At 43.8% G+C, this 139,256-nt stretch overlaps 1 protein-coding gene across 5 annotated transcripts; it reads left to right on the top strand.

Annotated features, from left to right (window-relative positions):
• Window positions 1-41,128: 41,128 nt before the first annotated feature.
• GJA5 (gap junction protein alpha 5) lies at window positions 41,129-121,501 on the top strand. 5 transcript variants are annotated; one of them, XM_073668494.1, is made up of 3 exons: window positions 41,129-41,491; window positions 111,737-111,900; window positions 120,223-121,500. In XM_073668494.1, exon 3 carries the CDS (start codon window positions 120,247-120,249, stop codon window positions 121,339-121,341), a length of 1,095 nt encoding a protein of 364 aa, XP_073524595.1. In that variant the 5' UTR covers window positions 41,129-41,491; window positions 111,737-111,900; window positions 120,223-120,246; the 3' UTR covers window positions 121,342-121,500. The 5 variants fall into 5 exon arrangements, with proteins under 5 accessions (XP_073524595.1, XP_073524594.1, XP_073524597.1 ...); XM_073668493.1 differs by lacking the exon at window positions 41,129-41,491 and adding an exon at window positions 45,987-46,106; XM_073668496.1 differs by lacking the exon at window positions 41,129-41,491 and adding an exon at window positions 59,107-59,210.
• Window positions 121,502-139,256: the final 17,755 nt, after the last annotated feature.

Here is a 139,256-nt window from a genome sequence, read left to right on the forward strand (position 1 = left end):
TGTCATGCCCCGCAGCCAGCGTTCTGTCTGAACGTGTGTTCAGCGCTGCTGGTGGTGTGCTGACAGATAAGCGCACGCGGCTCTCCACTGATAATGTAGACAGACTCACGTTCATAAAGATGAACAAATCATGGATCCGAAACGACTTTTCTACCCCTGTGTCATCCTGGGGAGAGTAAAAGCTTGATTATTGGTTAAAATCACCCTACCAACCGTTTTAAGCTTTCAAATTACTAATCATGTTTATCTGTATCTTGGCTGGAAAATAATTTGGGCTTTGTAGCAGTGTGCAGCACTGATCCTATTAGGCCATCTATACTAAGCTCCACCAGATTTAAAATTAAAAATAATTTTTAGCTGCATCTAGCCCGGAAAATAATTTTGGGGCTCCGAGATGCGCAAGACACATAAGTGCCTTCTTGCTGCACTACCTGCAGCATGACCCTCATATTGTCAGAATTCGAAGTAATCATGACTACTGGGTTGCCACACTCTTAGATCCCCCAAACTTTTCGATCAACCTTTTCATTTTAATAAAGACCAAAAAAATGGTCATTTTTGAAATTATAAGCATTAGCAGGTTGTTAGAAACTGAAATCAAACAGTTTTCAACTCAAAACTTTATTCTAGGTGATGTTACATTTTCACATAGGACCCCTTGTTCGAAAGGAGCTTCTGAACTCTCTCGTCCATTGAATTTGTCAGGTTTTGGATGGTTTCTGCTTCAATTGTTTTGCATGAGGACAGAATACCCTCCCAGAGCTGTTGCTTAGATGTGAACTGCCTCCCGCCATCATAGACACTCCTTTTAATGATGCTCCAAAGGTTCTGAATGGGGTAGAGGTCAGGGGAGCATGGGGGTCACACCATAAGTTTGTCCCCTTTTATGCCCATATCAGCCAGAGATGCAGATGTTTTATGTGCAGCATGAGATGGTGCATTATCATGCAGAAAAATGATCTTGCTGTGAAATACACGGTTCTTCTTCTTGAACCATGGCAGGAAGTGCTGTTTGAGAAAATCCACATACATTATGGAGTTCATCTTTAGCGCCTTCAGGGATCCTAAAGGGGCCGACAATCTCTCTCCCCATGATTCCAGCCCAAAACATTACTCCACCTCCTCCTTGTTGGCGCTGTAGCCGTGTTTGCGTGGGGTGTCCATCAACCAGCCATCCTCCACTCCATCCATCTGGACCATCGAGCGCTGCATGGCACTCATCCGTGAACAAAACAGTTTTGAAATCAGTCTTCATGTAATGTTTGGCCCACTGGAGCCGTTTCTGCTTGTGTGAAGTGGATAGAGGAGGTCGACAGGATGGCGTATGCACAGCTGCAAACCTCTGAAGGACCCTGCATCTTGTTGTTCGGGGGACGTTGGAGGCACAAGCAGCTTCAAAAACTTGTCTGCTGCTATGACAAGGCTTTTTTGCCGCTGCTCTTTCAACCTGACGTAATTGCCTGTAGGAAAGAGTCCTCAATTTGCCCTTATCAGCACGCACACGTGTGTACTGTGGATCAGCTACATACTTCTTGATTGCCAAGACACTTCATCCTGATCATCGCACAATGTTGATTGTAGTCATGCCTTGACCTAAACACTCCACAATTTGTTGCTTCTCAGCAGCCGACACATCCTTTTTCTTTCCCATTTTGGCAGAAAATGTAGGCTGCTTAATAATGTGAGACAGCCTTCTTAAGTAGTCTTGCCTTTCATTGGACACACCTGCCAAACTAATTAGCACAGGTGTCTGCAATTGCTTACAGTGATATAAAGAGCCCTGACACACATCACCATCAATGAGTTTAACTGACAAACAAACAAATTCTTCCCTTATCACTCCTAAACACTTTTTGCATAATAATTTGGAACACAGTGTACATGTGCTTTTCCACAAAACACCAGCGGTTCACGTAGTGAATCTTACAGTTCTAACTTGCCAACCGTGGTCTGTATGGAATTGTTCAATAAAGGGCCCAAAATTAAGATAACATAGATGGGAGAGGTCTCTATGAATAGGAATTCCTAAGTATTTGATACCCTGTGAGGGCCAGGCAAAGGGAAAGTTGGACTGGATGGAATCCTATATGGATTTGGGGAGGGAGACATCGAGGGCCTCAGACTTCGCTGCATTGATTTTAAAATTTTACCATGTAACAAAGTGATCTATTTCAGCCATAACAGCATGGATGGATATATGTGATTGAGTGATATATACTAGGACATCATCAGCAAATAGAGAGCACTTGTACTCGGTGCCTCCCACCTCAATCCACCTAATATTGGGGTTATGGCGAATTGATGAGAGCAGGTGCTCCGTCACTAGGATGTATAAGAGAGGGGACAGAGGACATCCCTGCCTTGTCCCATTGGTGATTGTGAAAGGTGATGAAAATGTTCTGATGCACCCCCTGGGCCTTGGGACACCCGGAGCCGGACCCTTTTTGGTGGATGCTGGTGGTTGTAGTCTTCGTGGCGGCGACCCGGTTCCGTGGCTCAGGGCGGTCAAACCAGTGGCGGAACTATTTATGTGGTTTTGATGTTTAAATGTCCGACTACGCCACCCGTGGATTGCGGTCAGAGTGAACCGCCGCTGCAGGGCAGACCGCTGAGGCTGGTGTTGTGGGTGCAGCAGAGCGTAGCATAACTCCCCACGGGAGGAGTATAGCCTCAGGGCAGTGTATGCGGAGGATGGGGGTGATGGTGCAGGGCAGCAGCAGTAACAACACGGAGTCAGTGATGCAGTTCAGGGCCTTTACTCACAGTTCTTATTATCCAGACCACGTCTGCAGGTAACGGCTGCCCACGTCGTACTGTGCTCACCAGGTGAGGGGCTCAGACAACTCCCAGATAACTTTGGAGCACTTCACAGGACCCCCTTTGTGTGTCCTTTGTCTGGCCTTTCTTACCAACACTTCTATCCGGCTGCCTCGGGCCTCCTCTTGGTAAACTTGGCGCCAGTTTCCCTGACCCTATGTGGTGCCTTCCTAGCGGGTGTAGCGAGGGGCTGCGCCACATAAAATGTCAGAGCCTCCGGTTTCTAGCTGAGGGTCGTTTCCTGCCTCCACTAGTTCGGGGACCGGTCTCCCCCTTTGGCCTGACCCCTCCACGCAGGTGGATTCGGGCGTGCGGTGGCAACTCGCCCGTCCGCACCCCTGGGATCCCTTCATTCCTCGTTCCTGGAGCCTTCTCCGCTCCTCTTCCTTCCTTCTCCCTCTTCCAGGCCTGGGCCTCTGTTACTAGGCCCGCCTCCGGAGCAGAGCTCATGCAGAGCCCCTGCTCCCTGCCACTTCTGCTCAGACTTCTCTGCACTGAACTAAGATGGTGCCCACCTTTTATACTCCCTTCTCAATGCACCCAGGAACTGCTTCCTCCCTGCTCCTGCACTACAGGGTTCCCCTTCCTCAGTGTTCCCTCCCCCCACTCCAGCCAGGGACAGGGACTGTCGTGCCCATCTCAGGGGCATATTGGTCGCCCTGCCCCACGGCAATGTGGTGTAATGCATGCAGGTGTCGGGTCCTGATCCACACTCCATCCTTACCTGAGAGTGAGATATCACACCTCTGGGTGAGGTGCAATACGTCTGTAGCAACCGAGCCCTCAGGGTGCTACAGTTCCATTTATCTTCAGCCTAGGTGACGTATTGCGATACAGGGCCGTGATTTTGGCTATAAAAGGGTCCCCTAGACCCCTACCCCAAGCTTTTTAAGAGAATCATATATGGCGTGCCAGGAGACTCTATGGAATGCTTTCTCAGCATCAAACGAGAGTATCTAATTACAAATTTTTAACTGCATCTAGCCCAGGAAATACTTTGTGCCTAGTAGCAGTGTCTGCTAGTCAGCGGATTATCCCGGCTGTTAAGCAAGCTACACCACCTGTAGTTTAGACACTTAATTTTTTCAAAGGAAATGCTTCGGGACCATGGGATACTCAGTGAAGAGCATCAGGAGGCACCCCAAGGCATAGGGGCTGGGACTGGCAGTAGGATGCCTTGCGGTGGACAGCCGAGCTCGATCCTTATAAAAGCTTTTTAACTGCAGCAGCTTTAGTGGACGCTACTGGAGCTGGAATTACGCGGCTGCTGGCATGAGACTTGCCCTCCAATAGATCCTTGTAAATGGATTTAAAGTATATTCATTCAAATTAGAGAGACAATTTAAATTAAAAAGCTTAGAGCTGCCTCCACCACAGGGGGGCTCGCTCGACCCACCAGCGGACAGGCACCAGTATTGGGAGAGGGGGGCTGGCCGTCAGGGTTCACCGCGGCTCTGGCACAAACCCGGCGACACGGAGGTGGCACGGGCAGGAGCGGACTGAACGTGTCGGCTTCTCACTTTTTGGATTTTAGAAGGGTGTTCGACGAACCGAACCGAACTCGAACACTACGGGGGTGGCTCAACACTAGTCCCCATCACTGTATACATAGACAACTTGGCTTGTCCTGTGGATAAAGCTAAAATATAAAGTTTTGTCTGCCGGCAGCTTGAAGTCTTTCCTTGAGTCAACACTTTATTATTCGTCACATGTCCCCTACAGGGTGATCCCAGGTGTGTTTTATCAGCTTATGACTCTCTGACCCCTTTAATCCTGGGATCGGACATATTACTGCATTAATCAGTCGGTATCATGTATTTATAACTTTTTAAGTTACCTCCAAAAACACTGAGTCGCTCCATGACACTCAGGGTTGACGTAGTTTACGGCTGTGGATAAATAAATGAATTGAAGATGATAGTGAGAGAAAAGAACCCGCAGTCCTCCCTGAGTATTACAGAACATAAAGGGGACCCCTCACTGGGACCCTGCTCTTATAACACATAATACTAGTGGCTAATGCACAACAGGGGTGTGTTCTCAATCACTCAGCACTGCCCGGCACTGATTATGGGAGAAGTCCCCAACACTGTTTATGAGAGCACTCTCTGGCACTGATTATGGGAGCACTCTCTGGTACTGTTTATGGGAGCACTCTCTGGTACTGTTTATGGGAGCACTCTCTGGTACTGTTTATGGGAGCACTCTCTGGTACTGTTTATGGTAGCACTCTCTGGCACTGTTTATGGGAGCACTCTCTGGCACTGATTATGGGAGCACTCTCTGGTACTGTTTATGGGAGCACTCTCTGGTACTGTTTATGGGAGCACTCACTGGCACTCATTATGGGAGCACTCTCTGGTACTGTTTATGGGAGCACTCTCTGGCACTCATTATGGGAGCACTCTCTGGCACTGTTTATGGGAGCACTCTCTCGCACTCATTATGGGAGCACTCTCTGGCACTCACTATGGGAGCACTTTCTGGTACTGTTTATGGGAGCACTCTCTGGCACTCTTTATGGGAGCACTCTCTGGCACTCTTTATAGGAGCACTTTCTGGAACTGTTTATGGGGGCACTCCCTCGCACTCTTTGTGGGAGCACTCCCTAGGACTGTTTATGGGAGCACTGCCTGGCATTGCTTATGTGGGCACTCCCTGGTACTGTTTATAAGAGCACTCCCTGGCACTGTTTATAGGAACACTTTCTGGCACTGTTTATGGGAGCATTTCCTGGTTATGTTTATGGGACCACTCTCTGGTACTATTTATAAGAGCACTCCCTGGTTATGTTTATAAGAGCACTCTGTGGCACTGTCTATAGGGGCATCCTGTAGCACCCTAGTATGGGTGACACTATAGGAGCACTCTCTGGCACTGTTTATGGGAACAGTATGGGAACACTCTCTGGCACTCATTATGAGAGCACTCTCTGGCACTCATTATGGGAGCACTCTCTGGCACTCACTATGGGAGCACTTTCTGGTACTGTTTATGGGAGAACTCTCTTGCACTCTTTATAGGAGCACTTTCTGGAACTGTTTATGGGAGCACTCCCTGGCACTCTTTGTGGGAGCACACCCTGGCACTGTTTATGGGAGCACTGCCTGGCATTGTTTATGGGGGCACTCCCTGGTACTATTTATAAGAGCACTTCCTGGCACTGGTAGAGGAGCACTCTGTGGCACTGCCGATAGGGGCATCCTGTAGCACCCTAGTATGGGAGCATTCTCTGACACTATAGGAACACTCCCTGGCACTGCTCATGGGGCTCTTTGGCATTGTTTTGGAGCTACATTCCGGGAGCACTCTGAGCTTTTCTGGCCCTGTTGATGGGGAAACCATTGAACTATATGGGCTAGCCCTCTGTGACACGTTTCTCAGGCACCTCTGTGGCACTGTTTATAGGAACACTTTCTGGCACTGTTTATGGGAGCATTTCCTGGTTATGCTTATGTGGCACCCCAGGGGTCTGGTTACCACAGTAATAGCAATATTACGTCTGAGAGCAGGTGGGAGGTCTCCTGGTCAGGAACCCTAAGCATGCAACACTTCCTGCCCAGTCCTGGGAGGGGAAGAACTTCCCCTATATAAACTGGGGCTGAGGCGGGGTTAGAGGAGAAGAAGAGGAGTCCCAGACAGAGACACAGTCTGGTCTGGAGTGGAGCAGATACAGAGAGAGCAAGATCAGGAGCTATGTGGGAGCAGTGATAAAAGGGGTCAGAGACTGGAAGCTGTAGAGCTCGTCCTGACTGAAGAGATCTCACCGGACACGGAGTCCGAGGCAGTGGGGACTGATCCATACCCAGCAGCAGAAACCGACCGGCAGGGGATTTCAGGTCCTCTGGCCAAGAAACCCGAAGGCACGGTCACACGCAAGGGACCAGCACCGCCGTTGTGGAGCGGAGGCTACCAGAAGGCCCCGAGTCACCGGCCATATGGGTGAGCACCACACGGTACACTCAGGGACGTGGGCTACTTTTACCCGCTTCTAGCAAGGTAGCCAGGGAGAGTACAATAAGTCGGGGAGGCCTACAACTCCGCCTGGCCGGGGGAGATCCTATCTGCTCACAGACTGACCAGGCCCCGATCGCTAGCCAGTACTCCCGGGAGGGTCTACCTTTGCCACCAGTAAAGACCCTGAACTACACCGCACCGTCTCTGAGTGGTTCCTAGTGCCTGCGTGCAATTCTGCTATCCCCATCATCCACGTCCGCTGCCCTGAGGCCATACCCCTCCCGTTGGGGGTTATACTATCCACGCTGCACACCCGTACCACCGGCCTCAGCGGTCTGCCCTGCAGCGGCGGCTTCATAGCCGCAATCAACGGGTGGCGTAGTCGAACAATATAACATCTTATTCTAAGTTCTGCCACTTGGTTTGACACCCTGGGCACAGACCGGGTCACCGCCACGAGGACTACTACCCCTATCAGATCCGGCTCCGGGTATTCCCCGCATGCGCAACGCTGCACAACAGAGGCCCAGGGGGCGCGTCAACTTTGGCGTAGTCGGCAGGATCCTGTTCCCGCAACCACCGGGTACTGCGTGCCTGGAAAAAAAAAGAAAAGAAAAAGAAAGAGACTGTTAAACTTACCTGTGGTGAGGATTCCCACCATCCGACGCCATCTTCTGCCTTCTTCCCGCCATCCGTGGAGTTTTCCCGCCATTGGACGCCATCTTGAGGACGCCGCGCGGGAAGAAGAGGGGCGTGGACTCCGAAAGCGCGCGAGAACTGAAGCTCCGCCTCACGTCCGGACGTTGCGTAAGGTCCTGGAAGGAGCCCAGCAGACGCCGACGTCACAGGAGCGCGACGGAAGGTCCTCAACCCTGACGATCCACTGCGGAGCCGCGGCCTACGGAAGAGGATCATCGCAAGGTAGGCAACGGTCCACTAGGAGGGGAGGAGGATGTCGGATACAGAGGAGAGCTTCACTGCCACAGCCACCGCCAGCGCCACCGCTGCTGCGGTCATGCCTTTCACTATGCCCTATATCCCGGGGGCAGCCTGGCTACCCCAGTACTCAGGGGAGTCACATACCCTAAATGACTTCAGAGAAAGGCTGGATAGCCTCTTCCAGGTGTACCCCCTCACAGAGGAGCAAAAATTGAGCATCCTGGTGGCTCAATTAACAGGGGCGGCCCAAAGGGAGGTAAAGTCCTGGCCACTCGGGAGGAGGAGGACTGTCGCAGAGATACTAGCCCGGCTGAAGGACACCTTTGATACCCATACCTCAGCCGAGATCAAGCTTAGATTCTACGGGTGCAAGCAGCGAGCACATGAGAATATAAGGGACTATGCACTAAACCTACAAGAGGCCCTGAGAGCCATTAAGCAGGCCGACCCTGACGGCGTGGGAAACGAAGACAAGCTGTTGACTGAACAATTTATAGAGGGTCTACATTGCAATGCCCACCGAACCCAGTTGCGGGCAATGGCCTTACAGGACCCTCATCTGGACTTTGCACAGTTCAAGGACAGAGCCATCCGGGTGCTCCGAGAACCGGCACCAGGTGGCGCTGTGACCCACAGACGCCCTACTACCACTTACCACCAGGAGACGGCGCCCTTGTCGGCAGGGCCTGTGGGAGCTGATGCGCAGGCTTTAAACAATGACCCGGCTACAGACCTGCACCATCAGGTCCAAGAGCTAACTAAAAGCGTTGCTGCGCTAACCCGAACTGTGCAGTCTTTACAGGTTTCTACTCCAGGGAAGATCCAGCTGGCATCCGGACCGGAGGACATCCCGTGGCGCCGACCAAGGAGGACCCCACCGGCCAGAGGAAAACCCAGCGACCGATACAACGAGGACGGACAACCCATCTGCCGCCGCTGCAATCAACCCGGACATATGGCAAGGTACTGTCCTTTAAACTGGCACAACCTGGGGTAGAGGGCCAACCCCTAGGAATAAGATCACCAGGCCCATCGAACTGGCGTGACAAATACGTGGGAGGACGTCCAGTCTTGCCTGTGGTACTGGATGGCATTCCTATGAGTGCCCTACTGGACACCGGGTCACAGATCACCACCATCCCGTACGTGCTCTTCAAGCAGTACTGGAATGACTCGGATATAACCCGCTACCCTGACGACGACTTGAGTATCATCGCCAGCAATGGTCAGCCCGTGCCACAGATCGGATTTAAAGAGATGACCATTAAAATCGGTAAAGTCGAACTGGCAGCACAGGGACTGATCATTGTGGACATTGACAAGCGCGAGAGTCACCCAAAGATAACTCTAGGAACTAATGTGATTGAAAATTGTCTTGCAGAGGTGATTCTCATTTTACAGCAGGTTGCCAAGAACGCCAGTTCCGGCCAGCAGCGAGTGCTCCAAAAAGAGATCCGGGCACTGATGCGACGGCAACAGGTGGAACTCTCCGGTGGTGAGATTGGTAGCGTGAGAATGTGTGACCCTTTCCCTATTGCCATGCCCCCGAAAAGTGAAATGATGATTTGGTGCCGGGCAGCTATTGGTCTGAGAGGTAGAGATTACCAGGCAATGGTGGAACCAGTCTACTCAGACAGTAGGCCCACCATTTTGACAGCACGGGGGGTGGTCGATGTACGCCATGGGAGGGTGCCCGTTCGCATCATAAATATCGGGGAGAAAGAAGTACACCTGCCCCGGTATGCCACGCTAGCCAAATTGTTCACCATAAACCAGAATTCTGTACAGGCCGTGGAACCCTTGCCTCCATCTCAACCAGAGGAAGGTAACGGCTCTAAGCAACAAATGGAGGACTGGTGTCAGCAACTACATTTGGGTACTGACTCCACTCCCTCACACCAGAAACAGGGAGTCTATCGGGTGGTTCAAGAGTACGAGAGAGTGTTTAGTAAACACCCGTTAGACTTCGGGCGAGTAAAGGGGGTAGAACACCACATCCCCACGGGAGACCATCCTCCCATAAAGGAGAGATACCGACCCGTACCCCCTGCACACTACCAACACGCCAAGGGGATGCTTAGAGACATGAAGGAGGCTGGGGTAATCAGGGATAGCTGTAGTCCCTGGGCAGCTCCACTAGTCTTGGTTAAAAAAAAAGACAACACCATGAGAATGTGTGTAGACTACCGGAAAATCAACCGTTTCACACACAAAGTTGCGTACCCCTTACCAAGGATAGAGGAGTCTTTGGCTGCTTTAAAATCTGCTAACTTCTTCTCCACTTTGGATCTCACTAGCGGGTACTGGCAGGTTCCTGTAGCAGAGGCGGACCGGGAGAAGACCGCATTCACCACCCCGATGGGACTTAGCGAGTTTACCTGCATGCCGTTCGGACTCTGTAACGCACCAGGAACCTTCCAACGATTGATGGAATGCTGTCTGGGACACCGGAACTTTGAGACGGTCCTGCTGTACCTGGACGATGTTATAGTTTATTCCAAAACCTACGAGGACCACCTGAAACACCTGGCGGAAGTGTTTGAAGCCCTGGCAAACTACGGTCTGAAGGTGAAACCGTCGAAGTGTCACCTGCTAAAACCAAAAGTGCAGTACCTGGGACACGTGGTGAGTGCTGACGGAGTGGCTCCCGACCCTGATAAGATCACCGCGATTAAGGAATGGCCAACACCCTCCAGCGTAAGGGAAGTACGGCAGTTCCTCGGGTTGGTAGGCTACTACCGAAGATTCATTCCCGGTTTCACCAAAAAGGCAGCTCCTATGCAGGACCTCCTGATAGGCCAGTCCAGGAAGGCCAAGAACCAGAAGCCGCCCTTCAGATGGGAGAAGCTGGAAGAAGAGTCCTTCCGCCAGCTGAAGATGGCCCTCACGGGGGATGAAATCCTGGCATACCCTGATTACAGCCAGCCCTTTATCCTCTACACCGACGCAAGTAACATCGGGCTAGGAGCCGTACTGTCCCAGATCCAGCAGGGGAGAGAACGGGTAATTGCTTACGCCAGCCGAAAACTGCGACCCACCGAAAGAAACCCTGAGAATTACAGCTCATTCAAGCTAGAGTTCCTGACAGTGGTGTGGGCAGTCACCGAACGCTTTAAGCACTACCTCGCCTCTTCCCGGTTCACCGTGTACACGGATAACAACCCGTTGACACACCTGGACACTGCAAGACTCGGTGCCCTGGAGCAGAGATGGATGGCCAGCCTGTCCAACTATGAATTCACGATCAAATACCGGGCAGGACGCTCCAATACCAACGCGGATGCCTTGTCCAGAATGCCAAACCTACCGGACGTAGGGGAAGATCCAGAGGAACTGGAAGAAGTTGAACTCCCCGCGTTCCACCGTCATGGGACTACCCAGTATTCCCACCGTGTAAGGGGTAAGCAATCCGCTACGTTCAACCCCTTACCTCATTACAACTGGGCGGAAACGCAAGACAGTGACCCCGCCGTCCGACTGGTGAAGGAGATGCTGACTCAGCCAGATGCTCGCCTTGACCCAGACGCTCCGGAGGAAACCAAGCAACTGTGGGCTGAGAAGAGTCGACTGTTCCTTTACAAGGGGAAGATGTGCCGTAGAATGGTTAACTCCCGGACGCATGAACTGATCTGGCAAGTAGTGGTGCCAAGAAGAGACGCGGCTATGGTACTGGAGGCATACCACGACGGAGCTGGGCACTTCGGATGGAAGAAGCTGGAGTTCCTGCTGCGCGGGCGGTTCCACTGGGTAGGCATGAGAGGAACCATCGAGAGGTGGTGCAGAGACTGTGGCCCATGCAACCTAAGAAGGAAGGACCGTGCCAGTCAGAAGACTCCCCTGCAGTCCATCGTCACCAGGCAGCCGTTGGAACTGGTAGCCTTGGATCATGTAAAACTGACCCCCAGCAGAAGTGGCTACGTCTATGCGTTAACCATCGTGGATCACTACTCCCGGTTCTTGGTTGTAGTCCCCGTCAAGGACTTAACGGCTCAAACAGCAGCTAGAGCCTTTCAGCAGCACTTCTGCCGTCCACACGGATACCCAGAGCAGGTGCTGACGGACCAGGGACCTGCCTTTGAAGCGGAAGTCTTCCAGGAGTTCTGCACTCTGTATGGCTGCCGGAAGATAAGAACAACACCCTATCATCCGCAAACCAATGGACTCTGCGAGAAGATGAACCAGGTGGTGATAGACCTTCTGAAAACGTTGCCCCTGGAAGAACGCAGTCTGTGGCCTGAGAAACTGCCTGATCTGGTGGACCTATACAACCACATCCCTGTAGGTTCTACCAACTGTACCCCGGCTTACCTAATGAGAGCAAGACCTGGTAAGCTGCCTGTTGATCTGGATATGGGAGTCCTGACACCCGAGGACACTTCACCAGAAGCAGACTGGGACACAGAGAGGCAGCAGCAGTACCGGAAAGTACAGGAGAGCGTTGAGCGAAGTCTGTCAAGCAAGAGAAAGACAGGAGAAGACTTACAACCAGTATGCTCCCGCTGTTCCCCTGGTACCTGGAGAGCAGGTCTTGAAAAGGAAGAGACGGCTCCACAAGTTGGACGACCAGTGGGAGAAGGACCCGTACACCGTACTGCCATCAAGCCATGAAAACCCAAAAATCTGCACAATCAGTAAGGATGGAGGAGAAACCACAGCCATTGTCTCCCGAGATCACCTGAAGAAGTGTCCCGAGCAGCTACGAAACCCTGAAGAAGATCAAGAAAACCCTCGACCCGCAGAGGAAAGGGAAGAAATGGCCAGTACTGTACTCGGAGACTTCCCTCGGTCTTGGACACAAGTAAATGGCGCTGTTGTGGTACCCGTCCTCACCTTCCTCCAGCCAGCATCCCAAGTGCCTACGGAAAAACAGGTAGAGCTGGAAGAGCAGCCGGTCCAGGAGGCAGCAGACCCCACACAAGCAGACCAGGAGAATCGACCCTCTGCTTATAGTGAGCCTGCCATGCCCCTAGTGAGCCAAAGAACCCGTAGACAGCTGCCCAGCTTACCTTTGACAGCTCCTACACCCTGTAGCTTAGGACCGGTCAGTAAGCTCCGTAGGTCTACTAGGGCCACTAGAGGCCAGTTGCCAGTACGTTGGAGGATCTAAAGTGTTCAGACTGTTTTATTGGTATTTACCTGTTTACTGTTGCTTGTAAATAATTATGTTTTTCCAGTTATTTTATAGGTGTCTTTTGTGGATTAACCGGAATTCTTTGTATATATGTTTGGAGCGTAACCCAGGAATGGACTAAGACTGCTAAAGACTCGGGGTAGGACAGACCCCCACCTGGTTACGGCTCCCTGTTCTTTGGTGAAATGGACACCCTTATTGCTTCAAAAACTGCACCCGGTTGCGGACACGCTGTGACCGCACTAACGTGTTTTCCCTTATTGTATTGTTCCTGTTTATACCCTGTTATGTTTTCAAAAATATGTTTAGTCCCGGAGTACTAAATTTTACTAGGGGGGAATGTGGCACCCCAGGGGTCTGGTTACCACAGTAATAGCAATATTACGTCTGAGAGCAGGTGGGAGGTCTCCTGGTCAGGAACCCTAAGCATGCAACACTTCCTGCCCAGTCCTGGGAGGGGAAGAACTTCCCCTATATAAACTGGGGCTGAGGCGGGGTTAGAGGAGAAGAAGAGGAGTCCCAGACAGAGACACAGTCTGGTCTGGAGTGGAGCAGATACAGAGAGAGCAAGATCAGGAGCTATGTGGGAGCAGTGATAAAAGGGGTCAGAGACTGGAAGCTGTAGAGCTCGTCCTGACTGAAGAGATCTCACCGGACACGGAGTCCGAGGCAGTGGGGACTGATCCATACCCAGCAGCAGAAACCGACCGGCAGGGGATTTCAGGTCCTCTGGCCAAGAAACCCGAAGGCACGGTCACACGCAAGGGACCAGCACCGCCGTTGTGGAGCGGAGGCTACCAGAAGGCCCCGAGTCACCGGCCATACGGGTGAGCACCACACGGTACACTCAGGGACGTGGGCTACTTTTACCCGCTTCTAGCAAGGTAGCCAGGGAGAGTACAATAAGTCGGGGAGGCCTACAACTCCGCCTGGCCGGGGGAGATCCTATCTGCTCACAGACTGACCAGGCCCCGATCGCTAGCCAGTACTCCCGGGAGGGTCTACCTTTGCCACCAGTAAAGACCCTGAACTACACCGCACCGTCTCTGAGTGGTTCCTAGTGCCTGCGTGCAATTCTGCTATCCCCATCATCCACGTCCGCTGCCCTGAGGCCATACCCCTCCCGTTGGGGGTTATACTATCCACGCTGCACACCCGTACCACCGGCCTCAGCGGTCTGCCCTGCAGCGGCGGCTTCATAGCCGCAATCAACGGGTGGCGTAGTCGAACAATATAACATCTTATTCTAAGTTCTGCCACTTGGTTTGACACCCTGGGCACGGACCGGGTCACCGCCACGAGGACTACTACCCCTATCAGATCCGGCTCCGGGTATTCCCCGCATGCGCAACGCTGCACAACAGAGGCCCAGGGGGCGCGTCACTTATGGGACCACTCTCTGGTACTATTTATAAGAGCACTCCCTGGTTAAGTTTATAAGAGCACTCTGTGGCACTGTCTATAGGGGCATCCTGTAGCACCCTAGTATGGGAGCATTCTCTGACACTATAGGAGCACTCTCTGGCACTGTTTATGGGAACACTCTCTGGCACTCATTATGAGAGCACTCTCTGGCACTGTTTATGGGAGCACTCTCTGGCACTCACTATGGGAGCACTTTCTGGTACTGTTTATGGGAGAACTCTCTGGCACTCTTTATAGGAGCACTTTCTGGAACTGTTTATGGGGGCACTCTCTGTCACTCTTTATAGGAGCACTTTCTGGAACTGTTTATGGGGGCACTCCCTGGCACTCTTTGTGGGAGCACACCCTGGCACTGTTTATGGGAGCACTGCCTGGCATTGTTTATGGGGGCACTCCCTGGTACTGTTTATAAGAGTGTAGCACCCTGAGGATTCGGCTGCTACAGGGGTATTGCACCTCAACCCAGAGGTGTGATATTCCACTCCCGGGTAAGGAAGGAGTGTGGAACTGAGCTCAGATAGACTGCATGCACTACATACATCCCATTCCAGAGGAGCAGGCCGACGGTACTCCCACTTAGAAATGTGCAGGTACAACCGAGCCTGTTCCTGGCTGGAGTGGGAGGGGGGTGGTACATCCCATGTAGTGTAGGGGCAGATAGGGGGAGCAGTCTGGGTAGTGATAGGAGCTCATTGGGTGCTGGTCACCTGAGCTCACACATAGAGGGATATATAAGGAGGGCACCAACTTAGATCAGGGTCAGACGCTGAGAACAAGTCAGTTGGAGAGGAGAGAGAAGGAAACAGCAGCCCTGGAGAGAGAGAGAGTGGAGCAGAGAAAGACCCAGAGGGGGAAGACTGAAGGGACCCAAGAACCCAAATTAGAGCACCGGGTGAGGAGTCAGCAAGAGGGTACCGGAACCCAAGCTGGTGGGGGCAAAGACATTCCCCAGCCAGAGACCGGAGACCGTGGGCAGTGTCTGTCACGGTCACCCACCACATTCACCCCGAAGGCACACCACGTGGAGGGTCAGGGAACCCAAGGCCAAGGGTGTCCCAAAAGAAGGCCCGAGGGAGCTGGACCTAGGTGAATCCCTGGTGGGGACGGCTGAAGAAAGGACAGAGGGAGAGCTCAGGGCCACGCTCCGGACTTGTTTGGGGGTTGGCTGGATCCAGGACCTGGTGGACGCAGCACGGCTCGGGTGGTCACTAACAGCTGGAGTGACCGAAACATCAGCAGTAAGTAAACTCCCTTAACTGCACAACCCGAGTCTGTCTTCATTGCCGGCTGCACCGCACCACCACAACCCCCATCCTCTGCGCCTGTCCCCTCTGAGGCTATACCCCTCCCGTTGGGGGTTATCTCACCAAGCTGCGCATCCACCATCAGCCTCAGCGGACCCTGCAGCAGCGGCGGCCACAGTGACCGCATCACAACGGGTGGCGTAGTCGACACAAAAGAACTTTAATAACATCTGTAGGACTGCCACATAACACTGAGCTTGACGCCCTGGGCACGGGACCGGGTCACAGCCGCTCGGAGACTACAACCCCCCATCTGATCCGGTGCCGGGTATTCCCCTCAAAAAGGAATATGTCCCAGGGGGCGCGTCAACTTTGGCGTAGTCGGCAGGATTACGTGCCCGCAACACCCGGGTACTGCGTGCCTGAAGAAAAGTGCAAGTTTACCTCAGAAAGAAGACTCCTGCCGGTTCCGGAGGGTCCACGCCATCGGACTCCATCACCAGTCGTTTCCCGCCGATTGTCCGCCATTTCCAGCTTGTTCCCGCCATCTGCAGAGTTTCCCGCCACTGGGCGACGCTTCCCGCCAAAACCGCAGATTTCCCGCCTTGGAAGAGCAGCGGACGCCATTATGGGCGTGCCAAAGGAGGGCAAGAGGCCACCTCCCATCGTGGGCCAGGACAGAAAATGGCGCCAAAAGTGGAAACCGCCCCCACCAACAGAGACTGTGATGCTGGAGGTGTCTGTCAGCGTGAAAGAACTCCCCCTGGAGCTGACAGTCACCGAGTTGCCCCGGGACCGCCCTCGAAGTGGGAGGAGACGAAAGAGAAGAGAAAAGATGGGTGTCGCTTGGAGCAGTCTGGAGCGAGCGCACCCGGAGGCAAGAGGTCTAACAAGGAGTAGCGGAGGAGCTCACCCGGAGATGGAAAGAAAGCAGAACAGCACCGGCCCGCTGGCCAGGAGTCTGCTAGAGACCGAGGAAGGAGGGCAGAGCAGCACCGGCCCGCTGGCCAGGAGCCTGCCGGAAGCCGAGCAGAGCAGCACCGACCCGATGGTCAGGAGCCTGCTAGAGTCCACAACCCCGCTAGGTCTAGCGGAGATCCTAGCGCAGCTCCCCCGAGACCGGGAGTGTGCACAAACTGCCCTGGAGGGCCTCGCACGGAGGATGGCCCGGGTACAGCGCGAGATACTGGCGGAGTGGAGCCGGGAGATGGCCCAGCAAGCAGAGACCAGTCAACGGAGCACGCTACCCTGGAAGAGGAAGCAGACCGCCTCTGAGGATGGCGCGGGAGGACCCAAGGCCGGAGACGGCGCCGAGGAGGGAGCCGAACGCATGGAGGCAGGTAAAGGGGACGCCTATACCCCAAGCCGTGACACCGCTTACCTGCCCCAGCTCCCCGTCGCAGAGCCCGAAAGTCCCCCTGCTGTGCCCGTAGCCGCCAGGTCACCGCCATGGACTAGGCCCCGACCGGAAGCCGCTGCAGCGACCCCTGTGACGTCACGCGCCCCGACCCGGAGCGTGACAAAGCAGGAATTACCACCAGCCTGGTCGCAAGGCCTAGTACCCCCGGGCGCCGCATCACCAACAGCGCCCCCTACCTCCGCGGAGCCTCCGGCCTGGCCGCAAGGCCAGGTAGCCCAGGGCGCCGCCGTCCTAACGGTGCCCTTCACCTTCCAGGTGCCCCAGGCCTGGCCGCAAGGCCTGGGCAACACGGGCGCCACCACCACCGCGCCCGCGCCCGCAATACCTAGGGTGCCACACCTGGGGGAGGACCTCTTCGGCCAGCTCACATGGCCGGACGGGCGGCCCTTCATCTGGCCCGAAGGGTACCCTGAGCTGGAGCGGCAGCAAAGACTAGGGCCCTTGTGTGAGCCCCTAATCCCGGCTCCGAAGCCCGTGGCTCGGGTCTCGCCTCCTCTAGCAGAAGCCCAATTCGTGTGGGACCCCACGGGAGAAGATTTGATGGGGTTCACCGGAGAAACTCGGGCAGCCGCAGCTGAACGTACAGAGTGTTGCCGTCAACAGCTGGCAGAGTTTAAGAGAGAACGGGAGGAGAGGCGGGTCAGAGAACAACAGGCCCAAATCCAGAGCGCGGAGCAGAAGAGCCGGACTAGGAGGAACCCCCGTGCAGCGCATTGTCCCCGCACCATCGGGACAGTGATAAAGTTCAACCCGCAGCATGGGTGGGGCTTTATTCGGGACCGTAACAACCGCGGTGACGTTTTTGTGACCCGCAGAGACGTCGAGTCCCACCTGCCGGAAGGTCACAAAGGCCGTGACCTCTACGTCGGAGACGAGGTCACTTTCACCCGGCACAAGTGTGCCAAAGGACCTTACGCCCTCCACGTACACCGCTTGACGGAGGAGGAGTTGCGGTACAGAGAGGAGGAGCCAGAGGACCCGGACGGGTCTGAAGAAACATCATATCAAGAAAGAGCAGGAGGAAGACGCCGTTGAGTGCGGCAGAGAAGTGATGTAAATAGTTACCCAATCGGGGTATAAAGGAACTGAAACTGGAACTGTTGCTGCTGCTAAAATAGTCCCCGTTGGGACCAGTGAACTGTTTACCCGTTAACCCCTTCATCCTACAGGCTGAGGACTGTGAGCAGCCATTCCCTACCCTCTACCTGGCCGAGGACTGAGAGCGGCCAACTTCCAACTTCCCTGTATATAGTTGCGCGTCCTAAAGCGCCCCCTACCGGTTTTATAAGAAAACCAGATTTTTCTAAGAGACTGTCGCACTTTTCCCGGACACACGTTGCACAGTGTCCGGAGGAGGAACCAGAGACAAGAGAAGTCTACGAGAATGTTTATATAAAAAGTTTTATATATATATAATGTTTATATGTTTTATATGTTCATATAAAAATTTTGTATGTTTTGGTGTTTTATGTCTTACAGCCCGAGGACGTGCTGTGATTTACCAGGGGGGAATGTAGCACCCTGAGGATTCGGCTGCTACAGGGGTATTGCACCTCAACCCAGAGGTGTGATATTCCACTCCCGGGTAAGGAAGGAGTGTGGAACTGAGCTCAGATAGACTGCATGCACTACATACATCCCATTCCAGAGGAGCAGGCCGACGGTACTCCCACTTAGAAATGTGCAGGTACAACCGAGCCTGTTCCTGGCTGGAGTGGGAGGGGGGTGGTACATCCCATGTAGTGTAGGGGCAGATAGGGGGAGCAGTCTGGGTAGTGATAGGAGCTCATTGGGTGCTGGTCACCTGAGCTCACACATAGAGGGATATATAAGGAGGGCACCAACTTAGATCAGGGTCAGACGCTGAGAACAAGTCAGTTGGAGAGGAGAGAGAAGGAAACAGCAGCCCTGGAGAGAGAGAGAGTGGAGCAGAGAAAGACCCAGAGGGGGAAGACTGAAGGGACCCAAGAACCCAAATTAGAGCACCGGGTGAGGAGTCAGCAAGAGGGTACCGGAACCCAAGCTGGTGGGGGCAAAGACATTCCCCAGCCAGAGACCGGAGACCGTGGGCAGTGTCTGTCACGGTCACCCACCACATTCACCCCGAAGGCACACCACGTGGAGGGTCAGGGAACCCAAGGCCAAGGGTGTCCCAAAAGAAGGCCCGAGGGAGCTGGACCTAGGTGAATCCCTGGTGGGGACGGCTGAAGAAAGGACAGAGGGAGAGCTCAGGGCCACGCTCCGGACTTGTTTGGGGGTTGGCTGGATCCAGGACCTGGTGGACGCAGCACGGCTCGGGTGGTCACTAACAGCTGGAGTGACCGAAACATCAGCAGTAAGTAAACTCCCTTAACTGCACAACCCGAGTCTGTCTTCATTGCCGGCTGCACCGCACCACCACAACCCCCATCCTCTGCGCCTGTCCCCTCTGAGGCTATACCCCTCCCGTTGGGGGTTATCTCACCAAGCTGCGCATCCACCATCAGCCTCAGCGGACCCTGCAGCAGCGGCGGCCACAGTGACCGCATCACAACGGGTGGCGTAGTCGACACAAAAGAACTTTAATAACATCTGTAGGACTGCCACATAACACTGAGCTTGACGCCCTGGGCACGGGACCGGGTCACAGCCGCTCGGAGACTACAACCCCCCATCTGATCCGGTGCCGGGTATTCCCCTCAAAAAGGAATATGTCCCAGGGGGCGCGTCAAGAGCACTTCCTGGCACTGGTTAGAGGAGCACTCTGTGGCACTGTCTATAGGGGCATCCTGTAGCACCCTAGTATGGGAGCATTCTCTGACACTATAGGAGAACTCCCTGGCACTGCTCATGGGGCTCTTTGGCATTGTTTTGGAGCTACATTCCGGGAGCACTCTGAGCTTTTCTGGCCCTGTTGATGGGGAAACCATTGAACTATTTGGGCTAGCCCTCTGTGACACGTTTATCAGGCACCTCTGTGGCACTGATTATAGGAGCTCCCACTGACTTTAAACTGAACCTTTTTTTGGTTCATGCTGCCAAAATAAGGACAGTACAAGATGGGCCAGGATCCCATCCGCTCTACTCTAAAGTGCTACAGAGAAAAAAATATAATGTAAAGATGAGCCAGGAATGGGACGAAGAGTCCGAGGGGTGACTTCCCGCAGGCTTCTCCCTGCCCAATTCTGCTTGACTGACGAGCCTTTCTCTATACCTGAAGCCAATGGGAAAAAGCCCCATTGTCTCTTCTCCATGTTTTTTTTAGATAGGCCAACAAGGTTCAGGCTAAGACATGGCTGTGAAGTCTCATAAAGTTTTTGTTGGTAATTATTATTGAGCAGTGCGTCTCTGTATTTGTTGTTGATACCTGCTCAGTGTTTTTTGGGGTATTAAGACATGGCTGTGGCTGACATTTTCACATTACCATTTTCCTACTTGAATGCAATTTACATTGAATGCCGAGTACTGAGGTTTTTGCTTGTGTGACCCAGAAAATTGCAGCAGAATCCTAACCTGGATGAAATCTATGGCATGAACTGGTCATAGGTTGGGGGCAGAAGAGCTGGACGCCGGATCATTTTAAGTGTGGCTGTTGTACCTCGGCAGACACTGCTCCGATTGTTCCCGGTTACCCGGCTCGACTTTAATGTCTCTGCGGAGCAACAATTTGCTGTTGGGGATAAGATATATTTGTCAGAAGTCCATTTGAAAATTCACATGAAGATCACATGTCCTGAGGAGGAAACCACCCTGGTCCACTTATTAATCATCCGTTTTCTTTAATGCTTGTCATAGACACCATCCCATTGTTTCCCAGACAGTAGAGCTGTGTTCTAAGTATCATAGAGACATGAAGAAGCGCGATCCCCGGAGATAAGAACAGCTTTATGCAACATTAATGAACCCAAGCACTGTGACTAGACTTTATCTCACTCCACACAAGAGAAAACTGTGCAATGCTAGGTCATGCCCATGCCTATGTGCCAAGTTCATTGCAATAGTAGGACATGCCCAAGCCTATGTGCCAAGTTCATTGCGATACTAGGTCATGCCCATGTGTATGTGCCAAGTTCATTGCAATACTAGGTCATGCCCATGTCTACGTGCCAACTTTATTACAATACTAGGTCATGCCCAAGCCTATGTGCCAAGTTCATTGCAATACTAGGTCATGCCCATGTGTATGTGCCAAGTTCATTGCAATACCAGGTCATGCCCATGTCTACGTGCCAAGTTTATTACAATACTAGGTCATGCCCAACTCTACATGCCAAGTTCATTCCAATGCTGGGTTATGCCCATGTCTACATGCCAAGTTCATTGCAAAGCAGGGTCATGCCCATGTCAACGTGCCATGTTCCCGGCAATGCTGGGTCATGCCCATGTCTACGTGCCATGTTCCCTGCAATGCTGGGTCATGCCCATGTCTACGTGCCTTGTTCCATGCAATACTAGGTCATGCTCATGTCTGCGTGCCAAGTTCATTGCAATACTAGGTCATCCTCGTGTCTACGTGCCAAGTTCATTGCAATACTAGGTCATCCTCATGTCTACGTGCCAAGTTCATTGCAATACTAGGTCATGCCCATGTCTACATACCTTGTTCCCTTCAATACTAGGTCATGCCCATGTCTACATACCTTGTTCCCTTCAAAACTAGGTCATGCCTATGTCTAGATGCCTTGTTCAATGCAATACTAGGTCATGCCTATGTCTATGTGCCATGAACCTGCAATACTAGGTCATGCCCATGTTGACGGGCAAGGTTCCCTCCAATGCTAGGTCATGCTTATCTCTGTTTGCCATGTTCCCTACAATACCAGGTCAGTTACATGTCTACGTGCCAAGCTCATTGTAATACTAGGTCATGCTCATGTCTATGTGCCAATTTTATTGCAATACTAGGTCATGCCCATGTCTACATGCCTTGTTCCCTTCAATACTAGGTCATGCCGATGTCTAAGTGCCAAGTTCCCTGTAATACTAGGTCATGCTCGTGTTTACGTGCCATGTTTCATGCAATACTACGTCATTCCCATGTCTACGTGCCATGTTCCCTGCAATACTAGGTCATGCCCATGTCTACATGCCTTGTTCCCTTCAATACTAGGTCATGCCGATGGCTAAGTGCCAAGTTCCCTGTAATACTAGGTCATGCTCGTGTTTACGTGCCATGTTTCATGCAATACTACGTCATTCCCATGTCTACGTGCTTTGTTCCCTGCAATATTAGGTCATGTCCATGACTACGTGCCACGTTACCTGCAATACTAGGTCATGCTCATGTCTACGTGCCTTGTTCCCTGAAATATTAGGTCATGCCCATGTCTACGTGCCTTGTTCCCTGAAATATGAGGTCATGCCCATGTCTACGTGCCATGTTCCCTGCAATACTAGGTCATGTCCATGTCTACGTGCCATGTTCCTTGCAATACTAGGTGTTGTCCATGTTTATGTCCCATGTTTCCCACAATACTAGGTCCTGCTCATGTCTATTTGCCATGTTCCCTGCAATATTAGATCATGCCCATGTCTACCTGCCATGTTCCCTGCAATACCAGGTCGTGACTGTCACGTAGTAAACTAGGGACTGTGGGCACCTACCGATCGCTCGAACTAAGGGGTGCCCTACCCTATCCCTGTCCCCTGGATTACCCGGAAGGTGGAGATGCCGGGTTCACGTACCTTGCTATGCTCCTATCCTAACCCTTAACAGTTCCTTCTCCCACCCAGGGAAGTGTGAGGCTGAAGTGTATAGGAATACACTAACCAGACAGACAGGGATAAATGTAAACTACAATCATACAAATACACTCAAAAATAACAGAGTGCGAAACAGAGAAGAATTAGGAAGGAGAAACCTAATAGGAGAGGATGAGTATAAACTTGCAAACCAACTCCAAGCAGAAATCTCCTGAACAACTCTCCAACTGCCTACTCCAAACACTGAACTTCTCCTTCAACACCAAACCAGAAGTGTGAGCTATCACTGGCAATTCCCAAGTGCCAGTGGCGAGCATATATACCAGAGGGGAGAGGCCAACACAGAACAGCTGAGACAATTCAGGAGATCAACTAAACTGATTAACCATTGCAATGAAAGAGCAAGGAAAAACCTGTACTGTTTGACAGGATTGTGAAGCAGTTCTAATCAGTGCAGGAGTGTGCGTAACCAGACAGCGCAATATTCTGACCCCTCTTTGTCGTGGTATCGCTGTGACAGTACCCCCCTCCTAAGAGGGACATCTGGAACCAGGTTTATCTGGATGTGAAGCATGAAAAGACCGGACCCTTCTGGTCCCTCTCTGTTGCGGTATCTTCGTGACAATGCCCATGTCTACGTGCCATGTTCCCTGCAATACCAGGTCATTTCCATGTCTACATGCCATGTTACCTCCAATACTAGATCATGCCCAGTATCAGTCAATAAATGAGCCCATATAAAGTTGCAAGTAGAGAAGGCTAGGAGTGAGAGTTGCTGAGAGAGAGAACAAGTGACTGTATGATGTGTCCGGATGCAGATGAGAGCCGTCTGGAGGTTGGAGTAGTCAAAAGTCCTGGAGCAGAGTGTGATGAAAAGGAGGTCTACGAGAGAGAGTGTTTTAAACTTCCTTTCAAGGAATGCCCCAGCTGGCACTTGTTGAAGACTGTCTTGTGTGCATGTCCATGCCTCCATGAGGGGTGTCCCCAGCTAAGGTCATCCTGCAGTTCTGTTAAAGAGCCACCATACAGCACCTTACACCTTAAATAGGCAGCAGTCTGGATTACTACTATTGCATAAAGGGCAACAACAACACAATAGAGCCAAATGATGAGGCTATACCCTTCCCCATCCCTGGGTATGACCACTAACCCAAACATTTGCAACTATTTAAGTTTGTCTCCCTGGACCAGCCAGGAACACCTCTCTAAAAAGTCCAAAAAGCATTTTCGTCTAATCCCTTACTCTTTGCAGCCTAGTTTCTCAGGACTTTCCCAGCAAAATCAGGACAGTTGGCAAGCATGGCATGCAGAAGTAAAACGTGTCAGGTCTCTGGTCACATTGGCCCACTAAACTACCAATGGACCCTCTATAACGGACCCCCAAAGTCCAGCAGAAGAAAGCTCTATATAGCGGTGAGTATTTGGAGGAGGCCATCACCTGCCATTTATCTAGTCAACACCAGAGGTTATGTGACGCCTCATGCTCGAAAAAGCCCTTTAGTTTACCCTGGGAGATGGGGGACTCGGAGTCGGGTCCTGTGATGGAGAGATGGGGTGCAGCCGTGGCCCGGACCCGCTCCGTGCTCAGGGCCGTCACATTAAAAAGGATGGTGTGGGCTTATCCGGGTTGAGTGGCTGATTTAATGACTACGCCACCTGTGGCACCTGGTGAAGGCCACCAGCGCCGCCGCAGTCTGCTGAGGCATGGTGTTATGGCGGCCAAAGTTATTACTACTCCCCACAGGCGGAGTGAGGCCTCAGGGCAGAGGGACAGGATGGAGGGGGTAGTAGTAGAGGAAGACGGGCGCCGCATCGTGCGGTGTAGTACAGAATAAACAGTTCGGAGGCCATAGGGGTGAACTTCCAAGGCTTTACTCACTTTAGAGATGGCAGAAGGAAGGCGACTCCCTGCTCCCCGCGGAGTCCTGCGGTCACCAGGGACGGGGGTCCGACAACCTCCGAGTAAGTCCAGCGTTCAATCGGGACCCTACACCAGACTGTTCCTGAACTACAGACCGAATCTTTTCCTGTCCGTGTGTGTGCGAATAGGCCGGGGCTCCCTCTGAGCTCCTCTCAGAACTAGGGCACGGGGGCAGCTCCACTCCGTCCGATACCCGGTGGGATCCTCAGGGCCTACCGGGCTTTCCCGACCAGGACATAGAGTAGCAAGGTCAGGTTTTGGGGGCCGGTACCCCTTTTGCAGCCGGAGTCCCTCTGAATATATCAGCATGGCGAGGACAGGTGGCGTACACCGCTCCGTCTGCATCCTGCCTGGGATCCATTTGCTGTGGAGCCACACTCTTGAGCTCCGGGCCTTCTTGGTCCTGGTCATTGGCCGGGTTGAGACATTCCTGGTCTGCAACCTGCCCCTCGTCCCAAGGCCGGGGTACGAGGGCTGTGTCCCTTGCCGGTTCAGGCCCACACAGGATCTGCGCTCCGGGAGGGAGGTCACATTTTCACACAGTATATGACAGCACAGAGAACAGCCGAAAGCCAGACAGACAGACCAAGACCAAAGATGGATTTTTATTAAATATGAAATCTAAAGTGTAACTAACTTGTAAGTCCTCCACCCTCACCCACTAACTGGTTCCCCTCACTCTTGGTTCCCAGTCTCCCTGTAACCAGTGGAGCAGCACTTAGTGCCTTCTAACTCCCTCTGGTGGAGAAATGTGGTGTTGGATGCAAAGGTTGGGTCACGACTATCACACTGTTCTTACCTCCATTAGAGAAGTGCAGCATCCCTGTGGCGGTCGGACCCTCAGGGGCATCACAGTTACATCTATGGGGGTTCAGGCTGAAAAGTGTCCTCAACCTCAAAATGTTCTGAGTTGTGAATTCCTCGGCTGGTAAAGGATGGGGGACAGATTAACGACTTCAGCACCACAGACATCACAGCCAGTGCCAGCCGACTTAGTAATATGAAATGTATGTGTGGTGTAAACAGGCTCCTCACACCTGCTTCTCGGCCTCGGTACTCGGCCTCCCGGCTTCGTGTGGTTTCTATTTTGTCACGTCCTTCTAGGAATATTGTGATGGAGCAATTACATATCTACTGTCATCTGTAAGAACCATCGGTAAGTAAGATCTCACAGTGGATGCTGAGGCTGAAGACCACCGGTGACTCACAGCAGGGTCATTAGTAGGCACTCGTCTACACTGGGTGTTACAGACAAAAAGATTAGACAGACATGAAATAGTAAAAAAATACTTTCCATCTGTCTGCTTTCTTATATATCAGCCTATCTAATATCCATCTCATATACTATATGGAGGAAAGTATCCGGCCCTAGTGTCCCCAGTGTATAATATCCGGCCCCCCGCCCCCGGATCCACCAGTGTAACAAGTCAGTCCATGACATTTCTTCCCTTCCAAGGAATCGCAACAACTCAGCCATGAAGTGGAGACCCCGTAATGTTACAGAGCGGGGTGATGAATACTGAGAACCAGAGGGCCGAAAAGTCACCATCGTTCTGCTGACTCCATAACGGCAGAGTCCAGACCTCCTCTAGTATTAATATCAGCACAAACACTGCACCCCCGCCGGAAGCTTCATGGCCGAGAAGCTGCATGCAGCCGTACATCACCAAGCACAATGCCGAGTGTCGGGTGGAGTGGTGTAAAGCCGCCACCACTGGACTCTGGAGGAGATGTGTTCTGTACAGTGATGGATCGCACTTCTCTGATGGAGGAGTCTGGTGTTTGGTGATTCCATGTGGACGTTACCCCCTGACTGCATTGTGCCGCTGTACAGATGGAGGAGGAGGATAATGCTATGGGCTGTTATCAGGGGGCGGCCTCAGACCCTTAATTCCAGTGAATGGAAATCTTAAGACATTGTGGACAATTGTAGCTTCAGCTTTGTGGGAACAGTTTGAGCAAGACCTTTTTCAGTTCCCCATGACTGTGCCCAGTGCACGAGCTCCATACAGATATGGAGGGAGAACATGAGCGACCGCAGAGAGCCCGGACCTCAGCCTCATCCAATAATGGAGATTGTGAGTCCGGACCCCCCAACATCAGGGTCTGACCTCATAAATGATCTTCTGTATGAATAATAATAATAATGATAATAGATAGATGATAGATAATAGATAGATAGATAATAGATAGATAATAGATAGATAGATAATAGATAGATAATAGATAGATGATAGATAGATGATAGATAATAGATAGATAATAGATGATAGATAGATAATAGATAGATTATAGATAGATAATAGATGATAGATAATAAATAGATGATAGATAATAGATAGATAATAGATAATAAAAAGATGATAGATAATAGATAGATGATAGATAGATAATAGATAGATGATAGATAATAGATAGATGATAGATAGATAATAGATAGATAATAGATGGATAATAGATAATAGATGATAGATAGATAATAGATAGATGATAGATAGATGATAGATATTAGATAGACAATAGATGATAGATAATAGATAGATAACAGATAGATAATAGATAGATAATAGATAGATAATAGATAGATGATAGATACTAGATAGATAATAGATGATAGATAGATAATAGATGATAGATAGATAATAGATAGATTATAGATAGATAATAGATGATAGATAATAAATAGATGATATATAATAGATAGATGATAGATAATAGATAGATAATAGATAGATAATAGATAATAAATAGATGATAGATAATAGATAGATAATAGATAGATGATGGATAGATAATAGATAGATGATAGATAATAGATAGATGATAGATAGCTAGATAATAGATAATAAATAGATGATAGATAGATAATAGATGGATAATAGATAATAGATGATAGATAGATAATAGATAGATGATAGATAGATAATAGATAATAAATAGATGATAGATAGATAATAGATGATAGATAGATAATAGATAGATAAGAGAATAGATAGATAATAGACAGATGATAGATAATAGATAGATAATAGATAGATGATAGATAATAGATAGATGATAGATAGATGATAGATAATAGATAGAGAGATGATAGATAATAGATAGATGATAGATAATAGATAGATAGATGATAGATAGATGATAGATAATAGATAGATGATAGATAGATAATAGATAGATAATAGATAGATGATAGATAATAGATAGATAATAGATAGATATATAATAGATAGATAATAGATAGATAATAGACAGATGATAGATAATAGATAGATAATAGATAGATAATAGACAGATGATAGATAATAGATAGATAATAGATGATAGATAATAGATAGATGATAGATAGATAATAGATAGATAATAGATAGATGATAGATAGATAATAGATAGATGATAGATAATAGATAGATAATAGATGATAGATAGATAATAGATAGATGACAGATAGATAATAGATAGATAATAGATACATGATAGATAGATGGATAATAGATGATAGATAGCTAGATGATAGATAGATGATAGATAATAGATAGAGAGATGATAGATAATAGATAGATGATAGATAATAGATAGATAGATGATAGATAGATGATAGATAATAGATAGATGATAGATAGATAATAGATAGATAATAGATAGATGATAGATAATAGATAGATAATAGATAGATATATAATAGATAGATAATAGATAGATAATAGACAGATGATAGATAATAGATAGATAATAGATAGATAATAGACAGATGATAGATAATAGATAGATAATAGATGATAGATAATAGATAGATGATAGATAGATAATAGACAGATGATAGATAATAGAGAATAGATAGATATATAATAGATAGATGATAGATAGATAATAGATAGACAGATGATAGATAGATAATAGATAGATAATAGATAGATGATAGATAGATAATAGATAGATGATAGATAATAGATAGATAATAAATAGATGATACATAGATAATAGATAGATGATAGATAGATAATAGATAGATAATAGATAGATGATAGATAGATAATAGATAGATAGATAATAGATGATAGATAGATAGATGATAGATAATAGATAGATAGATGATAGATAATAGATAGATAATAGATAGATGATAGATAGATGGATAATAGATGATAGATAGATAATCGATAGATTATAGATAGATAATAGATGATAGACATATAATAGATAGATAGATAATAGATGATAGATAGATAGATGATAGATAATAGATAGATAGATGATAGATAATAGATAGATAGATAGATAGATAGATAGATGACAGATAGATAATAGATAGATTATAGATAGATAATAGATAGATGATTGATAATAGATAGATAGATAGATAGATAGATAGATAGATAGATAGATAGATAGATAATGTGGCGGCTCCTGTTATATACAAATACTGGGGGTGCAGGATCAGTGAGGACACTCGTCATTTACATGTCAGAGATAATTTTTACAGGGAAAAAATAAACAAAAGCGAAAAGGAAAATAGGAAGTAATGACAGCTGCTCCCTCACCTCCACCAGAGAGAAGGGGCTCCACATCCCGCACACATGATGGATGCATTTCGTTGAAGGCCAGAGTTCAACGAAGAAGGACAACAACCAAGAAAGATAAGAATGTCAGAGCCATTCTGATTATAGATCAGGTATCAACTGTGCATGCTGACCATTGCTCCAATAGATTTAAAAAGTATTATAGTAGTTCTATTCTTGTACATAGGGGGCAGTATTATAGTAGTTATATTCTTGTACATAAGAGCAGTATTATAGTAGGTATATTCTTGTACATAGGAGCAGTATTATAGTAGTTATATTCTTGTACATAGGGGGCAGTATTATAGTAGTTATATTCTTGTACATAGGGGGCAGTATTATAGTAGTTATATTCTTGTACATAGGAGCAGTATTATAGTAGTTATATTCTTGTACATAGGAGCAGTATTATAGTAGTTATATTCTTGTACATAGGGGGCAGTATTATAGTAGTTATATTCTTGTACATAGGGGCAGTATTATAGTAGTTATATTCTTGTACATAGGGGGGAGTATTATAGTAGTTATATTCCTGTACATAGGAGCAGTATTATAGTAGTTATATTCTTGTACATAGGGGGCAGTATTATAGTAGTTATATTCTTGTACATAAGAGCAGTATTATAGTAGTTATATTCTTGTACATAGGGGGCAGTATTATACTAGTTATATTCTTGTACATAGGGAGCAGTATTATAGTAGTTATATTCTTGTACATAGGGGGCAGTATTATACTAGTTATATTCTTGTACATAGGGAGCAGTACTATAGTAGTTATATTCTTGTACATAAGAGCAGTATTATACTAGTTATATTCTTGTACATAGGGGGCAGTATTATACTAGTTATATTCTTGTACATAGGGAGCAGTATTATAGTAGTTATATTCTTGTACATAGGGGGCAGTATTATACTAGTTATATTCTTGTACATAGGGGGCAGTACTATAGTAGTTATATTCTTGTACATAAGAGCAGTATTATACTAGTTATATTCTTGTACATAGGGGGCAGTATTATACTAGTTATATTCTTGTACATAGGGAGCAGTACTATAGTAGTTATATTCTTGCACATAGGGGCAGTATTATACTAGTTATATTCCTGTACATAGGGGGCAGTATTATAGTAGTTATAGTCTTGTACATAGGAGCAGTATTATAGTAGTTATATTCTTGTACATAGGGGGCAGTATTATAGTAGTTATATTCTTGTACATAAGAGCAGTATTATAGTAGTTATATTCTTGTACATAGGAGCAGTATTATAGTAGTTATATTCTAGTACAAGGGGGGCAGTATTATAGTAGTTATATTCTTGTACATGGGGGCAGTATTATAGTAGTTATATTTTTGTACATAGGGGCAGTATTATAATAGTTATATTCTTGTACATAGGAGCAATATTATAGTAGTTATATTCTTGTACATAGGGGGCAGTATTATAGTAGTTATATTCTTGTACAAGGGGGGCAGTATTATAGTAGTTATATTCTTGTACATGGGGGCAGTATTATAGTAGTTATATTTTTGTACATAGGGGCAGTATTATAGTAGTTATATTCTTGTACATAGGAGCAATATTATAGTAGTTATATTCTTGTACATAGGGGCAGTATTATAGTAGTTATATTCTTGTACATAGGGGCAGTATTATAGTAGTTATATTCCTGTACATAGGGGGCAGTATTATACTAGTTATATTCCTGTACATAGGGGGCAGTATTATAGTAGTTATATTCTTGTACATAGGGGGCAGTATTATAGTAGTTATATTCTTGTACATAGGGGCAGTATTATAGTAGTTATATTCTTGTACATAGGGGGCAGTATTATAGTAGTTATATTCTTGTACATAGGAGCAGTATTATAGTAGTTATATTCTTGTACATAGGGGCAGTATTATAGTAGTTATATTCCTGTACATAGGGGGCAGTATTATACTAGTTATATTCCTGTAAATAGGGGGCAGTATTATAGTAGTTATATTCTTGTACATAGGGGGCAGTATTATAGTAGTTATATTCTTGTACATAGGGGCAGTATTATAGTAGTTATATTCTTGTACATAGGGGGCAGTATTATAGTAGTTATATTCTTGTCTATAGGGGCAGTATTATAGAAGTTATATTCTTGTACATAGGGAGCAGTGTTATAGTAGTTATATTCTTGTACATAGGGAGCAGTATTATAGTAGTTATATTCTTGTACATAGGGGCAGTATTATAGTAGTTATATTCTTATACATAGGAGCAGTATAATAGTAGTTATATTCTAGTACATAAGAGCAGTATTATAGTAGTTATATTCTTGTACATAGGAGCAGTATTATAGTAATTATATTCTTGTACATAGGAGCAGTATTATAGTAGTTATATTCTTATACATAGGAGCAGTATTATAGTAGTTATATTCTAGAGCATAAGAGCAGTATTATAGTAGTTATATTCTTGTACATAGGAGCAGTATTATAGTAATTATATTCTTGTACACAGGGGCAGTATTATAGAAGTTATATTCTTGTACATAGGGAGCAGTGTTATAGTAGTTATATTCTTATACATAGGAGCAGTATTATAGTTGTTATATTCTTGTACATATGAGCAGTATTATAGTAGTTATATTCTTGTACATAGGGTTCAGTATTATAGTAGTTATATTCTTGTACATAGGAGCAGTATTATAGAAGTTATATTCTTGTACATAGGGAGCAGTATTATAGTAGTTATATTCTTGTACATAGGAGCAGTATTATAGTAGTTATATTCTTGTACATAGGAGCAGTATTATAGTAGTTATATTCTTGTACATAGGGAGCAGTATTGTAGTAGTTATATTCTTGTACATAGGAGCAGTATTATAGTTGTTATATTCTTGTACATAGGAGCAGTATTATAGTAGTTATATTCTTGTACATAGGGTTCAGTATTATAGTAGTTATATTCTTGTACATAGGAGGCAGTATTATAGTAGTTATATTCTTGTGTATAGGGGCAGTATTATAGAAGTTGTATTCTTGTACATAGGTAGCAGTGTTATAGTAGTTATATTCTTGTACATAGGGGGCAGTATTATAGTAGTTATATTCTTTTACATAGGAGCAGTATTATAGTAGTTATATTCTTGTACATAGGGGGCAGTATTATAGTAGTTATATTCTTATACATAGGAGCAGTATTATAGTAGTTATATTCTTATACATAGGAGCAGTATTATAGTACTTATATTCTTGTACATAAGAGCAGTATTATAGTAGTTATATTCTTGTACATAGGAGCAGTATTATAGTAGTTATATTCTTGTACACAGGGGCAGTATTATAGTAGTTATATTCTTATACATAGGAGCAGTATTATAGTAGTTATATTCTTGTACATAGGGGGCAGTATTATAGTAGTTATACTCTTGTACATAGGGGGCAGTATTATAGTAGTTATATTCTTGTACATAGGGGCAGTATTATAGCAGTTATATTCTTGTATATAGGGGCAGTATTATAGTAGTTATATTCTTGTACATAGGGGGTAGTATTATAGCAGTTATATTCTTGTATATAGGGGCAGTATTATAGTAGTTATATTCTTGTATATAGGGGCAGTATTATATTAGTTATATTCTTGTACACACGGGGCAGTATTATAGTAGTTATATTCTTGTACATAGGGGGCAGTATTATAGTAGTTATATTCTTGTACATAACAGCAGTATTATAGTAGTTATATTCTTGTATATAGGGGCAGTATTATATTAGTTATATTCTTGTACATAGGAGCAGTATTATAGTAGTTATATTCTTGTACATAGGGGCAGTATTATAGTAGTTATATTCCTGTACATAGGGGGCAGTATTATACTAGTTATATTCCTGTACATAGGGGGCAGTATTATAGTAGTTATATTCTTATACATAGGGGGCAGTATTATAGTAGTTATATTCTTGTACATAGGGGCAGTATTATAGTAGTTATATTCTTGTACATAGGGGGCAGTATTATAGTAGTTATATTCTTGTGTATAGGGGCAGTATTATAGTAGTTATATTCTTGTACATAGGGAGCAGTATTATAGTAGTTATATTCTTGTACATAGGGGCAGTATTATAGTAGTTATATTCCTGTACATAGTGGCAGTATTATAGTAGTTATATTCTTGTACATGGGGGGCAGTATTATAGTAGTTATATTCTTATACATAGGAGCAGCATTATAGTAGTTATATTCTTGTACATAGGGGGCAGTATTATAGTAGTTATATTCTTATACATAGTGGCAGTATTATAATAGTTATATTCTTGTACATAGGAGCAGTATTATAGTAGTTATATTCTTATACATAGGAGCAGTATTATAGTAGTTATATTCTTGTACATAAGAGCAGTATTATAGTAGTTATATTCCTGTACATAGGAGCAGTATTATAGTAGTTATATTCTTCTACACAGGGGCAGTATTATAGTAGTTATATTCTTATACATAGGAGCAGTATTATAGTAGTTATATTCTTGTACATAGGGGGCAGTATTATAGTAGTTATATTCTTGTACATAGGGGGCAGTATTATAGTAGTTATATTCTTGTACATAGGGGCAGTATTATAGCAGTTATATTCCTGTACATAGTTGCAGTATTATAGTAGTTATATTCCTGTACATAGGTGCAGTATTATAGTAGTTATATTCCTGTACATAGAGGCAGTATTATAGTAGTTATATTCATGTACATAGGAGCAGTATTATAGTAGTTATATTCCTGTACATAGGGGCAGTATTATAGTAGTTATATTCTTGTACATGGGAGCAGTATTATAGTAGTTATATTCTTGTACACAGGGGCAGTATTATAGTAGTTATATTCCTGTACATAGGAGCAGTATTATAGTAGTTATATTCTTGTACATAGGTGCAGTATTATAGTAGTTATATTCCTGTACATAGGGGCAGTATTATAGTAGTTATATTCTTGTACATAGGAGCAGTATTATAGTAGTTATATTCTTGTACATAGGAGCAGTATTAAAGTAGTTATATTCTTGTACATAGGAGCAGTATTATAGTAGTTATATTCTTGTACATAGGGGGCAGTATTATAGTAGTTATATTCCTGTACATAGTGGCAGTATTATAGTAGTTATATTCCTGTACATAGTGGCAGTATTATAGTAGTTATATTCCTGTACATAGGGGCAGTATTATAGTAGTTATATTCCTGTACATAGGAGCAGTATTATAGTAGTTATATTCCTGTACATAGGGGCAGTATTATAGTAGTTATATTCTTGCACATAGGGGCAGTATTATAGTAGTTATAGTCTTGTACATAGGAGCAGTATTATAGTAGTTATATTCTTGTACATAGGGGCAGTTTTATAGTAGTTATATTCTTGTACATAGGGGGCAGTATTATAGTAGTTATATTCTTGAACATAGGGGCAGTATTATAGTAGTTATTTTCCTGTACATAGTGGCAGTATTATAGTAGTTATATTCCTGTACATAGGTGCAGTATTATAGTAGTTATATTCCTGTACATAGGGGCAGTAATATTGTAGTTATATTCCTGTACATAGGGGCAGTATTATAGTAGTTATATTTCTGTACATAGGGGGCAATATTATACTAGTTATATTCCTGTACATAGGGGGCAGTATTATAGTAGTTATATTCTTGTACATAGGGGGCAGTATTATAGTAGTTATATTCTTGTACATAGGGGCAGTTTTATAGTTGTTATATTCTTGTACATAGGGGGCAGTATTATAGTAGTTATATTCTTGTGTATAGGAGCAGTGTTATAGTAGTTATATTCTTGTACATAGGGGCAGTATTATAGAAGTTATATTCTTGTACATAGGGAGCAGTGTTATAGTAGTTATATTCTTGTATATAGGGAGCAGTATTATAGTAGTTATATTCTTGTACATAAGGGCAGTATTATAGTAGTTATATTCCTGTACATAGGGGGCAGTATTATAGTAGTTATATTCTTATACATAGGAGCAGTATTATAGTAGTTATATTCTTGTACATAGGGGGCAGTATTATTGTAGTTATATTCTTATCCATAGTGGCAGTATTATAGTAGTTATATTCTTGTACATATGAGCAGTATTATAGTAGTTATATTCTTATACATACGAGCAGTATTATAGTAGTTATATTCTTGTACATAGGAGCAGTATTATAGTAGTTATATTCTTGTACACAGGGGCACTATTATAGTAGTTATATTCTTATACATAGGAGCAGTATTATAGTAGTTATATTCTTGTACATAGGGGGCAGTATTATAGTAGTTATATTCTTGTACATAGGGGGCAGTATTATAGTAGTTATATTCTTGTACATAGGGGGCAGTATTATAGTAGTTATATTCTTGTACATAAGGGGCAGTATTATAGTAGTTATATTCTTATACATAGGAGCAGTATTATAGTAGTTATATTCTTGTACATAGGGGGCATTATTATTGTAGTTATATTCTTATCCATAGTGGCAGTATTATAGTAGTTATATTCTTGTACATATGAGCAGTATTATAGTAGTTATATTCTTATACATACGAGCAGTATTATAGTAGTTATATTCTTGTACAAAGGAGCAGTATTATAGTAGTTATATTCTTGTACACAGGGGCACTATTATAGTAGTTATATTCTTATACATAGGAGCAGTATTATAGTAGTTATATTCTTGTACATAGGGGGCAGTATTATAGTAGTTATATTCTTGTACATAGGGGGCAGTATTATAGTAGTTATATTCTTGTACATAGGGGCAGTATTATAGTATTTATATTCCTGTACATAGTGGCAGTATTATAGTAGTTATATGCCTGTACATAGGTGCAGTATTATAGTAGTTATATTCCTGTACATAGGGGCAGTATTATAGTAGTTATATTCATGTACAGAGGAGCAGTATTATAGTAGTTATATTCCTGTACATAGGGGCAGTATTATAGTAGTTATATTCTTGTACATAGGAGCAGTATTATAGTAGTTATATTCTTGTACATAGGGGCAGTATTATAGTAGTTATATTCATGTACATAGGAGCAGTATTATAGTAGTTATATTCCTGTACATAGGGGCAGTATTATAGTAGTTATATTCTTGTACATAGGAGCAGTATTATAGTAGTTATATTCTTGTACACAGGGGCAGTATTATAGTAGTTATATTCTTGTACATAGGAGCAGTATTATAGTAGTTATATTCTTGTACATAGGGGGCAGTATTATAGTAGTTATATTCCTGTACATAGTGGCAGTATTATAGTAGTTATATTCCTGTACTTAAGTGCAGTATTATAGTAGTTATATTCCTGTACATAGGGGCAGTATTATAGTAGTTATATTCCTGTACATAGGAGCAGTATTATAGTAGTTATATTCATGTACATAGGGGCAGTATTATAGTAGTTATATTCTTGTACATAGGGGCAGTATTATAGTAGTTATATTCTTGTACATAGGAGCAGTATTATAGTAGTTATATTCTTGTACATAGGGGGCAGTATTATAGTAGTTATATTCTTGTACATAGGGGGCAGTATTATAGTAGTTATATTCTTGTACATAGGGGCAGTATTATAGTAGTTATATTCCTGTACGTAGTGGCAGTATTATAGTAGATATATTCCTGTACATAGGTGCAGTATTATAGTAGTTATAGTCCTGTACATAGGGGCAGTATTATAGTAGTTATATTCCTGTACATAGGAGCAGTATTATAGTAGTTATATTCCTGTACATAGGGGCAGTATTATAGTAGTTATATTCGTGTACATAGGAGCAGTATTATAGTAATTATATTCTTGTGCACAGGGGCAGTATTATAGTAGTTATATTCTTATACGTAGGAACAGTATTATAGTAGTTATATTCTTGTACATAGGGGGCAGTATAATAGTAGTTATATTCTTGTACATAGGGGGCAGTATTATAGTAGTTACATTCTTGAACATAGGGTTAGTATTATAGTAGTTATATTCCTGTACATAGTGGCAGTATTATAGTAGTTATATTCCTGTACATAGGTGCAGTATTATAGTAGTTATATTCCTGTACATAGGGGCAGTATTATTGTAGTTATATTCCTGTACATAGGAGCAGTATTATAGTAGTTATATTCCTGTACATAGGGGCAGTATTATAGTAGTTATATTCTTGTACATAGGGGTAGTATTATAGTAGTTATATTCTTGTACATAGGGGGCAGTATTATAGTAGTTATATTTTTGTACATAGGAGCAGTATTATAGTAGTTATATTCTTGTACACAGGGGCAGTATTATAGTAGTTATATTCTTGTAAATAGGGGGCAGTATTTTAGTAGTTATATTCTTATACATAGGGAGCAGTATTATAGTAGTTATATTCTTGTACATAGGGGCAGTATTATAGTAGTTGTATTCTTATACATAGGGAGCAGTATTATAGTAGTTATATTCTTGTACATAGAGGGCAGTATTATAGTAGTTATATTCTTGTAAATAGGGGGCAGTATTATAGTAGTTATATTTTTGTACATAGGAACAGTATTATAGTAGTTATATTCCTGTACATAGGGAGCAGTATTATAGTAGTTATATTCTTGTACATAGAGGGCAGTATTATAGTAGTTATATTCTTGTAAATAGGGGGCAGTATTATAGTAGTTATATTCTTGTACATAGGAACAGTATTATAGTAGTTATATTCTTGTACTTAGGGAGCAGTATTATAGTAGTTATATTCTTGTACATAGGGGCAGTATTATAGTAGTTATATTCTTGTACATAGGGGCAGTATTATAGTAGTTATATTCTTGTACATAGGAGCAGTATTATAGTAGTTATATTCTTGTACATAGGGGCAGTATTATAGTAGTTATATTCTTGTACATAGGGGGCAGTATTATAGTAGTTATATTCTTGTACATAGGGGGCAGTATTATAGTAGTTATATTCTTGTACATAGGAGCAGTATTATAGTAGTTATATTCTTGTACATAGGAGCAGTATTATAGTAGTTATATTCTTGTACATAGGGGGCTGTATTATAGTAGTTATATTCTTGTACATAGGGGGCTGTATTATAGTAGTTATATTCTTGTACATAGGAGCAGTATTATAGTAGTTATATTCTTGTACATAGAGGCAGGATTATAGTAGTTACATTCTTGTACATAGGGGCAGTATTATAGTAGTTATATTCTTATACATAGGGGGCAGTATTATAGTAGTTATATTCTTGTACATAGGGGGCAGTATTATAGTAGTTATATTCTTGTACATAGGAGCAGTATTATAGTAGTTATATTCTTGTACATAGGAGCAGTATTATAGTAGTTATATTCTTGTACATAGGGGGCAGTATTATAGTAGTTATATTCTTGTACATAGGAGCAGTATTATAGTAGTTATATTCTTGTACATAGGGGCAGTATTATAGTAGTTATATTCTTGTACATAGGAGCAGTATTATAGTAGTTATATTCTTGTACATAGGGGGCTGTATTATAGTAGTTATATTCTTGTACATAGGAGCAGTATTATAGTAGTTATATTCTTGTACATAGAGGCAGTATTATAGTAGTTATATTCTTGTACATAGGGGCAGTATTATAGTAGTTATATTCTTGTACATAGGGGGCAGTATTATAGTAGTTACATTCTTGTACATAGGGGCAGTATTATAGTAGTTATATTCTTGTACATAGGGGGCAGTATTATAGTAGTTATATTCTTGTACATAGGGGGCAGTATTATAGTAGTTATATTCTTGTACATAGGAGCAGTATTATAGTACTTATATTCTTGTACATAGGAGCAGTATTATAGTAGTTATATTCTTGTACATAGGGGGCAGTATTATAGTAGTTATATTCTTGTACATAGGAGCAGTATTATAGTAGTTATATTCTTGTACATAGGGGCAGTATTATAGTAGTTATATTCTTGTACATAGGAGCAGTATTATAGTAGTTATATTCTTGTACATAGGGGGCAGTATTATAGTAGTTATATTCTTGTACATAGGAGCAGTATTATAGTAGTTATATTTTCTATGGCTTTGCACCTCTTTCTTCATGTGTTCAATACTTGTTCCCTGTGTCATTTCTCATTATTACACAGAACTCAATTTATGGAAATCTATACTTTGATTTCTTTGCCTGTGTGGATTGAATGGGTGGTTACCGACATTTGGCGAGAATTTCATCTCTAGAAATATATTTACTTAGAAAATTGGTAACATTTTCAATACATATTTCATCTGTTGTTCATCAGTTATCCTGTACTGATCCTGAGTTACATCCTGTATTATACTCCAGAGCTGCACTCACTATTCTGCTGGTGCAGTCACTGTGTACATACATTACATTACTGATCCTGAGTTACATCTGTATTATACTCCAGAGCTGCACTCACTATTCTGCTGGTGCAGTCACTGTGTACATACATTACTGATTCTGAGTTACCTCCTGTATTATACTCCAGAGCTGCACTCACTATTCTGCTGGTGCAGTCACTGTGTACATACATTACTGATCCTGAGTTACATCCTGTATTATACTCCAGAGCTGCACTCACTATTCTGCTGGTGCAGTCACTGTGTACAGACATTATATTACTGATCCTGTACTGATCCTGAGTTACATCCTGTATTATACTCCAGAGCTGCACTCACTATTCTGCTGGTGCAGTCACTGTGTACAGACATTACATTACTGATCCTGTACTGATCCTGAGTTACATCCTGTATTATACTCCAGAGCTGCACTCACTATTCTGCTGGTGGAGTCACTGTGTACATACATTACATTACTGATCCTGAGTTACATCCTGTATTATACTCCAGAGCTGCACTCACTATTCTGCTGGTGCAGTCACTCTGTACATACATTACTGATCCTGAGTTACATCCTGTATTATACTCCAGAGCTGCACTCACTATTCTGCTGGTGCAGTCACTGTGTACATACATTACATTACTGATCCTGAGTTACCTCCTGTATTATACTCCAGAGCTGTACTCACTATTCTGCTGGTGCAGTCACTGTGTACATACATTACATTACTGATCCTGAGTTACATCCTGTATTATACTCCAGAGCTGCTCTCACTATTCTGCTGGTGCAGTCACTGTGTACATACATTACATTACTGATCCTGAGTTACATCCTGTATTATACTCCAGAGCTGCAGTCACTATTCTGCTGGTGCAGTCACTGTGTACATACATTACATTACTGATCCTGAGTTACATCCTGTATTATACTCCAGAGCTGCACTCACTGTTCTGCTGGTGGAGTCACTGTGTACATACATTACATTACTGATCCTGAGTTACATCCTGTATTATACTCCAGAGCTGCACTCACTGTTCTGCTGGTGCAGTCACTGTGTACATACATTACATTACTGATCCTGTACTGATCCTGAGTTACATCCTGTATTATACCCCAGAGCTGCACTCACTATTCTGCTGGTGCAGTCACTGTGTACATACATTACATTACTGATCCTGAGTTACATCCTGTATTATACCCCAGAGCTGCACTCACTATTCTGCTGGTGCAGTCACTGTGTACATACATTACATTACTGATCCTGAGTTACATCCTGTATTATACCCCAGAGCTGCACTCACTATTCTGCTGGTGCAGTCACCGTGTACATACTTTACATTACTGATCCTGTACTGATCCTGAGTTACATCCTGTATTATACTCCAGAGCTGCACTCACTATTCTGCTGGTGCAGTCACTGTGTACATACATTACATTACTTATCCTGTACTGATCCTGAGTTACATCCTGTATTATACCCCAGAGCTGCACTCACTATTCTGCTGGTGCAGTCACTGTGTACATACATTACATTACTGATCCTGAGTTACATCCTGTATTATACTCCAGAGCTGCACTCACTGTTCTGCTGGTGGAGTCACTGTACATACATTACATTACACAGTCGGGGATGGTCGCCGTTTGTCATCATTGATTCAATTGTCTTCCTGATTTCCTTTTAGAGAAACTTTTCTATGAAATATCCAGTGGCCACAAGTGAGAGGCAGCGCTGGTCCGGGGCCAGGAGCCGGCGCTCCCCTCTGTCAGTGCAGCATCATATTTATAGTCCAGTGTTCGGAGGTCTTTGGAGGGGGGGCAGGCGGTGATCTGCAGCTCAGTGTCAGGAGGGTCTGCGCCAGCAACACATAAGGAGCGATTAGGACCAGGCTGGAGGGCTGCACCCCCGGGCACTCACTGTACTCGGACCTGAGCACTGCACTGATTATGGAGGAGTGGGGAACACGCGGAGGACTCCGGCCATGACATCGGCGGATGGTGGGATCTAACTCCAAACTGTCACCAAGGAAATCTGCTTCATCTCATGATCCTTCAAGACACAAAACCAGCAGGTAACAGACGTCTTACGGCCATTGAGGGGTGTTCTAACTTCTGCTACAAATACTGGTTGACATATGGATGTAGCAGAGCTGAGCTTGTTAGGAGCTGTAGAGTCGCATTTGTAATTTACCCTCATGGTGGTGATCTGTTATTTAGAGATTTACATAGGACTGCAGCTGGATCCAGTGCACATCGTCTCTTAGTCATCACCATGAATAGCAAGCGACATAATAAACTCAGCTCTGCTAGATCTGTGCAGAACTCTGTGGACCCCAATGCAAAATCTACAACTGGACCCCTAAATATCACCAATAGCATCGGACCTCTGGGCCCCTGATGGACCAGAGCCGGGGCCACGGCAATCCCTGCACCCTCTGTGTCATCAGACACTATGTACATGGCAGTATAATGAGTTACATAGGACTGCAGGTAAAACCACTAAGGTATCCTGAAGAGATGAAAGACAGACTGAGCTCTGCTGCATCTCTGTATGTGGGGGGAATCAGCGTGTGACGGAGAGCAAATCACATGGTCTGAATAAAGGTCTATAGTGTACAAGAATCTAGAGGAGGATGAAGAGCCGGAGACTGCTGCCTTCATATCTATCCATACATCCATTACCTATCTATTATCTATAATCTATCTATCTATTATCTATCTATTATCTATCTATTATCTGTTATCTATCTATTATCTATCTATTATCTATCTATTATCCATCTATCATCTATATATTATCCATCTATTTTCTATCTATTATCTATCTATCTATCTATCTATCATCTATCTATTATCTATCTATCATCTATCTATTATCTATCTATTATCTATCTATCATCTATCTATTATCTATCTATCATCTATCTATTATCTATCATCTATCTATTATCTATCTATTATTTATCTATCATCTATCTATCATCTATCTATTATCTATCTATCTATCATCTATCTATTATCTATCTATTATCTATCTATTATCTATCTATCATCTATCTATCATCTATCTATTATCTATCTATTATCCATCTATCTATTATCTATCTATCTATCTATCATATATCTATTATCTATCGATCTATTATCTATCTATTATCTATCTATCTATTATCTATCTATTATCTATCTATTATCTATCTATTATCTATCTATTATCTATCATCTATCTATTATCTATCTATCTATTATCTATCATCTATCTATTATCTATCGATCTATTATCTATCTATTATCTATCTATCTATTATCTATCATCTATCTATCTATCATCTATCTATTATCTATTATCTATCATCTATCTATCTATCATCTATCTATTATCTATTATCTATCATCTATCTATTATCTATCATCTATCTATCATCTATCTATTATCTATTATCTATCTATCTATCTATTATCTATCTATTATCTATCTATCTATCTATTATCTATCTATTATCTATCATCTATCTATTATCTATCTATTATCTATCATCTGTCTATTATTTATCTATTATCTATTATCTATCTATTATCTATCTGTCATCTATCTATTATCTATCATCTATCTATCATCTATCTATTATCTATCATCTATCTATTATTTATCTATTATCTATTATCTATCTATTATCTATCTGTCATCTATCTATTATCTATCTATTATCCATCTATTATCTATATATTATCTATTATCTATCTATCTATTATCTATAATCTATCTATATTGTCAGCTCTTCTACACCTGTATGTAATCCTATGAGATCACTATAATGGAACACACATAATATAGAATATCACACTTTGTAATACAGATGTAGCAGAGCCGAGTTCTATATTATATTCTTTTTCCCTGTGATCTTCTATCTGTAGGGTCTTATGTGATCTGTACACAGCCCGGCCCCTCAGTTATCGCGTTATATAATATACAGTAACATTATACTAGATAATAATAAACATGGAGAAATCTAAACTTCTGCCGGTGTCATGAACAGATTTGTAGCCGTTCACCTGACACTTTTCCGGCTTTTTAGTTCTTTACCTTTATTCTGAAACGTAAAATATTAAAAAATACATAAAATAAAATACAAAAACATAAGAAAATACAAAATGAAATAAAAAATAAGAATATAAGAAAATACATTTATTACTAAATAGAAGTGATTTGCAGCAGAGCTGAATGTGTCCTTGATCACACATGTCGTATAGTGATATTACAATCGCCTTAAGCACATGACAAACTCAGCTCTGCTACATCTAAAAATGGATTAATTAGTCCAAAATAATAATTGTTTGCCCATATATAAAGCAATACAACTCCATCCTGCAGCTGCCAACCCCCAGCTATATGGGTATATTACAAACATTAACACATTGATTGCCCTATTTAATACAATTCTCTTATTTGTTAGAAAAAAGAGAGATTTTTTTTTTAAGAAATATATTTCTGACTATATCAAAATATAAAAATAATATATTTGATTATATCAAAATGAAATTGTTCCATTCCTGTACAAAAAAAATAACTGCTAAATAAAATGAATTAAAAAAAAAAGAAGAAATAATAAAATATACATTTTGCTAAAATAAAGAGTAAAATAATAAAATAAGTAAAATCAAAAGTGCTAAAAAAAAAATATATATATAAATTTTAATTGATTTATTACTATATTAAAATTAAGTCCAGATGGAAAGAATAAAAAAAAATAATGGAATAATAATACATTTATTAATAATAATATTATGACTAAAATACATAAAAAATGTCATTTCTCTGGCTTCTGACTTGATCGAGATAAAATAGTTTAATGTTTGTACATAAAATGTCAGAATAACAGGTTTACAATGTAATAGATAAAATAAATCAATTAAAAAGTTAGTGCGAGCTATTTTTACCATGATTTTGCAACACTTCCTGTGACATGCTTTACTGCACATGGTCCAAATTAATTTGTGTGATGTCAAGCAGAGCAATGTCAGCACCTATGTGTACGCTTATTGAACATAATGTTATTTTCGGCCTTGTTTTCGGCCCCGGACGGCGGCAGGGTGCATGATTCCACTTTGTGATCAGTCAGGAATGTTTACAGCAGATTCACAGGCGCGAGATTGTCCAAACATTGTAGGTGCGTTCTTCAATCCCACTTCTGTACACAGCAGTCAGGGGAATGTACACACAGGGCAGCAGGCAATATGTCAGCGCATCGGCCCGGGTGGCATGCAGTCCTGCACACCATGAACCTCCAGAGACCTGCAGGCGCCCATCACCCAGCGACCAGCACCCAGAGCCCGTCGCCCAGCGCCCAGCACCCAGTGCCCATCACCCAGTGCCCATCGCCCAGCACTCATCACCCAGCACCCAGTGCCCATCGCCCATCATCAAGCACCCAGCTCCCATCGCCCAGCACCCATCGCCCAGCACCCATCGCCCAGTGCCCAGCACCCATCGCTCAGCACCCATCGGCCAGCACCCATTGCTCAGCGCACAGCACCCAGCGCCCATCGGCCAACGCCCAGCACCCAGTGCCCATCACCCTGGCCCAGAGTCCGGACGCCACCTGCCGCTCTGCTATGTATTCAGCATAAAGCTACATCTTAATCCAGAATAAACCTTACTTTTCTGGATTATTGGAATTCTTACAATGGCCGGTACCAGGAAGTAATTCCATAAATCCAGCAATTGATAATCCAAGAAGTCTGATGAACCTACAAAAATCTGACATTCTGATAATCCAGAGCGGCCAGGACTCATCAGTGCTGGACTGAGGCAATCCCTAATCTATGAATCTATCTATCCTATATCTAGTGACAAAAATACTACAATACAGGGGGCAAAGGATATTGTCCAATATAAAAAGAAAAGTAAGCCGTAGTCCTAATAAAGTGAGAAAAATGGAAGACTTTTTATTAGCTAATGTGGCAATGTTAAAGTTCCATAACAAAACCTATCCCATATCTATCATCTATTATCTATCATCTATTATCTATCATCTATTATCTATCTATTATCTATCATCTATTATCTATCTATTATCTATCTATCATCTATTATCTATCATCTATTATCTATCTATTATCTATCATCTATTATCTATCATCTATTATCTATCATCTATTATCTATTATTTATCATCTATTATCTATCTATTATCTATCTATTATCTATCATCTATTATCTATCATCAATTATCTATCTATTATCTATCTATTATCTATCATCTATTATCCATCATCTATTATCTATCTATTATCTATCATCAATTATCTACCTATCATCTATCTATTATCTATCTATTATCTATCTATCTATCTATCATCTATTTATCTATCTAATATCTATCTATCTACCTATCATCTATCTATTATCTATCTATCATCTATCTATCTATCTATTATCTATCTATTATCTATCTATCTATCATCTATCTATTATCTATCTAATATCTATCTCATCTCTATCAGAAACCTTTTTGCATATCCCCACCCATCATAGAGATTTCGGCCGCACGTTCCTGCCCCCTCCTCCTCCAGGAAACAATATTTGCTTTATTTAGATTGGTCATTCTTGCATCCACCACCATAGTCATTACTTTCTCATTACTTGTGGATCTTGTGATTCCGCCTCTTTATCTGTTGGCTGTGAAGGTAAGTGTGTGTGTGTGTATGTATATGTCTGTGTATATGTGTGTGTCTGTGTATGTATAAGTGTATCTATATGTGTATGTATATGTCTGTGTATGTGTGTGTATATATGTGTATGTATGTGTGTGTATGTATATGTCTGTATATGTGTGTATGTGTATGTAGATGTGTGTGTGTATGTAGATGTGTGTGTATGTAGATGTGTGTATGTATATGTGTGTATGTAGATGTGTGTGTGTGTATATGTATATGTCTGTGTATATGTGTGTGTGTGTATGTAGATGTGTGTGTGTATGTATATATGTGTGTGTGATGGTTTTATAGTGATTCTCTTTGTTCTCGTTTACTTTACATTTGAATTGTTTTAAGAATTCTTACGTTATTTTACCTCTCTGCTCTTAGTTTTATCATTTACTTTTCATATTACAGGTTTTTTTTTTACCTTTTATGTATTTATTACTGGATTCGCCTGTTTCATTTACAATTTATTTTTTTATTATTTTCGATGGTTTAATAATTATATGTTTTATTTCGTGTTTTTATGCTTTTTATATTATGTCTACATACCTTCCTTTTGTTGTCATTTATGTATTTCTTGTATTAGTTTCTAGTTTTCGAAAATAATCGATATTCGCTTTTATATCCAGCATTGGGATGATTTCAGCTCTAGATGTGGTTGAATTTGGTTAATTCAGTCTTTTATTTCATGTGTATTCATTTGTTTTTGATGGCTGTAGACTTTACTCAATGAAACTTTTATTTCTTTTTTTTTTCCTGGAGAATTCCACTTTAAATTCCAAAGGAACATATCAGAAAATAACATTGGCGGGGGTCCACCAGCTGGGATCCCCACTAATACCCAAAAATGTCGGGGCTCCTGCACTCCTGGGCACATTTTGGTAAAAATTATATGTGGGTGAATTTCTGACCAGCCCTGAAAGGGTTCAAGTTGGAGAAGCAAAACCCTTTACACTGGAAATTGGGAAAATCTACATACTTGAATCCCCCCATCAATGGTAGTTTCTTTGACTCGTCAGAAGATAAATTAAAGGGGAAGTGCACTATAAAATCATGTGCTGTCAAGATGTTATTGGTGTGGATTAATGAGCAAAGCAACGTTTTTAAAGGAAGTTCCGAGAATGTTGACCACCAAGACATTGCAAAATTCACCTTCTGTTCCTTCTCTGATTATAGTCACTTGTTAACTTTCTCCACGATACATTTTTACATTGGGTGATATAGGAGTAAGCAATAAAATTTCCTATAATATCCCTGGGGGTCTAGAGGCGCTTATCAGTTATAATATAGTTTCTATAGTAGTTTAAGAAGACGAAGGGATTCCTATCTATAATCCAGGATGGAATAAGAAGATAAAGGGGTTATTATTCAATATTTACAATTCAGAATGGTTATTGGTTAAGAAGATCCAATAAGATCCCTGGAGATCTAGAGTGGTTAAGAGGAGAACACTTAATAGTATATAATATGTGGTTTATTATTTTAGGATTTAGGATGGTGGAGTTGGTCTCCGGCAGGAAACTGAGCAGAGTGGATATTGATTTATTGACGTAAAATAAATAAGTCCAGAATTTGTAAAAGAATCAGAACTCTGATAAAGAGCTCAAAAACTTCTTCAACTCTTTCCAAAGCCATCAAGTGACATGATAGTATTCTACCTGCCCGAAGACACGGAATACAGAGATACTCAGTAAGATTTTGTCTACAGCCACCATTAGGGGGAGCTCCCTGTATACAGAGATAAATGATCATATTCGGTCTGCAGCCACCACTAGGGGGAGCTCCCCGTGTACAGAAATAGATGATAATATTCTGTCTATCTGCAGTCACTAGATACATGATGAGATTGTGTTTGCAGCCAACACCACGGGAACTTACTAAATACAGATTTATGCAGCCTCCACTAGGGGGAGCTCATTGCATACAGATTTATATAGTTATCACACGGAGGAATTTACTACATACAGATTTATACAGCCACCAGTATGGGGAGCTCACTACATACAGATTTATACAGCCACCACTAGGGGGAGCTCATTACATACAGATTTATACAGCCACCACTAGGGGGAGCTCATTACATACAGATTTATACACCCATCACTAGAGGGAGCACACTACATACAGATTTATACTGCCACCACTAGGGGGAGCTCATTACATACAGATGTATACAGCCACCACTAGAGGGAGCTCACTACATACAGATTTATACAGCCACCACTAGAGGGATCTCACTACATACAGATTTATACAGCCACCACTAGAGGGAGCTCACTGCATACAGACTATACAGCCACCACTAGAGGGAGCTCACTACATACAGATTTATACAGACACCACTAGGGGGAGCTCACTACATACAGATTTATACAGTAACCACTAGGGGGAGTTCACTGCATACAGAGTTATACAGCCACCACTAGGGGGAGCTCACTACATACAGATTTATACAGACACCACTAGGGGGAGCTCACTACATACAGAGTTATACAGCCACCACTAGGGAGAGCTCACTACATACAGATTTATACAGTCACCACCGGGGGGAGCTCACTACACACAGATTTATACAGCCACCACTAGGGGCAGCTCACTACATACAGAGTTATACAGCCACCACTAGAGGGAGCACACTGCATACAGATTGATACAGTCACCACTAGAGGGAGTTCACTACATACAGATGTATACAGTGACCACTAGGGGGAGCTCACTACATACCGATTTATACAGACACCACTAGGGGGAGCTCACTACATACAGAGTTATACAGCCACCACTAGAGGGAGCACACTGCATACAGATTGATACAGTCACCACTAGAGGGAGCTCACTACATATAGATTTATACAGACACCACTAGGGGGAGCTCACTACATACAGAGTTATACAGCCACCACTAGGGGGAGCTCACTACATACAGATTTATACAGTCACCACCGGGGGGAGCTCACTACACACAGATTTATACAGCCACCACTAGAGGGGGCTCACTACATACAGATTTATACCGCCACCACTAGGGGGAGCTCACTACATACAGATTTATACAGCCACCACTAGGGGGAGCTCACTACATACAGAGTTATACAGCCACCACTAGGGGGAGCACACTGCATACAGATTGATACAGTCACCACTAGAGGGAGCTCACTGCATACAGATTCATACAGCTTCCACTAGGGGGAGCTCAGTACATACAGATTTATACTTTGAATGTAATTGTATCTATATACATCCATATGCCGTGCTCTCCCTCTAGAGGATGCTGTATTCACCAATACTTTACTCCTCTCTAGACATATTATGAAATAAATCAGCACAATTCAAATAATGACCTCAGAAATAAAAACTGACAATAAATCTTCTGTGTTATCCCATCGGATAAACGGTTTTATTGACTTCATTACATTGCATTGACGTCTGTGAACTGTTGAACTTAACGCTTCATCTAACCACATTATATAGTTATACTGTATGTCTACATTCTTTCTGCAGTTATATTAAACTGAACCTCCAGTTTTGTAAAACTTTTGGCGTGTCCTACCCACACTTCAGAAGTTTTCATCTATGATGGTCCATGATGTTGACCTGGCTGCTTCATTTGAGCAGATGTATTTGCATCTTTGGAGGTCTATTTGGGGTCCATTATACTCTTTAGAGGGCTAGTTGGGTCCATTTTACTGTATGCAGGCTATTAAACAGTCTGGGGGTTGTGTGGATTCCATCATACTGTGTGGAGGGTTATCTTGGGTCTATTATACAGTGTGGAGAGCAATTCAACTATACGGAGGGTCATTATACTGTATGGGGGGCTATGTGGGATCCATTATACTGTTTGGAGAGGTATGGGAGGGCATTATACTTTTGGAGGGCTATGTGGAAGGCCATTATACTGTTTGGAGGGATATCAGAGATCCATTATACTGTTTGGAGGGCTATGTGGGAGCCATTATACTGTTTGGAGGTTTATTTGGGGTCCATTATATTGTTTGGAGGGCTGTATGGGAGGCCATTATACAGTTTAGAGAGATAGTGGGGGCTATTATACTGTATGCGGGCCAATAAACAGTCTAAAGGGCTGTGTGGAGTCCATCATACTGTGTGGAGGGTTATTATACTGTGTGGAGTGTGGGGGCCATTATACTGTATGGAACTCTATTAAACTATATGGAGAGCCATTATACTGTTTGGAGGGCTATGTGGGGCCCATTATGCTGTTTCAAGGGCGATTTTGGGGCCATTATACTGTTTGTAGGGTCGTTATAATGTTTAAAGCGCTGTGTGGGGAGCTATTATATTTTTTAGAGGGCTAGTGGGACCATTATACTGTATGCAAGCCATTATACAGTGTGGAGGGTTGTGTGGAGTTCATCATATTGTGTGAAGGAGTGTGGGGGCCATTATACTGTGTGGAGGGCTGTGTGGGAGCCATCATATTGTGTGGAGGAGTGTGGGGGCCATTATACTGTATGGAGGGCTGTGTCAGGGTCATCATATTATGTGGAGGAGTGTGGGGGCCATGGAGGGCTGTGTCAGGGTCATCATATTATGTGGAGGAGTGTGGGGGCCATTATACTGTATGGAGGGCTGTGTGGGAGCCATCATATTGTGTGGAGGAGTGTGGGGGCCATTATATTGTATGGAGGGCTGTGTCAGGGTCATCATATTATGTGGAGGAGTGTGGGGGCCATTATACTGTATGGAGGGCTGTGTCAGGGTCATCATATTATGTGGAGGAGTGTGGGGGCCATTATACTGTATGGAGGGCTGTGTGGGAGCCATCATATTGTGTGGAGGAGTGTGGGGGCCATTATATTGTATGGAGGGATGTGTCAGAGTCATCATACTCTGTGGAGGGCTGTGGAGGCCATTATATTGTGTGTGGGGGACTGTGGGGGACATCATACTGTGTGTTGGGGACTATAGTATCATCATACTTTGCATGTGGAGGGTATTGTGGATGAATTCACTGTGGGTGTATTGAACTGTGTTTTGTGGGTCACTTTTGTTGGCATCATACTTTATGGGGGCCATGAATGGGTTATCTTTGTGTCTGGGAACATTAGGAGGCTTCAACAGGAGCAAAATTACTTTGTAATGTTGAAATACAGTAATTTTTCATGATATTATAGCTTATAGTTGCATGGACAGTGGACACCTAATAAAGTGAGCGTTTTTCATTTTTTATGTCTTGTTTGTGTACATTTTAACACTTTTTTTGTATTTTTTTTTAAAGTGGGGATGTTTTCGTTTTAACCCTTTTTTGCTGTGGACAATTTTTGTCTTTGGAATTTAGTTTTTTTTTCCTTTGGGCTCTCAAGAAAAAAATACCCTTATTAAATATAACTTTTATTAAAATTATAAAAATGTATATAGTAAAACCAAATGGACAACCTCAATGAAGAGGTAAAGTGTTATCCACAAGGAATAGTTTGATATCAAAAACACAACAACAGACACTTAAATGTATGATGTTATACAGTGGGGAAAAAAGTATTTAGTCAGCCACCAATTGTGCAAGTTCTCCCACTTAAAAAGATGAGAGAGGTCTGTAATTGATATCATAGGTAGACCTCAACTATGAGAGACAAAATGAGAAAACAAATACTGAAAATCACATTGTCTGATTTGGAAAGAAATTTTTTTTCAAATTTTGGTGGAAAATAAGTATTTGGTCAATTACGAAAGTTCATCTCAATACTTTGTTATATATCCTTTGTTGGCAATGACAGAGGTCAAACGTTTTCTGTAAGTCTTCATAAGGTTGGCACACACTGTTGCTGGTATGTTGGCCCATTCCTCCATGCAGATCTCCTCTAGAGCAGTGATATTTTGGGGCTGTCGCTGGGCAACACGGACTTTCAACTCCCTCCAAAGGTTTTCTATAGGGTTTAGATCTGGAGACTGGCTAAGCTACTCCAGGACCTTGAAATGCTTCTTACGAAGCCACTCCTACGTTGCCCTGGTGGTGTGCTTGGGATCATTGCCATGCTAAAAGACCCAGCCACGTTTCATCTTCAATGCCCTTGCTGATGGAAGGAGGTTTGCACTCAAAATCTCACAATACATGGCCCCATTCATTCTTTCATGTACACGGATCAATCGTCCTGGTCCCTTGGGAGAGAAACAGCCCCAAAGCATGATGTTGCCACCCCCATGCTTCACAGTAGGTATGGTGTTTTTTGGATGCAACTCAGCATTCTTTCTCCTCCAAACACGACGAGTTGTGTTTCTACCAAACAGTTCTACTTTGGTTTCATCTGACATTTGACATTCTCTCAATACTCTTTTGGATCATCCAAATGCTCTCTAGCAAACTTCAGACGGGCCGGACATGTAATGGCTTAAGCAGGAGGACACGTCTGGCACTGCAGGATCTGAGTCCCTGGCGGCATAGTGTGTTACTGATGGTAGCCTGTGTAATGTTGGTCCTAGCTCTCTGCAGGTTATTCACTGCCCCCCCCCCCCCCCCGTGTGGTTTTGGTTTCTTGCTCACCGTTCTTGAGATCATTTTGACCCCACAGGGGATCTTGTGTGGTGCCCCAGATCGAGGGAGATTATCAGTGGTCTTGTATGTCTTCCATTTTCTAATTATTGCTCCCACAGTTGATTTCTTCACACCAAGCTGCTTGTCTATTGCAGATTCAGTCTTCCCAGCCTGGTGCAAGGCTACAATTTTGTTTCTGGTGTCCTTCAACAGCTCTTTGGTCTTCACCATAGTGGAGTTTGGAGTGTGACTGTTTGAGGTTGCGGACAGGTGTCTTTTATACTGATAACAAGTTCAAACAGGTGCGAGTACTACAGGTAATGAGCGGAGGACAGAGGAGCCAGTACTACAGGTAATGAGTGGAGGACAGAGGAGCCTCTTAAAGAAGAAGTTACAGGTCTGTGAGAGACAGAAATCTTACTTGTTTGTAATTGACCAAATACTTATTTTCCACCAAAATTTGAATAAAAATTTCTTTCCAGATCAGACAATGTGATTTTCAGGATTTGTTTTCTCATTTTGTCTCCCATAGTTGAGGACGACCTATGATGTCAATTGCAGGTCTCTCACATCGTGGGAGAACTTGCACAATTAGTGGCTGACTACTTTTTTTCCCCACTGTATAACTGACTTTCCCTGTAAATCCCTAATATGCTGACCCTGTCTGATAGCGGAGGATGGCACCCTATAGGTAAGCGCAAATGGTGCCCCCGCTCCACGACGGCTCGCCCTGTCTGAACCTGTCTGAACCTTTTTTAGTGGTCGTGCAGTGACAGAAACGGCAATTCTGGCCTTTGTTGTTTTTTTTTTCACTGAAGATGCTTTTGTTTTTTTTTATTTAATTTAATTGAATTAATTTTGCATTCGGATTTGAGTCAATATATTTTTGGCAGGGGAATTTTTTCAATGTTTTGATTTTTATTTGAGTATTACATTTGACTTTATTTTTTACCATAGGGGACTTGAACCTGTGATCGTTTGAACACTTGTGCTACTGTATATACTGCAATATTCAGTATTACAGAATATAGGGAAACTAACGAGTACAACAATGGCGACAGTGGGGGAGTTTAGCATTGGTACTTTAAATGCTTTGGTCAGAGATTAACAGCGTCATTTGGTTGAAGTGGTTAAACAGCAGTGACCATAGCAAGGGTTAATAATCTTTCTTTATATACATATTTATATATATATAGACTCATATACATATAGTGGTAATAGACTGTTTCTATCTTCTTTGTCAAGGACCACTGTCTTTCAGAGACTGATTGATTGCATGGGCGGAAGAGTTAAGGCAGCGACATCAAAAGATAAGTGATCGGTCACTAAAGGGTTAAAATAACCGCAAAGCAGAGATCCAGAATGCGGTGAAGAATTTCGTACAGAAAGTTAATCAAAACTTTCTAAAACTTTTTTTTTTTTTTTTTTTTCATTTAGCTGCTAAAATTGTCATGAACATAAAAAAAATACTCAAAAAGAAAAATTGAGGAATCACCACGATCTACCCGTTCCCCCAAAATTGAGGAATCACCACGATCTACCCGTTCCCCCAAAATTGAGGAATCACCACGATCTACTCGTTCCCCCAAAATTGAGGAATCACCACGATCTACCCGTTCCCCCAAAATTTAGGAATCACCACGATCTACCCGTTCCCCCAAAATTGAGGAATCACCACGATCTACCCGTTCCCCCGGCGGCGCCCGTATTCCCTTCTGTACGGGGATCTCTCAGTCTTTATGGTGCAGCTTGTAGAGGAGGAAGAGAAAGGAGAAAGATGGAAACTATTTCTGCCGCAGATACTTTACAGGAAACACACATTGGCGTCTAATTTATATATTCACACTTCTCTCCCAGAAACAAATTTGCCTCCCGTCCGGCCCCGTGTGAGGTTCCTGGTAATGTACATCGTCTGTGTGCTCACCGCGAGCAGTGACAGGCGGAACGCCGGAGGGATTTAGCCCTGAAGTCACCACCATGTTTCACTGTAACAAATGTCACTGACTTAATAAATTAAACAATATCATTGGCGCTGCGCCCCCCTCCAGAGCTCTGCTCAAAAGACCCTTGGTTAAAGCTTCTTAAAGGGGAAGGCATTTTCTAGACCTCTAAGGTTCAGTTATTTTCTATTTTTAGAAGGGGGCCTAAGTGTTGTCTACTTTAATTCTTTTTTTTGTTAGAAGAATTCCTCGAAAATAAGAAGATTGCAGAATCAGATGGACTCTGCGAAGTGTTTAATTTCCCTACAGCGCCACCACTGGGGAAATGAAGCATTACATGGTGCCCAGTGAAATTATGTGTCGGAAAAAGAGAGGCTAATGGATGCAGGTCAAGAATGAGGGACCCTCTGTGTTAAAGGAGAACCCCAACATTGAGGCAAGATATGGCGGCCCTAAATCTGACCATATACATTAGATGCATTTTGGACAAAATCCTATTATCATTAGGGAGGGGAGAAGAAGCTGCTGCCAATCACTTCTCGTTGTGGCTAATGACTCTTGAGATCACAGGATCGGGCATATTGAAAAACAACATGTCCCATCCTTTTTTTTTTCTCTGCATCTGATGAGAGGCATATGTATGCAGGTGTGACCTGCAAGATTTACCAACATGTCTGGGGGTCCAGGAGGACTCTCCAATTTCTGGGAACCTCTCAGATATTCCTGGAGATAATTAGGGGGCAAGAAAATAGTTTCTTCTGTCCGAGTCCCATCAACCAATGATAAAAATCCGGAAGAGATCCCATGACAAACCTCCCTGTATCTGTGACTCCTTATAGTACTTTTTTCTCTCTCTCTATTTTACTCACTTTACTTTATTTTCTGACCTTACGCACAATATTTTTTGGGAGAGAACTGGATCGAGTTGCGATATAAAAATATTAGCCATTTTTATTTTTACTTAAAACTTGTATTTTTGGTAAAAAAAATAAAATAAAATTGGTGTCACATTTTATCTTTATATCTATTTTTATAGTATATTTTTTTTAATAGGAATGTTGTTTCTAGAAATGTCTGTTAACTGTGGAACAACGGAGTATGGTGATCAGAAGTGGCAGGCGGCTGACACGCCGAACCCGATTCATCACTTGCAGTTTTTCTTAAAGGTCTGGGCTGCAGGCGGCCGGTTCATCACCCAAACTCTTCTTCTGTGAGGCCATGCTGTTGTGATGGAGGCAGTGTATCTTGCTGAAATATGCAAAGTCTTCCTTTAAATAGACGTTGTCTGGATGGAGCAGATCTTGTTCTAAAAAACTCTTTATGACGCTGAGCATTGATGGCGTCCTTCATGTGTAAGCAGCCCCTGCGTTAGGTACTAATGCAGCCCCAACCAGCAGAGATGCAGAACTGTGTGCTGATAGTAAGCTGGATGGTCCCTCTCCTCAATAACAAGCTGGATGGTTGCTCTCCTAGATAAAAAGCTGGATGCTCCCTCTCATCTAGAACAGGCTGGATGTTCCCTCTCTTCTATACCAGGCTGGATCATCCCTCTCATCCATAACAAGCTGGATGGTCCCTCTCCTCGATAACAAGCTGGATGGTTCCTCTCCGAGATAAAAAGCTGGATGCTCCCTCTCCTCTAGAACAGGCTGGATGATCCCTCTCCTTTATAACAGTCTGGTTGATCCCTCTCATCCATAACAAGCTGGATGGTCCCTCTCCTCGATAACAAGCTTGATGGTTCCTCTCCTAGATAAAAAGCTGGATGCTCCCTCTCCTCTAGAACAGGTTGGATTTTCCCTCTCCTCGATAACAAGCTGGATGGTTCCTCTCCTCGATAACAAGCTGGATGGTTCCTCTCCTAGATAAAAAGCTGGATGCTCCCTCTCCTCTTGAACAGGCTGGATGATCCCTCTCCTTTATAACAGTCTGGATGATCCCTGTCATCCATAACAAGCTGGATGGTCCCTCTCCTCAATAACAAGATGGCTGGTCCCTCTCCTTAATAACAAGTTGAATGGTCCCTCTCCTCAATAACAGGCTAGATATTCCCTCTCCTCAATAACAAGCTGGATGGTCCCTCTCATCTAGAACAGGCTGGATGTTCCCTCTCTTCTATACCAGGCTGGATCATCCCTCTCATCCATAACAAGCTGGATGGTCCCTCTCCTCGATAACAAGCTGGATGGTTCCTCTCCGAGATAAAAAGCTGGATGCTCCCTCTCCTCTAGAACAGGCTGGATGATCCCTCTCCTTTATAACAGTCTGGTTGATCCCTCTCATCCATAACAAGCTGGATGGTCCCTCTCCTCGATAACAAGCTTGATGGTTCCTCTCCTAGATAAAAAGCTGGATGCTCCCTCTCCTCTATAACAGGTTGGATTTTCCCTCTCCTCGATAACAAGCTGGATGGTTCCTCTCCTCGATAACAAGCTGGATGGTTCCTCTCCTAGAAAAAAAGCTGGATGCTCCCTCTCCTCTTGAACAGGCTGGATGATCCCTCTCCTTTATAACAGTCTGGATGATCCCTGTCATCCATAACAAGCTGGATGGTCCCTCTCCTCAATAACAAGATGGCTGGTCCCTCTCCTTAATAACAAGTTGAATGGTCCCTCTCCTCAATAACAGGCTAGATATTCCCTCTCCTCAATAACAAGCTGGATGGTCCCTCTCATCGATAACAGGCTGGATGGTCCGTCTCCTCGATAACATGATGGCTCTGGTCCCTCTCCTACATAATAAGTTGGATGGTCCCTCTCCTCGATAACAGGCTAAATGGTCGTTTTGCGCGATAACAAACTGGATAGTGCCTCTCCCCTATAAAAAGCAGGATGATCTCTCTCCTTGATAACAAGTGTTACGGGTTCGGGTGGTGGAACCTATGTGCTTCGATGCAAGGAGGGACCAGAGAGGCGTGACTAAGTGCCTACTTGGACCAACCCAGATCACACGGCGGCTTAGTTGACTCTGTGAACCAGGGAGGGACCGGGCCGGTGAACCAGGTGCCACTCTGGGACCGACCTTGTGTGAGAGCAGGTGACTCCCAAGGGTCAGATGACAGGGACTGACCGGTACAGCGGATGAGCATAGCAGGAAGGCTGGCGGGTGGTCCGGGTAGATAAGCAGGCAGGTACGGCTGATAGCCTGACAGGTGATCTGGGTAGGCAAGTAGGCGGGTACGGCGGATAGCCAGACAGGTGCTCCGGGTAGGCAAGCTGGCGGGCACGGCAGGTTACTTTTCCAGGTCCTCCAGGTAGGCCGGCTGGCAGGCACGGCAAGTAACTGGCAGGTGCTCCAGGTAGGCAGACTGGCGGACACGGCAGGTTACTTGGCAGGTGCTCCGGGTAGGCTGACTGGCGGACACGGCAGGTTACTTGGCAGGTGCTCCGGGTAGGCTGACTGGCGGACACGGCTATTCCCAAGTCCATGCAGTGATTTGCATGACTGAATCATACCTGTGTTTATTGCAGCGTCACCTGAGAGTCTATAATTCACGAGCATCAAGTATTGACCATCGGCCTGGTCCCATGTGTACAGGGATTTCTCCAGAATCTCTGAAGCTCCTGGAGATATCATGTGCTTTAGTTGATGAGATATTCAAAGTCTTTACAATTTTACATTGAGAAACATTTTTCTGAACTTGTTCCACAATGTTTAGCCACAGTCATTCACAGATCGGTGACCTCACTATCTTTACTTCTGAGAGACTCCCGCCACTCTAACGTGATCTTTCTATACACAGTCATATGACTTAGTTGAAAATTGACTCTCCGGCTGATATTCATTAGTAACAAAGGGAGGTAATATGAACTTTTATATTTTTTTAATACTTTTTTTTTTTTATTGGTTCCCTTTGGGGACTTGAACTTGTGCTCACTTGTAGTACACTGCAATACTGGAATATTGCAGTATATTATAAAATTATCATTCTCCTATGAAGCCCAAATACTTCCAATAAGTATCTTCTGATATCAGGTGATAGCTGGGGAAAGGTTGGAGTTTGGAAGCCATTTCTGTGCAATTTTAAGCGGAATAAAGACAATTTCTTTAATAAAGTGATTTGCAAAGTTTCATAACTTTCCATTCCGGACAAAATTATTAAAATAATAATAATTTTCTTATTCTATTATATTGTCATTTTGTGCATTTTGATATTTTTATATTGTTATATCGTCTATATTATCTATAAATGTTGTTTAAAAGTGAAAATGCACTTTAAGGGGTTGCCTTAGACTGTTATGAGTGGGTTATATTGGGGTGTCCTGGAAAAACAATTCTGATCCGTGCCGGCCGCACCAAGCAACATGGACACCTTCAGAGGTCTTGTGGAGTCCATCCCATGATGGTCACAGAGGGGAGAACTATACAATATTAGCGGGAGGTAATAATGTTATGGCTGATTGGTGCACATACACTGAAGGTCTCTTAACCACTGAGCCGCCCACTACTTCAAAGAACGAAAGTGTAAGTGTAGAAACACTTGTGACATCTCAGCTAGTCGGCAGCGCAAGAACCGGGCGCAGTTCTCTCCTGTGGTTTGTAATATGGAAATATATTTCCGTACTGGAGCGTCGCCAGCCCCAAGTGGAAGGACAGGGCGAGGTATCGGAGAGCGATAGCAGGGCAAGAGGCAAGCGGTGACAAGAGCTGACAATTGTAAGTGGATCAGCTGTGGAATGTGTGCGGAGGACAGGTCAGGACGGAGATCGGCTCCACGTGAGCGAAAGTGTTAAAAAAAGACCTGGAAATACTGCAGAGCTACTCACTGCCTAAACCCCGCCAGTACATGGAGCAGTCACTGTGTACATACTTACATTACTGATCCTGAGTGACATCCTGTATTATACTCCAGAGCTGCACTCACTATTCTGCTGGCGCAGTCACTGTGTACATACATTACATTACTGATCCTGAGTGACATCCTGTATTATACTCCGGAGCTGCACTCACTATTCTGCTGGTGCAGTCACTGTGTACATACATTACATTACTGATCCTGAGTGACATCCTGTATTATCCTCCAGAGCTGCACTCACTATTCTGCTGGCGCAGTCACTGTGTACATACATTACATAAACTGATCCTGAGTGACATCCTGTATTATACTCCGGAGCTGCACTCACTATTCTGCTGGTGCAGTCACTGTGTACATACATTACATCACTGATCCTGAGTGACATCCTGTATTATACTCCAGAGCTGCACTCACTATTCTGCTGGTGCAGTCACTGTGTACATACATTACATTACTGATCCTGAGTGACATCCTGTATTATACTCCAGAGCTGCACTCACTATTCTGCTGGTGCAGTCACTGTGTACATACATTACATTACTGATCCCGAGTGACATCCTGTATTATACTCCAGAGCTGCACTCACTATTCTGCTGGTGCAGTCACTGTGTACATACATTACATTACTGACCCTGTACTGATCCTGAGTTACATCCTGTATTATATTCCAGAGCTGCACTCACTATTCTGCTGGTGCAGTCACTGTGTACATACATTACATTACTGATCCTGTACTGATCCTGAGTTACATCCTGTATTATATTCCAGAGCTGCACTCACTATTCTGCTGGTGCAGTCACTGTGTACATACATTACATCACTGATCCTGAGTGACATCCTGTATTATACTCCAGAGCTGCACTCACTATTCTGCTGGTGCAGTCACTGTGTACATACATTACATTACTGATCCTGAGTTACATCCTGTATTATACTCCAGAGCTGCACTCACTATTCTGCTGGTGCCGTCACTGTGTACACACATTACATTACTGATCTTGAGTTACATCCTGTATTATACCCCAGAGCTGCACTCACTATTCTGCTGGTGCAGTCACTGTGTACATACATTACTGATCCTGAGTTACATCCTGTATTATACTCCAGAGCTGCACTCACTATTCTGCTGGTGCAGTCACTGTGTACATACATTACATTACTGATCCTGAGTTACATCCTGTATTATACTCCAGAGCTGCACTCAGTATTCTGCTGGTGCAGTCACTGATTACATTACTGATCCAGAGTTACATCCTGTATTATACTCCAGAGCTGCACTCACTATTCTGCTGGTGCAGTCACTGTGTACATACATTACATTACTGATCCTGTACTGATCCTGAGTTACATCCTGTATTATACTCCAGAGCCGCACTCACTATACTGCTGGTGAAGTCACTATGTACATACATTACATTACTGATCCTGAGTTACATCCTGTATTATACTCCAGAGCTGCACTCACTATTCTGCTGGTGCAGTCGCTGTACATACATTACATTATTGATCCTGAGTTACATCCTGTATTATACTCTAGAGCTGCACTCACTATTCTGCTGGTGCAATCACTGTGTACATACATTACATTACTGATCCTGAGTTACATTCTGTATTATACTCCAGAGCTGCACTCACTATTCTGATGGTGCAGTCACTGTGTACATACATTACATTACTGATCCTGAGTGACATCCTGTATTATACTCCAGAGCTGCACTCACTATTCAGCTGGTGCAGTCACTGTGTACATACATTACATTACTGATCCTGAGTTATATCCTGTAGTATACTCCAGAGCTGCACTCTGTATTCTGCTGGTGCAGTCACTGTGTACATACATTACATTACTGATCCTGAGTTACATCCTGTAGTATACTCCAGAGCTGCACTCAGTATTCTGCTGGTGCAGTCACTGATTACATTACTGATCCTGAGTTACATCCTGTATTATACTCCAGAGCTGCACTCACTATTCTGCTGGTGCAGTCACTGTGTACATACATTACATTACTGATCCTGTACTGATCCTGAGTTACATCCTGTATTATACTCCAGAGCTGCACTCACTATACTGCTGTTGAAGTCACTATGTACATACATTACATTACTGATCCTGAGTTACATCCTGTATTATACTCCAGAGCTGCACTCACTATTCTGATGGTGCAGTCGCTGTACATACATTACATTATTGATCCTGAGTTACATCCTGTATTATACTCTAGAGCTGCACTCACTATTCTGATGGTGCAGTCGCTGTACATACATTACATTACTGATCCTGAGTTACATCCTGTATTATACTCCAGAGCTGCACTCACTATTCTGATGGTGCAGTCGCTGTACATACATTACACTATTGATCCTGAGTTACATCCTGTATTATACTCCAGAGCTGCACTCACTATTCTGATGGTGCAGTCGCTGTACATACATTACATTATTGATCCTGAGTTACATCCTGTATTATACTCCAGAGCTGCACTCACTATTCTGCTGGTGCAGTCACTGTGTACATACATTACATTACTGATCCTGAGTTACATTCTGTATTATACTCCAGAGCTGCACTCACTATTCTGATGGTGCAGTCACTGTGTACATACATTACATTACTGATCCTGAGTTACATCCTGTATTATACTCCAGAGCTGCACTCACTATTCTCATGGTGCAGTCACTGTGTATATACATTACATTACTGATCCTGTACTGATCCTGAGTGACATCCTGTATTATACTCCAGAGCTGCACTCACTATTCTGCTGGTGCAGTCACTGTGTACATACATTACATTACTGATCCTGAGTTACATCCTGTAGTATACTCCAGAGCTGCACTCAGTATTCTGCTGGTGCAGTCACTGTGTACATACATTACATTACTGATCCTGAGTTACATCCTGTAGTATACTCCAGAGCTGCACTCAGTATTCTGCTGGTGCAGTCACTGTGTACATACATTACATTATTGATCCTGAGTTACATCCTGTAGTATACTCCAGAGCTGCACTCAGTATTTTGCTGGTGCAGTCACTGATTACATTACTGATCCTGAGTTACATCCTGTATTATACTCCAGAGCTGCACTCACTATTCTGCTGGTGCAGTCACTGTGTACATACATTACATTACTGATCCTGAGTTACATCCTGTATTATACTCCAGAGCTGCACTCACTATACTGCTGGTGAAGTCACTATGTACATACATTACATTACTGATCCTGAGTTACATCCTGTATTATACTCCAGAGCTGCACTCACTATTCTGCTGGTGCAGTCGCTGTACATACATTACATTATTGATCCTGAGTTACATCCTGTATTATACTCTAGAGCTGCACTCACTATTCTGCTGGTGCAGTCACTGTGTACATACATTACATTACTGATCCTGAGTTACATTCTGTATTATACTCCAGAGCTGCACTCACTATTCTGATGGTACAGTCACTGTGTACATACATTACATTACTGATCCTGAGTGACATCGTGTATTATACTCCAGAGCTGCACTCACTATTCTGCTGGTGCAGTCACTGTGTACATACATTACATTACTGATCCTGTATTGATCCTGAGTTACATCCTGTATTATACCCCAGAGCTGCAATCACTATTCTGCTGGTGCAGTCACTGTGTACATACATTACATTACTGATCCTGAGTTACATTCTGTATTATACTCCAGAGCTGCACTCACTTTTCTGCTGGTGCAGTCACTGTGTACATACATTACATTACTGATCCTGTACTGATCCTGAGTTACATCCTGTATTATACCCCAGAGCTGCAATCACTACTCTGCTGGTGCAGTCACTGTGTACATACATTAGATTACTGATCCTGAGTTACATTCTGTATTATCTTCCAGAGCTGCACTCACTATTCTGCTGGCTGAGTTACTATGTAGTTACATTACAAATATAAGCACAGTATTAATCCTTTGCTACAATGTATCAGTCTGAAGTCCCAGCTGTGCATTTAGCCATTGTAGTAAACTCTGAACTTTTAGGTCTTTTTTTCACCTTCTAGGTTTAAACAAAACTGTTCGCATTCAGCAGAGAACTTAAAAATATTCAAAATTGAGAAACAAAGTATATTAGAAAGTTGCAGAACTTTTCGGTATGTTTTATTTACGCTTTATAGTATATATAAATCTGGAAACTCTGTGTGAGCGGTTAATAGGCTGCAGATGCTTTTGTTTCTGGTGGGATTTATAGCTCATGTAATGATTAGGACTCTGCTATCCCCATCTTAAAGAGAACCCGTCACTTGCCATAAATATGTAATATTTGTATCTGGTGTAAATGTCGATGTTCTCCTGAATCCAGCGATGTTCTTCTTTCATTTCTGTGCCTCCACGTTCCTGAGATATGGCCTCCTCCTCCCTGTATATAACCCTACTTTTTCTAGCCAAGTGGGTGTGCTTCGCTCCTCTTCTCTGTGATCTTGAGGATCCCGTCCCGTTGGCTAACAAGTCTAGATTTATATACAGGCGAGACAGGGCCGTATCTCAGCAATGGAAAGGCACAGAAACAATAGAACAACAATGCTGGATTCAGGAGAACAGCAGCATTTACACCAGGTAAAATAATTAATTACATATTTATGGCAAGTGACAGGTCCTCCTTAAAGGGGATGTCTATGTTCAGCAAAGTGAGCCCCAACCTGTGTGAAATACATAAAATAACAAACTCAAGGTGAGTACTTGCTAAGTTTATAGTTTGGAGCCCACATTCCTGAAAGTGGACAACCCCTTTAAGTCAGAGATAAGCAGTGCCAGAGATACTGTATCTCACAGACAGACACTGACCCTCCCTCTTTACATATGACCAGCAGATTGGGGTCATCCAAGATGATAGTTCTTTGCCTACTCGTCACTTTGCTGTTTACAGCCATCTCTATGTACTGTCAGCAATGAAGACGTCTCTTATTCTTCCCATACGTTCTCCATCGTGCTGTCGAGGAATTTTTTTATTTGAAAATGGAAAGTCTGCATAGGATTATGCTGAGAAGGCGCCTGCTGGATAAATACTGCAGACACAAAGTGCCTGCTGCTTTCCCTGCATTGTCTCCCCTGCATTGTTTTCCCTACATTGTTTTCCCTACATAGTCTCCTCTGCAGTTTCTTTCCTGTGGTCTTTCCTGCATTGTCTTCCCTGCATTGTCTCCCCTGCATTGTTTCCCCTGCATTGTCTACTTTGCATTGTCTTCCCTGCATTATCTCCCCCTGGATTGTCTCCCCCTGGGTTGTCTGCCCTGTATTGTCTTTCCTGAATTGTCTCTGTAGCACCCTGAGGATTCGGCTGCTACAGGGGTATTGCACCTCAACCCAGAGGTGTGATATTCCACTCCCGGGTAAGGATGGAGTGTGGAACTGAGCTCGGTAGGCTGCATGCACTACACACATCCCATTTCCGAGGAACAGGCCGACGGTACTCCCACTTAGAAATGTGCAGGTACGACCGAGTCTGTTCCTGGCTGGAGTGGGAGGGGGGTGGTACATCCCAAGTAGTGTAGGGGCAGATAGGGGGAGCAGCCTGGGTAAAGATAGGAGCTCATTGGGTGCTGGTCACCTGAGCTCACACATAGAGGGTGTATATAAGGTGGGCACCATCAGAGATCAGGGTCAGTCAGTCTGTCAGCCTTTTTGCAGAGAGAAGTCAGAGGAGGAAGAGGAGCAGAGAAGCCCTAGAGAGAGAGAGAGAGGAGAAAGAAGGAAAGACCCAGAGAGGGGACAAAGAGAGGACTCTGAGAACCCAAATTCAAGCTACGGGTGAAGAGTCGGCATTAGGGTACCGGAACCCAAGCTGGTGGGGGCAAAAACACACCCCAGCCAGAGACCGGAGGCCGTGGGCAGCGTCTGCCACGGCCACCCACCACATCCACCACGAAGGCATACCACGTGGAGGGTCAGGGAACCCAAGGCCAAGGGTCTCCCAACAGAAGGCCCGAGGGAGCTGGACCTGGGTGGATCAATAGTGGGGACGGCCAGAGAAAGGACAGAAAGAGAGCTCAGGGTCACGCTCCGGACTCGCTTGGGGGTTGGCTGGATCCAGGACCTGGTGGACGCAGCACGGCTCGGGAGGTCACTTGAAGCTGGAGTGACCGGAACATCAGCAGTGAGTAAATACCCTAAACTGCACAACCCGACTCTGTCTTCATTTTACATCTACGCTGCACCACCACAACCCCCATCCTCTGCACCTGACCCCCTGAGGCTATACCCCACCCGTTGGGGGTTATACCACCAAAAGCTGCACCTACACCATCAGCCTCAGCGGACCCTGCTGCAGCGGCGGCCATAGTGACCGCAATACAACGGGTGGCGTAGTCGACAATAAAGAACTTAATAACATCTGTAGGACTGCCACATACAACTGAGTTTGACACCCTGGGCACGGACCGGGTCACAGCCACTCGGAAGACTACAACTCCCATCTGATCCGGCTCCGGATATTCCCCCTAAAGAATATGGCCCAGGGGGCGCGTCATCTCCCCTTTATTGTCTCCCCTGCATTGTCTTTCCTGCATTGTCTCCCCTGCATTGTGTCTCCTGCATTGTCTCCCCCTGGATTGTCTCCCCCTGGATTGTCTGCCCTGTATTGTCTTTCCTGAATTGTCTCCCCTTTATTGTCTCTCCTGCACTGTTTTTCCTACATTGTCTCCTCTGCATTGTCTTCACTGCATTGTCTCACCTGCATTGTCTCCCTTGCATTATTTTCCCTGCATTGTCTCCCCTGCATTGTCTCCTTTGCATTGTCTTCGCTGCATTGTCTCCTCCTGGATTGTCTCCTCCTGGATTGTCTTCCCTGGATTGTCTTCCCTGGATTGTCTCCTTTGCATTGTCTCTCCTGGATTGTCTTCCCTGCATTGTCTCCCCTTGCATTGTCTCCCCCTGGATTGTCTTGCCTGGATTGTCTCCTCTGGATTGTCTCCTCTGGATTGTCTCCTCTGGATTGTCTTCCCTGGATTGTCTCCCCTGCATTGTCTCCTTTGCATTGTCTTCACTGCATTGTCTCCCCCTGGATTGTCTTGCCTGGATTGTCTCCTCTGGATTGTATCCTCTGGATTGTCTCCTTTGCATGGTCTGCCCTGCATTGTCTCCCCTGGATGGTCTCCCCTACCTGTATCTAGAGTGGCACCATAACCCGTCCAGTCTCCAGGAGTGCTGCTCCCCGGGTCCGTTTATTTCCTGAGGGGCACTGCTGCACATATATTTTGTGTAATCTGTCCGGCCGCCTTCTATGCACTTCACCCCCTTCCCGCTTCTGGCTGCATCATCTCCAGACGTGTTAACGACTTGTATATTTACATCCCGACAGCGCCAGCAGCTAAACAGCTCTTTACACCAATGTGATAATGATAACAGTGTAAGAGGGCGCAGATAAAAAAGGCAATAAAGCAAAATATTCACTATAAATCTTCTTACACTTTTTTTTTACGTTTAATTAAATTGCCCAAATTTAAAAAAAAAAATGTGGTTGTAGAGTAGATAAAAAAAGTGAAAAGCTGTGATTGGTGGATATGGACTGAAGATTTATTAGCTCACCCATCCCCCTCCTAAGAATCTGACCAGAGGAGCAGAGCAGTCTACACAATACCATCATATAATGCTCAAATAAAATGCAATATCCAAATGCTAAAAAATGTGAATCTGTACAGTGGTGGCCAAAAGTATTGGCACCCCTGCAATTCTGTCAGATAATACTCAGTTTCTTCCTGAAAATGATTGCAATCACAAATTCTTTGGTCTTATTATCTTCATTTAATTTGCTTGCAAGGAAAAAACACAAAAGAGAATGAAGCAAAAATCAAATCATTGATCATTTCACACAAAACTCCAAAAATGGGCCAGACAAAAGTATTGGCACCCTCAGCCTAATACTTGGTTGCACAACCTTTAGCCAAAATAACTGCGAACAACCGCTTCCGGTAACCATCAATGAGTTTCTTACAATGCTCTGCTGGAATTGTAGACCATTCTTCTTTGGCAAACTGCTCCAGGTCCCTGATATTTGAAGGGTGCCTTCTCCAAACTGCCATTTTGAGATCTCTCCACAGGTGTCCTATGGGATTCAGGTCTCGACTCATTGCTGGCCACCTTAGAAGTCTCCAGTGCTTTCTCTCAAACCATTTTATAGTGCTTTTGGAAGTGTGTTTTGCGTCATTGTCCTGCTGGAAGACCCATGACCTCTGAGGGAGACCCAGCTTTCTCACACTGGGCCCTACATTATGCTGAAAAATTTGTTGGTAGTCTTCAGACTTCATAATGCCATGCACACGGTCAAGCAGTCCAGTGCCAGAGGCAGCAAAGCAACCCCAAAACATCAGGGAACCTCCGCCATGTTTGACTGTAGGGACCGTGTTCTTTTCTTTGAATGCCTCTTTTTTTTTCCTGTACACTCTATGTTGATGCTTTTTCCCAAAAAGCTCTACTTTTGTCTCATCTGACCAGAGAACATTCTTCCAAAACGTTTTAGCCTTTCTCAGGTAAGTTTTGGCAAACTCCAGCCTGGCTTTTTTATGTCTCGGGGTAAGAAGTGGGGTCTTCCTGGGTATCCTACCATACAGTCCCTTTTCATTCAGACGCCAACGGATAGTACGGGTTGACACTGTTGTATCCTCGGACTGCAGGGCAGCTTGAACTTGTTTGGATGTTAGTCGAGGTTCTTTATCCACCATACGCACAATCTTGCGTTGAAATCTCTCGTCAATTTTTCTTTTCCGTCCACATCTAGGGAGGTTAGCCACAGTGCCATGGGCTTTACACTTCTTGATGACACTGCGCACGGAAGACACAGGAACATTCAGGTCTTTGGAGATGGACTTGTAGCCTTGAGATTGCTCATGCTTCCTCACAATTTGGTTTCTCAAGTCCTCAGACAGTTCTTTGGTCTTCTTTCTTTTCTCCATGCTCAATGTGGTACACACAAGGACACAGGACAGAGGTTGAGTCAACTTTAATCCATGTTAACTGGCTGCAAGTGTGATTTATTTATTGCCAACACCTGTTAGGTGCTACAGGTAAGTTACAGGTGCTGTTAATTACACGAATTAGAGAAGCATCACATGATTTTTCAAACAGTGCCAATACTTTTGTCCACCCCCTTTTTTAGGTTTGGTGTGGAATTATATCCAATTTGGCTTTAGGACAATTCTTTTTGTGTTTTTTCATTGAAGACAAATTAAATAAAGAGAATAATACCAAAGAATTTGTGATTGCAATCATTTTCAGGAAGAAACTGAATTGCAGGGGGTGCCAATACTTTTGGCCACCACTTGTAACTTTTATTATACATCTTTTCTGAGCTTGTCTCAGCTGATTTATTATCACAGACCACATTAAAGTTGAATGTGCAAGAAACAAAGAACCTGTAAAACCCAAATGATGCAAAAATTATTTTTTCTTCACCCAAAATACATGCATTTAAGGAAAGACAAAACAAAATTGTCTCCAAAGGCGGTCACCCCTTTAAGTAAATATACAGGTAACAGTTCACATTTTTTATAATTTGGTTATTGCTTTACTGGTATTATGTGGACATTATATGGTAGTATTATTTGGATATTACATTATTGGTATTATATGGACACTATATGGCAGTATTATTTGGATATTGCACTATTGGTATTATGTGGGCACTATATGGCAGTATTATTTGGATATTGCATTATTGGTATTATATGGACACTATATGGCAGTATTATTTGGATTTTGCATCATTGGTATTATGTAGACACTATATGGTAGTATTATTTGGATATTGCACTATTGGTGTTATGTAGACACTATATGGCAGTATTATTTGCATATTGAAGGATTGGTTTATGTAGGCACTATATGGCAGTATTATTTTGATATTGCATTATTGGTTTTATGTGGACACTATATGGCAGTATCATTTGAATTTTGCATTATTGGTGTTACGTGGACACTATATGGCAGTATTATTTGGATTTTGCACTATTGGTATTATGTGGACACTATATGGCAGTATTATTTGGATATTGCAGTATTGGTATTATGTGGACACTATATGGCAGTATTATTTGGATATTGCAGTATTGATATGTGGACACTATATGGCAGTATTATTTGGATATTGCAGTATTGATATGTGGACATTATATGGCAGTATTGTTTGGATATTGCAGTATTGGTATATGGACTCTATATAGCAGCATTATTTGGATTTTGCACTATTGCTATTATGTGGACACTATATGGCAGTATTATTTGGATTTTGCACTATTGGTATTATGTAGACACTATATGGAAGTATTTGGATATTACAATATTAGTATTATGTAGACACTATATGGCAGTATTATTTGGATTCTGCAGTATTGGTATATGGACACTATATGGCAGTATTATTTGGATTTTGCGTTATTGGTATTTTGTGGACACTATATAGCAGCATTATTTGGATATTGCAGTATTGGTTTTATGTGGACACTATATGGCAGTATTATTTGGATATTACAATATTAGTATTATGTAGACACTATATGGCAGTATTATTTGGATTCTGCAGTATTGGTATTATGTGGACACTATATGGCAGTATTATTTGGATATTACATTATTGGTATCATGTAGACACTATATGGCAGTATTATTTGGATATTGAAGGATTGGTTTATGTTGACACTATATGGCAGTATTATTTGGATATTGCATTATTGGTATTATGTGGACACTATATGGCAGTATTATTTGGATATTACATTATAGGTATTAAGTGGACAGTAAATTGCAGTATTATTTGGATATTACATTATTGGTGTTATGTGGATACTATATGACAGTATTATTTGGATATTGCATTATTGGTATTATGTGGACACTATATGGCAGTATTATTTGGATTTTGCGCTACTGGTATTATGTAGACACTACATGGCAGTATTATTTGGATTTTGCATTATTGGTATTATGTAGACACTATATGGCAGTATTATTTGGATATTGCATTATTGGTATGTGGACACTATATGGCAGTATTATTTGGATTTTGCACTATTGGTATTATGTGGACACTATATGGCAGTATTATTTGGATATTGCATTATTGGTATTATGTGGACACTATATGGCAGTATTATTTGGATATTACATTACGGGTATTATGTGGACACTATATGGCAGTATTATTTGGATATTACATTACGGGTATTATGTAGACACTATATGGTAGTATTATTTGGATATTACATTACGGGTATTATGTGGACACTATATGGCAGTATTATTTGGATATTACATTACGGGTATTATGTGGACACTATATGGCAGTATTATTTGGATATTACATTACGGGTATTATGTGGACACTATATGGCAGTATTATTTGGATATTACATTACGGGTATTATGTAGACACTATATGGTAGTATTATTTGGATATTACATTACGGGTATTATGTGGACACTATATGGCAGTATTATTTGGATATTACATTACGGGTATTATGTGGACACTATATGGCAGTATTATTTGGATATTACTTTACGGGTATTATGTGGACACTATATGGTAGTATTATTTGGATATTACATTACGGGTATTATGTGGACACTATATGGCAGTATTATTTGGATATTACCTTACGGGTATTATGTGGACACTATATGGCAGTATTATTTGGATATTACAGTATTGGTATTATGTGGACACTGTATGGTAGCTTTATTTGATTATTGCATATTATCCTTATCCATTTCAAACACCATTACTGTGTATTTTTTTGTTTTAAATAAAAAAAAATGTTTACGCTCAATAAATATATATGATATTGCGTTGAAAATTCATACCACATGGGAATTGGGTACTTAATTTCATTATCCATAATGCCTCTCTTTTTAAAAGGAGTTTTCTCCAATCACCTATACGTTTAGGCTCGTGAACCCATTCTGTTGATGCCGGCGTGTTTCTCATCCCTTTATTGATATCGGCAATATTTTCAGCTATTCTGCTTTTTCATTTTCTAATTGTGCATCCAACATAGGTTAAAATGCGTACACACATACAGTATGTATATATATATATTTTCATTATTATTATTTTTTGCATTTCCTTTTTAACAGTCCAGTTTCTATCATTTCCATTATATCAGGTGTTTTGTATATAATTTATTCTGTGATGTCATTAATGGAGGAGTGACAAAGAGTTTTTATTCACTTGCTGGCCAGGAATCTGTATGCTTAGACTAACACCGTGTAGGTCGACACTCGTCGGCGCATTACCTGCTTCCTGTCATGTCCATGTTTTTATGAAATTATCAATAAAATGAATATGCAAATTGCCTCTTCAGAGAGGAAGAGGACTAGAACTCTAACGCCACCTATTGGAATCAGCGATCCTAAAAGTCAATATCGCGTCTTTAAGGAGCCTTGCCACATGGCTTACGATAAAAGCTAAACCAAAATCTCAGTTTTCAGACACAGTGTTTCAGGCTGTTGCCCCTCATCAGTGCAAAGTATGAAATCTGATTTGGCTAGGTGAGAGGCTCTGGACTGGTGTCTAAGGGGTAACGTTTCTACTTGTGGAGAGTGACAAGCAAAGCCTGGCATGTCAGAGTCAGGAGACTTATAAGCCATTTATGCTCCTCATACTTTGCACTGATGAGGGGCAAAATCCCGAAACATTGTGTCTGCAAATTGAGAGAATAATCCATCCATTGGTACCTGGTCTATTCTCAGTTATCTCCAGTACAATGTTGGGTCGGAGTGGGATTCTCTTCTCAAAAATGCCAGGACATATTGTTCCTTCTCTCCTTCCGGAGACCAGTTTACTCTGTGAATATACGGGAGTTTTATCTTGTCTTTACGTGATAAATAATTAGAAAGGAATGGTATCTGGTTAGACCGGATAGGATTAATAGTCCATATATCATTTAGATTGTGAGCCCTAATGGGGACAGCGATGATAATGTATGTAAAGCGCTACGGAATATGTTGGCGCTATATAAAAATAAAGATTATTATTATATATTATAATTGTCAGAACATATGGGTCCTCCACTGCACTCGACGCATTTCGAAACTATCCAGGTTTCTTTACTAATAGCAATTCCAACCTCCGCTGGCAATTCCTTATAAAACTCTGGACTGGATTTACAATGAAGACCAATAAAACACACAGAAATAAATACAAAGGTTAAAAAAAATATTAATATAGACTAATAGTGATACAAATAATAGTAATAATGATACACCCAATTTATTATATATTACGTACAACTTCCATACAATTCTTAAATAATACTACCATATATAGTAGCTACCACATAATACCACCATAAAATGGTTTTATATTATGCATTATCCAAATAATACTGTCATATAGTTCACACATAATACTGCATATAAATTCCAACGAAAACAGATATACAGTTCTTAAAGTGAATCTGTCAGCAGCATTTCACCCCCAAAACTATTTATATGTGCATGTACCTCTTCCAAAGACAAGTCCAGCAACACCTTTACATGGCCAGTCCGTTCCTCCGTTACTGAGAAATCAGCATTTGAATTGATATGCAAATGAGGCTGAAGAGCTATGGTAGATCTGAAGCCTCCTCCGTCACTCCAGTTCTATTCGCAGCCAAATGCCTCCTCTTCCTGCTTGACTGACAACCTCTATGCTGTGTGACTTCAGGCAAAGTCAAGTAGGAGGAGGCGGCGCTGGGTGGGGAATAGAGCTGGAGTGACAGAGGCTTCAGATCTACAATAGCTCTTCAGCCTAATTTGCATATCAATTCAAATGTTGATTTCTCAGTAAAGGAGGAACAGATCGGCCATGTTAAGGTGTTGATGGACTTGTCTTTGAAAGAGCTACATGCACATATAAATAGTTTGGAGGATGATATCAGGTTGACAGATTCCCTTTAATAGTGCCAAAAAGTTTTCACATAAAACCACCAGAAAAAATAATAGTCAAATAATATGTATTAGCCAAATAATACAGACATACAGTGTCTACAACATTTAATGCTCAAATAATACGTAATATCCAGGTAATACTGTCACCCAGTTCTTCAATTTTACTGCTACATAGTTCAAACAAAATACCACCATAAAATGGTCAGATAAAATGCATTATCCAAATAATACTGTCACATAGTCTGCACATAATACTGTAATTTCATAACCAAATAATACTAACATACACTGCCAAAAAATACTGAGACCATTTATTTTCTGGGTACCCTAGAAAAGAGAGACCCTGGGCATTTGGCCAGTTTGCCACACCATGATAACATAACCCAGTTTTCAACATAAAGACATACTAAACCAAAAAATATTTGATTTTCACACGCATTAGCACTGGATGGGAGGTTTTTTAATTGATGTTATAATCTTCCCTCTTGGACCTATGCGTAGAACAATAGATGACTTGTTATAAATTCCCTATTTCCGGGATCTGAAGTGAAAACTACAAGTACTGAAAATATTTTAATATTCTATCAGATAAATAACTAGCGAGGAGCTTCTCGTATCAGGTTCTCACACAAAAAGTTTTAGTTTGATTTGTTTGAAACTGGAGACGGCCTTAAGGAATATTATCACAGCTCATTTATTATATTTATTTTTAGAAAATCTTAATATTTATACGATATAAGAAAAAGGTCGGGCAAAGCTTATACAAATAGCAGCAACATCAGCAGAACCGGGATGTAGGGCTCAAAGAAGAAAAGCAGATCAAGACTCGGGAAGATGCAGACATGAAAAAGTAGTCACCATTGTATGTATTCTGCAGTATTATAGTAGTTATATTCTTGTACATAGGAGCAGTATTATAGTAGTTATATTCTTGTACATAGGGGCAGTATTATAGTAGTTATATTCTTGTACATAGGAGCAGTATTATAGTAGTTATATTCTTGTACATAGGGGCAGTATTATAGTAGTTATATTCTTGTATATAGGGGCAGTATTATAGTAGTTATATTCTTGTACATAGGAGCAGTATTATAGTAGTTATATTCTTGTATATAGGGGGCAGTATTATAGTAGTTATATTCTTGTACATAGGGGGCAGTATTATAGTGGTTATATTCTTGTACATAGGAGCAGTATTATAGTAGTTATATTCCTGTACATAGGAGGAGTATTATAGCAGTTATATTCTTGTACATAGGAGCAGTATTATAGCAGTTATATTCTTGTACATAGTGAGCAGTATTATAGTAGTTATATTCTTGTACATAGGAGCAGTATTATAGTAGTTATATTCCTGTACATAGGGGCAGTATTATAGTAGTTGTATTCTTGTACATAGGGGGCAGTATTATAGTAGTTATATTCTTGTACACAGCAGCAGTATTATAGTAGTTATATTCCTGTACATAGGGGCAGAATTATAGTAGTTATATTCTTGTACATAGGGGCAGAATTATAGTAGTTATATTCTTGTACATAGGAGCAGTATTATAGTAGTTATATTCTTGTACATAGGAGCAGTATTATAGTAGTTATATTCCTGTACATAAGAGCAGTATTATAGTAGTTATATTCTTGTACATAGGGGGCAGTATTATAGTAGTTATATTCTTGTACATAGGGGGCAGTATTATAGTAGTTATATTCTTGTACACAGCAGCAGTATTATAGTAGTTATATTCCTGTACATAGGGGCAGAATTATAGTAGTTATATTCTTGTACATAGGGGCAGAATTATAGTAGTTATATTCTTGTACATAGGAGCAGTATTATAGTAGTTATATTCCTGTACATAAGAGCAGTATTATAGTAGTTATATTCTTGTACATAGGGGGCAGTATTATAGTAGTTATATTCTTGTACATAAGGGGCAGTATTATAGTAGTTATATTCTTGTACATAAGGGGCAGTATTATAGTAGTTATATTCTTGTACATAGGGGGCAGTATTATAGTAGTTATATTCTTGTACATAGGAGCAGTATTATAGTAGTTATATTCTTGTACATAGGAGCAGTATTATAGTAGTTATATTCTTGTACATAAGGGGCAGTATTATAGTAGTTATATTCTTGTACATAGGGGGCAGTATTATAGTAGTTATATTCTTGTACATAGGAGCAGTATTATAGTAGTTATATTCTTGTACACAGGGGGCAGTATTATAGTAGTTATATTCTTGTACATAGGGGGCAGTATTATAGTAGTTATATTCTTGTACATAGGGGCAGTATTATAGTAGTTATATTCTTGTACATAGGAGCAGTATTATAGTAGATATAGTCTTGTACATAGGAGCAGTATTATAGTAGTTATATTCTTGTACATAGGAGCAGTATTATAGTAGTTATATTCTTGTACATAGGAGCAGTATTATAGTAGTTATATACTTGTACATAGGGGGCAGTATTATATTAGTTATATTCTTGTACATAGGGGCAGTATTATAGTAGTTATATTCTTGTACATAGGAGCAGTATTATAGTAGTTATATTCTTGTACATAGGGGGCAGTATTATAGTAGTTATATTCTTGTACATAGGGGCAGTATTATAGTAGTTATATTCTTGTACATAGGGGGCAGTATTATAGTAGTTATATTCTTGTACATAGGAGCAGTATTATAGTAGTTATAGTCTTGTACATAGGAGCAGTATTATAGTAGTTATATTCTTGTACATAGGAGCTATATTATAGTAGTTATATTCTTGTACATAGGAGCAGTTTTATAGTAGTTATATTCCTGTACATAGGGGCAGTATTATAGTAGTTATATTCTTGTACACAGCGGCAGTATTATAGTAGTTATATTCCTGTACATAGGAGCAGTATTATAGTAGTTATATTCTTGTACATAGGGGCAGTATTATAGTAGTTATATTCTTGTACATAGGGAAAGTATTATAGTAGTTATATTCCTGTAGATAGGAGCAGTATTATAGTAGTTATATTCTTGTACATAGCGAGTAGTATTATAGTAGTTATATTCTTGTACATAGGAGCAGTATTATAGTAGTTATATTCTTGTACATAGGGGCAGTATTATAGTAGTTATATTCTTGTACAGAGGGGACAGTTTTATAGTAGTTATATTCTTGTACAAAGGAGCAGTATTATAGTATTTATATTCTTGTACATAGGGGGCAGTATTATAGTAGTTATATTCTTGTACATAGGGGTAGTATTATAGTAGTTATATTCTTGTACATAGGTGCAGTATTATAGGAGTTATATTCTTGTACATAGCGGCAGTATTATAGTAGTTATATTCTTGTACATGGGGGCAGTATTATAGTAGTTATATTCTTGTACATAGGGAGCAGTATTATAGTAGTTATATTCTTGTACATGGGGGCAGTATTATAGTAGTTATATTCTTGTACATAGGGAGCAGTATTATAGTAGTTATATTCTTGTACATAGAAGAGGTATTATAGTAGTTATATTCTTGTACATAGGGAAAGTATTATAGTAGTTATATTCCTGTAGATAGGAGCAGTATTATAGTAGTTATATTTTTGTACATAGAAGCAGTATTATAGTAGTTATATTCTTGTACATAGAAGCAGTATTATAGTAGTTATATTCTTGTACATAGGGGCAGAATTATAGTAGTTATATTCTTGTACATAGGGGCAGTATTATAGTAGTTATATTCTTGTACATAGGGGGCAGTATTATAGTAGTTATATTCTTGTACATAGGAGCAGTATTATAGTAGTTATAGTCTTGTACATAGGAGCAGTATTATAGTAGTTATATTCTTGTACATAGGAGCTATATTATAGTAGTTATATTCTTGTACATAGGAGCAGTTTTATAGTAGTTATATTCCTGTACATAGGGGCAGTATTATAGTAGTTATATTCTTGTACACAGCGGCAGTATTATAGTAGTTATATTCCTGTACATAGGAGCAGTATTATAGTAGTTATATTCTTGTACATAGGGGCAGTATTATAGTAGTTATATTCTTGTACATAGGGAAAGTATTATAGTAGTTATATTCCTGTAGATAGGAGCAGTATTATAGTAGTTATATTCTTGTACATAGCGAGTAGTATTATAGTAGTTATATTCTTGTACATAGGAGCAGTATTATAGTAGTTATATTCTTGTACATAGGGGCAGTATTATAGTAGTTATATTCTTGTACAGAGGGGACAGTTTTATAGTAGTTATATTCTTGTACAAAGGAGCAGTATTATAGTATTTATATTCTTGTACATAGGGGGCAGTATTATAGTAGTTATATTCTTGTACATAGGGGTAGTATTATAGTAGTTATATTCTTGTACATAGGTGCAGTATTATAGGAGTTATATTCTTGTACATAGCGGCAGTATTATAGTAGTTATATTCTTGTACATGGGGGCAGTATTATAGTAGTTATATTCTTGTACATAGGGAGCAGTATTATAGTAGTTATATTCTTGTACATGGGGGCAGTATTATAGTAGTTATATTCTTGTACATAGGGAGCAGTATTATAGTAGTTATATTCTTGTACATAGAAGAGGTATTATAGTAGTTATATTCTTGTACATAGGGAAAGTATTATAGTAGTTATATTCCTGTAGATAGGAGCAGTATTATAGTAGTTATATTTTTGTACATAGGGAGCAGTATTATAGTAGTTATATTCTTGTACATAGAAGCAGTATTATAGTAGTTATATTCTTGTACATAGAAGCAGTATTATAGTAGTTATATTCTGGTACATAGGGGCAGTATTATAGTAGTTATATTCCTGTACATAGGAGCAGTATTATAGCAGTTATATTCTTGTACATAGGGGGCAGTATTATAGTAGTTATATTTTTGTACATAAGGGGCAGTATTATAGTAGTTATATTCTTGTACATAAGGGGCAGTATTATAGTAGTTATATTCTTGTACATAGGGGGCAGTATTATAGTAGTTATATTCTTGTACATAGGAGCAGTATTATAGTAGTTATATTCTTGTACATAGGAGCAGTATTATAGTAGTTATATTCTTGTACATAGGGGGCAGTATTATAGTAGTTATATTCTTGTACATAGGAGCAGTATTATAGTAGTTATATTCTTGTACATAAGGGGCAGTATTATAGTAGTTATATTCTTGTACATAGGGAGCAGTGTTATAGTAGTTATATTCTTGTACATAGGGGGCAGTATTATAGTAGTTATATTCTTGTACATAGGAGCAGTATTATAGTAGTTATATTCTTGTACATAGGAGCAGTATTATAGTAGTTATATTCTTGTACATAAGGGGCAGTATTATAGTAGTTATATTCTTGTACATAGGGGGCAGTATTATAGTAGTTATATTCTTGTACATAGGAGCAGTATTATAGTAGTTATATTCTTGTACATAGGGGCAGTATTATAGTAGTTATATTCTTGTATATAGGGGCAGTATTATAGTAGTTATATTCTTGTACATAGGAGCAGTATTATAGTAGTTATATTCTTGTATATAGGGGGCAGTATTATAGTAGTTATATTCTTGTACATAGGGGGCAGTATTATAGTAGTTATATTCTTGTACATAGGGGGCAGTATTATAGTGGTTATATTCTTGTACATAGGAGCAGTATTATAGTAGTTATATTCCTGTACATAGGAGGAGTATTATAGCAGTTATATTCTTGTACATAGGAGCAGTATTATAGCAGTTATATTCTTGTACATAGTGAGCAGTATTATAGTAGTTATATTCTTGTACATAGGAGCAGTATTATAGTAGTTATATTCCTGTACATAGGGGCAGTATTATAGTAGTTGTATTCTTGTACATAGGGGGCAGTATTATAGTAGTTATATTCTTGTACACAGCAGCAGTATTATAGTAGTTATATTCCTGTACATAGGGGCAGAATTATAGTAGTTATATTCTTGTACATAGGGGCAGAATTATAGTAGTTATATTCTTGTACATAGGAGCAGTATTATAGTAGTTATATTCTTGTACATAGGAGCAGTATTATAGTAGTTATATTCCTGTACATAAGAGCAGTATTATAGTAGTTATATTCTTGTACATAGGGGGCAGTATTATAGTAGTTATATTCTTGTACATAGGGGGCAGTATTATAGTAGTTATATTCTTGTACACAGCAGCAGTATTATAGTAGTTATATTCCTGTACATAGGAGCAGTATTATAGCAGTTATATTCTTGTACATAGGGGGCAGTATTATAGTAGTTATATTTTTGTACATAAGGGGCAGTATTATAGTAGTTATATTCTTGTACATAAGGGGCAGTATTATAGTAGTTATATTCTTGTACATAGGGGGCAGTATTATAGTAGTTATATTCTTGTACATAGGAGCAGTATTATAGTAGTTATATTCTTGTACATAGGAGCAGTATTATAGTAGTTATATTCTTGTACATAGGGGGCAGTATTATAGTAGTTATATTCTTGTACATAGGAGCAGTATTATAGTAGTTATATTCTTGTACATAAGGGGCAGTATTATAGTAGTTATATTCTTGTACATAGGGAGCAGTGTTATAGTAGTTATATTCTTGTACATAGGGGGCAGTATTATAGTAGTTATATTCTTGTACATAGGAGCAGTATTATAGTAGTTATATTCTTGTACATAGGAGCAGTATTATAGTAGTTATATTCTTGTACATAAGGGGCAGTATTATAGTAGTTATATTCTTGTACATAGGGGGCAGTATTATAGTAGTTATATTCTTGTACATAGGAGCAGTATTATAGTAGTTATATTCTTGTACATAGGGGCAGTATTATAGTAGTTATATTCTTGTATATAGGGGCAGTATTATAGTAGTTATATTCTTGTACATAGGAGCAGTATTATAGTAGTTATATTCTTGTATATAGGGGGCAGTATTATAGTAGTTATATTCTTGTACATAGGGGGCAGTATTATAGTAGTTATATTCTTGTACATAGGGGGCAGTATTATAGTGGTTATATTCTTGTACATAGGAGCAGTATTATAGTAGTTATATTCCTGTACATAGGAGGAGTATTATAGCAGTTATATTCTTGTACATAGGAGCAGTATTATAGCAGTTATATTCTTGTACATAGTGAGCAGTATTATAGTAGTTATATTCTTGTACATAGGAGCAGTATTATAGTAGTTATATTCCTGTACATAGGGGCAGTATTATAGTAGTTGTATTCTTGTACATAGGGGGCAGTATTATAGTAGTTATATTCTTGTACACAGCAGCAGTATTATAGTAGTTATATTCCTGTACATAGGGGCAGAATTATAGTAGTTATATTCTTGTACATAGGGGCAGAATTATAGTAGTTATATTCTTGTACATAGGAGCAGTATTATAGTAGTTATATTCTTGTACATAGGAGCAGTATTATAGTAGTTATATTCCTGTACATAAGAGCAGTATTATAGTAGTTATATTCTTGTACATAGGGGGCAGTATTATAGTAGTTATATTCTTGTACATAGGGGGCAGTATTATAGTAGTTATATTCTTGTACACAGCAGCAGTATTATAGTAGTTATATTCCTGTACATAGGGGCAGAATTATAGTAGTTATATTCTTGTACATAGGGGCAGAATTATAGTAGTTATATTCTTGTACATAGGAGCAGTATTATAGTAGTTATATTCTTGTACATAGGAGCAGTATTATAGTAGTTATATTCCTGTACATAAGAGCAGTATTATAGTAGTTATATTCTTGTACATAGGGGGCAGTATTATAGTAGTTATATTCTTGTACATAAGGGGCAGTATTATAGTAGTTATATTCTTGTACATAAGGGGCAGTATTATAGTAGTTATATTCTTGTACATAGGGGGCAGTATTATAGTAGTTATATTCTTGTACATAGGAGCAGTATTATAGTAGTTATATTCTTGTACATAGGAGCAGTATTATAGTAGTTATATTCTTGTACATAAGGGGCAGTATTATAGTAGTTATATTCTTGTACATAGGGGGCAGTATTATAGTAGTTATATTCTTGTACATAGGAGCAGTATTATAGTAGTTATATTCTTGTACACAGGGGGCAGTATTATAGTAGTTATATTCTTGTACATAGGGGGCAGTATTATAGTAGTTATATTCTTGTACATAGGGGCAGTATTATAGTAGTTATATTCTTGTACATAGGAGCAGTATTATAGTAGATATAGTCTTGTACATAGGAGCAGTATTATAGTAGTTATATTCTTGTACATAGGAGCAGTATTATAGTAGTTATATTCTTGTACATAGGAGCAGTATTATAGTAGTTATATACTTGTACATAGGGGGCAGTATTATATTAGTTATATTCTTGTACATAGGGGCAGTATTATAGTAGTTATATTCTTGTACATAGGAGCAGTATTATAGTAGTTATATTCTTGTACATAGGGGGCAGTATTATAGTAGTTATATTCTTGTACATAGGGGCAGTATTATAGTAGTTATATTCTTGTACATAGGGGGCAGTATTATAGTAGTTATATTCTTGTACATAGGAGCAGTATTATAGTAGTTATAGTCTTGTACATAGGAGCAGTATTATAGTAGTTATATTCTTGTACATAGGAGCTATATTATAGTAGTTATATTCTTGTACATAGGAGCAGTTTTATAGTAGTTATATTCCTGTACATAGGGGCAGTATTATAGTAGTTATATTCTTGTACACAGCGACAGTATTATAGTAGTTATATTCCTGTACATAGGAGCAGTATTATAGTAGTTATATTCTTGTACATAGGGGCAGTATTATAGTAGTTATATTCTTGTACATAGGGAAAGTATTATAGTAGTTATATTCCTGTAGATAGGAGCAGTATTATAGTAGTTATATTCTTGTACATAGCGAGTAGTATTATAGTAGTTATATTCTTGTACATAGGAGCAGTATTATAGTAGTTATATTCTTGTACATAGGGGCAGTATTATAGTAGTTATATTCTTGTACAGAGGGGACAGTTTTATAGTAGTTATATTCTTGTACAAAGGAGCAGTATTATAGTATTTATATTCTTGTACATAGGGGGCAGTATTATAGTAGTTATATTCTTGTACATAGGGGTAGTATTATAGTAGTTATATTCTTGTACATAGGTGCAGTATTATAGGAGTTATATTCTTGTACATAGCGGCAGTATTATAGTAGTTATATTCTTGTACATGGGGGCAGTATTATAGTAGTTATATTCTTGTACATAGGGAGCAGTATTATAGTAGTTATATTCTTGTACATGGGGGCAGTATTATAGTAGTTATATTCTTGTACATAGGGAGCAGTATTATAGTAGTTATATTCTTGTACATAGAAGAGGTATTATAGTAGTTATATTCTTGTACATAGGGAAAGTATTATAGTAGTTATATTCCTGTAGATAGGAGCAGTATTATAGTAGTTATATTTTTGTACATAGAAGCAGTATTATAGTAGTTATATTCTTGTACATAGAAGCAGTATTATAGTAGTTATATTCTGGTACATAGGGGCAGTATTTTAGTAGTTATATTCCTGTACATAGGAGCAGTATTATAGCAGTTATATTCTTGTACATAGGGGGCAGTATTATAGTAGTTATATTCTTGTACATAAGGGGCAGTATTATAGTAGTTATATTCTTGTACATAAGGGGCAGTATTATAGTAGTTATATTCTTGTACATAGGGGGCAGTATTATAGTAGTTATATTCTTGTACATAGGAGCAGTATTATAGTAGTTATATTCTTGTACATAGGAGCAGTATTATAGTAGTTATATTCTTGTACATAGGGAGCAGTATTATAGTAGTTATATTCTTGTACATAGAAGCAGTATTATAGTAGTTATATTCTTGTACATAGAAGCAGTATTATAGTAGTTATATTCTGGTACATAGGGGCAGTATTATAGTAGTTATATTCCTGTACATAGGAGCAGTATTATAGCAGTTATATTCTTGTACATAGGGGGCAGTATTATAGTAGTTATATTCTTGTACATAAGGGGCAGTATTATAGTAGTTATATTCTTGTACATAAGGGGCAGTATTATAGTAGTTATATTCTTGTACATAGGGGGCAGTATTATAGTAGTTATATTCTTGTACATAGGAGCAGTATTATAGTAGTTATATTCTTGTACATAGGAGCAGTATTATAGTAGTTATATTCTTGTACATAGGGGGCAGTATTATAGTAGTTATATTCTTGTACATAGGAGCAGTATTATAGTAGTTATATTCTTGTACATAAGGGGCAGTATTATAGTAGTTATATTCTTGTACATAGGGAGCAGTGTTATAGTAGTTATATTCTTGTACATAGGGGGCAGTATTATAGTAGTTATATTCTTGTACATAGGAGCAGTATTATAGTAGTTATATTCTTGTACATAGGAGCAGTATTATAGTAGTTATATTCTTGTACATAAGGGGCAGTATTATAGTAGTTATATTCTTGTACATAGGAGCAGTATTATAGTAGTTATATTCTTGTACATAGGAGCAGTATTATAGTAGTTATATTCTTGTACATAGGGAGCAGTATTATAGTAGTTATATTCTTGGACATAGGGGGCAGTATTATAGTAGTTATATTCTTGTACATAGGAGCAGTATTATAGTAGTTATATTCTTGTACATAGGAGCAGTATTATAGTAGTTATATTCTTGTACATAAGGGGCAGTATTATAGTAGTTATATTCTTGTACATAGGAGCAGTATTATAGTAGTTATATTCTTGTACATAGGAGCAGTATTATAGTAGTTATATTCTTGTACATAGGGAGCAGTATTATAGTAGTTATATTCTTGGACATAGGGGGCAGTATTATAGTAGTTATATTCTTGTACATAGGAGCAGTATTATAGTAGTTATATTCTTGTACATAGGAGCAGTATTATAGTAGTTATATTCTTGTACATAAGGGGCAGTATTATAGTAGTTATATCTTTGCAAAATTAAAAGATTACAGCAGTAGACTTATTAACAACTACAACTGAAATTGCTCTTTAAAGTAACACTAAAGTTGCAGGTTAACTTTGCTCTGTTTCTTGTAGATAATAAGTGCACCCCGTTGTCGGCCATTTTATTCTGGAGACATCCTGGTCATATTGTAGATCATCCTTGCTCCTTTTGTCACTACTTTATGCCACACATCTCCGTAGGCATTTACATTTCGGACTGATATCTAGTGTGAGACTTTTGGGATAGATTATTACAAACGAGCTTTGTGAATAAAACGACCAAAAATACGAATAGTAAGATGTCTGTCATTCTGCTCCAAAAATAAATAAATCAAAACACCCGACATTTTTCGCCAGTCCTATCTCCCATCATCAATACATTTCTGACATTCTCAGACATTACAGCTGCCACCTCCGATGGAAAATATAGGAACGCGTCTGGTGCTGGATTCAGCAAAAAATCAGGGATCCGATGCCTAATGTGCTCAACCCCCCCAGTTTGAAAATGATAACAGCAGCACAGAGTGTTTCAGGAGAGACGGAGAGACATGTTCTGACCTGTCCACTTGTGTGATGAAGTTACTGAGGATGGGATGCGTGATGATAGGATGGGGGGGGCAGTTTTCAGTTCACTTAAGTGATGATATAATAGTTTGGATCCCAAGCACAGGACCCCCATGGATGATGTGCGTACACCCTAAAAGGTCGTATGGAAGAACTCTGACCCTAAACCAGATTCGTCTAGTGATACTACTGCTTTCTAGCAGAGCTCTTTATCCCTGTCCCGACCAATTGACCTTTCATTTTTGCACATCCGTCTTCTCCTCCTCTTCTTCCAAAAGCCATAAAGTTTTCATTTTCCATCCCCATAGCCATATCACAGGTCGTTTTTGGTTTTTTTTTTTAATGGGAAGAGTTATAGTTCTGAATAACACCCTACTTTTTTCCTATATAAACAAAAATTGAAAATTGAAAAAAAAAATGTAATTCCGCCATTGCTTTTTGGGGTTTATTTTGTCAGCGTTCATTGTGCGGGAAAAAAAGAAGTCATTCTTCTCCAGGTCAGTACAATTACAGCAACGCCAAACTTGTAGAATTTTTTTTCATTATTTTAGTGGAGAAAGAAAAAATTCTGTACTTTGTAAAGAAAAAACAAAGATTTTTTTAGTTGTAATTTTCTGAGACTGTATCTGTTTAATTATTCCGTTGAAGGAGTATAATATATATATATATATATATATATATATATATATATATATATATATATATATATATATATAATAAAAAAAATGAAAAAAAAAATATATATTTTATTTATTTTTTATTATTTATATTATTACATTTTATATATATATATATATATATATATATATATATATACACATATGAAGAAAAAAATAAATAAAAAATATATTTATTTTTTATTTATTTTTTCTTCATCTGTGATTTAATTTTCATACCCCTTAGAGGACTTAAATATAATATATGTTGCAATACTTACAATATTGCTGTATATAGAAGAAATGGTGATCTTCTATAAAGCCCAGGCAGTATGGGAGTACAAAGATGGCCAGCGATAGCGGCTTTTCGTTATATAGAAGCTCAGCTACTGTTGCCCGCTCGACATGTACATCGCATGTCAGTAAGGGGTTAAAAAAAATGATAGCTGTGCTCTTATTGGTTGCATTAGACAACAAAGTTAGCTTTGATAAATGAGGCCCCATGGGGAGAGAGTCATCCCGAGTTGACTTTTTAAAAGTCAGTTTTGCTTGAGGAAGTATCGCCGTTGTTTGCGCTAAAGTTTACCAAAGTGACACATGATGATTGATCAACTTGGCGCATCGATAAAAATAACAGCGGCGTAAAACTTTTCAAAAAAATGGAGGGTGACAAGATTTGAAAAGTTTTTTTTTTAAACAGCTTCTATGCAGATCCATGAATCTCTATGGAGAAGAATGGAAGCGGAAGGGAGTCAGACGTGACTGAACACTTGTGAGACACAAGAGTTTGTTCGTTGGTTATCCAAGAGAGACACATACAGTGGAGCTTGAAAGTTTGTGAATTTTCCATATTTCCGAATAGATTTGACCTAAAGTACAACAGATTTTCACACAAGTCCTAAGCATAGATAAAGAACCAAATCAAACAAATGTAGTCAAAAATATTGGACTTTGTCAATTTTTTTTTGAAGAAAATGGTCCAATATTACATTTCTGTGACTAGTAAAAGTATGTGACCCTTTGCTCTCAGTGTCTGGTGTGACCTCCTTGTGGAGGAATAACTGCATCGAAACGTTTCCTGCACATCGAATGGAGAAATTTTAGCCCGTTCCTCCCTACAAAACAGCTTCACCTCTGTTATATTGGTGGTTTCCTCCCATGATCTTCTCACTTCAGGTCCTTCCACAACATTTCTATAGGATTAAGGTCGTCAGGACTGTGACTCGGCCATTACAAAACTTTACGTTACTCTTCTTTCACCATTGTTTTGTAGAACGACTTTTCCGCTTTAGGTCGTTGTCTTGCTGCATGACCCATGTCGTGTGGAAATTCAGCTGATGGACAGATGTTCTGACATTTTCCTGTAGAATTTGCTGATAAAATTCAGTATTATTTGTTCCATCAATGATCCTGCCCCAGATGCAGCAAAGTAGGTCCAAACCATGATACTACCAGCGCTGGAGGTGTCACAGATGGTATGAAGCTACTATGTAGTATTTTTATTTCTCAAAACATAACACTTCTAATTTAAAGCAAAAAAATCTCTCATTTATACACAAGATATTGTTCCAATAGACTTCTGTCTTGTCCAGGGTATCTTTAGCAAAGTGCAGACGGGCAGCAATGTTCTTTTTGGAGAGTATTTAGTTTCTCCTTGCAATCCTGCCATGCACACCATTGTTGTTCCGCATCCTCCTGATGATGAACTCATATTAACATTAGCTTATGTGACAGAGGCCTTTAGTTGCTTAGCGGTTACCTTGGGTTCCTTTGTGATATCATGGACTAATATAAAATTTGCTCGTTAGTGATCTTTGAAGGTAGACCACTCCTAGAGAGTGAAATAAAGACTTGACTTTCCTCCTGACTGTGGATTGATGGAGTCCAAACAATTTAGATGTTGTTTTGTAACCTTTTCCTGATGTCCTCAGAAATCTCCTTTGAGCGTGCCATGATACAATTTCACAAATGTGTTGTGCTGATCAGACTTTGATAGATCCCTGTTGTTTAATTAAAACAGGTCGCCCACTCACACCTGATTGTCATCCCATTGATTGAAACCAACAGACTCTAAATTTACCTTCAAATTTTCTACTAATCGTAAAGGTTCACAAACTTTTGCCACTCACAGACATGTGGCATCGGATCATTTTCCTTAGTTACTGAAATGACAAAGTCTAATATTTTTAACTTGTGTGTTTCTCTTTATATACTTTTAGGACTTATGTGAAAATTTGAAGTAGTTTACGGTCAGATCTATGTAGAAATATGGAAAATTCTGAAGGGTTCACAAACTATGCGTGTGCATTATACATATACAGAAAATGGTACAATATTTTTGATGGAAACTACTGTATTTGCAAAGTTGCTTTTTATATTAGAAATAAAAGGAGTAAATAATAATAATAATGTTTTATTTTTAATTATTAGTAATTCAGAATTATTATTCTTATTGATCAAACAACTGAAGGGAACATGGCAATCGTACGTTCGATCTCCATGAATGAAAGAGTCAGGTGTGAAATCTTTCTTGATAAATTGCGTTATTCGCTATCATCGGTGAATGGAAACCAAAATCATCGACCGTTTGTGGACTGGATTCCATATCATCTCGAAAAAATCAAAGTAAAAACTACAATCCCAGCTGGATCCAATTTGCGTAAATTTCATTTCGGCAGCTCCGGTTGTCACTTTTCATTTGCACCAAGGCCGGTGACATTGATTCACAATCGTCTCTGCTTCTGAACTGGACCGACTGAGCTTTCTGAAGTTTCATGGACTTGTGGTTATACCATGGTCCATCATTTCCCCTTGAGAAATACATATTTTTTATACAAAAAAAAAGATTACTGCTCCGCTTGTGTCGCTCGATACTCTGCCGATATATGTCCAAGGCTCTAGAACAGCAGTAACACCTCTCTATCTTGTCCTCTCGGAGGATCTGGCGCAGTATCAGCGGGGTGACCGAGCCGTGACTGTGATAAGACTCATTACATACGAGGCTGGATAGTTTCAGACTTCCTCAGGACACATTCCCCGAGATTTTTAGCTCATGTTTTTATGTCATCACTATTCCAGAGGACAACAATGGAGTATCACCAGAATTGCCCAAGAGCCCTGAAATATAGACTGTAGTGAAGGGCCACAAACTTCCCTGTTGGGGTATGTACACACAACGTCTTTTTCAGGAAGATTCCGCCCGGAAACCTCCTGGATTCTTCTAAATTCGGAAACTGAATTAATTCTGAATTCTTCCGCAGACTTAAAGGGGGTTATCCAGGTCTTTTATTATTTTTGTGCATGGGGCTAAGAATTAACAGGCAGGGAGATGCTACCTACCTGCGTGTTCTGCCAGGCGCCGATCTCTGCTGGCACAGAGTGGTCACTGACCGCTCCTGCCGGCAATTCAGTGGCTTCCGCTGATATCATGTCAACAGAGCAATGACTTCTCTTCTGCGCAGCTCTGTTGACGGGACGTTTCTGCTGATGTTACGCTGATTGACAGCTGGCTCCCCGCTGCCTAACTGTGGGGAGCCAGCTGACAATCAGCTTGATGCCTGCAGTGACGCCCCCACTGAGGTAGAAGAAGAGCTGCTCAGTTGAAGAGAGGTGAAGTGAAGCTTGGGAATCGCAAGCTGTGCCGGCGGCAAAGATCGTCCCTGTGCAGAACAGGCAGATAATTAGTAACTACCGGCCTGTAAGTTCTTAGCCCCATGCGTAAAAATAATGAATGTCATAGAAAACACCTTTACCAGTATAAGGTGAAAGCCTCCACCGCAAGAATGAGGATGAAACTACTGGCAAAGTCGCCAAAGGAGAACACACTCTAAAAAATAAAACCGCTAACATCTGTGACAGAGCGCTATATATGAGCGCTATTACCTATAGTTACCTATATCTATATGCAGGCTACATCTAAGATTGGAAAACTCAAATTTAGGTCTCATGGAGATGTCCATGAAACATGGTCCGAGTACTGACCGAAATGCACGGACTGGGTCGCGGGTCTCCTGACCTGATAGCACCGTTGTTGTGCCATGTGAGCACCGCAGCCAATCGGTGGCCGATGACCCCACATTTCTATGATACGTGAGTGGAACACAATATTTTTTCTCTGGCGGACAGAAGGGGTTCTCTTGACTCCTTCTTCATTATCGGGTGATGTTCCTCTTTATCTATTAGGTCTGAGATATAGCATACTGTAAGTTGAAGCCACAACCGTGTCCGATGAGGTAAGAGATAGTTGTAGCAAAGCTTTGGGTCGTTGCCGGCAGAGATTTTTCTGTACTTTTGAAGTTGGCCTTTTTAGGTTGTTCCTTTGGGTTTCCTAAGTCTGAGGAGAAGCTCTGCCAAGACCTTAAACTCCCGAAACTTCAGTAACCTGTTTTATAAAATAAATGAAGGGAAGGATTTATTACACTCGCGTCTCCGTGGCTACAACCTCGTTTCTGCTCCTTCAGAATAAAAAGGTTGTATGAGAAAAATTCGAAGGTGGAAATCAATATTGAGATGTCCTAAAAAAATGTGGATGCAAGGCTTTGCTCCAAGGAAGTCTGATGGGTTTTGATAGACCTTCTGAACTCCCTTGTAGAATATTGGAGACAACAAAACTTTTCTGAACATCATCATAATAAAAAAAAAAGAAGCTGATAACTAATGACAATGGAGGCAAAAATATCCTATAGAGGTCTCCAAGGACATTCTGAACACTTGAGCCGTGTTCCCACATAGCGTAAATGCTGCATTTTTTTCTGCTGCTCTTTTTGTGCAGAAAATCTATTGCCTTTAACAGTTCAATCAAAGTGGATGTGATTTCATGAAAGCTCATGCCCGCTGTGCTTTTGAAGACGATGTTGATCTCTATATTTTTTGGGGTGAATTTTTGAGCCTGAAAAAATGCAATTGTGTTTATAAGTAGTGGTGAGCGAGCGTGTGAAATCGGGGTGCTCAGGTACGTATGGAGTATCGCGGGTGCTTATGCACCACACTCGAGCCCTGCCCATATGTTTTGCGGCTGTTAGACAGCCAATAAACATATGGGGATTGCCTGACATACACGGTAATGCCATAGCTACGTTGGCTACCGCATTACTGTGTCTGGCGGGCAATCCCCGGGGAGCACTCGCCATACTCGATACGTATCCAAGCACCCGATGTCACTCAAGTGGCGAGCACGCTCGCTCACCACTACTTATAGGTGCAGAATCCACCGTGTTTCTGCACTATAAAATGGACACTTATGAGGGGGGCATCTGTAGCCGGACATTTATGAGGGGACATCTGTAGCCAGACACTTATGAGGGGGCATCTGTAGCCGGACACTTATTAAGGGGCATCTGTATCCAGACACTTATGAGGGGGCATCTGTAGCCGGACACTTATGAGGGGGCATCTGTAGCTGGACACTTATGGGGGGGCATCTGTATCCAGACACTTATGAAGGGGCATCTGTATCCAGACACTTATGAGGGGGCATCTGTAGCTGGACACTTATGAGGGGGCATCTGTGGCTGGACACTTATGGGGGGGGATCTGTAGCCGGACATTTATGAGGGGACATCTGTAGCCGGACACTTATGAGGGGGCATCTGTAGCCGGACACTTATGAGGGGGCATCTGTAGCCGGAAACTTATGAAGGGGCATCTGTATCCAGACACTTATGAGGGGGCATCTGTAGCCGGACACTTATGAGGGGGCATCAGTAGTCGGACACTTATTAAGGGGCATCTGTATCCAGACACTTATGAGGGGGCATCTGTAGCCGGACACTTATGAGGGGGCATCTGTAGCTGGACACTTATGGGGGGGCATCTGTATCCAGACACTTATGAAGGGGCATCTGTATCCAGACACTTATGAGGGGGCATCTGTAGCTGGACACTTATGAGGGGGCATCTGTGGCTGGACACTTATGGGGGGGGATCTGTAGCCGGACATTTATGAGGGGACATCTGTAGCCGGACACTTATGAGGGGGCATCTGTAGCCGGACACTTATGAGGGGGCATCTGTAGCCGGAAACTTATGAAGGGGCATCTGTATCCAGACACTTATGAGGGGGCATCTGTAGCCGGACACTTATGAGGGGGCATCAGTAGTCGGACACTTATGAGGGGGTATCTGTGGTTGGACACTTATGAGGGGGCATCTGTAGCCGGACACTTATGAGGAGGCATCTGTAGCCGGACACTTATGAAGGGGCATCTGTAGCTGGACCCTTATGAGGAGGCATCTGTAGCTGGACACTTATGAGGGGGTATCTGTGGCTGGACACTTATGAGGGGGCAAATGTAGCCGGACACTTATGAAGGGGCATCTGTAGCTGGATCCTTATGAAGGAGCATCTGTAGCCGGACACTTATGAGGGGCATTTGTAGCCGGACACTTATGAGGGGGCATCTGTAGTCGGACACTTATGAGGGGGTATCTGTGGTTGAACACTTATGAGGGGGTATCTGTGGCTGGACACTTATGAGGGGGCATCTGTAGCTGAACACTTATGAGGGGGCAAATGTAGCCGGACACTTATGAAGGGGCATCTGTAGCTGGATACTTATGAAGGGGCATCTGTAGCCGGACACTTATGAGGGGCATTTGTAGCCGGACACTTATGAAGGGGCATCTGTATCCAGACACTTATGAAAGGGCATCTGTAGACGGACACTTATGAAGGGGCATCTGTAGCCGGACACTTATGAAAGGGCATCTGTAGTCAGACACTTATGAGGGGGTATCTGTGGCTGGACACTTATGAGGGAGCATCTGTAGCCGGAGACTTATGAGGGGGCATCTGTAGTCGGACACTGATGAGGGGGTATCCGTGGTTGGACACTTATGAGAGGGCATCTGTAGCCGGACACTTATGAGGAGGCATCTGTAGCAGGACACTTATGAGGGGGCATCTGTAGCCGGACACTTATGAAGGGGCATCTGTATCTGGACACTTATGAGGAGGCATCTGTAGCTGGACACTTATGAGAGGGTATCTGTGGCTGGACACTTTTGAGGGGGCATCTGTAGCTGGACACTTATGAGGGGGCAAATGTAGCCGGACACTTATGAAGGGGCATCTGTAGTTGGACACTTATGAGGGGGTATCTGTGGTTAGACACTTATGAGGGGGTATCTGTGGCTGGACACTTATGAGGGGGCATCTGTAGCTGAACACTTAAGAGGGGGCAAATGTAGCCGGACACTTATGAAGGGGCATCTGTAGCTGGATACTTATGAAGGGGCATCTGTAGCCGGACACTTATGAGGGGCATTTGTAGCCGGACACTTATGAAGGAGCATCTGTATCCAGACACTTATGAAAGGGCATCTGTAGACGGACACTTATGAAGGGGCATCTGTAGCCGGACACTTATGAAAGGGCATCTGTAGTCAGACACTTATGAGGGGGTATCTGTGGCTGGACACTTATGAGGGGGCATCTGTAGCCGGAGACTTATGAGGGGGCATCTGTAGTCGGACACTGATGAGGGGGTATCCGTGGTTGGACACTTATGAAAGGGCATCTGTAGACGGACACTTATGAAGGGGCATCTGTATCCAGACACTTATGAGGGGGCATCTGTATCCAGACACTTATGAGGGGGCATCTGTGGTTGGACACTTATGAGGGGCATCTGTATCCAGACACTTATGAGGGGGCATCTGTATCCAGACACTTATGAGGGGGCATCTGTGGTTGGACACTTATGAGGGGGCATCTGTAGCCGGACACTTATGAGGGGGCATCTGTAGACAGACACTTATGAGGGGGCATCTGTAGATGGACACTTATGAGGGGGCATCTGTGGCTGGACACTTATGAGGGTGCATCTGTGGCTGGACACTTATGAGGGGCATCTGTAGCCGGACACTTATGAGGGGGCATCTATGTCTGGACACTTATGAGGGGGCATCTGTAGCCGGACACTTATGAGGGGGTATCTGTGGCTGGACACTTATAAGGGGCATCTGTGGTTGGACACTTATGAAGGGGCATCTGTATCTGGACACTTATGAGGGGGCATCTGTAGCCGGACACTTATGAGGGGGTATCTGTGGCTGGACACTTATAAGGGGCATCTGTATCTGGACACTTATGAGGAGGCATCTGTAGCTGGACACTTATGAGGGGGTATCTGTGGCTGGACACTTTTGAGGGGGCATCTGTAGCTGGACACTTATGAGGGGGCAAATGTAGCCGGACACTTATGAAGGGGCATCTGTAGCTGGATACTCATGAAGGGGCATCTGTAGCCGTACTCTTATGAGGGGCATTTGTAGCCGGACACTTATGAGGGGGCATCTGTAGTCGGACACTTATGAAGGGGCATCTGTAGCCGGACACTTATGAAGGGGCATCTGTAGCCAGACACTTATGAAGGGGCATCTGTAGCCGGACACTTATGAGGGGGTATCTGTGGCTGGACACTTATGAGGGGGCATCTGTAGCCGGACACTTATGAGGGGGCATCTGTAGCCGGACATTTATGAGGGGGCATCTGTAGATGGCCACTTATGAGGAGGCATCTGTAGCCAGACACATATGAGGGGCATCTGTAGCGGGACACTTATGAGGGTGCATCTGTGGCTGGACACTTATGAGGGGGCATCTGTGGCTGGACGGTTATGAGGGGGCATCTGTGGCTGGACACTTATGAGGGGGGCATCTGTGGCTGGACGGTTCTGAGGGGGTATCTGTGGTTGGACACTTATGAGGGGGGCATCTGTGGCTGGACGGTTATGAGGGGGCATCTGTGGCTGGACACTTATGAGGGGGGCATCTGTGGCTGGACAGTTCTGAGGGGGTATCTGTGGCTGGACACTTATGAGGGGGCATCTGTAGCCGGACACTTATGAGGGGGTATCTGTGGCTGGACACTTATAAGGGGCATCTGTGGTTGGACACTTATGAAGGGGCATCTGTATCTGGACACTTATGAGGAGGCATCTGTAGCTGGACACTTATGAGGGGGTATCTGTGGCTGGACACTTTTGAGGGGGCATCTGTAGCTGGACACTTATGAAGGGGCATCTGTATCTGGACACTTATGAGGAGGCATCTGTAGCTGGACACTTATGAGGGGGTATCTGTGGCTGGACACTTTTGAGGGGGCATCTGTAGCTGGACACTTATGAGGGGGCAAATGTAGCCGGACACTTATGAAGGGGCATCTGTAACTGGATACTTATGAAGGGGCATCTGTAGCCGTACTCTTATGAGGGGCATTTGTAGCCGGACACTTATGAGGGGGCATCTGTAGTCGGACACTTATGAAGGGGCATCTGTAGCCGGACACTTATGAAGGGGCATCTGTAGCCAGACACTTATGAAGGGGCATCTGTAGCCGGACACTTATGAAGGGGCATCTGTAGCCGGACACTTATGAGGGGGTATCTGTGGCTGGACACTTATGAGGGGGCATCTGTAGCCGGACACTTATGAGGGGGCATCTGTAGCCGGACATTTATGAGGGGGCATCTGTAGATGGCCACTTATGAGGAGGCATCTGTAGCCAGACACATATGAGGGGCATCTGTAGCAGGACACTTATGAGGGTGCATCTGTGGCTGGACACTTATGAGGGGGCATCTGTGGCTGGACGGTTATGAGGGGGCATCTGTGGCTGGACACTTATGAGGGGGGCATCTGTGGCTGGACGGTTCTGAGGGGGTATCTGTGGTTGGACACTTATGAGGGGGGCATCTGTGGCTGGACGGTTATGAGGGGGCATCTGTGGCTGGACACTTATGAGGGGGGCATCTGTGGCTGGACAGTTCTGAGGGGGTATCTGTGGTTGGACACTTATGAGGGGGGCATCAGTGGCTGGACACTTATGAGGGAGGCATCTGTGGCTTGACCCTTATGAGGGAGGCATCTGTGGCAGGACGGTTATGAGGGTTTATCTGTGGCTGGACGGTTATGAGGGGGCATCTGTGGCTGGATGGTTATGGGGGGGTATCTGTGGCTGGACACTTATGAGGGGGTATCTGTGGCTGGACATTAATGAGGGGGCATCTGTGGCTGGACGGTTATGAAGGGGCATCTGTGACTGGATGGTTATGAGGTGGCATCTGTGGCTGGACACTTATGAGGGAGGCATCTGTGGCTGGACACTTATGAGGGAGGCATCTGTGGCTGGACGGTTATGAGGGGGCATCTGTGGCTGGATGGTTATGAGGGGGTATCTGTGGCTGGACACTTATGAGGGGGTATCTGTGGCTGGACACTAATGAGGGGGCATCTGTGGCTGGACGGTTATGAGGGGGCATCTGTGACTGGATGGTTATGAGGGGGCATCTGTGGCTGGACACTTATGAGGGGGCATCTGTGGCTGGATGTATGTGAGGGAGCTGTGACTGGACATTTATGAGGGGGCATCTGTAGCTAGATGCATATGAGGGGACTATGGCCAGACGCTTATGATGGGCATCTGTGGCTGGACGCATGTGAGGGGACTATGGCCAGACGCTTATGAGGGGGCATCTGTGGCTGGACGCATGTGAGGGGACTATGGCCAGACGCTTATGATGGGCATCTGTGGCTGGACGCATGTCAGGGGACTATGGCCAGACGCTTATGAGGGGGCATCTGTGGCTGGACGGTTATGAGGGAGCATCTGTGACTGGATGGTTATGAGGGGGCACCTGTGGCTGGACACTTACGAGGATTTACTCATTAAGGGTCCATCTATTGCTGTGGATGACCCGGCACATCCACATACTTCATGTACAGTTAATTACCAGCTTTAATACTTTATTTGTCCTATGGTGAGGTTGTGGGGGAATTGAATACTTGCTGCCAGGTCCCAGCAGTGGACCACCCCTTTAGTGTTTATCCACGCACTGTAAGAGGTGGAGACACCCCCGTTGAATTAAAGTGGGCTCAGTAAATTTTACAGGGCTGTTTATATCATCATAGAGCCTGATGAACCTTCCAGCCCGTCCGCTGGACCCCATAGAATAATATAGAAAAGTTTTCCTTCACTGCGGAGAGTTTATAGAATTTGATTCATGTTGGCGTACTTCATATTCCCCATGACAACCCTTACGTAAATTTCACATGTACACTTTCTGTAAGAGATCACATGTGGAGCCAGTATTTTGACATTCCCAATCCTGTACATATTTTTTGTTCTGGAATCATAAAGCCCACACCCGAGCACAGATATGCATGGCGCACAAAGCCCCACCGACACGCCGCCAGGGTGCAAACTAAAGCCACAATAATAAAGAGAGAGTCCACAAAAACTCTATGCAGTGAACGCAGCAAATCCCTACAAATATCACAAATGTCTATCTTAGAAAGCCATCCTCTAATAGAGCGGAGAGGCCCCAGAAACCTAGAATGCAGCCCGTATCTGCTGCACCATGGACAGGCGGCTGCCCGGACTACAGAATCATGGAAGCAACACTCTGGGTTTTTCCAGTAGATGTTTTCAAATTCAACCTCCAGAATGATCATAATTTCTGTACTCTCACAAGGCGCCACATTCTCCTGAATATCTAAATTCTGGGGCTCCACGCACAAAAAAACTTTCAGGAGCACCACTTTCAGGGAGGTTCCTGTGGTGCCTAAGAGATTTGTCGAGGCTTCCAGAAGTTTGTAGGTCCCCCATTTTCCCGGAAGCATTGTGGCATATATGGCACTCCCAAATTGACACTTTTGAGTTCATGAATCTAGTACGTTTGACAATTATAGTGTTCATGGTTCGAGGAAACAGAGTTTTGGGTAACTATTGTAGCTCATCTCCTCTTCTGATGAAGGGAAGAAGAACAGGATGGAAGGGTGTAAGGATAATAAGCACCGGCCCTTCATGTATTGGAACAACCCCATAAGATTCGAGCTTCATGCTTAGTTGCCAAAAGTCTTGAATTTACCTATATGTTCTTGATTTTTCAAGACCATTCCTGGAAAATTTGGGCCCTCCTTGTGCTAAAAGGAGTGGTATTTATGCAAAAAGTGTGTGGTTTCACTTGGTTTGGGGTTGTCCCCAGGCATGGTCGGGAGATCCAGGGTGGTAATGAAATGTCCCAATTCTACCAACAACAATTTTAGTAAGTATGCTTCACATTATTTGCAACGTTCCAGCTTATATATATCACTGACTAGGTTCTATGTAATGGGCACAAAGGACGTCTACTGAGTCCTGTCTGCAAGGTCACTAAGGTCCAAGCTAAAGGACCCAATATGATGATCTAGTGCAATATGCCGATTGTGGCGACAACAGAGATGGCCCCATGGTCTGATGTTACTTGGTTCTGTGCCATGTCCACACTCCATCATTAAGCCAGATGAACCTTCCAGCCCGACCGCTGGGCCTCATAGAATAATATTGTTCTCCTTGTTCATGGGCACAGTAGGGTCATCAGCTCAGCTGTGTCTGTTCTGCAGCTTTACATTATGTGCAGGGGCCCCGCAACGGCCTCAACAAGGTATTGTTTAATAATCGCCGTATTCAACAGTTGTAAAAACATATTCACCCGAACTTGTCATGCACTTATGTTCTCCCAGGGGCACTGCTTCTCCCAGGGGAACATACGCTTTACTGTAGACATGACTGAGCCACCGCCATGCTTTACTGTAGGCATCACCAAGCCACCTCCATGCTTCACTGTAGGCGTCACTGAGAAACTCCACTTCCATCTGTATCTCTTCAATGCCTTTGTATCCTTTTCGCTGTTTGTGCAAAGCATTGATCTCTTCTCCTAACTTTTTGGACTGCTCTCTTGAAGTAGCCATACTTCTACCATCCAATCAAACATCTCAATCAATAAACCCCTCACCAGTCTAGGTTTTTGATGTGTTTTATATCAAGAAGACCTGAAGTAATGCAGCCCTTGAATATAACATCCGGTGCTAGAGATCTCCCAGGATTCCGGCCGAAAAAAATATGGATATGATAGATAGATAGATAGATAGATAGATAGATAGATAGATAGATAGATAGATAGATAGATGACTTATTATGACTTATGGTAGATAGATTCCCTGCTGTTTCCTCGCAGACTTGTTTCTCTCCGGTTTCCTCGCTCTTGGCACATGAATTACTTGATGAGTTTTCTTATAAACATCATACATTTACATTCTTACCTTATTACTTGTACATTCGTCCGGGTGTACGGCAGAGTCACTGGACTTACAGAAGTTTCTGTCCTCACTGAATTACTGTACCTGATCACTGAATACAAAACAATAAAACTGTAACTTTTTTATTGTCTTAAGATCAGAAAAAACATGTCTGGTTTCTTCTAAAAACCATCACTGTCCCTGCCCATGGTTTGTTTCTTTTATTACAGCTCAGTTTCCTGTAATTGCACTGAGCTGAGCTGCAGTACCACCCACAAGCTGAGGGCCGAAGTGGCGCTGTGTTTTGAAAAGAAGCAATCGTGTTTTTCTAGTCCTGGACAATGCATACTACTTAATTCTAGCAGTTTATGAGTTCTGTTGGTGTAACAAAAGCTGAAAGTGACAACTAGTGACAGCCGTCATTACACTTTTGCATAGTGATTGTCAGCCAGTTTGCCACAGAACCTGAGCATTAATGTATTCAAATGCAATTATTCGGCCTCAATTGAAAATTAGGTTTATTAGTAAAATTTACAAAGTTTCTGCCATTTGAAAAAAACCATGAACAATATAAATAGCTGAACACAACTAATATATCGAGGTGTTTCTCCAAATTTATCATAAAATACCACTTTTTCCGACTAATGCAGAATTTTTCACCCCCTAATGACCAGTGTCTTAGTACTTAGTAGAGCTCCTCTGGCTGTTATAATCTGCTGCATCTCAGGCTGTTATGACCTGCTGCATCTCTGACTATTATGGCTACACCCACCTTGTGCACATCTCATCAAAGATTTTCTATTGGGTTCAAGTCAGGCAACTGTGAAGGCCACTCCAGAATCTCCTAGCACTTATTCTGAGATGAAACTTTGGTGGACAGTGGAGTATGCCTGGGAGCATTGTACTGCTGGAAGGGCCAATGACGCTCAAGCTTCAGCTTCCTCACAGAAGGCATTACATTTTCTCCTAGCATTTCCTCATTCATGATTGAATCAATCTTCCCCTCCACCCGTTGCAGAGGAAGCAAGGCAATCCCAGAGCATCCCCAAGTTCCCACCATGCTTCACTGTAGGCATCACCGAGCCACCGCCATGCTTCACCACAGACATCACTGAGCCCCAGCCAGGCTTCACCGTAGGCATTACCAAACTATCACAATGCTTTCCTCTAGGCATCACTGAGCCCCTGATGGGCTTCACTGTAGGCATTAATGAGCCTGTGCCATACTTCACTGTAGGTATCATCAATCCCACACCATGCTTCACTGTCGGCATCATAAGCCACCACCATGCTTTCCTGTAGGAATCACCGAGCCCCTGCCATGCTTCACAGTAGGCAACGCCGAGACACCGCCATGCTTCACTGTAGGTAACACCGAGCCCGCTCAATACTTTCCAGTAGGTATCACCAAGCCCCCAACATGCTTTACTATAGGCATCACAAAGCCACTGCCATGCTTCACTGAAGGCATCACCGAGCCACCATCATGCTTCACTGTAGGTATCATCGAGCCCTCACCATGCTTCACTGTAGGTATCACCGTGCCGTCACCATATTTCACTATAGGCATCAATGAGCCATTGCATTCACTGTATGCATTACAAGCCAACACCATGTTTTACAGAAGGCATCACTGAGCCCTAGTGATGAGCGAGCATGTTCGCTACTGCTCGATGCTCGCCTGAGCATCTCACTGCTCCAGATGCTCGGCGCTCGCTGAGTATTTCCGGGGTTGCTCGGCGGGAGCTCGGGGCTCCTCCCTGTATGTTTGGCGCTGTTTAGAGCGCCAATGAACATGCAGGGATTGCCTGCCACTCACTGTAATGCCGTAGCCATGTTGGTTGTGGCATTACAGTGATTGACTGGCCGCACAGCGTGATCAGGTCTATATCAGACCGGGCGTCGCCATGCTCGTCACAGTCACTCCGGAATCAGACAGTGTAGGGAGAGGTGCTGCTGAGCTAGGGAGAGATTTGCTTGTTTCTAGTTAGTGTAGGTATACCAGACTATATTAGAGACACATATCCATCTCAACAAACAGTCCATCTGAGGACTAATCCATCTGCAGATATATCAGGCAGTGTATATATAGGCAGGCAGGGTATATAGCAGACTGCAGTGCATACAGCACAAGAGGCTCCATTCCAGTTTTGTCTGCTGCTGCTGCTGCTGCTGTTGTTAGATATTTATAGAAATAGGCCCAGGTCTCAGGGACCAGGAATATTTTTTTTTGGATCTTAATCCTCATTATTTGCTTAAAAAGCAATACACAGAACACAGTTTTTCTGTGCCATTTGCTTGTTGGCACTGCAGAATACAGCCAGGTCCTTTCCATATTACAGCGCTAAATATCCAGCTATTTAAAACTGTGGTTTGTCCGTCACACGGATCACATATAATTGCGCTGAAAATACTGCCATTTCTGGCCTCCATTAAAAAATGTTTCAGTTTGTCAGTGAAGCAATTGACACCAGTTTGCTGTTCAAATTAGTTACCGCCAGGCCAAGTATTTAAAACCGTCTTTTCTCCGTCACACGGATCACATATACGTTTTCAGAAAATATTGCCATTTCTGACCTCCATTTAAAATTTGTTTCAGTGTGTCAGTGAAGCAATTGACACCAGTTTGCTGTTCAAAATAGTTACCTACAGGCCAGGTATTTAAAACTGTGGTTTGTCCGTCACACGGATCATTATAAGTTCACTCCAAATTCAGTCATTTGTAGTGAGCGTGGAAGATATTGTCCTCCATTTAAAATGGGCAAGGCACGTGGCAAAGGACGGGGAACTGGACGTGATGGTGATGATGGTACATGCAGAGGCCGAGGCCGTGGGCAACCTGAAATTGTGCCACAACAAACACCCACATCTTCTCGCTCGACCTGTCCCAATTAATAGGGGACCACAGAACACCACTATTGAACACAGAGCAGTGTGAAAAGGTTATTGGTTGGATAGCAGATGATGCTTCCAGTCACTTAGCCACCACCACCACCACCTTGTCTTCCACACGGTCAAGTCTCAGTAGCCGTGAGTCTGGACCGCATATTCCTCACCCTGAACCTCCTTCCTCCCACCATGCCGAGTGCCCAGAGACAACTGATCCCACACTTAGACACTCCTAAGAGCTGTTCACTTTTCCATTTATAGATTCGGGCCTCTCACCTCGTCCACTTGAAGCGGGGCAAGAGGAGATCGCATGTAGCGATGTCCAAATATTTGAGCAGCCGCAGTCACATGAAGGCGACGGTGGGAAAGTGTCACAAGAAGTGGACGTTGATGAGACACAATTGCCAGAAAGTCAGGAAGAGGACAAGAGTGCGGAAGTGGAAGACGAGGTGGTGGATGATACAGTAACTGACCCAACCTGGCAGGAGGACATGCAGAGCGAGGTCAGCACCACACAGGGGAAGGGAGGCAGAGCACCCCAACAGGCGGGAAGAAGCAGTGTGGTGGCTGCAGAAAGAAGGCAGACAACCGTTCCCTGTAACATCAACACGAAGGAAGTTGCTAGTACAACTGTTAGGTCTTCCCGAGTCTGGTTGTTTTTTAAAGACTCTGCCGATAACCACAAAAAGGCCATTTGCACCACCTGCCAGGCCAGCATCAACAGGGGTGGCAAAACGACCAGCCTGACCACCACCAGCATGATCAGGCACATGGCAGCAAAGCACCCGATTTTGTGGGCCGAACCCCAGGGTCCAGGAACAGTGTCTGCGGGTGGCACCATTGCTTCTTCCGCTGTTGTGCATGCAAGCCAATCCCCTGTCCATGGTGCATGCGAAGACGCCTCCTGCCCTGCACCTGTCATTTCACACTCTCAAGTAGCAGCATCAGGAAGCACGCCCACGTCCTTGTCCCAGCGCAGTGTTGAGTTGTCCATACCCCAGTCCTTGGAACGCAAGCGCAAATACGCAGCCAACGCCCCACAGGCCACACTACTAAATTCACACATTTCACGACTGCTTGCGCTCGAAATGTTGCCTTTTAGGCTCGTGGAGACGGAAGCATTCCGCAACCTGAAGGCGGCAGCCGTCCTTTGGTACTCGGTCCCCAGCCGCCACTATTTCTCCCGGTGTGCTGTCCTCGCATTACACAGACACGTGTCCCAAAACATTAGCCGTGCCCTCAACAATGCAGTTACCGGGAAAGTCCACCTAATCACGGACATGTGGACAAGTGTTTGTGGGCAGGGACGGTACATCTCGCTGGGCACACTGGGTTAACATAGTGAAAGCCGGGACCCAGTCGGACCTTGGGACGGAACACGTCCTCCCGACACCAAGGATTGCGGGCCCTAGGTCAATCAGGGTTGCCCCCACAGTCTACAGCTCCTGCACTTCATCCTTCTCAGCCTCCTCCTCCTCTTCAGCCTCCATCTCCGAAATGACCACATCAGTCACAAGCTGGAAGCACTGCCTCAGCCAAGCCGCAGCAGGCTGTGCTGAAGCTAATATGCTTAGGTGACAAATCGCACAATGCTGAAGAGTTGTGGACAGCTCTGAAAGAGCAGGCAGATCTGTGGCTCACACCGCTGATCCTACAGCCAGGCATGGTCATGTGTGACAATGGCCAGAAACTGGTGGCGGCTCTGAGGCGAGACGAACTCACACACTTACCATGCCTGGCCCATGTGCTTAACCTCATGGTTCAACGGTTTCTCAAATCCTACCCAGAGCACCCGGATCGGCTTGTTAAAGTACGCCGCCTGTGTACCCATTTTAGAAAGTCACCTACAGCCTCCGCCTCCCTTGCCGTGTTTCAGCAGCATTTGCAGCTTCCGGCTTACAGACTGGTGTGTGATGTCCCCACGCGTTGGAACTCTACACTGCAGATGTTGGGAAGGATTTGTCAGCAGAAGAGGGCAGTTGTTGAGTACCAGCATCAACAAGGCCGTCGGTATTCAGTTCAGACTCCACACATAAGACCTCAGGAGTGGACATGGATGTCAGACATATGTACCATCCTCCAAAACTTTGAGGACTCCACCAAGATGGTGAGCAGCGACGACGCCATAATTAGCGTCACCATCCCACTTCTATGTCTTCTGAAATGCTCTCTGCTCACAATAAAAGAGGATGCATTGCAGGCAGAGCACGATGAGATGGAGCAAGGAACCATACAGGGTGATTACACACAGCCCAGCCTCATCTCATCCCAACGTGGATTGGGTGACAATGAGGAAGAGGAGGAGGAGGAAGAACAGGGGCTAGTTTCATGAGCTATAGACGGTACTACCTGCACAACTGTCATACCATCTGTTCAGCATGGATGGCCAGAGGACAGAGAGGAGGAGGAGGAGGAGGAGGAGAGCATGGTCAGTCATCCTCTTGGTGAGGACATGGAAGTCTTGCCTGTTAGTAGTCTGGCACGCATGGCTGAGTTTATGTTACGCTGCCTTTCCCATGACCCTCGCGTTCTCAAAATTTTGGCTGACAGTCATTACTGGTTGGTGACACTTCTAGACCCCCGCTACAAGGAGAACTTTATATCTCTTATTCCTGAGGCGGATGGGTCTACAAAAATGGGGCAGTACCAGAAGGCCCTTGTTGCGGAACTATTAAAAAAATTCCCATCTGAAAACGCTGGCGGCAGAGGTCACAGTTCATTGGATAACCAAGGAGTACAGGCGAGAGAGACACAACTCCAATCCAGCAGAGGCAGGGGAAGACTGTCAAAGTTCTGGGAGAGTTTTCTCAGACCCTCCCATCGGACAGGCCCTGAGGCGCGGGGTACTCTCACAAGGAGTGCAAAGTTTGGGAAGATGCTGAGGGAGTACCTTGCCGACCGTACCAACGTCCTCCGTGATTCCTCTGTGCCTTATAATTATTGGGTATCCAAGCTGGATACGTGGAATGAACTAGCTCTCTATGCCTTGGATATCCTGGCCTGCCCTGCCGCCAGCGTTTTATCAGAGCGGGTTTTTAGTGCCGCTGGTGGAATTATAACTGATAAGCGCATCCGCCTGTCAACTGAAAATGCTGACAGGCTGACTCTTATAAAAATGAACAAGGACTGGATTGGGCAAGACTTCTCAACACCACCGAATGATAATGTAGCACCCCGAGGGCTCGGCTGCTACAGGGGTATTGCACCTCGAACCAGAGGTGTGGTATTCCACTCCCGGGTAAGGATGGAGTGTGGACTGGAACTCTGTTAGCTGCATGTGACGCGCCCCCTGGGCCATATTCTTTAGGGGAATATCCGGAGCCGGATCAGATGGGGGTTGTAGTCTTCCGAGTGGCTGTGACCCGGTCCGTGCCCAGGGTGTCAAGCTCAGTTGTATGTGGCAGTCCTACAGATGTTATTAAGTTCTTAATGTCGACTACGCCACCCGTTGTATTGCGGTCACTATGGCCGCCGCTGCAGCAGGGTCCGCTGAGGCTGATGGTGTTGGTGCAGCTTTTGGTAGTATAACCCCCAACGGGTGGGGTATAGCCTCAGGGGGTCAGGTGCAGAGGATGGGGGTTGTGGTGGTGCAGCATAGATGTTAAATGAAGACAGAGTCGGGTTGTGCAGTTTAGGGTATTTACTCACTGCTGATGTTCCGGTCACTCCAGCTTCAAGTGACCACCCGAGCCGTGCTGCGTCCACCAGGTCCTGGATTCAGCAAACCCCCAAACAAGTCCGGAGCGTGACCCTGAGCTCTCCTTCTGTCCTTTCCTCTGGCCGTCCCCACTAGTGATCCACCTAGGTCCAGCTCCCTCGGGCCTTCTGTTGGGAGACCCTTGGCCTTGGGTTCCCTGACCCTCCACGTGGTTTGCCTTCGGGGTGGATGTGGTGGGTGGCCGTGGCAGACGCTGCCCACGGCCTCCGGTCTCTGGCTAGGGTGTGCTTTTGCCCCCACCAGTTTGGGATCCGGTACCCTATTGCCGACTCTTCACCCGGGGATTGAATTTGGGTTCTCAGAGTCCTCTCTTTGTCCCCTCTGGGTCTTTCCTTCTCTGCTCCTCTCTCTCTCTGCAGGCTCATCTGGACCTCTGCTTCTTACTCTGACAGACTGACCCTGATCTTTGATGGTGCCCACCTTATATACTCCCTCTATGTGTGAGCTCAGGTGACCAGCACCCAATGAGCTCCTATCTTTACCCAGGCTGCTCCCCCTATCTGCCCCTACACTACTTGGGATGTACCACCCCCCTCCCACTCCAGCCAGGAACAGACTCGGTCGTACCTGCACATTTCTAAGTGGGAGTACCGTCGGCCTGCTCCTCGGAAATGGGATGTGTGTAGTGCATGCAGCCTACCGAGCTCAGGTCCACACTCCATCCTTACCCGGGAGTGGAATATCACACCTCTGGGTTGAGGTGCAATACCCCTGTAGCAGCCGAATCCTCAGGGTGCTACACATGCACCACATACATCCCATTTCCGGGGGACAGATCAACGGTACTCCCACCAGATAGATGTGCAGGTACGACAGCGTCTGTCCCTGGCTGGAGTGGGAGGGGGGGAGGAATATCCCAGTGGTGCAGGAGCAGAGAGGGGAGGGACTCTGGGCATAGGAAGGAGCCCATTGGTGGCTAGTCACCTGGGCTCGGGTGTCAGAGGGAGTATAAAAGGTGGGCACCATCTTAGGAGTTGAGTTCAGTCAGACAGAAGAAGAGGAGAAGAGTAGTGACAGGGAGCAGCAGCCCTGTCTGGGTGCTGCTCCTGAAGGGAGCAAGAGAGAGAAAGACAAGAGGAAAGGAACAAGGAACAAGGAAGGAATGGAACCTGGAGAAAGGCCCAGAGACATGAAGGAAGAGGGAACCCGAACACGCTAGGAGTCAGCGGGTGAAGGGTTGGCAGATCAGGGTACCGGATCCCGAACTGGTGGAGGCCACTTATCCTCAGCCAGGAACCGGAGGTCGTGGCCACGTCTTGGCGCGACTACTCACTACACTCACCACGAAGGCACGCCACATAGGGTCAGGGAAACCGGAGATAGGTTTCGCCACCAGAAGGCCCGAGGAAGCTGGACATGGGTGGGTCCCTAGTGGGGACGGCCAGAGAAAGGAACGGAGAAAGGAGTTCAAGGTCACACTCTGGAACTGCCTGGGGGTTGGTCGAGCCCCGTACCTGGTGGACGCAGCACGGCTCGGGTCGTCATCACCTGCGGGACTGACACTGATAACATCTGTGAGTAAAGCATTGAAAACTGCAATCAGTCTCTGTGTTCCATCGCACTACCAGCACTAAAGGTACCGGGACGCCCTTTCTATCACTCCCTTCACCCGCACCAGCTGCCCTGAGGCCATACCTCTCCCGTTGGGGGTTATACCACCATTGCTGCACACATACCACCGGCCTCAGCGGACTGTTCTGCAGCGGCGGCCTTGCGACCGCAAATCAACGGGTGGCGTAGTCGACACTTAAACAACATCTAAAAAGACTGCCACACACTTAGTTTGACCACCCTGGGCACGGACCGGGTCCCCGCCACTCGGAGACTACTACCCCCATCGGATCCGGCTCCGGGTATTCCCCCGCGCACACGTGCGCCGCACTACAGCACTGGCCCAGGGGGCGCGTCAATAGCAGCGTAACATAAACTCAAATCCAGTGGGTTTTTTTGGGAGGTGTATTCCCATGCACCTCTTCACACCCAGACATGGGTATACGCTTCCTGATTTTGGCTATTTGCTCTTGTCCTCCTCCTTCTCCTCATCCTCATCCTCCACCATCATATCACCAGGGTGACCGTGGTCTGTGATGCAACACCCACATAATTTTTTTAAAGGGTGTTTATGATGCCCATAAAAAAACATGTATACAGTATGTTCATGTATACCCCCCAGGGGTAAATGTTTGTCAGCCCATACACTTAGTGCATGGGTATTACAAGTGTAGGAGACCCGCTCCTTTCTAATGGGAACATTTTTTTATGAGGCCCTCTAAGTCTCTTCCAAGGGGCATTGGAGTGTCTCCCAATTTTTGGCAGCCCTTGCATTCACTGCATAAGCCAACACTATGGGAGACCCTCTCCTTTCTAATGGGAATTTGTCGTTACTGTGGCCCTGCTCTATGTGTCTTTAAATTCTTAGTGGGGTTTTTCCAAAATTGGGTCAGCCGTTGGACTCACTGCATACCCTATAACTGTATAGCAGACTCTTTCTTTTCTAATGGGAATTTGTCGTTACTGTGGCCCTGCTCTGTGTGTCTTTAAATTCTTAGTGGCGTTTTTCCCAAATTTTGGCAGCCCTTGCAGTCAAAGCATGGGCATTACCACTATAGGAGACCCGCTCCTTTATAATGGGAACATTTTTTTACTGAGACCCTCCTCTATGTCTCTTCAAAGGGGTATTGGGTGCGTCCGAATTTTTGGCAGCCCTTGCAGTCACTGGATACGCAATAATAGTATAGGAGACCCACTCGTTAATAATGGGAACAACAAAGCATAGCCAGCTGATGGCTCTCTAACAATAGCGAGGACCGACTGCTGGCCTTTTAAGAATAGTAAGGGCCGCCTGATGGCCTTATAAAAATAGGCTTTGTGACTTTCAGCGTCCCTCCATCATAAATGAAACAGGATGTGTCTGATGATATGTCACACACCACATTGCCAGATAAGGTTATAAAATGTTAAAATGACATTTCCCAGTGAATGCATCTGAATTAAAAAATAACGTAAAAAAAAAAACAGTAGGATCTTTCTTTAGTATAAAAAACAGAGTCGCCAATGTAACCTCAATGTAATCAGATTGTTCAGCTCTTGCACCTCCTCCATGACCACATCAGTCACAAGCTGAAAGCACTGCAGCACTGCCTTGGCCAAGCGGCAACAGACTGTGCTGAAGATAACATGCTTAATGCCTAGGTGACAAACCGCCCAGCGCTGCAGAGTTGTTGAAAGCTGTAACACAGCAGCCTGATCTGTGGCTCTCACCACTGAACATACAGCCAGGTATGGTCGTGTGTGACAACGGGCGGAACCTGGTGACGAAGAAATGACTGCCGGGGTAGATACGGTTTCCCTCTATGCTAGTTCTTTCACCGAGCTAAAGAATATGGCTGTGGTGAAATACAACTCCCACTGAGAAGCTGTTTCAGATTGAAAAACATTGTGCCCACCAGAGGATTTGATTCTGAGGGCTCACCTTTCTCCCCCGCTCAAGAGCCCCATAGCAGCTGCAAAGTTAGCGCTATCATTAACTATTCTGATGTAGAAGCCAGGGCACACCAGGGAATTCTCTGGTGGGCCCGTCCAATCCTGCCGAGAAGCAGTCCTGGCTAAGAAAAGTGTGTGGGAAGGTTCCCGGACACTCTATGGCTACTTTTTTACTGAGGTGGAAACCCACGCAAACACAGGGAGAACATACAAAGTCCTTGCAGATGTTGTCCTTGCTGGGATTTGAACCCAGGATCCCAGCGCTGCAAGGCTTCAGTGCTAACCACTGATCCAATGTGCTGCCGTTCACCCTCTAATATCTAACAGGCTGGAGAAACTTGCACCTACTGCCGCTCTATATTCAGATCCTTTGTGAGAAACTAATGTATTTGGGCAGCCACTCAGTCTACAAAATAAAATTCCTGAGAAGGAAATTGGGGATGGCTTCGCTGCTGGTACTGGGGGCAGTGCTAATACCAGTCGTACCATAGTTAACTGGAAATATTCCAGGCTGGTAGGAGGCAAGCAGATTCCCACAGAAAAGTATCAGCAGTAATGTTCAGGGACCCGCGCTTATAGAAGGCGGAGACAACACCGGGAGAAATAGTGACGGCGGGGACCGAGTATGGACATGAGGCATAAGGTTGTGAAAAGCTTCCTCCTCCACAAGCCTAAAAGGCCACATTTCAAGTGCAAGCAGCTGCCCAGAAATCTGGCAGTTTAGTATTGCGTGGAAACGTTTAGAAAAAAAGATAAGCGACAACAAAGCCCTGGATAAGCATAGAAAAAGTTTAGTATTGCGGCCTGTGGGTGGCTGGCTGCATACTTGCACTTGCATTCCAAGTAACAGAAAGCTAAGCAGATGGTGGCCTCTATCATCATCATGGCCTCACCTCGGCACTATGAACTCTCCTGAAGGAGAAGCCAGGGCCCACCGAAGGAGTCTCCGGTTTTCTGGTGGGTCCGTCCAACCCTGCCGACAAGCAGCCCTGGCTAAGAAAAGTGTGTGGATAGGTTCCCGGACACTCTATGGCTGCTTTTTTAATGGGGATTGGACGTACTTATGCATGTTATTTCTCAAACTTCATTGCAGATCAGGCCATTGTCCAACTCTGTAGTCATGAAATTACATGCGCAAAGAAAGATGCGTGTGTGTCAAAGCACCACCGACAAGTGCGAGTTAATGTTGGACGGGCTGCCATTGCTTCTGCAACAAGCTGCATTAGAGGACTTCCTGGGAGAAATGACACCCAGAGTAGATACGGTTTCCCTCTATGCCCGTCCTTTCACCGAGCTAAAGAATAAGGCTGTGGTGAAATACAACTCTCAGCAAAAAAAAGCTGTGGACTGGCTCCGTACCGTCCCTGGCCACATTCACCTGTCCATGTGTTTGTAGTTAGGCGGTCCTTCCCAGTAAGTGCACTGGGGAGGGCACGGGTAATGTTGTGGGACCTGTGCTTGTCGAAGGTGGAGACGACACTGGGACAAATAGTGGCGGCTGGAGACCGAGTATGGATACCAGGTCACCGCCATAAGATTGTGGACAGCTTCCGCCTCCACGAGCCTAAAAGGCCACATTTCAAGTGCATGCTGCTGTCAAAAATTTGACAGTATAGTATTGCAGCCTGTGGGTGGGTGGGTGGCTGGCTGGCTGCATACTTGCGCTTGCATTCCAAGGAATGGGGTAGGGACAACTGAACGCTGCACTGGGACAAGGACGTGGACCGTGATTGTTGCAAGTCTGCAATGACAGGTGCATGGCGGGAGGCATCTTCGCATGCGCCAAGGATCACTTATGATGGGCACACTTTTAGGCAGTGACCTGGGAGTCAGAGATGCTTCCAGGGGTCTTCCCCATGCTGTTCCCATGTCTTTTCAGCACTGCATGCATGTGTCTGATGATGTGTCACACACCACATGACCAGATAAGGTTGTAAAATGTTAAAATGACGTTTCCCAGTGAATGCATTTGTCTTGGTTGAAAGCAATGCAAAAGTGCAAAAACGCATCAAAAACGCTACATGTGAACATTGCCCAAGGTGTGGAGGAGTATTTTTGTTTTTGGTTATTTATTTTGCCTTATATACAAGTCATTACCCTGGAAAGGATGTTCCTTAACTTATTTTCCAGGAAAATCCATTTTGGTTTTGTTTTTGTATGTTTTATTGTGAGTCCGTAAAAGTGGTGTAATACTCTGACAATGTTGTTGACAGCAGTGATTTGGGAGTCAGAGATGCTTCCAGGGGTCTTCCCCAGGCTGTTCCCATGTCATTTGAGCACTGTCCCCATCGATTTGGGCAATTTTTAGGCCCTCTGCAGACCGCCGGGGGAGCCGCCTGAAAAATGCTCGAGTTTCCCATAGACTTACTTTGGGCTCGTTGCTCGTGTCGAGCACCCGAGTATTCCAATTTGCTCGACCCGAGCAACGAGTACCCGAGCATTTTAGTGCTCTCTCATCACTACTGAGCTCCCACCATGCTTCACTTTAGACATCATTGAGCCTCCTCCATGCTTCACTGTAGAAATGACAGAGCCACCACCATACTTCACTGTAGGCATCACCAAGCCACCGCAATGCTTCACTGTAGGCATCACAGAGAAACTCCACTTCTATCTGTATATCTGTATCTCTTCAATGCCTTTTAATTTTTAAGTATCCTCTTCATTGTTTGTGCAAAGCATTGATCTCTTGTCCTAACTTTTTGGACCGCTCTCTTGAAGTAGCCATACTTCTAACATTCGATCAAACATGACAATCAATATAACCCCTCGCCAGTCCAGGTATTTGATGTGTTTTATATCAAAAAGACCTGAAGTAATGCAGCCCTTGAATATTACATCCGGTGATGGAGACCAATGTGCTTCTATAAGGGACTTTATTTAGGGGGTGAATAATTCTGAGACAGGAGTAGTGGCATTTTGTGGTGAATTTGGAGAAATTGCTTGTTACATTAATTGTTTTCAGCTATTTTCATTGTCCATATTTGACTGATTTTTTACAAATAGCATAGAGTTTGTAAATTTTGCTAAATAGTCCAATTTGCAATGGGGGTTGAGTAAGATTGATTGCAACTGTATATGTATAACAAGATATTATTACAGCTTGAAGGGTATTATTACTTTTTCTTCTCTTATTTCCAGGTACACGGCCTACATTCTAAGGTGATCCAGGCGACAATATCATCACCGATGCCCGGACCACAAGATGACCATGGAGAACAATGACTGACTTGTGTCATGGCCATTCGTGAGCAGCTGACCGGCATCTTCCCTCATGACTGATGAAACCACGGGACAAGCGTAATGTAATAAATGTATTATGATACTATTCTGTAGTCGCTCATGTTCAGTAGGACATGTAACCCCTGATACCTAGGAACTTACGTGGATGGGTATGAAATAACGCTACCATTAGTCTAGAGCTGTGCTCCCCAACAGGTCATGCTTTCAGGATTTCCTTAGTATGGCCCAGGTGATGGAATTCTTGTCTGTCCAGGTGATGTAATTATCACCTGTGCAATACTAAGGAAATCCTGAAAACATGACCTGTTGGTGGCTCTTGAGGACCAGAGTTGGGGAACACTGGTCTAGAGTCTAGAGTTTTCAAACAAGTCCTAAAAGTATATATTGAGAACCAAATCAATCAAATGAGTCAAAAATATTGAAGAAAATGATCTAATATCACAAGTCTGTGAGTGGCAAAAGTGTGTGAACCTTTGCTTTGAGTGTCTTGTGTGACCGCCTTGTGAAGCAATTGTTGTCTCTAAACGTTTCTGGAAATTATTAATTAGTCCTGCACATCGGATGGAGGAATTTTAGCCCAATCGTCCCTACAAAACAGCTTCACCTCTCTTATGTTGGTGGTTTTCTCCCATGAACTTTTTGCTTCAGGTCCTTCAACAACATTTCTATCGGATTAAGGTCAGGACTGTGACTCGGCCATTACAAAACTGTAACTTCGTTCTTTTTTAACCATTGTTTTGTAGAATGACTTTTGTGGTTTGGGTCGTTGTCTTGCCACATGACCCACGTTCTCTTGAGATTCAGCTCACGGACAAATGTCCTGACATTTTCTTTCATAATTTGCTGATAAAATTTAGAATTCATTGTTCTATCAATAATGGCAGCCGCTCTGGCCCAGTTGCAGCAAAACAGGCCCAAACCATGATACTACCACCACCATGTGTCACAGATGGTATGAGGTTTTTATGCTGTAATACAGTTTTGTTTTTTTTCTCCAAACATAACACATCTCGTTTAAACCAAAAAGCTCTATTTTTGTCTCATCTATTCGCAAAACATTTTTCCAGTAGCCTTCTGGCTTGACCAGTTGATCTTTAGTAAACCAAAGGCAGGCAATAATGTTCTTTTCGGAGATCAGTAGTTTTTCCTTGCAATCCTGCCATGCACATCATTGTTGTTCAGTGTCCTCCTGATGGTGGACTCATGAACATTAACATTAGCTAATGTGAGAGAGGCCTTTAGTTGCTTAGAGGTTACCTTGGGTTCCTTTGTGACCTTGTGGACTATTATACACTGTAGTGCCGGCGTCCCTGCCCTCTGCTAGGCAGGGACGCTGCTCCTCTCACCGCTCTGCTCCGTGCCCGGCCTCCTCCCCCCGCTCTGCTGTCAGCGCGCGCTCCGTCCCGGCGTCCTCCTCCTGCTCTGCTCTCAGCGCGCGCTCCTTCCCGGCCCCTGTGCTTAGGGCGCGCGCGCGCGCGCTCCCCTCCTCTTAAAGGGGCCGCGCGCGCCGCCCTAAAGAGTCCCCGGCCAATGGCCGGAGGACTTCATCATATATAAGGCACCTCCTCCAAAATGGAGGTGCCCGAGCAATGTTGTTTGCACCTGTGTCTCACCTGTGCTTCAGCCCTCAGGTCCCGTTGCCAGTTACCTGCCAGTTTCCTGCCAGTTTCCTGCCAGTTTCCTGCTAGTTACCTGCCAGTACCTGCCAGTTACCTGCCTGATTCCTGCCTGAATACTTGTTACCTGTCTGCCAGTCTGAGGTCCGACGGTCTGCCTTACTACTCCTGTCAGTCTGTCTAAAGGACCAGCCTGCCCGCTCACCTGGGAGCGCATATCAGCTACCTGCCTGCTTGCCTGAGGTCCGACGGTCTGCCTTACTACTCCGGTCAGTCTGTCTATGGACCAGCTTGCCCGCTCACCTGGGAGCGCTTCTCCGTTATCTGCCTGCTTGCCAGCCCGGAGGCTCCGTTGTCACGTGCTGTGACCACCAGCTACTCCAGACTCTTGCCCGCTCACCTGGGAGCGCATCTCCGTTACCTGCCTGCTTGCCAGCCCGGAGGTCCCGTTGTCACGTGCGGTGACCATCAGCTATTCCAGAGACTCTTGCCCGCTCACCTGGGAGCGCTTCTCCGTTACCTACCTGCCTGCCAGCCCGGAGGTTCCGCCGTCACGTGCCGTGACCACCTGCTATTCCAGAGACTCTCGCTTGCTCACCTGGGAGCACACATCTACCACCTGCCTGCTAGCCTACCCGGAGGCTCTGCCATCACAGGTCGTACCTACCCCTTACCCAGAGACTGCCCTGATCACTTGCCGTAACTCCCTGTCCGTTCACCCAGAGACTGCCACCCGCTCCCTTACAAGGGCCGCCCCCTTGTATAGTAGCTCAGAGGTTCCGCCTCCCGGACCCGTTTCAGTCCGCCTCCCGGACCCGTTACAGTTTGCTCGGGCCATGGAACCCGGTGGCACCCAAGCTCCCTCGCTCTCGGACCTCTGTCTTGAACTGTCCCGTCAGAGGTCCCAACAGGAGGCCATCCTGGGTCACCTGCGGAATGTTAATACTCGCCTGAACACTCTGTCTGATCCACCAACAACCTCCGCCAGTGCCATATCTTGCAATCCGGCGGCTCCGCTGCTCACTAATACTATGGTATCCTACCCCGGACCCCGGCTTTCTACACCTCCTCGCTTCGGAGGCGACCCCGTCCAGGCTCGGGGCTTCTTGAATCAGTGCACCCTGCATTTTGAACTTTTGTCCTACCAGTTTAACTCCGACCGGGCCAAAATTGCCTTCATCATGTCCCATCTCACCGGGGAGACCCTGGCCTGGGTGAATCCTCTATGGGAGAGAGGAGACCCCCTGGTGTCCAACTTGCCTGCTTTTCTCACGGCTTTCCGGAAAGTCTTCGACGAACCCGGACGGAAGACCTCATCTGCATCATCGTTGCTACGCCTCCGTCAGGGGAGTCTCACCGTGGGCCAATATGCCATACGGTTCCGTACCCTTGCCTCGGAGCTGGCCTGGGATAACGACGCTCTGGTTTCCGTCTTCTGGGAGGGTCTGTCCGGCCGTATTAAAGATGAACTTGCCGGTCGGGACATTCCTACCACTCTCGATGACTTAATAACTCTTGCCACCCGAATTGACCTACGGTTTCAGGAGCGTGCCAAAGAGGTCACCCGTGAGAGAAGGATTCCACGTTTAGCTCCTACTTTCCAGAAACCCGTCATTCCCTCCATCTCTCCCCAGGTACACTCTCCTGAGCCTATGCAGGTCGACCAGACCAAGATGGTCAAAACCCGTCAGGACTCACGCCGTGCCGAGGGGAGCTGCTTCTACTGTGGCAGTAAGGAGCACCGGATCCGTGCCTGCCCGGAGAGGTCGGGAAACGCCTGTGTCTAGGTTCGCTCAGAGAGGTCCACCTAGACAAGAATAAATCCTCTCCATCCCTGCTGTTGTCAGTTTCGATCATCTACGGGGAGAACCGTTATTTCGAACTAGCCCAACTTGACTCTGGAGCAGCCGGGAACCTTATTTCACAGTCCCTGGTTGAGAAATACCGCATCCCCACCAAACCTCTGGCTGTACCCTTGTCTGTCGCTGCCGTGGATGGGGGCCTCTTACCTCGCCCCATTCAACTCATCACCGAATCCATTACCCTGCAGGTGGGAATGCTGCATTCTGAAAGTATCTCCTTTCATGTTCTGCCTGGACTCTCTCACGCCCTCTTGCTAGGTCTGCCCTGGCTCCAGAGACATGCACCCGTGCTAGACTGGCAAACCGGAGAGGTCCTTCGCTGGGGACAAGACTGTCATAAAACCTGCCTGGTTCCCGTCCATCCCGTCCGTCCCTCTCCTACCCCAGCTAATCTACCTGGACTTCCGATTCCTTATTGGTCTTATGCAGATGTCTTTAATAAAAAGGAGGCAGAGACATTACCACCACATAGACCATACGACTGTCCCATCGATCTGCTACCCGGTACTACTCCTCCCCGTGGGCGTATCTATCCTTTATCCGCTGCTGAGACCCGGTCAATGTCCGAATATATTGAGGAGAATCTGGCCAGAGGATTCATCCGGAAATCTACCTCCCCGGCGGGAGCAGGCTTCTTTTTCGTCAAAAAGAAGGACGACTCTCTCCGTCCCTGTATAGACTATAGAGGCCTAAACCTGATCACGGTGAAGAATAAGTACCCCCTTCCGCTCATTCCAGAATTATTTGATCGTCTGAGGGGGGCTAGGATCTTCACCAAACTGGACCTTCGTGGGGCGTACAACCTGGTTCGTATTCGTCAGGGGGATGAATGGAAGACGGCATTCAACACCCGGGACGGCCACTATGAATACCTGGTAATGCCCTTTGGTCTCTGTAACGCTCCTGCCGTCTTTCAAGAGTTGGTCAATGACATCTTCCGGGACCTTCTCTACTCCTGCGTAGTGGTGTACCTGGACGACATCTTGGTCTTCTCTCCGGATCTCCAGACTCACCGGAGGGACGTTCGTCAGGTCCTGCTCAGGCTAAGGCAGAACCATCTCTACGCTAAATTTGAGAAGTGCCTCTTTGAGCAGACCTCGCTTCCGTTTCTGGGCTACATTATCTCTCAGACCGGCCTTCAAATGGATCCTGAGAAACTGTCTGCCATCGAGAAATGGCCCCGACCGGAGGGGTTGAAGGCCATTCAGCGTTTCCTGGGCTTCGCCAACTACTACCGCCTCTTCATACCACACTTCTCTTCCCGGACGGCCCCAATTTCTGCGCTCACCCGTAAAGGTACTAATCCCAAAGAGTGGCCACCCGAAGCAGAGGAGGCCTTTCTTTCCCTTAAACAGGCCTTCTCTTCCGCCCCGGTGCTGCATCGCCCAGATGGCAACAAGCAGTTCTTCCTGGAAGTTGACGCCTCCTCCTCTGGAGCCGGAGCGGTACTTACTCAAAAATCATCTTCCGGGAGGATGGTAACTTGTGGCTTCTTCTCTAAACTCTTCTCCTCCTCTGAGCGCAACTATTCCATAGGAGACCGAGAGTTATTGGCCATCAAACTGGCATTGGAGGAGTGGCGTTACCTGCTCGAGGGGGCTCTTCACCCGGTAATAATTTACACTGACCACAAGAACTTGGCTTACCTCCAGCATGCCCAGAGACTTAACCCGCGCCAAGCCCGGTGGTCCTTGTTTTTTGCTCGTTTTGATTTTGTCCTTCATTTTCGCCCGGCTGACAAAAACGTCAAGGCGGATGCCTTGTCTCGATCCTTTCTGGTGTCTGATCTCGAGGAGGATCCGAAACATATCATCGATCCCGCCAGAGTAATGCAGGTGGCTCCCATGAGTCTAAATCGTCTTCCTCCTGGTAAGACGTTCATACCAGTACCTGATCGGGAGAAGATTCTACACTGGGGTCATTCGTCTAAACTAGCTGGCCACGCCGGTCAGAAAAAGACCCTCCAGCTTATTACCCGGCACTACTGGTGGCCTAACCTGCACAAGGATGTAATAGACTTTGTTTCTGCCTGTGTGTCCTGCGCCCGCAACAAAGTTCCGAGACACCTGCCGGCCGGCCGCCTCCTACCTCTGCCAGTACCTGCTGCCCCCTGGCAGCATATAGCGATGGACTTCATTACTGATCTGCCCGTCTCTGCCGGTTGTACAGTCATTTGGGTGGTCGCTGACCGCTTCTCCAAGATGGCTCACTTCATTCCACTGCCAGGTCTTCCGTCTGCACCCGAGCTGGCTAAAGACTTTATCCGCCACATCTTCCGTCTTCATGGCCTGCCCCGTCACATCGTGTCGGATCGTGGGGTACAGTTCACTTCCCGTTTCTGGAGAGCCACTTGTAAATTGCTGGACGTCACCCTGGACTTCTCCTCCGCTTACCACCCACAATCTAATGGTCAAGTGGAGCGGATCAATCAGAACCTGACCAGTTACCTTCGGCACTTCGTTAATGCCCACCATTCTGACTGGGTGGATCTCCTGCCATGGGCCGAATTCTCGTACAACAATCACGAGAGCGAGTCTTCCTCCAAATCCCCGTTTTTTGTAGTCTACGGTCAGCATCCTCGGATCCCGTTTCCCGTCTCCACCTCGGCGGACAATCCGGCTGCGGAATCTCTTGTTAACAAATTTTCCTCCATATGGGAGAGTACCCGGTCCGCACTCCTTCTGTCATCCGAGCGTATGAAAAGACACGCTGACAAAAAACGTCTGGACCCTCCTCAATTCCACCCTGGGGATAAAGTCTGGCTCTCGTCCAAATATGTCCGGCTCAAGATCCCTTCCTATAAGTTAGGGCCTCGGTTCATCGGCCCACTGGAGGTCATCAGTCAGATCAACCCGGTGGCCTATAAATTGAAACTCCCGGCCAACTTACGGATCCCTAACTCCTTCCATGTGTCTCTCCTCAAACCTGTGGTACTTAACTCTTTTTCCAAGTCTACAGGTACGCCTCCTGCTCCGGTTTCTGCTGAGGACGAGTTTGAGGTAGAGAACATTCTTGCCACCAAAAGGGTAAGAGGAAAGACCTTTTTCCTGGTAGATTGGAAGGGGTTTGGTCCTGAGGAGAGAACGTGGGAGCCCCGGGAGAACATCCATGCCCCTCTCATCCTAGCTAAATTTCTGTCTGGCCTAAAAAAGGGGGGGCCTAAAGGGGGGGGTACTGTAGTGCCGGCGTCCCTGCCCTCTGCTAGGCAGGGACGCTGCTCCTCTCACCGCTCTGCTCCGTGCCCGGCCTCCTCCCCCCGCTCTGCTGTCAGCGCGCGCTCCGTCCCGGCGTCCTCCTCCTGCTCTGCTCTCAGCGCGCGCTCCTTCCCGGCCCCTGTGCTTAGGGCGCGCGCGCGCGCGCTCCCCTCCTCTTAAAGGGGCCGCGCGCGCCGCCCTAAAGAGTCCCCGGCCAATGGCCGGAGGACTTCATCATATATAAGGCACCTCCTCCAAAATGGAGGTGCCCGAGCAATGTTGTTTGCACCTGTGTCTCACCTGTGCTTCAGCCCTCAGGTCCCGTTGCCAGTTACCTGCCAGTTTCCTGCCAGTTTCCTGCTAGTTACCTGCCAGTACCTGCCAGTTACCTGCCTGATTCCTGCCTGAATACTTGTTACCTGTCTGCCAGTCTGAGGTCCGACGGTCTGCCTTACTACTCCTGTCAGTCTGTCTAAAGGACCAGCCTGCCCGCTCACCTGGGAGCGCATATCAGCTACCTGCCTGCTTGCCTGAGGTCCGACGGTCTGCCTTACTACTCCGGTCAGTCTGTCTATGGACCAGCTTGCCCGCTCACCTGGGAGCGCTTCTCCGTTATCTGCCTGCTTGCCAGCCCGGAGGCTCCGTTGTCACGTGCTGTGACCACCAGCTACTCCAGACTCTTGCCCGCTCACCTGGGAGCGCATCTCCGTTACCTGCCTGCTTGCCAGCCCGGAGGTCCCGTTGTCACGTGCGGTGACCATCAGCTATTCCAGAGACTCTTGCCCGCTCACCTGGGAGCGCTTCTCCGTTACCTACCTGCCTGCCAGCCCGGAGGTTCCGCCGTCACGTGCCGTGACCACCTGCTATTCCAGAGACTCTCGCTTGCTCACCTGGGAGCACACATCTACCACCTGCCTGCTAGCCTACCCGGAGGCTCTGCCATCACAGGTCGTACCTACCCCTTACCCAGAGACTGCCCTGATCACTTGCCGTAACTCCCTGTCCGTTCACCCAGAGACTGCCACCCGCTCCCTTACAAGGGCCGCCCCCTTGTATAGTAGCTCAGAGGTTCCGCCTCCCGGACCCGTTTCAGTCCGCCTCCCGGACCCGTTACATACACTTTTTTCTTGGAGGAATGTTTGTTGGTCGACTACTCCTGAGCAAGGTAATAATCATCTTGAATTTCCTCCATTTGTACACAAATTGTCTGACTGTGGATTGGTGGAGTCCAAACTCTTTAGAGATAGTTTAGAAACCTTATTAAGCCTGATGAGAATCAACAATTCTTCTTCTGAGGTAATCAAAATTCTCCTGTGTTCGTGTCATGATACACCTCCACTCATGTGTTATAAACATCAAAATTATATCCCTGTTCTCTATATAAAACAGGTCACCGAGTCACCCCTTATTGTCATCCCATTGATTGAAAGCACCAAACTCTAATTGCACCTCCAAAGTATCTGCATATCTTAAAGGGTTACATACTTTTGCCTCTCACAAACGTGATATTGGATCATTTTCCTCAATAAAAATATGACAAAGAGAAAGATTTTTTAAACATTTATTTGATTTGGTTCTTTATCTACTTTTAGGTCTTATGTGATAATGTGATTTAGTTTTACGTCAAATATATACAAAAATAAAGCAAAAACACCAGCATAGATGAAAAAGCTCTAATGATCTAATAGTGTTTTCATTCCTTACTTCCACAGAGCGATTTAGTGCTATAAGGAGCCATGGGGGACTGGACCTTCCTAGGAGAATTCCTAGAGGAAGTACAAAAACATTCCACAGTGGTGGGAAAAGTATGGCTGACCATCCTCTTCATTTTCCGGATGTTGGTTCTGGGCACTGCAGCCGAGTCTTCATGGGGAGATGAGAAATCTGACTTCATGTGTGACACCACCCAACCCGGTTGTGAGAATGTCTGTTATGATAAAGCATTCCCCATTTCCCACATTCGATTCTGGGTCCTCCAGATTATTTTTGTCTCCACTCCATCACTTCTCTACATGGGACACGCCATGCACACAGTTCGAATGGAGGAAAAAAAAAAGCTCAGGGAAGAAGAATCCAAATCCAAACAGGAGATAAATGAAGACTCCAAGTATCACCAAAAAGAGTATGCCGCCGAAAAAGTAGAACTTCCATATCGGGATGAGGTTAGCGGGAAGATCAGGCTTCAAGGAAGTCTACTGAACACTTACGTGTGCAGCATTCTCATCCGCACGGTGATGGAAGTGGCTTTTATTGTTGGACAATACATGCTCTACGGGATCTTTTTGGATACCCTCTACATATGTAAAAGAAAACCATGCCCCCATCCCGTCAACTGCTATGTGTCCCGGCCAACTGAGAAGAACATCTTCATCGTCTTTATGTTGGCTGTTGCCACACTCTCGCTTTTACTTAGCTTTGTGGAGCTGTACTATCTGTCATGGAAAAAACTCAAGCAGAGATTATCTACTCAGTCTGGGAACAGTCCTAGCCCACTTAGAGTGGCTACCATAGAACCCGAACACCGGTCACAAAATTGCACCCCACCGCCAGATTTTAACCAATGCTTGAACACTAAGGATAAGTTTAACAACCCTTTCAACAACAGTCTGGCATCTCAGCAAAACACGGCCAACTTTGCCACCGAAAAAGTCCAAAGTGAAGACGACATTGGCCAAGGGCAGTTCATCCACATTAACTATGCACAAAACGCTCCAGTGAACAACCATTCAACGCCCCACCAAATGCCCAATGGGTATTGCCACAGTGGACGCCGCTTGAGTAAAACCAGTCGTACGAGTAGCAAGGCTCGGTCAGACGACCTGGCGGTGTGAACTATTATGGAGATTTTTTAAGTAATCTTTTTTTTTTTTACTTATCCATTAATTTCGTATTTATATAACAATAGAAAACAGTTTGATTTCTGGATGTAATCCCGGCAACTCATTTTTGTACTGTATTTTATGCCTTAAAACATTGTGGTAGAAAACAATAAAAGGAAAAAGATACAGTGGGTGAACAATGGTAATGTGCTCACCGGATAGGGTTATGTGTGACACAACCACTAGTATTGTATTACACGGTTATCAACTGCTGCATCATCCACGAATGTGTGTGAACTATACCAGAAGGTCATATGCGCTGCTGATTCCAAAAAAGGATCCGAAAACAGGAGTTGAAGAATAGTGGCTGATTGTCAACGCGTTTCAAAGCCAAACTGGCGCCTTCCTCAGGGCAACCACATGTAAAGTGGCAATGCAACATGCATGTGGTTACATACATAAAAAATTCAAATAAGAACTACAAAGCAAAGCATGTCTGACTGTATCTGAATTTTTTATGTATTTAACAACATGCATGTTACTTTGCCACTTTACATGTGGTTGTCCTGAGTAAAAAGTGGCTAATTACCACCCCCATACAGTGTTTAATAACTACCACAATATAGTGCCTACTTACCACCACCATACAGTGCCTAATTATTACCACTATACAGTGCCTAATTACTACCACCATACAATGCCTAAGTACCACCAACATACAGTGCTTAATTACCACCACCATACAGTGCCTAATTACCACCACCATACAGTGCCTAATTACCACCCCCATACAGTGTCTAATTACTACCACCATACAGTGCCCTAGTACCACCAACATACAGTGTCTAATTACTACCACCATACAGTGCCCTAGTACCACCACCATACAGTGCCTAATTACTACCACCATACAGTGCCCTAGTACCACCCCCATACAGTGTCTAATTACTACCACCATACAGTGCCCTAGTACCACCACCATACAGTGCCTAATTACTACCACTATACAGTGCCCTAGTACCACCAACATACAGTGTCTAATTACTACCACTATACAGTGCCCTAGTACCACCAACATACAGTGTCTAATTACCACCACTATACAGTGTCTAATTAACACCAACATACAGTGCTTAATTACCACCCCCATACAGTGCCTAGTTACTACCACCATATAATGCCTAAATACCATCAACATACAGTGTCTAATTACCACCACCATACAGTGCCTAATTGCTACCACTATACAGTGCCCTATTACCACCACCATACAGTGCCTAATTACTACCACTATACAGTGCCCTAGTACCACCACCATACAGTGCCTAATTACTACCACTATACAGTGCCCTAGTACCACCACCATACAGTGCCTAATTACTACCACTATACTGTGCCCTAGTACCACCACCATACAGTGCCTAATTACTACCACTATACTGTGCCCTAGTACCACCACCACAGTGTCTAATTACTACCACTATACAGTGCCCTAGTACCACCACCATACAGTGCCTAATTACTACAACTATACTGTGCCCTAGTACCACCACCATACAGTGCCTAATTACTACCACTATACTGTGCCCTAGTACCACCACCATACAGTGTCTAATTACTACCACTATACAGTGCCCTAGTACCACCACCATACAGTGCCTAATTACTACCACTATACTGTGCCCTAGTACCACCACCATACAGTGTCTTATTACTACCACTATACAGTGCCCTAGTACCACCACCATACAGTGCCTAATTACTACCACTATACTGTGCCCTAGTACCACCACCATACAGTGCCTAATTACTACCACTATACTGTGCGTTAGTACCACCACCATACAGTGCCTAATTACTACCACTATACTGTGCCCTAGTACCACCACCATACAGTGCCTAATTACTACCACTATACTGTGCCCTAATACCACCACCATACAGTGCCTAATTACTACCACTATACTGTGCCCTAGTACCACCACCATACAGTGTCTAATTACTACCACTATACTGTGCCCTAGTACCACCACCATACAGTGTCTAATTACTACCACTACACAGTGCCCTAGTACCACCACCATACAGTGCCTAATTACTACCACTATACTGTGCCCTAGTACCACCACCATACAGTGTCTAATTACTACCACTATACAGTGCCCTAGTACCACCAACATACAGTGTCTAATTGCCACCAACATACAGTTCCTAATTACTACCACTATATAGTGCCCTAGTACCACCACCATACAGTGCCTAATTACTACCACTATACTGTGCCCTAGTACCACCACCATACAGTGCCTAATTACTACCACTATACAGTGCCCTAGTACCACCACCATACAGTGCCTAATTACTACAACTATACTGTGCCCTAGTACCACGACCATACAGTGCCTAATTACTACCACTATACTGTGCCCTAGTACCACCACCATACAGTGCCTAATTACTACCACTATGCTGTGCCCTAGTACCACCACCATACAGTGTCTAATTACTGCCACTATACTGTGCCCTAGTACCACCACCATACAGTGCCTAATTACTACCACTATACTGTGCCCTAGTACCACCACCATACAGTGCCTAATTACCACCACTATACAGTGCCCTAGTACCACCAACATACAGTGTCTAATTACCACCACTATACAGTGCCCTAGTACCACCACCATACAGTGTCTAATTACTACCACTATACTGTGCCCTAGTACCACCACCATACAGTGTCTAATTACTACCACTATACAGTGCCCTAGTACCACCACCATACAGTGCCTAATTACTACCACTATACTGTGCCCTAGTACCACCACCATACAGTGTCTAATTACTACCACTATACAGTGCCCTAGTACCACCAACATACAGTGCCTAATTACTACCACTATACTGTGCCCTAGTACCACCACCATACAGTGCCTAATTACTACCACTATACTGTGCCCTAGTACCACCACCATACAGTGCCTAATTACTACCACTATACTATGCCCTAGTACCACCACCATACAGTGTCTAATTACTACCACTATACTGTACCCTAGTACCACCACCACAGTGTCTAATTATTACCACTATACAGTGCCCTAGTACCACCACCATACAGTGCCTAATTACTACCACTATACTGTGCCCTAGTACCACCACCATACAGTGCCTAATTACTACCACTATACTGTGCCCTAGTACCACCACCATACAGTGCCTAATTACTACCACTATACTGTGCCCTAGTACCACCACCATACAGTGCCTAATTACTACCACTATACTGTGCCCTAGTACCACCACCATACAGTGTCTAATTACTACCACTATACTGTGCCCTAGTACCACCACCATACAGTGTCTAATTACTACCACTACACAGTGCCCTAGTACCACCACCATACAGTGCCTAATTACTACCACTATACTGTGCCCTAGTACCACCACCATACAGTGCCTAATTACCACCACTATACAGTGCCCTAGTACCACCAACATACAGTGTCCAATTACCACCACTATACAGTGCCCTAGTACCACCACCATACAGTGTCTAATTACTACCACTATACAGTGCCCTAGTACCACCACCATACAGTGCCTAATTACTACCACTATACTGTGCCCTAGTACCACCACCATACAGTGTCTAATTACTACCACTATACAGTGCCCTAGTACCACCACCATACAGTGCCTAATTACTACCACTATACTGTGCCCTAGTACCACCACCATACAGTGTCTAATTACTACCACTATACAGTGCCCTAGTACCACCACCATACAGTGCCTAATTACTACCACTATACTGTGCCCTAGTACCACCACCATACAGTGTCTAATTACTACCACTATACAGTGCCCTAGTACCACCAACATACAGTGCCTAATTACTACCACTATACTGTGCCCTAGTACCACCACCATACAGTGCCTAATTACTACCACTATACTGTGCCCTAGTACCACCACCATACAGTGCCTAATTACTACCACTATACTGTGCCCTAGTACCACCATCATACAGTGCCTAATTACTACCACTATACTGTGCCCTAGTACCACCACCATACAGTGTCTAATTACTACCAGTATACTGTGCCCTAGTACCACCACCATACAGTGTCTAATTACTACCACTACACAGTGCCCTAGTACCACCACCATACAGTGCCTAATTACTACCACTATACTGTGCCCTAGTACCACCACCATACAGTGTCTAATTACTACCACTATACAGTGCCCTAGTACCACCAACATACAGTGTCTAATTGCCACCAACATACAGTTCCTAATTACTACCACTATACAGTGCCCTAGTACCACCACCATACAGTGCCTAATTACTACCACTATACAGTGCCCTAGTACCACCACCATACAGTGCCTAATTACTACCACTATACTGTGCCCTAGTACCACCACCATACAGTGCCTAATTACTACCACTATACTGTGCCCTAGTACCACCACCATACAGTGCCTAATTACTACCACTATACTGTGCCCTAGTACCACCACCATACAGTGTCTAATTACTACCACTATACTGTGCCCTAGTACCACCATCATACAGTGCCTAATTACTACCACTATACTGTGCCCTAGTAGCACCACCATACAGTGCCTAATTACTACCACTATACTGTGCCCTAGTACCACCACCATACAGTGCCTAATTACTATCACTATACAGTGCCCTAGTACCACCACCATACAATGCCTAATTACCACCACTATACAGTGCCCTAGTACCACCAACATACAGTGTCTAATTACCACCACTATACAGTGCCCTAGTACCACCACCATACAGTGTCTAATTACTACCACTATACTGTGCCCTAGTACCACCACCATACAGTGTCTAATTACTACCACTATACAGTGCCCTAGTACCACCACCATACAGTGCCTAATTACTACCACTATACTGTGCCCTAGTACCATCACCATACAGTGTCTAATTACTACCAGTATAATGTGCCCTAGTACCACCACCATACAGTGTCTAATTACTACCACTACACAGTGCCCTAGTACCACCACCATACAGTGCCTAATTACTACCACTATACTGTGCCCTAGTACCACCACCATACAGTGTCTAATTACTACCACTATACAGTGCCCTAGTACCACCAACATACAGTGTCTAATTGCCACCAACATACAGTTCCTAATTACTACCACTATACAGTGCCCTAGTACCACCACCATACAGTGCCTAATTACTACCACTATACAGTGCCCTAGTACCACCACCATACAGTGCCTAATTACTACCACTATACTGTGCCCTAGTACCACCACCATACAGTGCCTAATTACTACCACTATACTGTGCCCTAGTACCACCACCATACAGTGCCTAATTACTACCACTATACTGTGCCCTAGTACCACCACCATACAGTGTCTAATTACTGCCACTATACTGTGCCCTAGTACCACCACCATACAGTGCCTAATTACTACCACTATACTGTGCCCTAGTACCACCACCATACAGTGCCTAATTACTACCACTATACTGTGCCCTAGTACCACCACCATACAGTGCCTAATTACTACCTCTATACAGTGCTCTAGTACCACCACCATACAGTGCCTAATTACCACCACTATACAGTGCGCTAGTACCACCAACATTGTGTCTAATTACCACCACTATACAGTGCCCTAGTACCACCACCATACAGTGTCTAATTATTACCACTATACTGTGCCATAGTACCACCACCATACAGTGTCTAATTACTACCACTATACAGTGCCGTAGTACCACCACCATACAGTGCCTAATTACTACCACTATACTGTGCCCTAGTACCACCACCATACAGTGTCTAATTACTACCACTATACAGTGCCCTAGTACCACCACCATACAGTGCCTAATTACCACCACCATACAGTGCCTAATTACCACCACCATACAGTGCCTAATTACTACCAATATACTGTGCCCTAGTACCACCACCATACAGTGCCTAATTACTACCACTATACTGTGCCCTAGTACCACCACCATACAGTGTCTAATTACTACCACTATACAGTGCCCTAGTACCACCAACATACAGTGCCTAATTACCACCACCATACAGTGCCTAATTACCACCACCATACAGTGCCTAATTACTACCACTATACTGTGCCCTAGTACCACCACCATACAGTGTCTAATTACTACCACTATACTGTGCCCTAGTACCACCACCATACAGTGTCTAATTACTACCACTATACTGTGCCCTAGTACCACCAACATACAGTGTCTAATTACTACCACTATACAGTGCCCTAGTACCACCACCATACAGTGCCTAATTACTACCACTATACTGTGCCCTAGTACCACCACCATACAGTGTCTAATTACTACCACTATACTGTGCCCTAGTACCACCAACATACAGTGTCTAATTACTACCACTATACAGTGCCCTAGTACCACCACCATACAGTGTCTAATTACTACCACTATACAGTGCCCTAGTACCACCACCATACAGTGCCTAATTACTACCACTATACAGTGCCCTAGTACCACCACCATACAGTGTCTAATTACTACCACTATACTGTGCCCTAGTACCACCACCATACAGTGCCTAATTACTACCACTATACTGTGCCCTAGTACCATCACCATACAGTGCCTAATTACTACCACTATACAGTGCCCTAGTACCACCACCATACAGTGTCTAATTACTACCACTATACTGTGCCCTAGTACCACCACCATACAGTGCCTAATTACTACCACTATACTGTGCCCTAGTACCACCAACATACAGTGTCTAATTACCACCACCATACAGTGCCTAATTACTGCCTCTGATATCAGTGCCGTTTGTCTAAATGGTTCCACGACCTAAGAATGCAGCTGTTATTCCACAGGTCTAACTATTAATATTAGGGGTGCAGACGCTGCATGGTACCAGGGAATTCAAGATTTGTCTTAAAGAGAACCTGTCATTACGCTTTGACATCTATGTATAGGTGCTGAAATGCTGCTTACACCCGTATACTCCCTGCCCGTCGCCTGTCTCCTCTAAGTGATTGACAGGTCACTACTTTATCAGTGATTGTTACGGTGCCGGGTGGTGGAACCACCGTGCCGTGGCACAAGGAGGGACCGGAGGGGGCGGAACTAGGGACCGTGACTATACGGCGGCTTAGTTGACTCCATGAACCAAGGACGGACCGGGAAGGTGGACCAGGTGCTACTCCGGGACCGACCTCGTGTAACAGCAGGCGACTCCCACGGGACTGATGACAGGTCCTGACTGGTACGGCAGCTAGGGAGGTTGGCACAGCTGGTAGACAGGCAGGCGGGCACGGTTGGTAGGCAGACAGGCAGGCAGCACTGGGACCTGGGGGCTGACAGAAGTGTTAGACACTAACAGACAACATTGTTCAGGCACCTCCATGTGGGGCCGGGGACTTCTTAGGACGGCGGCCTCTTTAAGAGACAGGGAGCGCGCGCGCCCTAAGCACAGTGCCCGGGGATCTGCGTGTGGAGCGCGCACCCCGGGCAAGCTCAGCTTGGGAACCGGAAGGAGCAGCGCGCACAGGATCGGGACAGCGGTGGTAAGGGGGTCGACATCTCTGCCGGGGGAGAGAAGCAGAAGGCAGAGACGCCGGCGCTACAGTGATATGCCCCAAACGTTGGACTTGCACCTATGAGAAAGTGTATAAGTCACATACCTTACTGTGAATATCCCTTTAGGGCACTGGGTGTAAACAGGAACGCTTTATTTCATTTACAGCATGCAGAGATCTTGCAAAAGTTTAGAAATTTAATTGAAAAAGAAAACAACCCCGGACATTCCCCTTTAAGAGTTAGTCATCCAATATCAGTTTTTCCAACTTTATTATCTGGAGCTTGTTCTGTGGCCACATCTCCTCCGTAAGCTAAAAATGATATCCCGGGGGATTCGCTGTCATAAAGGAATCTATAAAATTCTGGGACAATAAATCTATCCCAAAAAAGGAAAATCTGCAGCAGAATAAAGTGCAACTTGTCGGCTTGTTTTTATTGCGGCCGGAATGTATATTTGTAGGAATTCTTTGCTGAATGTATCATACATCCCGGTAGAGGCAGCAGCATCCGTAGATAGCCGGTACACCGCCCGTGAGCGCCGCGCGGAGAGGCGAATATAAGCAAAGTCTGGCCAAAAACTGAAGGATTGTTCAGAAATGTAGACTCTATATATACTCCACCAGGAAATAAGAAAAAAAATGTCTTTAGGTGGTAAAAGCCATAAGACATTGCCGTTGTGAGATGCAACCTCTCCTTTGTTTTTTTTTGCTTAGAGACCTAGACTTTATTATATATACAGTGGGTACAGAAAGTATTCAGACCCCTTTAAATTTTTCACTCTTTGTTTCATTGCAGCCATTTGGTAAATTCTAAAAAGTTCATATTTTTTTCTCATTAAAGTACACTCTGCACCCCATCTTCACTGAAAAAAAACAGAAATGTAGAAATTTTTGCTAATTTATTAAAAAAGAAAAACTGAAATATCACATGGTCATAAGTATTCAGACCCTTTGCTCAGTGTTCAGTAGAAGCCCCCTTTTGAGCTAGTACAGCCATGAGTCTTCTTGGGAATGATGCAACAAGTTTTTCACACCTGGATTTGGGGATCCTCTGCCATTCTTCCTTGCAGATCCTCTCCAGTTCCATCAGGTTGGATGGTGAACGTTGGTGGACAGCCATTTTCATGTCTCTTCAGAGATGCTTAACTGGGTTTAAGTCAGGACTCTGGCTGGGCCAGTCAAGAATGGACACAGAGTTGTTCTGAAGCAACTCTTTTGCTATTTTAGCTGTGTGCTTAGGGTCATTGTCTTGTTGGAAGGTGAACCTTCAGCCAAGTCTGAGGTCCAGAGCACTCTGGAAGAGGTTTTCATCCGGGATATCTCTGTATTTGGCCGTATTCATGTTTCCTTCAATTGCAACCAGTTGTCCTGTCCCTGCAGCTGAAAAACCCCCATAGCATGATGCTGCCACCACCATGTTTCACTGTTGGGATTGTATTGGGCAGGTGATGAGCAGTGCCTGGTTTTCTACACACACACCGCTTAGAATTATCACCAAAAAGTTCTATCTTCGTCTCATCAGACCAGAGAATCTTATTTCTCATAGTCTGGGTGTCATGTGTTTTTGAGCAAACTCTATGCGAGCTTTCATATGTCTTGCACTGAGGAGAGGCTTCCATCAGGCCACTCTGCCATAAAGGCCCGATTGGTGGAGGGCTGCAGTGATAGTTGACTTTGTGGAACTTTCTTCCATCTCCCTACTGCATCTCTGGAGCTCAGCCACAGTGATCTTGGGGTTCTTCTTTACCTCTCTCACCAAGGCTCTTCTCCCATGATTGCTCAGTTTGACTGGATGGCCAGGTCTAGGAAGACTTCTGGTGGTCCCAAACTTCTTCCATTTAAGGATTATGGAGGTCACTGTGCTCTTAGGAACCTTGAGTAATGCAGAAATTCTTTTGTAACCTTGGCCAGATCTGTGCCTTGCCACAATTCTGTCTCTGAGCTCCTTGGGCAGTTCCTTTGAGCTCATGATTCTCATTTGGTCTGACATGCACTGTGAGGTGTGAGGTCTTATATAGACAGGTGTGTGCCTTTCCAAATCAAGTCCTATCATTTTAATTAAACACAGCTGGACTCCAATGAAGGAGTAGAACCATCTCAAGGAGGATCACAAGGAAATGGACAGCATGTGACTTAAATATGAGTGTTTGAGCAAAGGGTCTGAATACTTATGGCCATGTGATATTTCAGTTTTTCTTTTTTAATAAATTTGCAAAAATTTCCACATTTCTGTTTTTTTTCAGTCAAGATGGGGTGCAGAGTGTACTTTAATGAGAAAGAAATGAACTTTTTAGAATTTACCAAATGGCTGAAATGAAACAAAGAGTGAAAAATTTAAAGGGGTCTGAATACTTTCCGTACTCACTGTACACTGCTCAAAAAAATAAAGGTAACACTTAAACAACAGAATATAACTCCAAGTGAATCAAACTTCTGTGAAATCAAACTGTCCACTTAGGAAGCAACACTGATTGACAATCAATTTCACATGCTGTTGTGCAAATGGAATAGACAATAGATGGAAATTATTGGCAATTATCAAGACACCCTCAATAAAGGAGTGGTTCTGCAGGTGGGGACCACAGACCACATCTCAGTACCAATGATTTCTAGCTGATGTTTTGGTCACTTTTCAATGTTGGTTGTGCTTTCACACTCGTGGTAGTATGGGACGGACTCTACAACCCACAGAAGTTGTTTAGGTAGTGCAGCTCATCCAGGATGGCACATCAATGCGAGCTGTGACAAGGTTTGCTGTGTCTGTCAGCGTAGTGTCCAGAGGCTGGAGGCGCTAGCAGGAGACAGGCCAGGAGACGTGGAGGGGGCCGTAGGAGGGAAACAACCCAGCAGCAGGACCGCTACCTCGGCCTTTGTGCAAGGAGGAACAGGAGGAGCACTGCCAGAGCCCTGCAAAATGACCTCCAGCAGGCCACAAATGTGCATGTGTCTGCACAAAAGGTTAGAAACCGACTCCATGAGGGTGGTGTGAGGGCCCGACGTCCACAGATGGGGGTTGTGCTCACAGCCCAACACCGTGCAGGACGCTTGGCTTTTGCCACAGAACACCAGGATTGGCAAAGTCGCCACTGGCACCCTGTGCTCTTCACAGCTGAAAGCAGGTTCACACTGAGCACATGTGACAGACGTGACAGAGTCTGGAGACGCCGTGGAGTGCGATCTGCTGCCTGCAACATCCTTCAGCATGACCGGTTTGGCAGTGGGTCAGTAATGGTGTGGGGTGGCATTTGTTTGGAGGGCCGCACAACCCTCCATGTGCTCGCCAGAGGTTGCCTGACTGCCATTAGGTACAGAGATGAGATCCTCAGACCCCTTGTGAGACCATATGCTGGTGCGGTTGGCCCTGGGTTCCTCCTAATGCAGGACAATGCCAGACATCATGTGGCTGGAGTGTGTCAGCAGTTCCTGCAAGATGAAGGCATTGAAGCTATGGACTGGCCCGCCCGTTCCCCAGACCTGAATCCGATTGAGCACATCTGGGACATCATGTCTCGCTCCATCCACCAACGTCACGTTGCACCACAGACTGTCCAGGAGTTGGTGGATGTTTTAGTCCAGGTCTGGGAGGAGATCCCACAGGAGACCATCCGCAACCTCATCAGGAGCATGCCCAGGCGTTGTAGGGAGGTCATACAGGCACGTGGAGGCCACACACAATACTGAGCCTCATCAGGAGCATGCCCAGGCGTTGTTGGGAGGTCATACAGGCACGTGGAGGCCACACACAATACTGAGCCTCATCGGGAGCATGCCCAGGCGTTGTAGGGAGGTCATACAGGCATGTGGAGGCCACACACAATACTCAGCCTCATCAGGAGCATGCCCAGGCGTTGTAGGGAGGTCATACAGGCACGTGGAGGCCACACACAATACTGAGCCTCATCAGGAGCATGCCCAGGCGTTGTAGGGAGGTCATACAGGCACGTGAAGGCCACACACAATACTGAGACTCATCAGGAGCATGCCCAGGCGTTGTAGGGAGGTCATACAGGCACGTGGAGGCCACACACAATACTGAGCCTCATCAGGAGCATGCCCAGGCGTTGTAGGGGGGTCATACAGGCACGTGGAGGCCACACACTATACTGAGCCTCATTTTGACTTGTTTTAAGGAAATTACATCAAAGTTGGATCAGCCTGTAGTGTGTTTTTCCACTTTAATTTTGGGGGTGACTCCAAATCCAGGCCTCCATTGGTTAATAAATGTGATTTCCATTGATGATTTTTGTGTGATTTTGTTGTCAGCACATTCAGCTTTGTACAGAACAAAGTATTCAATGAGAATATTTCATTCATTCAGATCTGGGATGTGTTATTTCAGTGTTCCCTTTATTTTTTTGAGCAGTGTAGTTATAATTATTATCAATATTGTTTTTGTATTTTACATATTTATTTCAGATATTTTGTTTTATAGTTGATACATTTATGTTTTTATTCTTTTTTGTTTCATATATATATTTCTCAACACTGAACATGAAACATGGAATTCTGGAAATCACAGGATCGATAGAGATGTTAAGAATCTATAAATTCTGAAAAAATGGAAACAAAATATTCAGAATCTCTGGATTTATTTAGGCTGGAGTATAAGCCATGTGCAGAAATCCTGACACTTCCAGCCTCTTCTGCTATCACTGAAGTCATTGATGGTCATCTGATGAGGGTTCTGCTGCTGAATGCACTCGGGCAATTCATCAAGATCCGCTGTTGGCAGCTCCTCTGTATTCACTGACCAACGACGTCCCAGATGTGCTCAATGGGAGACAAGTCTGGAGACACTGCAGTCACGAGAGAACGTTTAGGCTCACACATGCTGCTTACAGTAACACCAGTAAAATGCTCATACTCCAACTGAGATGAAAATATTTTCATCATTTGTAGATCATTAACATGTCTATCCATCCTGTGATATTCATTCTTGGTGTTGCAATTTCTTTCTATGCAAATGATGAAAAAAAAAATGGAAACAAAGTTTAGAAACTATCTCGATTCTGTATCTATAAGGTTACTCCAGGGTGATCATTAGACATAACTAGAACATCAAAGTCAGTATGCTGCTCCAAAGAGGCTACATAACTCTGCAAGTACTGATACCAGTGAATGTAAATGATACCCAGTAATGATTGACATGAAACCCTTTCTCCAATATAAGATGTTCTGCAGCAGCTGGAGTATGTATTATACACAGTGTCATACTGAAGAACATTGGGCCCAACCAGAGGACTTGATTCTGAGGACCCACCAATGCATTACCATTAAAGTGTTTTTTCGTACCTAGACTAATTTTTATCAGGCACTGTATCAAGTGCCAGAGCCATAAGATACACAATGTTAGGATTCACCTCTGCTTGTTTAGATACTGTTGAAATCCAGGTGGTGGAGCCAGGTTCTCCCCCACTCAAGAGACCCATAGCATCTGCAAGGTTCGCACTATAAACTCTCCTGAAGTAGAAGGTAGGGCCCACCGGAAGATTCTCCGGCTCTCTGGTGGGCCAGTCCATCCCTGACCATACAGCATATTATTAGACAGTTGCTGTAGAACCCGATGATGATGCTGCCGGCTGCATCATGAAAAGAATAATGGAGCTTCATATCAATCAGTAACTGACATAGAGAACCACCTTCGTGCTCAAAAGAGGTTGTGTAGCAGCAGGAGGTTTGCAGGATCAGCCATAATTACCCTCCTTTACCCTACATTATGAATATTAGTTGACACCTGTGCAAATGCATTTAGCCCACACTTGTGAACTTTCAGGGTCTGACGTCTGGGAGGTTTCTGAGCAGAGACTCCTTTTTCTAGGTCTCATCCATTCTAAGCTTTATTATAGAGCACCTGTGAGGACACCGGGGGTCTGTGTGATGGCAGAGACACAGGTAAGAAACCTTTCAGGAGCAATACACCTCTATAAACAGTAGATAACACAGGATCCACCATTGACAAGAGGTGATGTCACAGTTCGCCTCCTCCTGTACAGTGACTGATAACACCTCTATGCACAGTAGATAACACAGGATCCACCATTCATAGGTGATGTCACAGCTCACCTCCTCCTCCTCCTGTACAGTGACTGATAACACCTCTATGCACAGTAGATAACACAGGATCCACCATTCACAATAGGTGATGTCACAGCTCACCTCCTCCTCCTGTACAATGACTGATAACACCTCGATATATAGTAGATAACACGGGATCCACCGTTCACAATAGGTGATGTCACAGCTCACCTCCTCCTCCTGTACAATAATTGATAACACCTCTGTATACAGTAGTTAACACAGGATCCCCTATTCACAATAAGTGATGTCACAGCTCACCTCCTCCTCCTCCTGTACAGTGACTGATAACACCTCTATGCACAGTAGATAACACAGGATCCACCATTCACAATAGGTGATGTCACAGCTCACCTCCTCCTCCTGTACAATGACTGATAACACCTCGATATATAATAGATAACACAGGATCCACCATTCACAATAGGTGATGTCACAGCTCACCTCCTCCTCCTGTACAATGACTGATAACACCTCGATATATAGTAGATAACACAGGATACACCATTCACAATAGATGATGTCACAGCTCACCTCCTCCTCCTGTACAGTGACTGATAACACCTCTATATACAGTAGATAACACAGGATCCACCATTGACAATAGGTGATGTCACAGCTCACCTCCTCCTCCACCTGTACAATGACTGATAACACCTCTATATACAGTAGATAACACAAGATCCACCATTCACAATAAGTGATGTCAAAGCTCACCTCCTCTCCCTTCCTGCACAATGACAATTGACCAGGTTAGAACATCCACAGCTAATACTTCTATACAAACAAATATGGTCTTAGTCAGTCTATTGCTGGAAGTAGGAGTCTAATATTAGGCCTAGTGGCTTGTGGGAAAAAAATTTAGCTAGTGATATAAAAAAGAAAAAAAATATCAAATATTTTTAAAAATACATTTAACACAATAGCCTGATTTAAGCTATAGGACAGTAGGAAGGAAGGAAGGACTGACACTTCTCCATCTTGTTGGATCCATTTCTGGGTTCGGCTCAAAACCTGAACTCCCCCCCCCCCCCACACACACACACACAAAATTCAGTTTAACCCCCTGATGACCACAGTATAGTGATCTGAATAGAGCCATGTCTCCAGTGAGACGTGCAGCAGATCATGCGGGCAGCACGTCCGCAGCACAACGTCCCGCTGACTCGCTGGAGCCCCTGGTGGTCACATGTCTACAGCGAGTCCACACCGTGAAATCAATGACATGCCAAATTCTGAAGATATATAGCACCACTATGAATGCTGCACACTGTATTCATTATTGTTAGGAAAGCTGGGTGATGAATAACATGGCTACCATTATATTTTCCTTAAGACTTGCCTTTCATACTGTTGCGTTATTCGGCATATTTGCTTTTCAGAAGTCTGTGCTTTTTTCTTTAGAAAGGTTCCCCAGATATAAGCATAGGGCGACCAGCTGTAATCTGCAGAGAAACTTGTTCAACAGCCTGCAGTGCCCCCGCAGGGGAACTGGAGAATTGCATGTTGAAATTAATTTGCTTTCCCGTCCGACTCCCCATAGACAGAAACGCTTTGCCTTCATTCTCTATAAACACATGTAAAATCCGCATGCGTTTTTCCTGCCAGGGAGGCTCTATGCTGCTGTTTCAATCTGCGTATTGACTGCAACGGTGATGTCATGATTACAGGTCTGATAACCACTGCAGACAGTCACTGAGCTCAATGGCTCTACAGGAGCTGCCAAAATCGGTGATGTGCATTGTAGCGTGATGTCACCGCCACAACCCATAGATAGACACCGTTGCAGTGGTGGAGAGGCGACACTGGACCCGGGGAGGGTGAGTACCATCTGATTTTATTATTTTTACCTAGGGGTTGGCAATAGAAAGGTGAAACCTGAAAGTGGAAAACCCCTTTAACTGTTTACATATCAGATACTAAGAACAGAGAGAAGCAATAAACTGTATATGATGAGCAGGTTATGGAACCCACCGGACAATAGGCACTATTAGGTCAGATGGGCATCCTAGAGGGCGTTCCTCTGCTTAGGAGACACTAAAAGAGAGTCGTTTTCTCATTCTGGACACCCTCACCATGGCCATGTAGTACATGGACACCACAGAATGAGGAGGACACCAGCAACGAGGATATTAAACTCTTGGATACCAAACATTGGTCTAATAGTTGGCAATTGGGTAGTAGACCCTTCGAGGCCAGGGACTTTCTGGGACACCAAACAGAGAAATATTCATGATCTTTTTTTTAGACTGGTAATCCTGGTGATACTATAGGTGGTTCACGACTTGGCGCATGAGATCCTGGTGGGGGACCTTTGGTTCTTGAAGCTCTGTTGTTTGGGGGAATCCAGATTTTACCATAGTCAATGTCACCAACTTGATAGATATACATAAGATCGTAGAATGTTCCCTTATATCTCAAGAGTGCCCGCTCTTAGGTCCTGTTGTACCCACTTGTGGAAATGGAAATATCAGAATTCCATCTCCTGCTCTCGGCACCGGTGGATCCTGACATTGCCCATGGCCAATGATGGAAGCCATGACCGTCTACAGTTCACAATTGGCACCTTCTAGAAGACGTATAAACCACTTATCATCTGTGACTCCACTGTGATATAGAGGTAAAGCTCCAGTTCACGACCCTTTGTTTCTCAGAAACATCTCTGCACCTCGTCCTTTCGGCTGTTGACACAGAATAAAAAGTATCTTTGATTTGGTCCCCGGGGTCCTGGCCATCCTCCAGCGTTTTCCTGCCCTGGGTGCGCTCCGGATTCAATACATTCTTTTATGTATTTTCAAATATGTTGTCTTCCAAGATAAGCAGCCGCGCTGTGAGCAGCAGGTCTTTATTCCTTGACCAAACAGTTGGGATCTTGTACTAAAAACATTCCGCGAGGACCGAGGTCCCCATAAAATTCCACTCAACAAGGCTGTTGTGTAAATCACAGATGGAAGACGCCCCGCGGCCCCCTCATCATCGTGATATAATAGTGTTATATAACATAATAGAATATCACTACGAAATAAAACACAACTGATGGCATTTTCATCTACATAAAGAGTTAAGTAATGCAAATTATTTTGAATTTTAGACCGTTCTCCTCCAGAGCTGCATTCCGAATTCTGCAGTCGCCGAGCAGTCTCTGAGCTTGTCTGTACAGAGCTTGCTGATGTAGGAACAATTGTTTCTGATGGATTATACAGAACAAACTCAGTTTACCATAGCCTCAGACTTAAGTCTGAGAATATGAGATTATGCAGGTTATGCTGCAAGTTTCCATGAGTTTCGTGGGAACAAATAGTGCATCATGTTTCACTAATTTTAACCATCAAAATGAAAGGCACCAGAATTTACACTACATGGGCCCCATTATAGTTAGTGTGTCACAGATATAGATATGATATAAAATAAATAGATATGAGTTAGACAGATAGATTATAGAAATATAGGTATATCGATAATAGCTAGATACAGTGCATTACAAAAGCATTCACACACACCTGCCCCTTTCCTGGCATTTTTAATGTTTTCATGGTTTGCATCAGTTTATGTAAAGAACACGCCTACAAATGTGAATATTCGGTTTTCTTTTTATTGTGAAGCAAACAACAAATAGGACAAAACAACTGAAAACTTCAGTGTGCATAACTATTCATCCCCTACAGTCAGTACTTTGTAGAGCCTCCTTTTGCGGCAATTACAGCTGCAGTCGCTTTGGATAAGTCTCTATGAGATTTCCACATTTTACCACTGGGATTTTTGCCCGTTCTTCAAAGCAAAACTGCTCCAGCTCCTTCAGGTTAGATGGTTTCCTCTGGTGAACAGCAATATTCACGTCTGACCACAGATACTCAATTTGATTAAGGTCTGGGCTGTGACTTGGCCACTCTAAAACATTTACACGTTTCCCCTTAAACCACTCGAGTGTTGCTTTAGCAGTATACTTAGGGTCATTATCTTGTTGGAAGGTGAACCTCCATCCAGTCTCAAATCACTGACAGACTGAAACAGATTTTGCTCAAAAAAATCCCTATATTTTGCATCATCCATCTTCCCCTCGACTCGGACCATTTTCCCTGTCCCTTCTGCCAAAAAACATCCCCACAGCATGATTCTGCCACCACAATGTTTCACTATGGGAATGGTGTTCTTGGGGTGATGAGCTTTGTTGGTTTGGCATTAGACATAGCATTTACCTTTGTGGGCAAAAAGTTCAATTTTGGTCTCATCTG

Source organism: Phyllobates terribilis, unplaced genomic scaffold (genome assembly GCF_046119375.1).
Source record: "Phyllobates terribilis strain yellow unplaced genomic scaffold, ASM4611937v1 Scaffold_2__4_contigs__length_985480577, whole genome shotgun sequence".
NCBI lineage: Eukaryota > Metazoa > Chordata > Amphibia > Anura > Dendrobatidae > Phyllobates > Phyllobates terribilis.

What these genes read in the sequence shown, in the direction of transcription:
- GJA5 (XM_073668494.1), top strand. Translation starts at nt 120,247, where the DNA reads ATGGGGGACTGGACCTTCCTAGGAGAATTCCTAGAGGAAGTACAAAAA.